Source organism: Carcharodon carcharias, chromosome 5 (assembly GCF_017639515.1).
Source record: "Carcharodon carcharias isolate sCarCar2 chromosome 5, sCarCar2.pri, whole genome shotgun sequence".
Lineage (NCBI taxonomy): Eukaryota > Metazoa > Chordata > Chondrichthyes > Lamniformes > Lamnidae > Carcharodon > Carcharodon carcharias.
Window position 1 is genome coordinate 36,500,971 of NC_054471.1, and position 143,398 is coordinate 36,644,368.

The following is a 143,398-nucleotide window of genomic DNA, read 5'->3' on the forward strand; positions in this document are numbered from 1 at the left end:
GTCATCGGAGGTGGTTTCGAGTCAAGTGTTTTATATTCCAGTACTGGCATAGGGGGCTGTGTGTGACAGGTGGCTGTGTCTCAGTCTGTAGCACCTCTTGCCTGTGTGCTGTGGGTTTGAGTTCCAACCTGAATACTTGAGTACAGGATCTCTGCTGAAGCTTGGCTGGCAGTACTGAGGGAGAGCTGGACTGTCAGCGGTACTGTCTTTTGGATGAGATGTCAAACTGAGGCCCGGTCTGCCTTCTCTGGTGGATGTAAAGGGTCCGACTGTTTCAGAGAAGAGCAAGGGAGTTCTGTCTGGTGTCCAGTATGGTGCACTCCTGGTCAGAAGTTTGGCGAGACAGAGTGCCTGTTAGATGGGGAGAGGTTCATTCTGTGACAGAACTTGGGCTATTACAGCAGGAGTTAAATATGGGGAGCAAATCAACTGACTGGAACAGGTGGAAAAAAATAAATATAATGGGGAAGTTTTGAGGATCCTACACTAGATCCTGAGACTCATGACAGGTTTGGATAAGGGTAGACAGAGCTGTTCCAAATAGCTGATGGTACAATTGGACCAGGGGACACAGATTTAAGGTTTTGGGCTAGAGATGCAGGGGGAGTGTGAGGAAGAACTTTTTTTACGCAGTGAGTGGTCATGACTTGGATCTCATTGCCTACGAGGCTGGAGGAAGCAGGTACAATCAATCGTTTGGAAAAGGAAGTAAGATGGGCACTTGAGAGAAATGGGGATAGAGGGGGTGGCGGGGGTGGGGGTAGGGGAATAGGACTGTCTGGATTGCACCATGGAAAGCCTGCATGGATTTGATAGGCTGAATGGCCTCATTCTGTGCCGTGATGACTCGGTGACTCTCAGTATCACCATGGTACGTTATGAAGATTGGCGTTCAATAAATATGGTTATTTGGGGGTCAGAGCCAGAACAGAAAAACCCATAAAAGTGGCTAGGTGATTGTTCAATCCCAACTGGTTTATTAATGTCCCTCATGGGACTGGACCTATTCACTAAATGCCTTCTGACCATGCATAGTTCACATTAACTAACTGCCTCAATGCCATGTGAATGGAGCTAACAAGCCGCTGAGGTGGATATATACAGTGAAAAGATCCAATCTCACCTTCTCAGGGGAGTCAGGAATGGGCAGAGTAAATGTGACTCTGCCAGTGTTGCTCACATCTTTATAGTCCTACTGTGCAGAAAGAGGCCATTCAGCCCACTGTGCCTGTGCTGGTTCCCTGAAGGAGCTGTCCAACTCGTCCCACTTCGCTGCTCTTTCTCCATTATAGTTTCTGTACCTTTTCAAAATATAAACTGGCAAAAGAACTAGAGGGGAGGTGAGGATTTTTTTTATTGATGTGAGTTTTTGAAATCTGGCATGCACTGCTTGAAAGGGGCGGTGAAAGCAGATTCAGTAATAACTTGCAGCAGTGAATGGGATATATACTTGAAAAGGAAGAACTTGTAGAATTTGAAGAACTTGTAGAATTTGAAGAATTTGTAGGGCTATATGGAAAGACCAGACTCAGGAGGTTTGCAACATGCACTGTATCGCTTAATCAACAACAGCAGATTACGTTTACGTAGCGCCTATATCGAAGTAACATATCCCAAGGGACTTCACAGGAGAGTTATCAAACAAAATTTGATTTTCAGCCACATAAGAAGACATTAGGGCAGATGACCAAAAGCTTGGTCAACGAGGGAGGTTTTAAGGAGAAAGGAGAGATAGAGAAGTGGGGAGGTTAAGGGAGGGAATTCCAGAGCTTATGACCTTGGGCAGCTAAAGGCCTGGCCATCGGTGGTGGAGCTGTTAAAATTGGGGATGCTCAAGAGGCCAGAATTAGATGAGTGCAGATATCACGGAAACTTGGGAGACCAGAGGAGATTACAGAGGTAGGGAGGCATGAGACCATGGAGGAATTTGAAAACAAGGATGAGAACTTTAAAATAAAAGCATTGGGTCACCGGAACCACTGTAGTCCCCTAAACTTGCAGGTCTACTTTTCATATTAATAATGTTGTGCAACATTAAGAGGCCATTATTTTTCCAGCATGTTTTGGCCCATTGAAAATCTTAATAGTTAATGGCTTCACCTTAGAAGATACAGACGTGTGCGGAAAAGAAAGTCAGATTTTAAAATTAGAATTCTTTTAATCTCGTTCACGTTAGAAATTTCCGGGATAGTCCACAATTGTACAGGCGGGAACCCTGCAACCTCTCCCATTGGAAGCTGCTAACTAACATAATTTAGAATGACCAGCCTTGACATGTGATTCTCTCTGTCAGGTCCGTTTGAGGCAGTACTTCCCCTGAAGCCTCCTCTCTCTCGATCTGCCTCGCAGCGACTCCTGAAAGCCATGAGGCCCATCCCACCCATCCAGAGGAAGGCCAACTCGCAAACCAGCAGTGCCCATGCTAAGGACCTGCCCTCGAATGACAAGAACGAAGAGGCTTCTGTTGGCGAGTCGTCAGGCTGTCCACGTACGAAAGCTGGAGAGGGACATGCCGAACCTATCACAGTTCCTGAGGAGGTAATTGACATTAAACCAGTTTTGTACCAGAACCACAGAGGGGCAATTGTTTAGTTAATGAGCTTTAGGAAAATTTTCTGGGTGAAGTCGTTAGGATGAAGTGGAGACTTTTTGTCGGTGCACACATTCTGAGCGCATTGGGCTGGATTTTCCCTCTAGGGACAGGAAACAGGAGTTGGAACTGTTTCTGGGAGAGATTCCCTATTGAATTGGGAGCAGCAGGCAGGCTCTGAAAGCTGAAGGGCAAATCAGAGGCTTTTCAGTTTGAGAGGAGCAGCAGCAGGCTGCAGTAAAGGGTAAGTAACTGAGAGGGCACTTCAACATGAAGGCACCCTCTCATCATTGGTGCATTCCTGCAGTGTATTGTGCAGATGGTACACACTGCTGACACTGTTCGTTGGTGCTGGAGGGAGTGAATGTTTCTGGATGTGGTGCCAATCAAACTGGCTTTGTCCTGGATGGTGTCAAGCTTCTTGAGTGTTGTTGGAGCTGCGCTCATCCAAGTAAGTGGAGAGTATTTAAGCACATTCCTGACTTGTGCATTGTAGATGATGGACAGGCTTTGGAGAGTCAAGAGGTGAATTACTCATTGCAGGATTCCTAGCCTCTGACCTACTGGTAATGCCCAGGATGTTGATAGTGGGGGATTCAGTGATAATAATGTCATTGACTGTCAAGAGGTGATGGTTAAATTCTCTCTTGTTGGAGATGGCCATTGCCCAACACTTGTGTGACACAAATGTTACTTGCCACTTGTCAGCCCAAGCCTGGATATTGTCCAGGCCTTGATGCATTTGGACATGGACTGCTTCAGTATCTGCGGAGTGCTGAATACTGTGTAATCATCAGCGGATTTTCTGTATACAATAACACCCAGGTTTTCATTATTATACATACAAATCACCTGAACCCCTCAATTAGATTCCAGTCTCTAATCACCCCCAGAAATCCATTATTCTATACATAAACCATCTAACCCTTCAATTAGATGCCAGTCTGTAACCACTCCCAGATATCCTTTATGCTATCTATAAACCATCTGAACCCCTTGATTAGATTCCAGTCTATAACCACTCCCATGTATCTATTTTTCTATATATAAACCATCTGAACCCCTCAATTAGGTTCCAGTCTATAACCACTCCCATGTATCTATTTGTTCTATATATAAATCAGCTGAATCTCTCGATTAGATTCCAATTTGTAATCATTCCCAGATATCCATTATTCTAAAAAAAAACTATCTGAACCTCTCGATTAGATTCCAGTCTGTAATCACTCCCAAGTATCTATTATTCTATATATAAACCATCTGAACCTCTCAATTAGATTCCAATCTGTAATCACTCCCAGGTATCCATTATTCAATATATAAACCATCTGAACCCCTCGATTAGATTCTGGTCTGTAATCACTCTCAGGTATCCATTATTCTATATATAAACCATCTGAACCCCTCGATTAGATTCTGGTCTGTAATCACTCTCAGGTATCCATTATTCTATATATAAACCATCTGAACCCCTCGATTAGATTCTGGTCTGTAATCACTCTCAGGTATCCACTATTCAATATATTAACCATCTGAACCCCTCGATTAGATTCTGGTCTGTAATCAGTCTCAGGTATCCATTATTCTATATATAAATCATCTGGACCCTCAATTTGATTCGGGTTTGTAATCACTCCCAGGTATCCATTATTCAATATATAAACCATCTGATGTCCTTTGTTTAGATTTCAATCCTATGGTCTGCAGATCCATTATTCTTTCTTCGTCTTCTAGGTTAAGATCTCCCTTCAGCAACTGCGGAGCAGCGCTGAGAAGAAACGGAAATTACTGGGCGCCAGTTTATCTCAGGCATCTTTTAAGTTGTCAAGTTCAGATGGGAGCAGCTTCCATCCATGGTCTTCCAATCCTACACAGCCAGAAGTCCAGAAGCATATGCCTCACATCACAATGTAAGACTATATTCATTTAATTCAGGGTTTCCTGTTACTCCATCTATTGTGTGAGGTAATCTTGCCCCCGACCGCCATGCTCAGCCACCTTCCCAGTGTGGTGACTCGCAAACATACCACAATCATTTATTACATTTCCCCTCTACCAATCCATACCTTCATTGGGAAACGGACCACTGCCACGATTTGCACCCAACCAGACTCCTGGGACCAGGCAGGGCAGTACCAGATACAGTGCACAGCACCCACTCCTCCGCCTTAATGCCAACCTCAGAGGGACATTGCCCCTGCGCTGACACAATTCAAACATTCCTTCTGTGCATGCCAGGGTGTGCCATGGCCTCTCTGAGTCACAGTTGATGCTGCTTCATTATTCCTGTACTTTTACAGCTATCAGACAATAGAGACTTGATGGCATTCGGACCCGGGTGGTATGTTAGTTGACACATGGTTGCAGCTGCTCAATTGAAGCTGCCAGGGTGGGAGCGGCCAGAGTGAGTATTGATTTAAAACTCAAATGAGGTGGGTTAAAATCGCCCAACTCCCCCTGGACTGCAGGAAGAGAAACTTAGGTAGTCCCAATCACGCTGCACCCACCCCCCCACCCAACCCTTTCCTCCACCCCTTTCCGCCGTAGCCCTGCAATTTATTTTCAGATAGTTATCCAACTCCCTTTTCGAAGCCACAGTTGAATCTGCCTCCACCATCCACACTCACAGGCAGACTATTCCCGATCCGAACAGCACACTGTGTAAAAAATGTTACTCCTCATGTTGGCTATGATTCTGCTGCCAACTACTTAAATCAGTGTCCTCAGGTTCTTGGCCCTTTCCAATGGGAATGGTTTCTCTCCCAGGTGAAAATAACCCAGGGCTCAAATTGAATGGGAGGGGGACTGCCATTGACACCCTGCTCTCCCCATCCACCCACCTGAAACCTGCTTCAGGTTAGAGCTACCACCAGCCCCTTCCCCAGTGTCAGTATGAATCATTCCCAGGCCAGCAATGTTTTTTTCACACAAACTCTCTCTCCTTCTTCTGTTTTATTTGCTAAATATCTCTTGTCCATTTGCATAAATTTATGTATTATTCATATCGAGGGTGGGACCACTTGCGTCACTTCTGCATATTTACAGTTCCTCACACGCACATTCGAGTAAAGATCTTATGTTCTTGTTAGGCCCACTTCGGAGAGAGATCCAGTCACCTCGGAAGGGCAGAGCTCAGGTTCTGAAGAGCAGCAGCCACGGCCTCCAGGTAGGATTTCCTTTCTTCATTACACTTCTACAGAATAACATAAGAACAGGAGGATGTCAAACGCCCCCCCCCACCTTGAGCCTCCACTGCCATCTAATAAATTCATGATTGATCTTTTACTTCGGGATCACTTTCCCACCCTTTTCCCATATTGTTTAATTCTAAAAGTTTCCAAAAATTTATCAGGCTCAGCCTTGAATATACTCACTGACTGAGCCCTCTGGTGAGAGACTTCCAAAGGTGTATTTTCTCCTGTTTCTCTCACTGAGTGCTGCCCTTCACTCTGAGGAGGTAAGTAAGCGAGCACACATAGTGGGCTCCTCTACTATGGGACAGAATATTGATTTGCTGCCAGGGTGTAAAGCTGGCTTTGTGGTTTGGCTGCTCTTTATGGGCACATTGTATCATTGGGAATGAAAAAGGGGGATTGCTCCGCTGCGACATAACCAATCAAAGGAGCGCTGTCTGAGCCTCCGGTATAAACAATCAATCTATCTATATCTCAAAGACCTGTGGCTGGTGCGAACACACAATTTGTTAAATATAAAATGAAAGAAAGACCAAATTTCCAGCTCGAAGATCTTGACAACCTCTAGAGGGCAGCAGCCAGAGATTTACGACTAACACCCTAACTGGCAACAGGATTGGTCTATTTAGACCATTCCCTGCCAATGGCTTTCAAAGGACAAGCCAACTTAAACACTATGTCGCCTAAACATCTAAACATCCGAACCAGGCCTCAACCACCATGAGCAATGACAAAAATGATCAGCTAGTCTCTAGGAAGTTCTGATGACATGGCTGAGGCAGAAAACTGGTCACATGAAGGGGTTCTGTGTACAATGGCTCCATGCCATTGTACACTGCTGCTGGGATATCAATTTACCCACGACTGCCCCATCCTATCGTTACGATGTATGATTCACAACTTAATAAACCTGCCAGAACTGGCCCCTTTAAGATAATGGTTCAGGAGAAGCTTTTTTTAAATTACAGTTGCCATTAAAGATGACTGCGGCACAGAACTGAAAGAGACTAAGCAGAGCAGGAACCGAGTGAAATCTGCCCCTATGACTGCAGGAGAGACATCGCGGGATGGCACAGGCGCTCATCGAATTAAAACCCGTCCAACCACTGGTGAGCTCTACATCTATGGACAACCAGACAGTGGGGAAAGCTGATCAGGGTTTTTTTGTTCTTTATTGCCTTTCACAGAAAGGAACGTGAGACGGGAAGTTTGGAAAGCTGGGAATAGATCCAGCAGATGGTCCTTCTGTTGAAAGACGGGGTGGATTTCCCTACCAGACTTTCCTTCCTGAGCTGTGCCAGGACGATGCTTAAAGTCCACTTGAAAATCAGACCAAACCAGGCGAAATATTTTCTTCTTCACCCAATTTTTTCCACACTTTAATGGCCGCCAATCAAAATGGCAGTCTTGATACTTCTATGGGAACAAATATTGAAACATTTAAGATCCTGAGGGGTCTTGACAGGGTGGATGTGGAGAAGATGTTCCCTCTTGTGGAAACTAGGGGTCAGCATTCAAAAGTAAGGGGTCGCGCATTTAAAACAGAGATAAGGCGAAATTTTTTCACTCGGAGGGTCGTGAGTCTTTGGAATTCTCCACCTGAAAAGGTAGTGGAAGCAGAATCTTTGACTATTTTTAAGGCAGAGTTGGATAGATTCTTGGTAAGCAAGGGGGTGATAGGGTATCGGGGGTGGGTGGGTGGGATGCAGATTTCAGGTTACTGTCAGATGAGCCATGATCTTATTAAATGGCGGAGCAGGCTCGGGGGGCTGAATGGCCTACTCCTGCTCCTTGTTCATATGGGAAAAATGGGAGTGGCAATGGCAGCAGACTAGCCAATCACATCAGAAGAATGCCTGTTAGAATGCTTATAAAGCCTTTTGAGGTGGCATTTTTTTCCAGTACGAGGTTTTATAACTCAAGGCTTGTGATGGTTCCTTGAAAATTCTTGGGAAATCCCAAGTCGCCCAGAAGACAGTTTTGAGAAACCACTGAAAAGATTGGCCTGGGGCTTGTGGTCAACAGTCAAGCAATGGCACTCACTGCTGACCATGAAATAAGTCTTACTGAGAGTTCTCATGATCTCTGTACTAAGAATTTACCTCTTTCGCCCAGCAATGGCACTGCAATTGATTGCAGAGTTCTTTATTGGGCATTCCCAGCCTGGGGCAGCAGTGATGTCATCAAGCTGTCCAAGCAGCCAATCACATTACAGGATTTGCACAGACAGACAAACAGAAAACAAAAAAGCACTAAATCTAAAATCTCTTAAAAAAAAGTATTTACCTGGGGAAAATTAAATATCAGAGCATACACATGGGGTGAAGTTCGAAGGTAAAATGTTATGAAAATCTTTTTAATAAAAAAATTATTTTTAAAAAATCTACTAGTTAGTAATTTATCATCACTCCATGATTGCAGGGTCTGTTCTGTCATCCATCAAATTTTAAAAACCACGTCACTGTTAAAAACACAGCTACACCTGATTGAACATGGTGTTACTTTCTAATGGTGATGTGGAATTGGCAAAGTTGATGATCTCACTGATTTAAGTGATTGCTGGCTCCAGAGATGTGTCCACACCACAGTCTATGATAGAGCCCTGATAGTGACATTCCTCAGCTTCATGATTTCCATGCTAACCCGGGCTTGCCTAACTTCCTGAAGTTACAGTTAGTTTCAGAGCGGTAATGACAGTGAAGGCTGACAGCTTGCCATCAACGACACCCAGGCCTGTTGTGCATGAGCACAGAATACTCAATCCTTGGTGAGACCGCACCTTGAGTACTGTGTACAGTTTTGGTCTCCTTATTTAAAAGAGGGTATAATTGCATTAGAAGCAGTTCAGAGAAGGTTCACTCGACTCATTCTTTGCATGAGGGGCTTATCTTATGAAGAAAGATTGAACAAGTTAGGCCTATACACATTGGAGTTTAGAAGAATGAGAAGTGATTTTATTGAAACGTATAAGATCTTGAGGGAATTTGATAGGGTGGTTATTGGGAGGATGTTTCATCTAGGGGGGGAGACTAGAACTAAGGGACATAGTTTAAGGTTAAAAGATCGCCCTTTTAGGACAGAGATTAGGAGATTTTTTTCTCTGAACGTCATCAGTATGTGGAATTCTCTTCCCCAGAGAGCAGTGGGGACTGGGTCATTGAATTTAGAGTTAGACCGATTTTTGATAGACAAGGGAGTCAAGAGTTATGGGGGGCAGGCAGGAAAGTGGAGTTGAGATCATAACCGGGTCAGCCATTATCTTATTGAATGGCAGAGCAGGCTCGCAGAGCAGTGGGTTACAGTATGAGGCAGTGGGTTCAAAGCTGCTACCACACACTCCATGATCTCATGATTTGGGCATTTGTAGATGCTCCTTTGTAAATGCTGGTGATTCATATCAATTTGAGATGAGATGTTCTCTTAACAATCAGTATCTAACAATATTTCAAGAGCTCAGCTGGTTTAAGGCAGACTGCTCCAGTCAGGAGGCTGAAGGTGAAGGGTTGTTAGCAGAGTGTTGCTGTGATAATGAATGTATGTTTTAAAAAAAACTAATGAAAATAATTCCTCTTCATTTAACAAGCTTCAAACAGGAACTTTACTTGTAGTGTTGAACAAATTGTTTATTTGAGACCATTCTAGAATTGAAAGGGTTAAAGAGTGCTCCTCGCCTTAGCAGAATTTTGTCTTTGTTTAGTCCTAAGGTACAGTAGTAGATGTAGGGCCTTTTTTTGCTAATGTTGATAACAGGCCTTTAAGGGATTGATCCAGATTGTTTAAGATGTTGGTTGCTAGGACCCCACTACCCCCTGTGGCCCTAGTTAATGTCAAACTCGTAGAATGTTTACAATGCAGAAGGACGCCATTCAGCCCATTGTGTCCCTGCAGTTAGTCCCACTCTCCTCCCCTTTCCCCATATCCCTGCAATGTTTGTCTCTTCAGGTGCTTATCCAATTCCATTTTGAAAGCCACGACTGGACTAGCCTCCAATATACTCTCAGGCAGTGTATTCCAGATCCTAACCACTCACTGAGTAAAAAGGTTTTTCCTCATGTCGTCGTTGGTTCTTTTGCCAATCACCTTAAACCAGTCACATGGTCGTAGAATAGACTCATCAGGTGGGACTGGAAAATCCCTCCCACAGAGTCATTTACAGCAGAGAAGGAGGCCATTTGGCCCATCATGTCTGTTATGTCTTCTGGTTCCCATAAGTTAAAAACTAATCACACTCCAGACGCAAAATGTTGGAGTTTCACTGAGAGTATTTCTTGCTGCTGCCAATGTGGCTGGTGAGCTAATACATTGTTACTTGACATGTGGCATGCCAGGAAAAATATTCACATAACAATTAGTTTCTAGCTCTTTGCAAATAATATAACAATTATAACATCCCTCTTTCTTTAAAATATATATAATGCCTCTACAGCAATGCAACTGCTCCAATCATTAACCCTTTTGTTCTAAACTGAAGAAGATTAACAATCAACTTTTATAAATAAACTGACGCATTTAAGAGTCTTTTATAGCTTGTTTTCTTTTCCCAGAAAATAATTATTTGTAGTGTCACTTAGGTGGTAGGATGTTGTGCCTTTATCTGATAGGTTTGGCATTGATCACTCTCAGTGGTGAGTTGGCACACTGCACAGGCGATGTTGTGCATGTTGCAGCTGCTGTTGTAGGAATCGTACTTGATATTGTTAATTTGTGTCACTTGCTGGTGATGTTGTTCTGTTTCTTGCTGATGCTGCTGATGATGTCTCTTTGGATAGTGATGTTGCTGGTGTTGTTCATGATCTTTTCTGTTTTTTCTAGCAAAAGGCGTAGGTCGAATATGGTCTCTGTTCTTCCTCATTTGCCTACCAGTTTTGGTCTCAATGATGTGTGATCTTTGAGTCTTAGCTTCACCAACAACTTTTGCAGGGCTCCAGGTTTTCATTATTATTCACACCAATCAAGAATGGCATCTCACACTTGCAAACTACTTCTCAAAGTTCCCTTTTATCCTTTTCCCTTTTACTGCACATGTACAGTTTGTCCTTTCAACAACTCAGGCTGGAATTTAGCATGGTTGTTGAAGTATTGATCTCCTGCTACCTGTGCATCAGTGAGTTGTTGCCTGTGGAAGAATCTTGCTTGGCAGAGTTGTCTTATACTTTCTTCCATTCAACAGCTCCTCAGGCAATTTCATGTCAGCCTTGAGATATATAGATCGGAATGGCAATAAGGCAAGGTTTGGGCCTTCCTGCCTCTCGACCATCTGGGCGTGGCTTTCTATAAACCTGTGTCCCCTTGGATAATGTGGTGCTGAGGTGATGATGTTGAACACACACTGTTCAGCAAATGTCTTCAATTCTCTAAAGGTGAGTTGAATTTCATTGTTACATATTACTTTTTCAGGAATACCTTGCTCAGCAAACAGAACGCTTCCTGCTGAGATTGATTGTTGCCACTCTCAAACCTTTCACATTTCAGATAAAAGGGAACTTTAATTAGTAATGTGCAACTTTGAGATACCATTCTTGATTGTGTGTGAATAAATCAGCTTCCAAAGAATGCCACGATCTGGGTGATACTTCAGTAGCTACCATCGCCTCTTTTTGCTGAGTGTTTTTGTACTTTAGGCATACATTGCATGTGGACACCATTCTTTTGATGTCTTTGTTGATGCCTATGCAGTACACAGCTGATCAGGCTCTAAAAGGCGGAGGATGCCTGTGTGTTTAAAAAAAAAAAATCACGCATCGGCATCTTCCACTCGTCAAAATGAAACCTGGGACCTGGAAAGTCAGGACTTACATGGGCAACACCAACAGTGACAGACTTGAGTGCCGCATGGCCATCATAGCTCGGCAACTTAGGTGCCTCGTCATTGACATTGCCACACTAAGTGAGACATGGTGTGCAGGAGAAGGCCAATTGAAGAAACAAAGTGGCAGCTACACCTTTTCCAGAAGAGAAGCAACACCTGCATGGGATGGGCTTCACCGTCAAAAATGAGCTGATCTGGTGCCCCAGTGACTCGCCCTGTGGGATATGTGAGTGCATCATGACTGCCTGGCTCACCCCAATGAGGAATCAGCATGCCGCTCTCATCAGTCAGTGCACTCCTACACTTGAGGCAACAGAGGAGACCAAGGAGGGATTCTTTGCCAGCCTTGAGCAATCCTGAGCCCCAGTCCCAGTGAGCAACAAGCTGATTCTCTTTGGAGTTTTCAACGCCAGAGTCGGGAAGGATGTGAATCTCTGGAAGGGTATGATAGGCAAGGAAGGAACAGGGAAAGCAAACTGCAACAGAGTCCTCCTCCTGAAGAGATGTCTAGAACATGACCTTGTCATAACCAATACCCTATTCCGCCAGCAAGGCAAGCACAAGACCTCATGACAATGCTCACTGTCCAAACACTGCCATCTGCTCAACAACATCAACTTTTGAACAGGGAATCACAGCAATTTCCATATCACCCATTCCACGACAGGTACTGACAACTGCTGGACCGATCACTGCCTTATCCACCATCTCCATCAGCCTGGCCCCCAAACAAGCAGCGATGCTGCAAAAAAATTAACATCGAAGGCCTCAAGCATCCCATCAAGGTGGCCCTTCTCAGTCAGCCTCTAAACTTCCAGCCACCAGGATTGCCTGTAGTGCCTGGTTGACCCTAAAGTTCACCATTACAAGTACTTGTGAAGAGGCCCTTGGTCTCTCTACCAGGAAACATGGTGGCTGGTTCGATGGAAATGACCAAGAGATACAGGATCTAATCGAAAGTAAGTGCAAAGCTTTCATTGACTGGAAACTTCATCAAGGCCCCAGAGAAAAGCAGCAGCCCTACTGATGGCTGAAAGCAGGATTACAGCATAAAACTCATGGCACAAAGAACAAATGGTGGGTAGAAAGAGCACAGGACACCAGGGACATGTATGGTTTCTTCAGCACTGTCAACTCGATCTATGGCCCAAGCACTCTAGGTGCACACTGTTGAGAGCTAAGCATGGAGGGGAGCTCATTAAGGTCAGGGGGGGCAGGAGTGCTCTCTGGAGGGAACATTTTGAAGAACTCCTCAACTGAGACTCTGTCTTTAACCCAAACACCCCCAACTTCATTTCTCAATATCCCATCCGGCTCGGCGTTACCTTGGTTCGGGGTGCGGTTGAAAGAGCCATTTGACAATTGAAAACCTCCAAGGCTTCTGGAGCAGATGGAGTCCCTCCTGAAATTCTGAAACACGGCAGAGTTACACTCCTGGTCCAGCTGTGCAACCACATTTTTCTCACCTAGGAAGAAGAGTGCATGCTGAGAGATCTCGGGGACGCTGAGATCATGACTGTATTCATGTAGGGAGATAAGTCAAATTCCGATAACTAGAGAGGAGTCTCCCTGAAGTCTGCCACAGGGAACATCATTGCAAAGATCTTTCTCAAATTTGTGTGGTAAATTCAAGAAAAGTGCAAGGCAACAGCATCAAATGGTCTATAGGGCTTTTTTTGACATCATAAAAGCCTTTGCTCTGTTAACCATGAAGGCTTATGGTGTATCCTCCTCCAAATTTGGCTTGCCTCAAAAAAATTGTCACCAGCTTCCGCCTACCCCACAATGATGCGCAAGCTGTGATCCTCGCTATGGGAACCACCACAGAGCCTATCTCCGTGAAGACTGGGGTCAAACAAAGATGTGTTGATGCTTCAATTCCCTTCTTCATTTTCCTCGCTGCAGTACTGCATCTCACCTCCAGCAAATTACCCACAGGCTTGGAGATAACCTACAGAACAGACTGGAAATTGTTCAACTTATACTGTCTTCAGCCCAAAACCAAAACCACACCCCCCCAACCTCAGTCATTGTGCTCTACTATGCGGATGACGCTTTTGTGTGTGTTCACCCAGAAACTGAGTTTGTTCCAGGTCATCGTCGACTCCTTCTCCAAAACACATGGAAAATGGGCCTTGCGCCAAACATTTGGAAAACCAAGGTCCCCCTCCAACCAGCTCCCACAGCAAAACACCTCCCTCACCCACATCGATTAAGATCAAAAGTGAGATCCTGGAAAATGTGGACCATTTTCTGTATCTTGGGAGCCTCCTCTCAATGAAGGCAGACAAAGACGATGAATTTCATCATTGACTCCAACGTGCCTGCTCAGCCTTCAAATCTAAATAGGCTAAGGTCATGACTTACCGGGCAGCAGTGGTCCCCGTGATCCTATTTGCTTTGGAGACTTGGACAACCTACAGTAGGCACCTCAAAGCACTAGGGAAGTATCACCAGCAATGCTTTCGCAAAATCCTCCAAATCTGGTGGCAAGTAGAGTGGACCAAGAGCAGCATCCTATCTCAACCCAACTTGCCAGCATTGAGGCAGGATCTAGCTATCAGAACACCATCTCCTAGTGAGATGTCATCACCATGATAGACCAGCATTGCCATGTTGCTGGCTGTGTTTGCTCTATGTTATCAGGCCATCCCTGGATCACTTGCTGAGACAGCATCTATGACTCTTCATTTTTGCTGGTCTCACTTCCAACTGGACTCAGTTTTGGTGGTGTTACATTCACTAGGTAAAGAATCTTTATACCTAGATCTTGTATCTCACGTTTCTCCTGTGGTGACAACCTAGAGAGGGTATCTTACAGCACCATGTCTTTTCCTGGCTTGCATTTCAGTGTGAATTCATAACTCTGAAGCCTCAAGAGTAAGCTCTGTAGTCTTGGTGCTTTACATAGATCCCTCTTGTAGACCTGCTCCAGTGGACAATGATGATTCTCCACTATGGACTTTCACCCATGGAGATATGTCTAGAATTTCTCATATTCATGCATGACTGCCAAAAGCTCTCTTTCTATGTTGGCATATCTGATCTCAGTTGATGTTAGAGCTTTGGCTTTGAATGCTATTGGTTTCCCTCTTGTACCAAGGCTGCTCACAGTCCTCTTGTATAAGCATCTACTTGCAGAATGAGGTTTCTTTCTGTTAGGAGACTTGTCTCCTTGCACTTTAAGATTGTTGAAAGTCCTCAGGTGTGACTTGGACCACTGGTACTCAAGATCTTTTGTAGGTTTGCTGTATGTTCTGACATAGGAGGTATGAAATAGCTCATGTACTGGATCAAGTGAAAGAAACTCCTCAGCTCTTTCTTGTCTCTTGGAGCTTCTGTCTCAGAGATGGCTGTGACTTTTTCAGAATTCAGTTTGACTCTGTCAGGTGTGCAAACCATTCTGAAGAACTGGCATTCTGCCACCATCACAATTTATCTGTGTTTAGCTTGAACCCAGTTTTCCTGGTTCTCTCCTTCATGTAGATGGTGGACCTGATCTTTATCATTTGCACCATCAATCTGGATATCAGAGATCAGCTAGGCCAACTGCTGCTTTACATCCTCAGTGTGTCTCGGCTACTTTCTACTGGAACACATCTGGGCTTATTTTAGAGCCACAAGGTTCCAACAGGAATTTGTACCAACCTTTGATGCTTCAACAGTGAAGATTCCTCTTCCTGTCGAGCTTCATGTTCCAGTCCCATTTCTGGCATCGGGTCTGCTGAAAAGTTTTGCCCCTGTAAATGCTGGTGTGATCTCTTCCAGTGTTGGGATGGGGTAGTGATCCTTCTTAATGGCTTAAGATCTTTGGGATCCTGGCACACTCTTAGTCATGCATTTGGCTTCTCTCTCACCACAATGAAAATTACCCAATCTGCAGGTCCTATGGTTCCAGCCATCAATTTCTTTTCTTCCATCTTGTGGGGGGTCTCTTTCAAGCTTTCTTTTAGTTATGTTGGTACTTTGTGTGGGGATGACTCATTGGTATCATTGTGGACCAATAGTGATGTAATTACTGAAAATCTTCAAAGCATCCAACCATCTCATCAAAACACTCTGGGTATAATTGTACCAGATCTTCCCTGCTTGTGATTGGAGGGCACTTTTCAATGCATGTACTACCTTCAACCATCAGTGTCACCTCCTTCATCTCATGGTTTACTGAGGTAAGCTGCAACTCCTGAACCCAAGAATAGCAGGATCATCTGTTTCAGTAATGTAGAACATACAGTTAACACCTTTTCCTTTGTGTGTCCCTCTGATTTGGGTTGTTCCAACTGGTGAAGCTCAGTTCCTCCCTAGTCGTTAGCATTATGTTGCTGAGTTTCAGAGGACCTTTCTTTGGGTAACCATTTTCTTTCAAATTTTCAGGGAAGATCTTATAGTCTGAGTGGGATGATGTTACCTGCTGCCTCCGGTATCAAGCTCCAGCTTCACATTTATGGTTGTGGGCTTGTTTCTCACCCTCTTCAATGACCTGAAAGGTTGTATGAATTTCTTTTCTCTGGGAACTATCACATCCAGCCACTTCATGCAGTTGTATGTCTCCTATGCCTATTGTGTCCTCAAACTCATTGTCATCTTCCAAGATATGGATATTTTCACTCTTTTTACTTCTCATTCACCCCGTGCTTTGTCTCTGATGACTTGTTTACCATCCTCTTTCTTTGTTCTGTGCATCTTTCCCCAGCGATAGGGCTTTCTGCAAGCTCTGCAGCTTCATCCAAATGTGGGACATTTTCTTCTGCTATGAACTCAAGTGGTCATCTGCAGCTCTTGCACATATTTCTCCCTGTATAGACAGCATTTTTTTAATGCTGTTTCATTGCTTCAGCTCTCCTGGTTCTCTCCTTCATGCAGATGCCTGCCTATCTCTTGCCTTAACTGAAAGCTAGCCATTTGGGCCATCAGCATCTTCATCTGCCTACTAGTGGTTTCATGTGCTCTGGCAGTGTCAAAAGCTTGTGATATTGGGGGCTTGTCCTTTCCAAATAAACCTTTTTGTACTTCAGTGTGTGCAGACCCCCAAATGAGTTGATCTGGCAGCATTTCATCTATGTCCTTAAATTTACATTTTCTGGTTGCAATTTTCAATCTTGTTATGAAATTGTCGACAGGTTCACCAGATTCCTGCCCCAGGCTTTGACATTCATATCAGTAGACCTGACGATTTGACTTTGGCTGGAGATATGTGCTGAGTTTTTCAAAAGTTTTGCCTGTGTTTCTACTATTGTCTTCCCTCAGCTCCCAGCCACTAAACAAATTTAACCCTTTACTTCCTGCCTGCAAAAGGATGTAGTTGACTCTTTTCTCTTCACCAGTGCTTTTTAGAAAGCTATCAAATGTCAGTCTGCACTTTCACTTAAATGTTCCAAATGCCTTTACAATATCATCAGTCTCCCGTTTGATCATGGGCTGGAGCTGTGTGTTTATTGCTGCAGCAGCGGCTATTTCATTTTCGCAGGATTCACTTAGTTTCTCTCTCTCTCTATCTCTCTCTCTGGCACGAATTTGGGTTACTTTTTCAACATAATTCAGCATTAAATTAATTTAAAATGTTTGGAGTTTTACTCACAGACACCCCGCTGCCACCATGTTATTTCTTCTGGCCCCCATAAGTTAAAAATAATCGCACTTTAGACTCAAAATGCAGGAGCTTCATCGAGTGTATTTCTTGCTGCTCTCCATGTGGCTGATGGACTGATATGTTATTGCTTGGCAAATGACTGCACTGTGACAGTGGATTTGGCACTCCAGGATATTTATTCACATAACAATTAGTTTCTAACTCTTCATGAATAATATAGTGATATGACAGAGTCCATGCTAACTCCCTGCAGCGCAATCCAATCAGTCCCACTCCCTGAATTGATCCACAAGTTTATTTCCTTCAAGTGCCCTTTCAATTTCCTTTTGAAATCGTTGATTATTTTCAATTCCACCTCCTTCCGGGCCAGCAAGTTCCAGGTCATTACCACTCACTGCATAGTAAAAGCTTTTCATCAGCATGAGGTCTTGCCCAAAATCTTAATTCTGTGTCCTTTACACCTTCCACTATCAGCTAATGGGAACAATTTTCTCCTGTCTACCTTATCTAATCCTGTCATCATCTCTATCACCTCCATCAAATCTCCCCTCAATCTTCTTTGCTCCAAGGAGAACAACCTCAGCCTTTCCAACCTAACCTTGTAATTAAAAACCCCCATTCCTGGAACTATTATCTTATTGAAACAAATAAGATTTTGAGGGTGCTTGACAGGGCAGATGCTGAGAGGATGTTTCCTTGTGTGGGGAATATAGAACTAGGGGACATGGTTTAAAAATCTGGGATCTCCTATTTAAGATGGAGATGTGGAGCAATTTCTTCTCTGAGGTTCATTCGTCTTTGGAACTCTCTTCCCCTGAGAGCAATGGAGGCTGGGTCATTGAATACAATGAAGGTGGAGTTGAATAGATTTTTGACTGACAAGGGAGTCAAGGGTTATGAGGGGGCAGGCACGAAAGTGGAGTTAAGGCCACAAGCCATGAACTTATTGAATGGTGGAGCAGGCTTGATGGCCCTGCTCATATTTCTAATGATCTTGTTATGTAATTCATTCTGATAAATATCCTCTATGCCGCTCAAGGGCCTTCACATCTTTCCAAAAATGACACGAGCTGTATGCAAAACTCTACTTGGGGCCTAACGAGAGCTTTACAAAGGTTCAGCTTAACTCCCCTGCTTTTGTTCTCAGTGTCTCTATTTATGAAGTCCAGGTTCCCATGTGCTTTTCTAACCATTCCTTCTATATGCCCTGCCATAAAAGATTGATGCACATGCTTCCCCAGGTCCCTCTGTCCTTGCACACTCCTTAGAATTGTACCATTAAGTTATATTGCCTCTTCCCATCCCTTCTGTCAAAATACATCACCTCACACTTCTCTGTCATTCAATCTGCCATCACTCCAGCAGAGCTCTGTGCAGTCCAGAAGACACCATCTGAGAAGGTCAAAGCTGAAGAGTCACCGCTGAGTCAAACCATGATTATCTCATTCAGACTGAGTACAGACATGGTTCCAGATGTGAGCAAACAGGAGCCAGAGGAGGATGAGGAAACAGAGAATGAAGAGAGGGTGAGTATTGCTGGTGGCATTGTTACTTCAAACTAGACTGTTATAGGACGGGAGGAGACCATTCAACGCATCGTGCCTATGTCAAGTCTTTGAAAGACAAGATCCAATTAGTTCCACTCCTCCGCTCTTTCTCAATTGCCCTGCCAACTTGTCCTTTTCAAGTATTTATCCAATTCGCTTTTGAAAGTTACAATTAATGTGCTTACTCCACCCTTTCAGGCAGTGCATTCCAGATCAGATAAGCAGGAACATTAGCCATTCCTTTGGAAAATAAGAAACTGAAAGGGGCAGGAGAGGAAGGGGATCTTGGGATACAGGTGAACAAATCATTAAAAGCAGCATCGCAGGTCAGCAAAGTTATTAAAAATGGTAATTAAACACTGGAATTTATTTTTAGGGGTATAGAACTCAAAAGCAGTGATCCAGCGCTAGCACAGTGGGTGTACCTACAGCACATGGGCTGCAGCAGTTCAAGAAGGCAGCTCATCACCACCTTCTCAAGGGCAACGAGGGATGGGCAATAAATGCCGGCCCAGCCAGCGAAGCCCACGTCCCATGGATGAATAAATAAAAATCCAGCTTCAATGAAAGATCAGCAGAAGGGTTAGGTTGGTTATGGAAATGGATAAGGAGTAGTCCAGAGTCAAAGATCTTAATTGCGGGAGGGTGAGAATGGATCTGCCTCAAGTAAATTGGAATCAAAGATTGGCAGGCAGAACTGTAATGGGACAATAGGCTGCCTTTAACTCGGAGATGGTTCAGGTACAGTAGACGTACTGACCTACAAGGGGGAAAAGTAGAGCAAAGTGAAAACAGAGCTCCTTGGATGATGAAGAAGATAGGAGATAGGATGAAGCAGAAAAAGAGGGTGTATGACAGATGTCAGGTTGTTAATATAGGCTGTAAGTTCTGAGCAGAAGTGAAAAAAAGTAAGCGAACCAAAGAGAGAATATGAGAAGGACCTGGCAGCTAACAAAAGGGAATCCAAAAGTCTTCTATGGGCATATAAATAGTAAAAAGTATGTTAAATTGCATAGTACCCTAGTCAGACTGCAATCGAGAACTAGCACAGTTCTTGTCTCCATACTATAAAAAGAACATAGAAAGTATAAAAAAAATTTACAAGGACAATATCAGAACTGAGAGATTGCAGCTATTGGGAAAGATTGAGTATGCTGGAGCATTTTACTTTAGAAAAGAGACTTAGAGAAAGTCTGGTAGAGTTCTTGAAAATTATGAATGGACAGGACAGGGTAAATGTGGAGTGAATGCTTCCACTTACGGGAGATTCCAAAACCAGGGACCAAGAATACAAAGTAGTTACTAATAAATCCAATAGGAAGCCAAGGAGAATGGTCTTTACTCAGCGAGGCGTTAGAATGTAGAACTCACTACCACAGGAAGGCAAACAGCTAGGAAATTTTCATAGGTAAAATAGACAAGTACGTGAGAAAGAAGGGAATAGAAAGACATGCTGGGGGCCTGAGATGAGTTAGTTGGGATGAGAAATGACTCATGTGGAGCATAAGCCTCAGCACAGGCTAGTTAGACCAAATTAACAGTTATGTCTATGCCATATACTCAGTGTAATTTTATGCAGTAACTGATAGCAGACACGTAGGAACACCACCACCTAGAAGTTCCCTTCCAAGCCACACACCCTCCTGACTCAAAATATTTCGCCATTCCATCACTGTTGCTGGGTCAAAATCCAGAACTCCCTTCCTACACCACATGGACTGCAACAGTTTAAGAAGGCAGCTCACCACCACCACCTCAAGGGCAATGAGGGATGGGCAATAAATGCTGGCCCAGGCAGTGAAGCCCAGATCCCATGAAAGAATGAAACAAATGGAATTAAATCAAAAATCCACTTAGCACATGGAGACTGATGTCCCCAGTATTCTAAGGCAAATTGGATTTTGAATGTCTTTAATGGTTTTTATCTTTGCTGTCAGATTATTCCATAACAGTTTCACTCTGAATGAAACATTCTTCCTGAGACCTGTTCTAAATGTGCTGCATTTTCCCTGGATATTAAGGTGCACTTGAATAAGTAATTAAACTGTCAGTGCAAGTCACTCCATTGATCATTCTATCTATGGCGCTGATATAAAGAGCTCTGATTTCCTAACTTTGCCTGAGGTGCATTGAGACCCCTGCTTATATGCAGGAATTGAAATTCCAGGTCCAAATCATTCAGAGCTAAATCTTTTATTCTCCCTCACTAATTTTCCACAGTTATGTCACATGACAATCTCAAAGTCAGCGCAGGAGAAGATGCGTCAGAAACAGAGAGAAGAGATGGAACAACGACAGCAACAAAAAGAAAAAGAGCTGGCACAGCAGCTGAAGGACCGACTGCAGGAGGTCGAGCCTCGCAGTGCCTCTCTCTCTGGTAACCGGGCAGAAGGCATTGGGGAGATTGAGTGTGGTGGGGGCGAGGAGGTTCAAAGGGAGTGGGGGGGGTGGGGAACATTCTGAGATGGCTTGGAGGAGGGAGAGATTGTGGGTTGGGAATTTGAACTGTGTCGTAAATCTAAACTGAAATCTAAGCTCAGTTCATCTGCTGCTGCACAAGGTTCTCTCTCATAATTTCCACCCATGTGTGGATTGAATTTTGTTATGTGCACTGATATCAAGGTAATGTGCAGATGTGCACCACCAGTAGAAACAAAACCAATATATAATATATTTTTTTAAAAAGTTACTATAGGTATGGAAAGAGAAGAAAGAATACCACCCCCAGCTATTGAAGCGGTAATATGCTAGTCTGCAAATTACCAGGTTTACTGAATTCAATTTTAAATTTACCATAATAGCCTTTGAACTCATGACCTCTAGGTTTTAAGCTCAGCACCATAACCACTACACTATCACACCTGAGAGAGGAACGTGTCAGTTTTTATATTGCAGCTTGTATTTTAACCATTTGACAGAAGAAAATTGGTAGCGATGGCTCAAGGCGAGAATCTTTTGTTACAAATTGGCAAGCCCAAAATAGAAAGAGCTAAGGAGACTTGCCTTTTGAATTGATAGAAAATATGGAAAAAGGGCAGCTTTTGTCTTTTCCAGCTTATTGAATGTTTTCTTTAGATAAAGCTGCCATGAAGAGTGACAAAAATAGCTCAGTAATTTCTTCACATCAACAAACATAATCAGGCTGAGGTAAAGTGTCTTGTTAATTTGGAGAGAAGTTGTCTCTTGTGAACTGGAGGGTGTTGGTCAGAGAGACACAGTGTCCCTGTAACTTAAGTGAGCATTGTTGCAGCTCTTGCCTCTTGTGCATTCCCCACTTCTTTCACTCCACCAATGGTGGCCGTGCCTTTAGCAAGCCCTGAGCTCTGGAATTCTCTCCCTAAATCTCTCCACCACTCTCATCTCCTTAGAGATGACCCTTAGAACAAACTTCTGGTAACCTGTCCTAAAATCACTTTATGTGGCTTGGTGTCAATTTTGTCTGATTCATATCCCTGTGAAGCACCTTTTATTTTGGGTTATATTGTGTTAAAGCTGTTACATAAATACAAGTTGTTGTTGTTGGGGTTAATATAACAAAGCATTGCAATTGCTTGAACGTTCCACCCTCCTGTGTCTTTCTGCACAGTTCCAGAGTTGATGAACAGCAAGGAATTCAGCAAGGTCAGCCTCAGCTCTGGCCTCAATAATGGCAACTCACTGCGCAAACGAATCAATCGTCCCTCACTGCCAAATATCCCAAGTATTACTCAGACCTACATGTCTCGACATTTCTCAGGTAAGAAAATGGCCTAATATGACCAGCAGTGTCTGACCACAGCTGGATTTGTTTACAGTGCATCTATGGATGAGGGTTGCGGGGAGGTGTAAGGGACCTGAGTGAGATGGTGGTTAAACGTGAGGAAGTGATAAATTAGGCTACATGCTGCTCAACTATTTCTTTTTTGATGTGAGCAATTATTTCTGTCATTTGATGCGAGCATCACTGACAAGGCCAACATTTGTTTGCCCATCCTTAATTGCCCTCGAGATGGTGGTGATGAGCTGCCTTCTTGAACCGCTGCAGTCCATGTGGTGTAGGTACACCCAGAGTGCTGTTAGGGAGGGAGCTCCAGGATTTTGACCCAGCAACAGTGAAGGAACAGAGATACATTCCAAGCTGAGATAATGTGTGACTTGGACAAGAACGTGTCCGTGATGGTGTTTCCAATGTGCCGACTGTCCTTGCTCTTCTTGGAGAGTGGGAAGATCACTGATGCATTGTAGGACCCATACAGAATGGAAAATATCCCCTTCCTGCAAACTAATGTCCCTCACCTTGGTGTTTATACTCACATTCATCACAGGGCACAGATTGGTCATGCTCTCACTGGAAAAGAGAAGGTTCATGGTTGAAATGCAGTTAGTTCTGAGAATTTAGATAATATGAACCATGACAAGATGCCTCACTTAATCCTGAACAGTAGAACCAGAAGATAGAACCTGCATTTGAAGGGATGCAAGTTCAAAACCAATTGGTGGAAAACATTTCAGTGAGTGAATGGTCAATTTGTGGAACAGACTCTCCAGAGAGATGGCAAACACAGTTAATATTAATTCATTCAAATTGGAAATATTTATTTCAGAAAATAATAATTTTGGATGGAGTGCATTTGTTATTTGAGACAGCAAACCGGAAAGTAGTGGTAAATGATTGTTTTTCAACCTGGAGGAGGTACTCTGCTTCCCATGGGTCTGTACTGGAACAACTGCTTTTCTTGATAATATACTAATGACCTAGACTTTGGTGCACGGCCATGATTTCAACATTTGCAGATGACACAAAACTTGGGAGTATTGTGAAGTGGGGATGACAGTGATAAACTTCAAGAGGACATAGACAGGTTGGTGAAATGGGCGGACATGTGGCAGATAGAAGTAAATGCAGAGAAGTGGGTGAGACATTTTGGTTGGATGATTGAGGAGAGGTAACATAAAGTAAAAGGTACAATCATTAAGTGTAGAATGAGTTCAGGAAGAACTCATACCTGGGGGTATATGTGCACAAATTGTTGAAGGTGGCAGGGCAGACTGACAAAGCCATTAAAAAGGCCTAAAGGATCCTGGACTTTATAAATGGAGGCACAAGGAAGTTATAATGAACCCTTAAAAAACGCTTGTTCGGCCTCAGCTGGAGTATTGTGTCCAGTTCTGGGCCTACACTTTAGAAACTATGTAAAGGTGTTAGAGAGGGTGCAGAAAAATTTCATGAGAATGTTTCTGCGAATGAGAGATTTCAGTTATGTGAATATTTTGGAGAAGCTGGTTTTGTTCCCCTTGGAGAAGAGAAGGTGGAGCGGAGATTTGATAGAGGCATTCAAAACCACGGGGGTTTAGAATAGAGTTAGATAGAGAGAAACTGTTCACATTAGCAGAAGGAGCAAGAACCAGAGGACATCAATTTAAGATGATTGGCAAAAGAACTATAGACAATATGACAACATCTTTTTATGTAGTGAGTGGTTAGGATCTGGAATGTGCAGCCTGAGAATGTGGTGTAGGAAAGAAATATGCATCTGAAGATAAGATTCGCAGAGGGAAAGGGCGGCGAATGGGACTAGCTAAGTTGCTCTTGCAGAGAGCCAGTACTGACACAATGGGCAAATGGTAGCCTCCATGCTGAATCCATTCTATGATTCTATGTGGTAGGTTTGGTGTGCTTGAGAAGAGTAGCTGACTTTGGACCTATGCTTTCCAAAATTCTCCACCATTGAACTTTTCCTGATGTCATGTCTCGGTCTGTTGTGGGCTAACTGATAGAGATTGATTCAGCAACCCATGTATCATGTGACTACCAGGACTGTAGACAGTGTAGAAGGCCAATTAGATTGATCTTAGTCAGTTTAGTTATCCTATCTACCTATGTATAGGGTTATATTTCTTTTGAGGCTGGCTGGTGTGACTCTAACATGCCTGTTTGTTCCTCAGCCCACTCGCTACCTGGCTTGCCCCTGGATTCCCTGGAAGGAGATGAGGAAATGGATGAGGAGGAATTCATGGAGATGAAGTCATTTTCCCGTCAGGAGCAAGGATTGACTGAGGCACTGAAACTCCTGGCTAACAACGACTGGTCAGAAGCACTCCTGGATTTTAAAAGTATTCTTTATTTCATGGCAGGCGAAAAAAAAATTAATTCAAGAGCCTAGGCAGAATTTTCCCCTCACTATACCCAGAGTGAACGGGGAAGAATGTGGGTTAGGGAGCCAGTCTGCCAGCTCCCTGGCATTTACAGAGCTTTCAACTGGAAGTGAAGGAGGATGTCGATAATATATCCACCCTAATATGGGCAGGTACATTTGCATAAAATGCAAATGAAGGAGATACATCACAAGGTCTATTCCCCATCATTTGTTTTCTGTTGCAGTGTTGAGCACAGGTTTGCTATGGCAGCATGGGTTACCATTTAAAATCACAGGCCTGCCTTAGCCTGTGGATCGATCACAGGGCGATCATTAGCCGGAGGGTGGGGTGGGGTTTGTCGCCATTTTGAACAAGTTAGAGGAAAGAATCTTGGGGATAGTGACAGCCTTACGGTGTTTCGGAAGGCCTCTAAGGCCTGGTGCAACCATTGATTCGCTTTCTGTCTAGATGGGGTCTGCCCACTGGAGGCTTAAATCCAACAGGAGCCCCCCAACCCCGATAATCTTATCCATTATCCTGATCCTGGAAAATTGTTTAGGCTGCTGAGGCACATAGCTCCACCAAAACTGTGGAGAAATTCTGCCAGTAGAAGAAATCATGATTCCACAAAGCCGACAGCACAGAAACAGGACAGTCAGCCAGCTGATCTAAGCTAATGTTTATGCTCCACATCAGCCTGGCTGAGGTGTATAGAGGTGGAAAGAAGAAAGAGAGCAAAACCACGTGTAGCTCTTCTGTAACTCTGATTGTATAGCCATGCAGTCAGTGTTTTATATTTCATTCACTTAATTCTAGCAGTAGAGCTCAGTATCCTTGTCTGCAATCTCTTTGGATCATTTACGGATTTGCACCCCTGTCTTAAGCTCTGAGCAATTGCATTTTACCATATGAAGGCAACAAGTGCGGATAGAACAATAACGGGCCTTATTTCTGATGCCAGTTTTGGCCATGGTGGTGTCCCATTTTCAAGTAGTTGGCCACTACCTCTATACACGTGGTGGATGAGACCAAGAGTAGATCCTACGAACTTGAAATTAAACTGTGCGATTGTAGAAACTGAAGGTATAGTGCCTCCTACTGCCTATCGGGGTCATGTGATTGTTCTTGGTAGCTGTGACCAATGAGCCCTAAGCACGAGTCATCTGGGTGTTGGGGGGTGGGGGGAGGGGGTGGGCGCAGAGCTTCTTATTGAGGTCCTGGTTCAAGCATGTAGCATCTGAAAAACTTTCTATAATGAAGTTATCTGCCCCTGGTTGAAACCTGTCCAGTCCGTCAAGTCATTACATTTGGCGACGAGGGTAAAATATCTCCGACCTTGCAAATGTGAGTACCTTAAATCTAAACAAAAAAGAAAAGACTCTTCACCAGTGATGCCTCTCTTCACCAGAATCGATCTTTACTATGCGCCTATGGTATACGGGAGCCAGTATATAGAGCCCCTTGGTTTTTATTTCGTAGCGAACAAATTTACCACAGGGGAAGAGCAGAAAGCAATCCTTTTGAGTGTATGTGGTAGTAAGACGTACAATCTTATCAGCAGCCTGATGGCCCCAAACGCACCCAATTCTAACTCCTTTAATGAATTAGTGGACCTTGTGAAAACGCATTACCAGTCAAAGCCGTCTATAATAGTGTAGAGGTTTATGTTTAATTCCAGAGTGAGGCCCCTGGGAGAGTTGTGTAGTTGACTGAACACTGTGACTTCGGAGACACACTCAACTATATGCTGCAGGACCGATTAGTTTGAGGAGTTCACGCCGACACTATTCAGTGCTGTTTACTTGCAGAAGTCAACATCGATTTGAAGCGCGCCATGAAAATAGCCCTCATCATGGAAAGTGCTGTGAGAGACTCACAGGCTTTACAACATGTACAACATGGCGCTGTTCTTCATGTGGATGGGAACCTAACGCTGGGGTGGTGTGAAAACCAGAAACACAGCATCGAAGCAAAAGGCAATGTACACTGTTACAAAAATGAAAAGACCTAGCAGAAACATTTCAGCAGCGACTCTGAGGTTAATCTGTTATAAATGTGGGGGTGACCACGTACCGGACACCTGCAGATTCAAGGAGGCAGAATGCCATTACTGCCATAAGAAAGATCAAGTAATAAAGCAATACAGGGTGAAATCGAAACAGCCTATTAAGCAGCAAGCCAACATGACTGAAATGAATAATATAACAGAACCTGAAGCTACCAGTACTGACATCTATTCTCTGTACAACATCACAGCGGTAAAAACCGAATCTATTACTGTCACAATTCAAGTTATTGGGAAGCCACTAATAATGGAGGTAGATATCGGAGCTACAACCACAGTGCTGGGAGAGCACACATTTAAATACATAAATGAAGGTACTCAGCCACTGGATCTGGAGCTAACAACGGCACAATTGAAGGCATACACTGGAGAATCCATACAGGTAAAGGACAACAGACAGCCCAGCTTCCAATGATCATAGTGACAAGTGAAGGACCTAGTCTTCCGGGCCGAGACTGGTTACAAAAAAATCAAGCTCAACTGGTCTGAAATATTTCACTTAAGAACAGGAGTCCCTGAGCTGTTAAGGAAATACAACAGTGTATTTCTTGATGAATTAGGGAAGTTAAAAGGATTGCAAATAAAAATATATGTGGGTTCTCAGGCAATACCCCATTTCTTTAAGACCAGACCTAAGCCTTATGCCTTAAAGGAGATGGGAATGCAGAACTGTGTTAGTGTTATGACACAGCCAATGGTAAAGGCTGAATTGTTCAAGTCCCAGAGGGAAACTTGAAATAACTGTCATAACCCATTTTTGCAATTTGTATTTTTCGAGATGCAGGCTTTGAGTTCAGTAGTAATAAGACCACTGAGTCTTGAGAGGTTTTTTATAAAACTAAATTAAACATTTATTAATACAAGAAAGATTATAAACACATACATATGTCCAGAAAATTACTACTATAATAACTGCAAAATTCCCCTAATTAACCTGACTCTCAGTTACACTCCTGTTAAGGCAACAGTAAATCTCATAGATTTAAACAGACACCTGGCAAAGCACAACTTGGATAGTCACATTCAAATGAGTTTCTTTCAGCTCTGGGTCCATGCAGACAGCAGCTTGAGGCTTACAGGCTGGAGACTTCTCACACATGTTGGATCTTAAGATGCCTCTAACTGACACATAATCTCCTTTCTCCTTTATACATATCTTTCTCTTTGAATGTAAATTTTCTATTGTATCACTAGGCTTTCAACTTTAACTCTTCTAACAATAATATCCTTTCATCCTACTAATTTTATTAGTAAGCTGAAAAAGAAATAAACACAATACTTGGTGTCTTCTAGCTAGGTGTAAGATTTCACCCGCAGTCTTGAATGCTTTCTTTTAACAAATGCAAATTTGCACTTCACCTTTTACCCTCCTTACATTTACCTAATTAACATCTCAAAACTACTATATATCAAAGCACCCAGACTAGCTGTCTTTAATCCAATTAAAACACACACACAGACCCCACTAGAGCTCTATTTTAAAAAAAAATAATTCCCAATAACATTATAGACATTAACACCTCTTCATGACAGCCAGTTAGAAAAGCTAGACATTATCCAACCAGTCCAGTTCTCAGAATGGGCAGCACCCATGTTCCCAGTGGTAAAACCTGGCCAAACTATATGCATTTGTGGGGCTATAAACTGACAGTAAACAAGGCAGCCAGACGAGATAAATATCCTATCCCGAGGATAGATGACTTATATGCAAAGCTAGCTGGAGGCAAATCTTATACTAAACTGGACATGAGCCATGCTACCAATAGTTAGAGCTGGATAGCATGTCTAGCGGGTATGTGAAAAATAACACATACAAGTGCCTATATCAATACACATTCCTACCCTTTGAAGTGTCGTTTGCATGTGCAATCTTCCAAAGGACAATGGAAAGTCTTTTGCAAGGATCTCCCCAAATGGTAGTTTACCTAGATGACGTTCTGATCACAGGTCAACTGAAACTGAACGCTTGGCCAACCTGAAAGAGGTGCTAAGAAGATTCTTGGAAGCTAGTATATGATTAAAGAAAGAGAAGCGTACATTGCAAGCACCAAAAGTTACTTACCTGGGTCATAGGGTGGATTGCATGCGTATACACCAGGTGGAAGAGAAAGTTAGGGCAATCAAAGATGTGACCTCCCCATCCAGTGTAACCGAATTCAAGTCTTTTCTGGCCATGATCAACTACTATAGCCACTTCTTGCCAAACTTGTCAACAGTGTTGGCACCATTACACTTGTTATTAAAAAAGAATCACCGTTGGCCGTGGAATTCACAACAGGAAGAAGCCTTGTGAAAGTTAAGAAGCTAACACATTCATCATGTTTATTGGTATGCCACGACCCATCGAAAGAATTGGTATTAACTTGTGATGCTTCTCCTTATGGTGTGGGAGCTGTGTTATCACATAGAATGGAAGATGGATCAGAGAAGCCAATTGGCTATGTCTCGAGAATCCTCTCTGCAGCCGAGAAGGGTTACTCCCAATTAGAAAAGGAAGGTTCATCGGTGATATTCAGGGTGAAGAAATTCCACCAGTACCTGTATGGACGACATTTCACCATTGTGTCGGACCTTAAGCCATTAATGGGTTTATTCAGTGAGGATAAAGCCATTCCGCCAGTAGCATCAGCAAGAATATAATGATGGGCTTCAATGTTATCTGCGTATGAGTATACCTTAATGTACTAATCTGGCTTGCACATTGCAAATGCAGGCGCACTCAGTCGTCTCCCATTACCAGATAGCATTATACATGCTCCAGTGCCACAAGAAGTTGTGCTTGTACTGAATTCCTTGGATTCTTTGCCTGTGTGTGCGAAGCAAATTAAGAATTGGATGAACAGAGATCCAATTTTGTTGGAAGTCAGAGACATTGTTTTGCAAGAATAGTCAAATTCAGCGTGTCTGAAGATTTGAGACCATGCCCTGCCTAAAAAACAGAGAGTTAAGTTGTCAAGATGGAATTTTGTTGTGGGGATCAAGAGTTGTCATCCCTTCCCAAGGAAGAGAACCACTCTTGACAGAGCTTCACAGAGTGCATCCAGGCATATTGAAGATGAAAATATTTATGTGAAGCTATGTCTGATGGCCAGGCATTGACAGTGACATTGAAAGCAGGGTCAAGCACTGTCTACAGTGTCAGTGACCAATAGAAGTTGCCTGTTTCAAATCCACTGCATCTGTGCTAGTGACCTGGTTGACCCTAGGTTAGACTACATATTGTTCATGTAGGACCATTCTTAGGTATCCTTTTTTTTGATCATCGATGCACTTTCTAAGTGGATGGATATGTATGAAGTCAGATCACCAACATAGTGCGCAACTATCAAAAAGCTGTGCCAATGTTTTGGTATACATGGCCTACTGGAAGTCATTGTTTCTGATAATGGTGCAGTGTTTACCAGTACAGTATTTCAGAGATTCATGAATTTAAATGGAATCAGACATATTAAAACAGTACCAAATGGTTTAGCTGAGAGAGCTGTGCAAACTTTCAAATCTGGAATGAAGAGATTATCAGGAGGTACTCTAGAAACTCGACTTTCCCGCTTTCTTCCTAGTACGGGTTCAATGCCATCTGAGTTATTGATGAAACACCGTGTACACACAAGGTTAAGTCTGGTGTTTCCAAACTTAGAAGGAAGGTAGAGAAGAATCAGGATAATCAAAAATTGAATCATGATATTCATAGCAAAGCTTGAAGATTTACTGTGGGAGACACAATTTTCATGCGGAATTTTGGAAGTGAACCTTGTTGGGTTCCTGATACAATTGTCTCAGAAACTGGCCCCTTGTCCTTCTAGGTGGAAGTAGAAGACCAAATTTTCAAAAACAAGTGGACCACCTTAGGAATAGAGAGACATTCTAACAACCAGCTATTCCGTCTGTGATTAATGTCGAACCATTAATCCCTGGGGTGACAGATCAACCTAGAACAGACATGACTGATGTCTCTGTAGAGTTGCCACACCCTGAAACTGCCACTTTCTAATGGTGTATCTGGTGCTGCAGTTCCTGATCATGTCGATCCAGTGGTAGAACCTCAAGTTGTAGAACTGCGCCACTCTAACCGAATAGGGAAACCACCTCAGAGACTTAATCTTTAATCACCTGAGTAGGTCAAGTCATTGCAGATAATATCATCAAACACATGATGCCTTCATATAAGGTGGCTCTGCTCATTATTTTAGCAGATGTGTTAACCTGTTTTCATCAGAAGGTTCAATAAAGCTAAAGTGTTATTGTCAATCTGGTTACCGAAACTTGAGATTAGTTGTGAAAACTGGCCAGCCTGATCAGAATCTAAATATCGATATAAATACTCTCCCAAATGCCTTTTTTAAAAACCCACCCACAGTAGAAGACTGCACAAGACCAATAGGAGAAGATTGTTTCTAGAAATTAGCTGACTGCTCTATCTTGATCCCAGCATTTCTGCAATGGCCACCAGACACTGACTGTAGATGTCTCCAGCCCATTGAGCTTTCGTATTTTCACTTAACCTGCCCCTCCAGAATCTAGCAAACAATTGTTTTAAATGGAAAGCATGGACTTTTGAGAGATTGTAATACACTTTACTCCTGATGAGGAGAGAGTTTCAATGATTTGAATTAAGCAGCATAGATAACCCAGCAGGGTGGGAATTTAAAAAAGATATGCACTGTCAGATAAATTGAATTGTGTGACTTTGTTAAGAGGGATAGACTATGGTTTGTAAAATGTGGAGTTGTATTGGACGGATGTTAGGTGTGTTTCTGTGATTTGACTCTGTGGAAATTGCAGCTCCTGAATTTGCAAGCACATTGCCTGCGTTTCCACAGCGATTAAAATTTAAGCACTAAAAAGTCCTGGGCAGCACATTTGCAAGTTGGGAGACTGCACGTATTTGTCGCCACAAGGTTTTGCATCCAGGGAGCAACAAGTTATCTGAGGTTAAAAGGAATGAATGGAAAATCCTTGGGATCCTAGAGACGCATGTAATAAAGGAACATCTGTAATTATGGGTGACTTTAATATGCATATAGATTGAGCAAATCAAATTAGTAACAATACCGTAGAGGAGGAATTCCTGGAGTGTATACGGGATGTTTTTCTGGACCAATACATTGAGGAACCAACGAGAGAACAGGCCATCCTAGACTGGGTATTGTATAATGAGAAAGGAATTATCGGCAATTTAGTTGTGCGAGATCCGTTGGGGTCCATTATAAAAGCGACATAATATGATAGAATTCTTCACCAAGATGGAGAGTGATGTAAAAACAAAAAAACTGCGGATGCTGGAAATCCAAAACAAAAACAGAATTACCTGGAAAAACTCAGCAGTTCTGGCAGCATCGGCGGAGAAGAAAAGAGTTGACGTTTCGAGTCCTCATGACCCTTCGACAGAACTTGAGTTCGAGTCCAAGAAAGAGTTGAAATATAAGCTGGTTTAAGGTGTGTGTGTGGGGGGCGGAGAGATAGAGAGAGAGAGAGAGGTGGAGGGGGGGGTGTGGTTGTAGGGACAAACAAGCAGTGATAGAAGCAGATCATCAAAAGATGTCAACGACAATAGTACAATAGAACACATAGGTGTTAAAGTTAAAGTTGGTGATATTATCTAAACGAATGTGCTAATTAAGAATGGATGGTAGGGCACTCAAGGTATAGCTCTAGTGAGGTTTTTTTTATCATGGAAATAGGTGGGAAAAGGAAAATCTTTATAATTTATTGGAAAAAAAAGGAAGGGGGAAACAGAAAGGGGGTGGGGATGGGGGAGGGAGCTCACGACCTAAAGTTGTTGAATTCAATATTCAGTCCGGAAGGCTGTAAAGTGCCTAGTCGGAAGATGAGGTGTTGTTCCTCCAGTTTGCGTTGGGCTTCACTGGAACAATGCAGCAAGCCAAGGACAGACATGTGGCCAAGAGAGCAGGGTGGAGTGTTAAAATGGCAAGCGACAGGGAGGTTTGGGTCATTCTTGCGGACAGACTGCAGGTGTTCTGCAAAGCGGTCGCCCAGTTTACGTTTGGTCTCTCCAATGTAGAGGAGACCACATTGGGAGCAACGAATGCAGTAGACTAAGTTGGGGGAAATGCAAGTGAAATGCTGCTTCACTTGAAAGGAGTGTTTGGGTCCTTGGACGGTGAGGAGAGAGGAAGTGAAGGGGCAGGTGTTGCATCTTTTGCGTGGGCATGGGGTGGTGCCATAGGAGGGGGTTGAGGAGTAGGGGGTGATGGAGGAGTGGACCAGGGTGTCCTGGAGGGAGCGATCCCTACGGAATGCCGATAAGGGGGGTGAAGGGAAGATGTGTTTGGTGGTGGCATCATGCTGGAGTTGGCGGAAATGGCGGAGGATGATCCTTTGAATGCGGAGGCTGGTGGGGTGATAAGTGAGGACAAGGGGGACCCTATCATGTTTCTGGGAGGGAGGAGAAGGCGTGAGGGCGGATGCGCGGGAGATGGGCCGGACACGGTTGAGGGCCCTGTCAACGACCGTGGGTGGAAAACCTCGGTTAAGGAAGAAGGAGGACATGTCAGAGGAACTGTTTTTGAATGTAGCATCATTGGAACAGATGCAACGGAGGTGAAGGAACTGAGAGAATGGGATGGAGTCCTTACAGGAAGCGGGATGTGAGGAGCTGTAGTCGAGATAGCTGTGGGAGTCGGTGGGTTTGTAATGGATATTGGTGGACAGTCTATCACCAGAGATTGAGACAGAGAGGTCAAGGAAGGGAAGGGAAGTGTCAGAGATGGACCACGTGAAAATGATGGAGGGGTGGAGATTGGAAGCAAAATTAATAAATTTTTCCAAGTCCCGACGAGAGCATGAAGCGGCACCGAAGTAATCATCGATGTACCGGAGAAAGAGTTGTGGAAGGGGGCCGGAGTAGGACTGCAACAAGGAATGTTCCACATACCCCATAAAGAGACAGGCATAGCTGGGGCCCATGTGGGTACCCATAGCCACACCTTTTATTTGGAGGAAGTGAGAGGAGTTGAAGGAGAAATTGTTCAGCGTGAGAACAAGTTCAGCCAGACGGAGGAGAGTAGTGGTGGATGGGAATTGTTCGGGCCTCTGTTCGAGGAAGAAGCTAAGGGCCCTCAGACCATCCTGGTGGGGGATGGAGGTGTAGAGGGATTGGACGTCCATGGTGAAGAGTAAGCGGTTGGGGCCAGGGAACTGGAAATTGTTGACGTGACGTAAGGTGTCAGAGGAATCACGGATGTAGGTGGGAAGGGACTGGACAAGGGGAGAGAGAAGGGAGTCAAGATAACGAGAAATGAGTTCTGTGGGGCAGGAGCAAGCTGAGACGATCGGTCTACCGGGGCAGTTCTGTTTGTGGATTTTGGGTAGGAGATAGAAGCGGGCCGTCCGAGGTTGGGCGACTATCAGGTTGGAAGCTGTGGGAGGGAGATCCCCAGAGGAGATGAGGTCAGTGACAGTCCTGGAAACAATGGCTTGATGTTCAGTGGTGGGGTCATGGTCCAGGGAGAGGTAGGAGGAAGGGTCTGCGAGTTGACGCTCAGCCTCCGCGAGGTAGAGGTCAGTGCGCCAGACAACAACAGCACCACCCTTGTCAGCGGGTTTGATGACAATGTCAGGGTTGGACCTGAGAGAATGGAGTGCAGTAAGTTCAGAGAGAGACAGGTTAGAATGGGTGAGAGGAGCAGAGAAATTGAGACGACTAATGTCACGCCGACAGTTCTCAATGAAAAGATCGAGAGAAGGTAAGAATCCAGAGGGAGGGGTCCAGGTGGAGGGAGAATATTGGAGATGGGTAAAAGGATCCGTTGAACTGGGAGAGGACTCCTGCCCAAAGAAGTGAGCCCGGAGACGAAGACGGCGGAAGAAGAGTTCAGTATCATGCCGAGCCCGAAATTCATTGAGGTGAGTTTGTAAGGGTATGAAACTAAGTCCTTTGCTGAGCACTAAATGTTCAGCATCGGAGAGGGGAAGGTCAGGGGGTATAGTGAATACACGGCTGGGGTTGGGATTGGAAGAAAGGGTGGGGACGGAGGGACAAGCAGGGGTGGAGGGTCCTAGATGGGTGTTGGTGTCGATGAGTTGTTGGAGCTTGCGTTCCTTAGCACTTGAGAGAAAGAGAAAAAGTTTCTTGTTGAGGCGTCGGATGAGCCGAAGGATAAAATGAAACTGGGGGCATGCGCAGCTTTGAAAAAGGGTACGGTGGTGCTGCTGGAGGGAGAGGTCGAGTGTGTTCATATGGCGGCGCATGGCACTGAGTGTGGATTTCAGAATGTGACGGGAACAGCAGTCCGAGAAACGTTTTATGTCCCGGAGATACCTGTAATCCTGGGTGGGTTCAAAACATGAGGGGTGGAATTTCTGTTGAAATCCAAGTGGGGTAAGTCGGAGACAGAGACAGTCACTGAGAAAGGAGATATGGCTGTGAAAGCGGGTTTTAGTAAACACCTTGTAAAACGCTAGGAGGGAAATGGAAAGCAAGGAAGGTGAGCAAGACAACAGAGAGATACGGAAATCTTGTCGCAGAGAGGAACAGAACTTCTTCAAGCAGGTAGGCATTTCTTGAAGAGCAGTGGCAGTCAATTAAACACAGAGATAAAAACAAAAAAACTGCGGATGCTGGAAATCCAAAACAAAAACAGAATTACCTGGAAAAACTCACTCACCTCAATGAATTTCGGGCTCGGCATGATACTGAACTCTTCTTCCACCGTCTTCGTCTCCGGGCTCACTTCTTTGGGCAGGAGTCCTCTCCCAGTTCAACGGATCCTTTTACCCATCTCTAATATTTTCCCTCCACCTGGACCCCTCCCTCTGGATTCTTACCTTCTCTCGATCTTTTCATTGAGAACTGTCGGCGTGACATTAGTCGTCTCAATTTCTCTGCTCCTCTCACCCATTCTAACCTGTCTCTCTCTGAACTTACTGCACTCCATTCTCTCAGGTCCAACCCTGACATTGTCATCAAACCCGCTGACAAGGGTGGTGCTGTTGTTGTCTGGCGCACTGACCTCTACCTCGCGGAGGCTGAGCGTCAACTCGCAGACCCTTCCTCCTACCTCTCCCTGGACCATGACCCCACCACTGAACATCAAGCCATTGTTTCCAGGACTGTCACTGACCTCATCTCCTCTGGGGATCTCCCTCCCACAGCTTCCAACCTGATAGTCGCCCAACCTCGGACGGCCCGCTTCTATCTCCTACCCAAAATCCACAAACAGAACTGCCCCGGTAGACCGATCGTCTCAGCTTGCTCCTGCCCCACAGAACTCATTTCTCGTTATCTTGACTCCCTTCTCTCTCCCCTTGTTCAGTCCCTTCCCACCTACATCCGTGATTCCTCTGACACCTTACGTCACATCAACAATTTCCAGTTCCCTGGCCCCAACCGCTTCCTCTTCACCATGGACGTCCAATCCCTCTACACCTCCATCCCCCACCAGGATGGTCTGAGGGCCCTTAGCTTCTTCCTCGAACAGAGGCCCGAACAATCCCCATCCACCACTACTCTCCACCGTCTGGCTGAACTTGTTCTCACGCTGAACAATTTCTCCTTCAACTCCTCTCACTTCCTCCAAATAAAAGGTGTGGCTATGGGTACCCACATGGGCCCCAGCTATGCCTGTCTCTTTCTGGGGTATGTGGAACATTCCTTGTTGCAGTCCTACTCCGGCCCCCTTCCACAACTCTTTCTCCGGTACATCGATGATTACTTCGGTGCCGCTTCATGCTCTCGTCGGGACTTGGAAAAATTTATTAATTTTGCTTCCAATCTCCACCCCTCCATCATTTTCACGTGGTCCATCTCTGACACTTCCCTTCCCTTCCTTGACCTCTCTGTCTCAATCTCTGGTGATAGACTGTCCACCAATATCCATTACAAACCCACCGACTCCCACAGCTATCTCGACTACAGCTCCTCACATCCCGCTTCCTGTAAGGACTCCATCCCATTCTCTCAGTTCCTTCACCTCCGTTGCATCTGTTCCGATGATGCTACATTCAAAAACAGTTCCTCTGACATGTCCTCCTTCTTCCTTAACCGAGGTTTTCCACCCACGGTCGTTGACAGGGCCCTCAACCGTGTCCGGCCCATCTCCCGCGCATCCGCCCTCACGCCTTCTCCTCCATCCCAGAAACATGATAGGGTCCCCCTTGTCCTCACTTATCACCCCACCAGCCTCCGCATTCAAAGGATCATCCTCCGCCATTTCCGCCAACTCCAGCATGATGCCACCACCAAACACATCTTCCCTTTACCCCCCTTATCGGCATTCCGTAGGGATCGCTCCCTCCGGGACACCCTGGTCCACTCCTCCATCACCCCCTACTCCTCAACCCCCTCCTATGGCACCACCCCATGCCCACGCAAAAGATGCAACACCTGCCCCTTCACTTCCTTTCTCCTCACCGTCCAAGGACCCAAACACTCCTTTCAAGTGAAGCAGCATTTCACTTGCATTTCCCCCAACTTAGTCTACTGCATTCGTTGCTCCCAATGTGGTCTCCTCTACATTGGAGAGACCAAACGTAAACTGGGCGACCGCTTTGCAGAACACCTGCAGTCTGTCCGCAAGAATGACCCAAACCTCCCTGTCGCTTGCCATTTTAACACTCCACCCTGCTCTCTTGGCCACATGTCTGTCCTTGGCTTGCTGCATTGTTCCAGTGAAGCCCAACGCAAACTGGAGGAACAACACCTCATCTTCCGACTAGGCACTTTACAGCCTTCCGGACTGAATATTGAATTCAACAACTTTAGGTCGTGAGCTCCCTCCCCCATCCCCACCCCCTTTCTGTTTCCCCCTTCCTTTTTTTTCCAATAAATTATATAGATTTTCATTTTCCCACCTATTTCCATTATAAAAAAAAAACCCCACTAGAGCTATACCTTGAGTGCCCTGCCATCCATTCTTAATTAGCACATTCGTTTAGATAATATCACCAACTTTAACTTTAACACCTATGTGTTCTATTGTACTATTGTCATTGACATCTTTTGATGATCTGCTTCTATCACTGCTTGTTTGTCCCTACAACCACACCACCCCCGCACCTCTCTCTCTCTCTATCTCTCCGCCCCCCACACACACACACCTTAAACCAGCTTATATTTCAACTCTTTCTTGGACTCGAACTCAAGTTCTGTCGAAGGGTCATGAGGACTCGAAACGTCAACTCTTTTCTTCTCCGCCGATGCTGCCAGAACTGCTGAGTTTTTCCAGGTAATTCTGTTTTTGTTTTGGAGAGTGATGTAGTTGATTCTGAGACTTGGGTCTTGAATCTTAATAAAGGAAACTACAATGGTATGAGGTGTGAGTTGGCCAAGATGGTTTGGGAAATATTACTTAAAGAGATGACAGTGGATAGGCAATGGCAAACATTCAAAGAGCACATGGGTGAACTGCAACAATTGTTTATTCCTGCCTGTCACAAAACAGGAAAGGTGGGCAAACCATGACTTACAAGGGAAATTAGAGATAGTGTTAGATGCAAGGAAGAGGCGTACAAATTGGCCAGAAAAAACAGCAAACCTGAGGATTGGGAGCAGTTTAGTATTCAGCAAAGGATGACCAAGGAATTGATTAAGAAGGGGAAAATAGAGTACGAGAGTAAGCTTGCAGGGAACATAAAAAATGACTGTAAAAATTTCTATAAGTATGTGAAGAGAAAAAGATTGGTGAAGACAAATGTAGGTCCCTTACAGTCAGAAGCAGGGAAATTTATAACGGGGAACAAAGAAATGGCTGACCAACTAAATAAATACTTTGGTTCTGTCTTCACAAAGGAGGACACAAATAACATACCAGAAATGTTGGGGAACACAGGGTTTAGTGAGAGGGAGGAACTGAAAGCAATCAGTATTAGTAGGGAAATGGTGTTGGGGAAATTGATGGGATTGAAGGCCGATAATTCCCTGGGGCCTGATAATCTACATCCCAGAGTACTTAAGGAAGTGGCTCTAGAAATAGTGGATGCATTGGTGGTCATCTTCCAAGATTCTATAGACTCTGGAACAGTTCCTACAGATTGTACGGTAGCTAATGTGACCCCACTATTTAAAAAGGAAGGCAGAGAGAAAACAGGGAATTATAGATCAGTCAGCCTGACATTGGTAGTGGGGAAAATTCTAGAGTCCATTATAAAAGATTTAATAGCTGAGCATGTGGAAAACAGTGGCAGAATTGGACAGAGTCAGCATGGATTTATGAATGGGAAATCATGCTTGACAAATCTACTGGAATTTTTCGAGGATGTAACTTGTAGAGTTGATGAGGGGGAGCCACTGGATGTGGTTTATTTGGACTTTCAGAAGACTTTCGACAAAGTCCCACATAAGAGATTGGATTGTAAAATTAAAGCGCATGGAATTGGGGGTAGTGTACTGAGATGGATAGAAAACTGGTTGGCAGACAGGAAACAAAGAGTAGGAATAAACAGGTCTTTTTCTGAATGGTAGGCGGTGACTAGTGGGATATTGCAGGGATCTGTGCTGGGGCCCCAGTTATTCACAATACATATTAATGATTTAGATGAGGGAATTAAATGTAACATCTCCACATTTGCAGATGACACAAAGCTGGGTGGGAGGGTGAGCTGTGAGGAGGATGCAGAGATGCTTCAGTGTGATTTGGACAAGCTGAGTGAGTGGGCAAATGCATGGCAGATGCAGTTTCATGTGGATAAATGTGAGGTTATCCATTTTGGTAGCAAAAACAGGAAGGCAGATTATTATCTGAATGGCTATAAATTGAGAGAGGGGAATGTGCAACGAGACCTGGATGTCTTCGTATACCAGTCGCTGAAGGTAAGCATGCAGGTGCAGCAGGCGGTAAAGAAGGCAAATGGTATGTTGGCCTTCATAGCCAGAGGATTCGAGTATAGGAACAGGGATGTCTTGCTGCAATTGTACAGGGCCTTGGTGAGACCATACCTGGAATAGTGTGTGCAGTTTTGATCTCCGTATCTGAGGAAGGATGTATTTGCTATAGAGGGAGTGTAGTGAAGGTTTACCTGACTGATTCCTGGGATGGTGGGACTGACATATGAGGAGAGATTGAGTCAATTAGGATTATATTCGCTGGAGTTCAGAAGAATGAGGGGGGACCTCATAGAAACCTATAAAATTCTAACAGGACTAGACAGGGTAGATGCAGGAAAGATGTTCCCGATGGTGGGGGAGTCCAGAACCAGGGGCCACAGTTGGAGGATAAGGGGTAGACCATTTAGGACTGAAACGAGGAGAAATTTCTTCACCCAGTGAGTGGTGAATTCGTTACCACAGAAAGTAGTTGAGACCAAAACATTGTATGCTTTCAAGAAGGAGTTAGATATATCTCTTGGGGCAAAAGGGGTCAAAGGGTATGGGGAGAAAGTGGGAGCAGGCTATTTAGTTGGGTGATCAGCCATGATCATAATGAATGGTGGAGCAGGCTCGAAGGGCCGAATGGCCTACTCCTGCTCTTGGTCTCTATGTTTCTATGTATTAAACTCCATCCCAGAATCTCTGCTACAGGCACTTGGCTTGTGAAGCTCTCTTACCATGTTGAGATCAATACTGTTACCTCAGCCAACTCAATCCTTCCCAGCACCTTAAGGCTAATGAACTTCCCCATTCCCCCCAAAATGTACAAACTTTTAAACATAAACTTGCCATTATCTAACATAACTATTTGATTTAGCTCCCCTTCTACCCCTGCTCTATGGACTTTAGCTTTCACCGAGGATTGTCAATGACAACATGATACAGGCTAAATGTAGCAAGGCCCCATGTGCCGATTGGAAAATTCTGGTTATGGTGCCCCTGATTTTCCGTCCACAAAAATCAATGGAGAGAAAGTATCCCACAAGCCACTGGCTACGTGCAAGGCCAGGCTTTGCAAAACTTATCCTTATACATTGGGTCCACATCTTTAGTGTGATGAAAGGTTTAACTTAATGGACTGTGTGAGATTTGAAAGATTGCCTTTGGTCTGATACAAGGCAAACTCCATGGTTTTTATTTTTGGTTTCTCCCTACCAGGGAGATGAAGAGGAAAGGGTTGTCTGGTGTCCGACGCTTGGCTCGATTCCACCAGGAACTTCTCCTAACGAGGCTTCACGCTGTCTGCTTGGCAGTGACGAAGGAGGTGAGTGATGTGTCCAGAAACTAGCTCCACTCCCACAACCGGGTCCCTACTCTCCAAGACCCAGTCAAACAAGGTCTTTTTTCTAAATTTAAAAATGTAAGAATGTAAACACCTGAGAAAGTGAAAAAAAAAACAGATTAACTTTTGGATCTGTCCTTTCCTTACTGCTGGTATGGACAGGTAAGAGAGCTCCTTTCCACAAAAGGACAAGTGATTTACAGGATTATGAAGAAAGAGGTGGGGAGTGGCTCTCATTGGCTAGTCCTGTGACCTGGAATGCACTGTCTGAAAGGGTAGTGGCAGCACATTCTGTGGTAACTTTCAAAAGGGAAGTAGCTATTTACTGGAAAGGAGCAAAGTTTCAGGACTTGGGGAAAAGGCAAAGGGATTAAATAGGTTCATTCTTTCAAAGGGTTGGCAAAGGTACGATCGGCTGACTGTCCTCCTTCTGTGCTATATAGAAAGGCCATTTCTGACAGGCTGTGAAAAAACATTAGACAGATGGCAGGAATGAAGTGGAACGTGAAGGAGAGAATCTGCCAGACTTATGACTTATTGAATTCTTGAAGCTAGGGGTCGGGTCTCAGCATAGAGTGATAAAGGGTGACCTAGCTGTGAAGCACCTTTGGATGTTCCTCACATTATAAAGACACTATATAAATGAATGTTGTTAATGTTGTAGAGAAAGGCAAATCTGGAACATTACTTCAAACAAAACCATAACAATGGGACAACAACATGCAAATTTCCAACTAGGGAAAAGCAGCAAGTTCCTCCTAGAAAAAGAGATCAACACATGGAATATGGATTTCTGGATGGGCAAGTGAGCTGAAAGCCGGAATAATTTAATAATACAAAGTTGTATATAGGCTGTGGGGCATGAGGGGTAGGTGGAGGATTGGTGGTTGTTGCCTGTAAGCTTTCTTTAGATGTATGAGCAGGGCCATGTCTCAAAATCTTCCTCATCTATCTATCTTGCAATTGATGAAATCAATAGTCAGCAGGGAACTGGATTGCATGAAGAAGAGGGGACAATTGCTCCTGAAATTTGCATTAGCCTGAGGAGCAAGGCCAACATTTATTGCCAATCTCTAAAAGTGGCGGTGAGCCTTTCCCTTGAATCTCTTCAGCCCATCTGGTGAAGAAGCCACCATAATATTGTTCATTAGGGAATTCCAAAATTTTGTCCCAGTGATGATGAAGGAATGCCGAGTTTTGTCTCAGTTGGGATGGTGTGTGACTCGGGGAAACTTGGAGGCGCTGGCGTTCCATTGTACCTGCTGCCTTTGGTGGTGGAGATGGCAGGTTTGGGGAAGTGCAGTTGAAGCAGCCTTGAAAAGATGTTGGAGGCCACCCTGTAAATAGTACACAGTATAGCCACTGTGTTCCGGCAATGAAGGGAGTGGATGTTTAAGGTGGTGGATGGGCTGTGAAATATACAGTGTAGAAGATCAATGATGGGAATGCTAGTTTGACTCCAGTAGCTATGATTCAGGATCAAGGCACATTTTTCTATTCTAGGCTCACACCTATTGAGTATGATGGGTGGGGAAGAAATTGCTACCCATTTCATCAGTTTTCCTTAAGTAAAACAGTACGGGGGAGCTACTTCTGGTCATGATTTGTCAAGCCGGATTCCCCCTGGAGTTATACCAATGATTTTCAACCATTCAGTCCACCACTTGAGCCATGCGACTATGCTGATCGGGATCCAAATACATGTTTTTGGACCCTGCTTCTAATTTTGGCATAATGTTGCCTTGTGGTACGATATGGTAAGATGAACTTCACCGATGTGCAAATTCTCTGTTATTTTAATTGCAGTAGCTCTAAAGAACTCTACGAGAAGCACGGTCTTGGCAAACTGATGAACGAGTTAGGCCAAACTTTGTCGAATGCTGATAAAAGGTTTCGGTTTCCCCAGGTTAATAACCTACGTTCCAAGGTTGCCCGCTCTGCAATGTTGTCTCTCAGTGAACTGTTCTCTCAGCTGAAGAGGAACATGGACCAGGAAGTGGACGAGGTGACTAGAATCCTGCTTCACAAGACGGGCGATTCCAACGAGTTCATCCGAGAGGAGGCAGTCAAGGCGCTGGCCGTTATGGCGGAGAATGTGAGCCCATCGCGGGCGCTGACTGCCCTCATCGCAGGCGGTTTAAAGTAAGCAAATATGTAAGCGGCACTTTGAAACGCGCTAACATAGGGGGTTTCGGGAGTGTCTCAGATGCTCACATCAATAAGTGATTCTTTGTGCTAATTTCATTGTGATTTTGTGAAAGGAATTCCCCCCTTCCTGCGGGCCTCACTATCATTCTGCTTCGCCCAACAAGAATGGAAATGAAGAGTCATATGGACTCGAAACGTTAACTCTGTTTCTCTCTCCACAGATGTTGCCAGACCTGCTGAGTTTTTCCAGCATTTTCTGTTTTTAATTTCAGATTTCTAGCATCTGCAGTATTTTGCTTGCATCAGGAATAGAAATAGGTCTTCCTTGTGGACTCTCCTCTGCCCCATCTAAGCTGACCAGACCAGAGATGACCCTCTAAGGCAATGCATCTCAGAGATCACCCTTCCAGAGATAACTTAGCTATTGCATGCTCTTAGAACCACAGAACCATGGAAAAATTACAGCACATAAGGAGGCCATTCGGTCCATCTTCTCCATGTCAGCCCGAGGACTCTCAGGTGCCCTTTCTAATCCCACCTTCCTGCATCCAGCCCATAGCCCTGCAGCTTACAGCACTTTAGGTACAGACCCAGGTACTTTTTAAAAGAGTTTAAAGTTTCTACCTCTACCACCAACTTGGGCAGCAAATTCCAGACACCCACTACCCTCTGCGTAAAAAAGTTCTTCCTCATGTACCCCTTACACCTTCTGCCACTTATCTTGAATCTATGTCCCCTCGTTCTAGAATTCTCCGCCAAAGGAAACAATTTTATCCTGTCCACTCTATCTATTCCCCTCATAATTTTGTACACCTCAATCAAGTCACCTCTCAGCCTTCTTTGTTCTAAGGAAAATAACCCCAACCTATCCAATCTCTCCTCGTAACTACACTTTTCTAGTTCCCGGCAACATTCTTGTAAACCTCCTCTGCACTCTATCCAGAGCTATTATGTCCTTCCTGTAATGTGGTGACCAGAACTGCGCACAATACTCCAGTTGTTGCCTCACCAGTGTTTTATACAATTCCAACATTATATCCTTACTTTTCTATTCCATACCTCTGCCAATGAAGGAGAGCATTCCATATGCCTTCTTTACAGCCTTGTCTACTTGAACTGCTGCCTTCAGGGACCTGTGTACTTGTACGCCAAGATCTCTCACTTCATCTACCCCTCTTAGTATATTCCCATTTATTTTGTAATCCCTGTAACTGTTTGACCTCCATAAATGTATGACCTCACACTTCTCTATGTTAAAATCCATCTGCCACTTTACCGCCCACTCCACCAACCCATCTACATTGTTTTGGAGATAATCGCTATCCTCTACACTATCCATTACTCGGCCAATATTTGTGTCATCTGCAAATTTCCCAATCATGCCCCCCACATTCATGTCCAAGTCGTTAATATATAACACAAACAGCAAGGGTCCCAACACCGAGCCCTGTGGAACACCACTTGAGCCAACTTTCCATTCGCAACGGCATCCATCGACCATTATCCTTTGTTTCCAGTTACAAAGCCAACCTTTAATCCAGTTTGCCACATTACCCTGAATCCCATGGGCTTTTACTTTCCTGACCAATCTGCCATGTGGGGCCTTGTCAAATGCCTTGCTAAAATCCATGTACACAACATCCACTGCACTACCTTCATCAACCCTTCCTGTCACTTCCTCAAAGAATTCAATCAAATTTGTGAGACAAGACCTTCCTTTAACACAACCATGCTGACCATCCCTGAATAGTCCATGCCTTTCCACATGACAGTTAATCCTATCTCTCAGGATTGATTCTACTAATTTGCTCATCATTGATGTAAGACTAACTGGCCTATAATTGTTTGGCATTTCCTTTGATCCTTTTTTAAACAATGGAACTACATTTGCATTCCTCCAGTACCTCCCCTGTATCTAGTGAATATTGGAAAATCATCCTCAGCATCTGCCATCTCCTCCCTGACTTCCTTCAACAGCCTCGGAAACAATCCATCTGGCCCTGGTGACTTATCAACTTTCAAGGATTTCAACCCTTCGAGTGCTTCCTCTCTCTTTATGACTATCCCATCCAATATCTCTCAGTGTTTCTCCCAGACTACTATATCTACATCCTCCCTTTCATTTGTCAACACAGAGACAAAATATTCATTCAAAGCCCTTCCCACAGCCTTTGCATCTACACACAAGTTTGCATCTTCATCTCTGATAGGTCCCACTTTTTCCTTAACTAACCTTTTAACATTAATGTATTGGTAAAACATATTTGGGTTATCTTTAACTTTACTTGCTAATCTTTTATCATGCCCTCTCTTTGATTTCCTTATTTCCTTTTTTACTTTGTCCCTGCACTTCCTATATTTGTCTAGGCTATCTGCAGCGCTTAGTTCTTTGTGTCTATTGTACGCTTTCTTTTTCTGTTTAATCTTCCCCTGTATTCCTCTAGACAACCGGGAAGGTCTAGATTTGGCAGTACCACTCTTATTTTTGTAGGGGACATGTCTACTTTGTCCAATTAGAATCTCGCTTTTTAGTGCTTCCCACTGTGTTTCCACTGTTTTATCCTCCAGCAGTGCTGTCCAGTCCACCTCAGCCAAGTCCCTTCTCGTTACTGCAAAATTTGCCTTCCCCCAGTTCAAGACTTTTACTCCTGCCTAATCTCTGTCCTTTTCCATGGTAATGCTAAATCTAACTGAATTGTGATCACTGTCCCTGATATGGTCGCCAATTGTCACTTAACCCACTTGCCCTTCTTTGTTCCCCAAGACTAGGTCTAGAATTGCATCTCCTCTTGTTGGGTTTGTCATTAATTGGTTGAAAAAATGCTCCTGGACACAATGCATAAATTTTTCTCTCTCAGTGCCCCTTATAGTGTTTGAATCACAGTTGATATTAGGATAGTTGAAGTCTCCTACTATTATTGCCCTCTTGTTCTGACAAGCAGAAATTTGCCTACATATTTGTTCTTCTATCTCACTTTCACTATCTGAGGGTCTGTAGTATACACTCAGCAGTGTGACTGCCCCTTTTTTTATTTCTAAGCTCAATCCATAAAGCCTCATTTGTTGACCCATTTAGTATATCATCCCTTCTCACAACTGGAATTGATTCTTTAACCATTAGTGCTACCCACCCCTCCTTTTTTTATCTCCTACTCTATCATGTCTGAAGACAGGGATATTTAGCTGCCAGTTTTGTCCCTCCTTTAGCCACATCTCCATTATAGCAATGACATCCTGCTACCATGTGTCTACCTGTGCCCTTAAATCATCTACCTTGTTTGTAATGCTCCTTGCATTGAAGTATAAACAATTTAACCCCATCAATTTCCGTTGCTAGACACTTTTTAAACTTTGCTTCTTCTGTAACTCCATGTCTATCACAATGTCCCTAGCTAAAGTTCTACCTCCGTTTTTCTGATCTGATTCTGACCTATCTGATCCTACTCCTGGGATCCCATCTCCCTGCCACACGAGTTTAAATATTCCCCAACAGAACTAGCAAAAGCTTCCGCAAGGACAGTGGCCCCAGCTCTGCCTGGGTGGAGCCCATCCGGTTTGTACAGGTCCCACCTTCCCCAGAACTGGTCCCAGTGCCTCAAGAATCTGAATCCCTCCCGGCTACACCATCTCTCCAGCCATGTGTTCATTTGGTCTATCCTCTTATTCCTGCATTCGCTAGTACTCTGCCAAGTAACCCTATTTATAATAGAGGTCTGGGGTTGGGGATCCTGCTAATTGTTAAGGACCTTTGTCTGCCTCATAGAACATACAAACATTTAGGAACAGGCCAGAATGTTTAAAAAACCTATCTCTCTTTGATGTATTAAGTGTATTTCAATCTCTTCACTCCAGAAATCCAACGAATTGACTTTTTTCATAATCCTAACTTTTATATTTAAGTTTCTGTTTAAACCCTTCCATAGTTTTCTCTTTACCCTCCCTTTGTAACCCCCTCCAATGCTACATACAAAATGTTACAGTGTGTCAGCCATGGTCAGAGTGACCAACTCGAATGGTAAAAATGAAGGAATTAAGGAACAGCCTGCCATGGGTGTCCATACGCGTGGGAAGGGGGCATTGGGAGCTGCTGTCAGAGTGGGTGGGGTGGGGGGGAGGGGCTGTTGGAGCACTCAGACATGAAGGGAGGAGGTACTGCACATGAGTGAAATTTGAAAGTCCGAATTAGATGATAAACAGCATCCTGGCATCATGTAGCCTAGGAAATGGGACTCAAATAAGAGCTGGTTGGTCACCCTGGCTGTGGTGCAGTTGATAGTGCTTTCGCCTCCGAATCACAAGGTTCTAGGTTCAAGTCCCACTCCAGGGCTTGAGCACACAAAGTTAAAACTGAAAGTCCATTGCAGCAGTACTGAGAGAGCACTGCACTGGTGGAGGTGCTGTCCTTTGGGTGAGGCGTTTAATCTGCCTGCTTGGGTGGGTGTTAAAGGTCCCATTGTATTCTTTTGAAGAAGAGCAGGGGAGATGTTCCCAGTCATAGCTAATATTTATCCCTCAATCAACATCACCAAAAACCGGATTATCTGGTCATTATTACCTCGCTGTTTGTGGGAGCTTGCTGCCGCATTTCCAGCATCACAACAGTGACTATACTTCAAAAGTGCTTCCTTGGCTGTAAATTGCTTTGAGACAAGTGAAAAGTGCTACATAAATGCAAGTTGTTTTTATTAAACTCATCCCCACCCCAAAATCTGTTTCTTCAGCAGCTTTTCCCTTTCTGCACCTCCACTGGCAGCCAGACGTTCAGCTGTGTAAGGCCCATTCTTTGTAATTCTCTCCGAAATCCCTTCAATCTTGTAGCATAAACAGATGGGATATGCTAATGTGTGATGTAGATGATGATGTACTACTGACACCAGTCAGTCATGTCTGTCTCTCTCTTCAGAGAAGTCAGAATCATACCTAGGAGCTACGTGCTGTTCTGTAGCCTGTTTTGATGTATTACTAATAACCAAGTGTTAAGCAGATATCAGAGTATGTCTACAGTCTGCCTAAGAACCAAGTCCCACACCCAGAGTCCAAGGTGGAAGAGCACGTCTCACAACATGGCGGCAACCATGGAGACATTGATGTAAAAAAAGACATCGGTATTGAAGGAAACTCAGAGTGAAGATAACTTTGGAAGTAGCTGAAGAAATTTCTGCGAACGAAGGAGGCTTACTGGAGAGAGGTAATGATGACTGTACCTATTGAGCAGTCCCTGCCCTTGCCCTGTCAGTTTAACTGCCTCGAGGGCCCAGAGAGACCAGAAGTGGGAGTTATGCAAACCCCAACTTCTCCAGTACCAAGCAGCATCATGTCTTCATAAAAAAAAGCCAAGATTTTTAGTTCCTTTCTTTATGCAATAGGTCCAGTAGCAGATGATGTATGACTGTGGCCCAGACACCACCTTCCCCATTCCTGGGCATGTCCTGTCCCACCAGCAGGACAGACCCACCAGAAGTGGAGGCACAGTGATTTACAGTTGGGAGGGAGTTGCTTTGGGAGTCCTCAACATTGACTCCAACCCCAAGAAATCTCATGGAATCAAGTTAGACATGGGCAAGGAAACCTCCTGCTGATTACCACCTACAGCCCTTCATGTGCTGGTGAATCAGTACTCCTTCATATTGAACACCATTTGGAAGAAGCACTGAGGCAGCAAGGGTACAGAATGTACTCTGGGTGGGGTACTTCAATGTCTTTTACCAAGAGTGACTTGGGAGCACCACTATTGACCGAACTGGCCAAGCTCTATCTGCCAGACTGGGCCTGTGGCAGGTAGTGAGAGAATCAGCAAGGGAAGAAAAACCTACTTCACCTTGTTCTCAACAATCTACCTGTTGCAGATGCATCTGTCCATGACAGTATTGGTAGGAGTGGCCACTGCACAGTGTTTGTTGAGATAAAATCCCATCTTCACACTGCAGAGGGTGCCCTCCATTGTGTTGTATACGATTACTGTGCTAAATGAAAAAGACTCAGAACAGATCTAGCAATTCAAATCTGGGCAATGATGAGGTGCTGTGGACCATCACCAGCTGCAGGACTGTATTCAACCCCAATCTGTAACCTCATGGCCTGGCATATCCCTCCCTCTATCATTATCATCAAGCCAGAGAATCAAACCTGGAGTGCAGGAGACCATGCTAGGAGCAGCACCAGGCACACCAAAGAATGAGAGCCCGCCCTGGTGAAGTTATAACACAGGACCACCTGCTGGATTAACAGCGGAAGCAGCATATAGACACATCTAAGCGATCTCATGACAAATAAATCAGATCTAAGTTTTGCAGTCCTGCCACATCAAGTCATGAAAGGTGGTGGACAATTAAACAAGGAACTGGAGGAGGAGGATCCACAAACATCTGCATCTTCAATTGCTTGGACCAACATTTCTCAATAATCAAAAGTACTTATTTTAAGTCAGCTCAAAGTCCACCATTAACCACATCGTGTCCGACTTCAATATTATTCTTTCTTAATTTAAATTCCTAATACCTTCATATCACGCTGCCTCAGTGTCTATATTCAGGAAGCTTGTGGGCTTTCCACTTTCAGTCGAAATACCCCTTCAATTCTCAGGATTAAAGAGGAGGTTGCCAAATACATTGATTATTTTGTTTGTCTCTTGTTATCCAGCCACCGTAACACCACTGTTCGGAAATGCACCGCTGAGAACCTGCTGTGTGTTGTCGAACACCTTGGAGCTGAGAGATTGCTGTCCGGGACCAAGGACAATACAGACCAGATTGTGCAAACAATGGTGAAATTTTCACAGGATGGGAATCAGGAAACAAGGTGCGAGCAGATGTTGGAACAACTGGGATAGTAGATGAGATTGTAGTATGTGTGGGAAGTGTTTGGGGTGGCTGTGGGGTAGAAGAAGGATTCAAGATTCAAATAATTGCTCCAAATGACTTTGAGGATCAGTCTTGGTAGAATCCGTCTTCATAAAATCCTGGTTGTTTGGCTTGGAACAAGGTATTGCAGCCACACAGATGCTAAAAGAGACTACACTACATGGGCTGATTTCTCTCTTTGCTTCACAGATTTCCATAAGGTTTCTACAAAACTAATACATCTCAATATTGATAGAAACAGCCAGGTCACTATGGTTACATTTCCAGTTCTTTTATAAGAGTCCACTTTGAGGGTGAATGTGGGCAATTTCAGGAGGGGTCTATGCAAAGCAGTAAAACACAATCCTAGAAATTAATGTTGGTGATACGAATGAACAAATGCTTAACACATGCACCTCATCCTTCTCCATCTGCTATTTAAACAAGATCATGAGTCATTTACAGTATGTGCTCTGTTACTTTGAATTGAGTGCACAAGAATGTCACAATGCATTTGTCTACAAATATTGCCAAAAGTAATTTCTAGGTTATAGTGTTGTAGGGCATACACCATCGGTATAAGTGACAGTAATGGGTTAGATAGTACAGTTAGTGTTACTGGGAGTGTGTCTGATCTGCCTCAGTGGTAGCAACGGATGTAAGTATCTAAACCTCAGAACTCCAGCAGCAACAAAAGTGGGAAGTCCAGTCGGATTGTGGGATGATAGACTTTCCAAAACCTCCACTGATCTAAATAATCAATTCCACCCTGTGAATTTTATTAGCTTTGTAGAAGCGCCACACAATGTACACTTTGATAGTACAGAACTTGAATGTTGCTGAAAAAAGAGATTTTTCTGTTGAAGCTTTTCATCTTCCACTCATCAGGACAATTCACAAGAAAATACCAATATCAGGGGAAACAACATCTTTATACTGTATGAGAAGAGAGTACTGATTTGGTCAAGTCAAAAAGACGTTCTACCAATCACACAAACGAGTAATGCAGTGTATAAATTTCAGTGCCAGTCTGATGCCAAGTACGTAGGTTGTAAGTCCCAAAGACTGGTGGATAATATCAAGCAGCATGCCCCTTTCCTCTGTTCACAACAGGCAAGGTACACAACGTACCCAACCAGCCCGTGCTTGCAAAACTCAAAACACAATGTCTAACATTAGGTGTGAATCCGTGATTGGACAACATTTGCTCAATAACCCTCAATGTGCAAAGAATTACACAGGCAACCAAACTAAAATTGTCAGTCAGGTTCGCAGTCTGGTGCATCTGCATGTACTGGAAGCTTCACATATTAATACACAGGGCCCTGTTCCTTGCTGACAGAAGGAACATGTACACACATTGCGCCTGTTTCAGCTAAACACAATAAGAGATTGCCATTTTCTGGTTCATTCCCCAGAACATTGTCTTGACCAATCAGAGTCAAGCTGCTTGGTTAAATTTTAAACAATACTTAGCAGTTAACTGTCAGTCACCATCTACTGGTGTATTCTCCATGGCAATGCCTCTTACCAATCAGAGTCCACTTGCCAACCAATCAGCACTCTCTTCTCATACAGTATAAAGATGTTGTTTCCCCTGACATTGCTATTTTCTTCCTCCTGATGAGTACAAGATGAAAAGCTTTGACAAAAAAAACCTCTTTTTACAGCAATATTCAATGTGTACACTGTTTTTCTTTTGCAGTGCAGGGGTGATTTGTTTAAGTGCACAGGACCTTTAAGCTGTTTTACGGGGCCATGCAGGCATGGTAACTTGAAGAGGTTGCCTTGTGTGTGGCCTCCATGGGATCCTTCAATTTGGTGTGTGGTCATGCGGCCTAGAGGGAACATATGTGAAAGCCAATGGGTGCAAAAGTCAAGTCCATTTTCCATTGTCTGATAGATTTTATGGTCGGAAGGCGCTGAACATTTTGGTATCCCACCCGGAGTTTGAGAGATACATGGAACGCTCACTTCTGTCTCAGGATCTGCACCATGTCATCACAGCCATTAAAAAGAGGGTGAGTCTCCTCCTGTTGGATTTGATCCAGTAACTCTGAGCTTCACTTTCACTGTGGTATTTGCTATCAGGATTAAAGTTCGGTAACATGAAATATGCCCATCGTCTGAGGTGACACCTTAAGATCTCCTTAAAATGGTATCTCAGGAAATAGCAGATTAGGATAAAAAGGATATGACATTGAAGCTTATGATCCCATTAACAATATGTCACACTCATAAATAACTCTTAGGGTAGAATTTTACGGCCCCTCCTGCTGGTGGGATTTTCCAGCCCTGCCGAGGTCAATGAACATTTCGCTGCATTTTACTCTCCACGTCCCCCCCTCCCCGCCCCACAACAGGGCCATAAAATTCCGCCACTAGTTTTTTGAGGTTAACATAAGCTTTAACATCAGCTTCTTATTGACCGTCCTTGTGCAGGTCACTGCCTTAATAAACGGCCCCTGGGATGGTCAATGCCTTAAACAGTGAAGATATGGGAGTGCAGTGCTAATATTTCAGATCAGTAATTTAGAGGCCTGGACTTAATGGTTTTTAAAATGTTTCTTAATGCATTCACTGGACATGGGCATCACTCACAAGGCCGGCATTTATTGCCCATTCCTAACTGCCCTTGAGAAGGTGGTGGTGAGCCTCCTTCTTGAACCGCTGCAGTTCTTCTGACGTAGGTACTCCCACAGTGCTGTTAAGAAAGGATTTCCAAAATTTTGACCCAGCGACAGTGAAGGAATGGCGATATGTTTCCAAGTCAGGATGGTGAGTGAAACTTGCAGATTGTGGTGTTCCCATTGCATCTGCTGCCATTGTTCTTCTAGGTGGGAGAGGTTTAGAAGGTGCTGTCAAAGGAGATTTGGTGAATTCCTGCAATGCATCTTGTAGATGTACACACTGCTGCTACTGTGTGTCGATGGTGGAGGGAGTGAATGTTTAAGATGCTGAATGGGGTGCCAATCAAGTGGGCTACTTTGTCCTGGAAAGTGTTCAGCTTCTTGAGCTTCATTGGAGCTGCACTCATCCAGGCAAGTGGGAAGTATTCCATCACACTCTTGACTTGTGCCTTGAGGATAGTAGACAGGCCTTCAGGAGTCAGGAGGTGCATCACTTGCTGCAGAATTCCTGGCCTCTGACCTACTCCTGTAGCCACAGTATTTATGTGACTGGTCCAGTTCAGTTTCTGGTTAATGGTAACTCCCAGGGTCTAGATAGTTGTGGACTCAGTGATGGTAATGCCATTGAAGTCAAGGGGTGATGGTTGGATTCTTTCTTTCCGGAGGTGGCCATTGCCTGGCACTTGTGTGGCGTGCATGTTACTTGTCCCTTATCAGCCCAAGTCTGAATATTATCCATATCTTGCTGCATTTGGACATGGACTAATTCAGTCTCTGAGGAATGGGTGCTGAACATTGTGCAATCATCAGTGAACATCCCCACTTCTGACCTTATGATGGAAGGAAGGTCATTGATGAAACAGCTGAAGATGGTTGGGCCGAGGACACTACCCTGAGGAACTCCTGCAGTGATGTACTGGAGCTGAGATGATTGACCTCCAGCAACCACAACCATCTTCCTTTGTGCTAGGTATGTTTCCAACATGTGGAGAGTTTTCGGTCCCGATTCCCATTGACTCCTCTTGATGTCACACTCAGTCAAATGCTGCCCTGATACTTCCCCTCTGAAAATAAAAGATCTGCTGTCAGTAAAAGTGGCCATGAAGGTGCCTGATTGTTGTTACAAGCCTAGCTGGTTCACTCATGTTCTTTGAAGGAAGCAAGTCTGTTGTGCTTAGCGAGTCTGTCCTGTGGGTTAGTCCAGTACCACATCAACATGGTTAAGTTATAACTTCCCTCATGAGTGGCCTAGTAAACTGCCATCACCATTTAGAATAGCCAAGGATGGTCAATAACCACAGGTCTTACCCCACATCTTGAGAATTAGTTAAATACCAGACAGCGTCCAGACAAATGGTCAGTTTACAATCAGAATAAATAATTGACGTTTCGAGTCCTCTTGACCCTTCGACAGAACTTGAGTTCGAGTCCAAGAAAGAGTTGAAATATAAGCTGGTTTAAGGTGTGTGTGTGGGGGGCGGAGAGAGAGAGAGAGAGGTGGAGTGGGGGTGTGGTTGTAGGGACAAACAAGCAGTGATAGAAGCAGATCATCAAAAGATGTCAACAACAATAGTACAAAAGAACACATAGGTGTTAAAGTTAAAGTTGGTGATATTATCTAAACGAATGTGCTAATTAAGAATGGATGGTAGGGCACTCAAGGTATAGCTCTAGTGGGGGTGGGGAGAGCATAAAAGATGTAAAAAAATAAATAAATAAATATATATTTTTTTTCTTTTTCTCTTTTTATAATGGAAATAGGTGGGAAAAGGAAATTCTATATAATTTATTGAAAAAAAAAGGAAGGGGTAACAGAAAGGGGGTGGGGATGGGGGAGGGAGCTCACGACCTAAAGTTGTTGAATTCAATATTCAGTCCGGATGGCTGTAAAGTGCCTAGTCGGAAGATGAGGTGTTGTTCCTCCAGTTTGCGTTGGGCTTCACGTTGGCCCAACGCAAACTGGAGGAGCAACACCTCATCTTCCGACTAGGCACTTTACAGCCATCCGGACTGAATATTGAATTCGACAACTTTAGATAGTGAGCTCCCTCCCCCATCCCCACCCCCTTTCTGTTTCCCCCTTCCTTTTCTTTTTTTTCCAATAAATTATATAGATTTTCCTTTTCCCACCTATTTCCATTATAAAAAGAGAAAAAGAAAAAAAAAAATTTTATTTATTTATTTATTACATCTTTTATGCTCTCCCCACCCCCACTAGAGCTATACCTTGAGTGCCCTACCATCCATTCTTAATTAGCACATTCGTTTAGATAACATCACCAACTTTACCTTTAACACCTATGTGTTCTTTTGTACTATTGTTGTTGACATCTTTTGATGATCTGCCTCTATCACTGCTTGTTTGTCCCTACAACCACACCCCCACTCCACCTCTCTCTCTCTCTCTCTCTCTCTCTCCGCCCCCCACACACACACCTTAAACCAGCTTATATTTCAACTCTTTCTTGGACTCGAACTCAAGTTCTGTCGAAGGGTCATGAGGACTCGAAACGTCAACTCTTTTCTTCTCCGCCGATGCTGCCAGACCTGCTGAGTTTTTCCAGGTAATTCTGTTTTTGTTTTTGTTTTGGATTTCCAGCATCCGCAGTTTTTCTGTTTTTATCAGAATAAATAATTGTTCGTTGTTTTACAGCAATGAAAATATCATCCACAGCGAGAGGCCAGGCATATGGCTTACTCCCTTGTCCCCTTCAATGCTATTCTAGATGAGACTTTTTTAGGAGCCTGACAGAAGCCTGGGTGATGGAACCTCTGATTGTTCGCTTTCTAATTGATACATGCATATGAACAAGAAGCAGGAGTAAGTCATTTGGCCCCTTGAGCCTGCTCCACCAATTAATATTGATAGAAATCTCAAATATGCACCCCATCTACCCCTGATAACCTCTCACCCCTTTGCTTACCTAGAATCTATCCACCTCCTCCTCAAAAATATTCAAAGGCTCTGCTTCCACTGCCTTTTCATGAAGAGAGTTCCAAATACTCATGACCCTCTGAGAGAAAAAAATTTCACCTCATCTCCATTTTAAATGGGCGACCCGGTAATCTTAAACAGTGACCCCCTAGTTCTAGATTCTTCCACAAGAGGAAACATTCTTTCCACATCCACCCTGCCAAGATCTCTCAGAATATATGTTTCAATCAAAACATCTCTTACTCTTCTAAACTCTAGCGGATACGAGCCTAGCCTGTCCAATCTTCCCTCATAAGACTATCTGCTATCTGATCTGTGCATTCCCATTATTGATGAGATTGCCAACTTGCTGCGTGGAATTAGTGAACAAGGTATTTCCTCATTAGGTCTCTCCCTGACATGTAGCAATCTATGATAGAAAGAGGAGTGGGGATCTGCTCCTAGGATCTACTATCCTTGTCTTGAGCTATCAGGATGAGCAGTCGGCTTAATTTTCTCTCTTGAATTTTTCCTCCTCCTGCAGAAATTTTCTTGCTGCCCACAGAGAAATCCCGACGCCAAATTTCCTGCGATAGTAACCCAAGATGGTTGGGCTGAGGACACTACACTGCAGGAGTTCCTCAGGGTAGTGTCCTCAGCCCAGCCATCTTCAGCTGCTTCATCACTGACCTTCCTTCCATCATAAGGTCAGAAATGGGGATGTTCGCTGATTATTGCACCATGTTCACCATTCGTGACTCCTCAGATACTAGTCTATGTCCAAATGCAGCAAGACCTGGACAATATTCAGGCTTGGGCTAACAAGTGGCAAGTAACATTCGCACCACACAAGCGTCAGACAATGACCGTCTCCAACAACAGAGAATCCAACCATCACCTCTTGATGTTCAATGGCATTACCATCACTGAATCCCCCACTATCAACATCCTGGGGGGTTACCGTTGATCAGAAACTGAACTGGACTAGCCATATAAATACTGTGGCTACAAGAGCAGGCCAGAGATTAGGAATTTGCGACAAGTAACTCACCTCCTGACTCCCCAAAGCCTGTCCACCATCTACAAGGCGCAAGTCAGGAGTTTGATGGAATACTCTCCACTTGCCTGGATGAGTGCAGCTCCCACAACACTCAAGAAGCTTGACACTGTCCAGGACAAATCAGCCACTTGATTGGCACCACATCCACAAACATTCGCTCCCTCCATCACCGACGCACAGTAGCAGCAGAGAATACCATCTACAGGATGCACTGCAGGAATTCACCATGGCTCCTTTAACAGCACCTTCCAAACCCATGACACTACCATCTAGAAAGACAAGGACAGCAGATATATGGGGACAGCAGATATATGGGGACACCACCACCTGGAAGTTCCCCTCCAAGTCACTCACCTCCCTGACTTGGAAATATATCACCGTTCCTTCATTGTCGCTGGGTCAAAATCCTGGAACTCCCTTCCTAACAGCACCGTGGGTGTGCCTACACCATATGGACTGCAATGGTTCAAGAAGGCAGCTCACCACCACCCTCTCAAGGACAACTAGGGATGGGCAATAAATGCTGGCCCAATGATTAACCAAAAAGATTATCCAGCGACCCAGGGAAAATTGGCAATAGGGAAAACTTAAAGGCTTTGTATCTGAATGTGCGTAGCATTTGGAATGAAACTAATGAGTTAACAGCACAAATAGAGATAAATAGGTATGATTTGGTGGCGATTACTGAGGCCTGGTTACAGGGAGAACAGGTTTGGGAGTTGAATATCCAAGGGTACTCAGTGTTTTGGAAGGATAGGCAGAAAGGAAAAGGGGGTGGTGTAGCTTTGTTATACAATCTGGGATTAGTGTTCAGTCAAATCATACAAAACAATTCTATTTGATCCTATGATTCTTTATTATTGAATTCACAATTCATTGTAAGCTTCACCATTACAGCCTGACTGCAGCAACAACTGTTGGTAGATTTAAATCAGAGATGAGGAGGAATTACTTTTCTCAAAAGGTCGTGAATCTGTGGAATTCACTACCTCAGAGTGCAGTGGATGTTGGGACGCTGAATAAATTTAAGGAGGAGATAGGCAGATTTTTAATTAGGAACGGGTTGAAAGGTTATGGGGAGAGGGCGGGAAATTGGAGTTGAGGCCGAAATGAGATCAGCCATGATCGTATTGAATGACGGGGCAGGCTCGAGGGTCTGAATTGCCTACTGCTGCTCCTGCTCCTGGTTCTTATCTTGTGACCCAGCAAAGGAATGGCAACAAAACCTTCGTGATGGTCAAGATTGCCTTGGACCACCCGTACACCTCAATGTGAAGTGGATGCCAATCCTGCTAAACTCCGAGGATAATTCTGAACATGCTTCTATGATTTTTTTTTCCCTTGAATCAGCAGCATTAGGTATGAATGTTAAGCCAATTTGAAAGCCAGCAATAGTCCAAGTTTGGTCAGCTATATAATCAGTAAGGGCCAGCTTTCAAACTTGGGCAGACAGGTTTTAAATTGGTAAATGAAAAGTGGTGAAGTGTTGAATATTTAATGAACGTATTTTTTCCCCCTGTTATCCAGGGGCTTGGAGATGCTTCTTCAGATCCTTACTTGCTGAAGGTTAGAAGCTCAAGGGTCAACAGCTCCTCAAACTGTCAGGAAAATAAATCCAACACTGGAAGGTGAATTAAAATTTCAGTTTGACCAAATATCTTGCTGTATTAAAATGATATTTACTATCTTTACATTCCTGTTGTTCTAAATATGGCTTTGTTACTCCAAACCCCAATTGTGGCATTGTTGGACTGCTTTCCTGCTCTCTTCTCTTACTGTAATCACAGAGACCAGTTGTAACAACTGCAGATTCAGATCTTTGTTTTTAATAAACTCATGTTATACAGCAGACAAGGCTCCAGTTTAATATCTCTTCAAAAAGAATAGCACTTCTAGTCATGCAGCAACCTCTAATGACTGAACTAGAGTCGCAGCCTAGATAATGTGCACAAGTTCAGGATTGGGGCCTGAAATTACAATCTTCTGAAGCATAGATAAGAGTGTAACAATGTGACCCAACTGACAGAGGACAAGGTCTTTAACTTGCCATGTGGGTGTAAAATTGACCTTGTGGATTGTCTGCCTGCCATAGAAATTGTCCACTTTCCATTTCCAATGGAGCTAATTTTGACTTTGTGCGATAGTTTAAAACAGGCAATAGTGAATCAGCAGCCTGTTTTACAGCTCTCCAAATTCGTATTTATATTGAAGTCAACGGAAATAAAATTTGGGAGTGTTGTAATTGGCTGACACAGTCATAGTTATCCCCATTGGATTGAAAGATCAGAGTGGTCCGGGTTTGGTCCCTCCATAAAGAAAGAATAAATGACAGCTTGCCCTTTGAGGGAAATGAGAATAGGGCAGTTCCGTTAATGGGTGAGCAATTCGTAATGCCTATTGGACTAAGTTGAAAATCAGCACCATATGTATCCCACCCCTTCCCCATGCCATGAATTGCCAGGAATCCAGACATGCACTCCCGTCCCATCCTAAATTATATCAACAATTACAGAAGCACATTTCCCCCTTACACCTCAATACATGCACATATACTGTGCTTGCTAGTCCAAATTTCCATTACTTCTCTCGCCACTTTAATGGCAGGAAAGTCAGCCCCATGTTATTCACTGAATAATAACGGACTGCTGTGGGTACGTTCGAACGGGGTGCAGTTACAAAGAATATAGTATGACTTAATGATTCAAGCATGGAGCTTTAACCAATGAATGCAGTGATCGTTGAGTTCCACAGCATATCCTATTTATAACCCATGAGAATACCCTGTGCGACTGGCCAACCTCTGGGCCTGAATTCCCAAAAATGTGTTCTTTGGCTGTCCTATCCTAATGCACACCAAATTCTCTTCATGTTCTCCATGATTCATGTTGGCTTTCAGTCTATTAAATTTATAATTGTGATGCTTGTGTTCAAATCCCTCCTCTCCCCTACCCTCAGCCCACAACCTCCTCTAGGAACTCTGCATTCTTTCAATTCTGGCCTCTTGCTCACCCCCAACTTGCTTTCGTTCCACCATTGGCAGCTGTGCCTTCAACTGCCTTGGCCCCAAGTTCCAGGATTCCCTCCCCGGCCCTAAACCTCTCTGCCTTTTCTCTCGTCCTTTAAGATGCTCTTTAAAAACCTGTCTCTTTGATTAAGCTTTTGGTCAACTGCCTTAATATCTCTTCATGTGGCTTGTTATCAATGTTTGTCTTATGGTGCTCTTTGAAAAGCCTTGGAACGTTTTACCAAATTAAAGGCGCTATCTAAATGCACGTTATTATTCAGGGTGGCTGAAGAACAGGGTTGGAGAACTTGCCTTAATTTGTAGCATCGTGTGAAACATGTAGTAGTATATTGTACTTTCTCTTTGTTAGGGGGGAATTGGACACACCCCGAGAGCAGAGGCTGATGACCCACCGACCGATCATACGCAGCATGGAAGCAGCGGAGCAGGTGAAGCAGCTGAACAAGTTGTTGTCTGCTAAAGAGTTCCAGGAGAGGATGCAGGGCATTTCACTGCTGCTGCAGCATTGTGAGACCAATCCAGGATTCGTCACCTCCAACGTTGTAAATGTAAGGTCTAAGCGTAAGGACATGAGAAAGCATAAAACAAGGAGAAAGCTTTTTTGGGGGGTAGAAATTTGGATTCAGTCATCTTTCTGCCCAATTGCTTCGCCCAAATGGAACCCTGAGGTCTGATTAAGCATAGAATCTCAGGGCTCGATTTTAACTTCCGGCCAGTAACACCGGTGGCTGTGTCCCTCCCGGCTCTGAAAGCAGGAAAGGCCTGACGCGTCTTTGATGGCTGCGGCTCATTAACATGCCGTCTGCCGACTTAAACAACCCGAATGCCGATGGGAAATTGCTGCCGACTGTTTAAGGTCAGGCAGCAGGAAACCACTGGCACTTGGGGGGGACAGTCTCTGGTACATGGTGGGGAAGACAGTGAAGAGGAATCGCCTCCCCCCCAACCCCACTTTAACCCCCCAACCCTGGGACAGGTCAGGCCCAAGGTTTCATTGTGGGGCCTGGAGGAGCCCTTCTACTCCCCCTCCTCCTGCAAAGCAAAAAGGCCGATGTTTTAAATGACCTTGGCTGGCCAGGCCTCTCCCTGGGGCCCAGGCTGCTGTCCCCAGCAGCTTTGGAGTTGCAGATCATGTGGGAAAGACATTGGTTACGTCTCTTGCTCCACTTTAACTGTCCCCCATTCCCACACGGTTCCTGCCAGGTGGGGCAGAGACATATTAAAAATCTATCTCATTCAGCTGATCCAGTCCATCCTCCAACCCCCCCCCCCCCCCCCCCCCCCCCCCCCCCCCCCCCCCCCCCCCCCCCCGGCAGAGAGTGCGCAATATAAATTAGCCTGAGGCATGGTCGTGTCGTGGTTAGGATACTGGCCTAGTCAACAAAAGGCAACTTCCACCCTGGGAAGTTGAAGAGGTGCCAATAACCATCAAAGCACACGACCAGCTCACTGATGTGCTTCAGAGAAAATAAGAATAAAAGAGCATAAGGGGAATAAGAACATGAGAGATAGGAGCAGAGGTAGGCCATACAGCCCCTTGAGTCTGCTCTGCTGTTCAATAAGGTCAGGACTACCTTTACCCCAATTTCTCACCCTATACCCATGTGACTTCATTCCCTTAGCACCCAGCAATCTGTGGATCTCAGCCTTGAATATACTGATTGACTGATTGTCCACAACCCTCAAGGCTAGAGAATTCCAAAGATTCACAACCCTCTGAGTGAAGAACCTTCCTCCTCATCTCTGACCCTCGACCGACCCTTTGCCCTGTGACTATGATTCCTTGTCCTAGCTTCGCTGGCCAGGGAAACAGCTTCTACCCTGTCAAGCCCTCTAAGGGTTTTGGCAGCATTGGCGGAGAAGAAAAGACTTGACGTTTCGAGTCCTCATGACCCATGCTGCCAGACCTGCTGAGTTTTTCCAGGTAATTCTGTTTTTGTTTTGGATTTCCAGCATCCGCAGTTTTTTGTTTGTACCTCTAAGAGTTTTATTCATTTCAATGGGATCAGCTCTCATTCTTTGAGACTCCAAGCCTATCCTATTTAATCTCTCCTATAAGGATAACCTCCTCATCCCAGGATTCAATCTAATGAGCCTTCATTTCATCCCCTTTAAGACAAGTATATCCTTCTTCAGGTAAGGACATTGAAACTGTATGTAGTACTCCAGGTGCAGTCTCACCAAAGCTCTGTACAATTGCAGCAAGACTTCCTTACTCTTAAACTGCAAATCCCTTGCAATAAAGGCTAATGATTCATTTGCTTTCCTAATTGCTTTCTGTACCTGCATGTTAACTTACTGTGATTCATGGACAAGGACACGCAGATCCCTTCAAGTACCTACATTTTCCAGTCTCTCACCATTTAAAAAATTATTCTGCTTTTCAATTCATCCTAACAAAATGGATAATTTCACACTTCCCCACATTATACTTCATCTGCCACTTTCTCAACCAATTGCTTAACTTGTCTCTATTTCTTTGCAAAATCATTGCATCTCCTTCATAGCTTATCTTTCCGCCTAGCTCTGTAACATCAGCAAACTTGGATATATTACACTCAGTCCCATTATCTAAGCCGTTGATTTAGGCTGTTAGCAGCTGAGGCCAAAACACTGAACCTTGTGACACTCCATTAATTTAACCATTTGACACTGAAAATTATTTATTACTATCTATTCCCATTCTCTGTTTTCTGTGCATTAACCAAATTTCAATCCATTTTCATATGCTGCCCCTGCCTCATGAGGCATAATCTTGTGTAATGATCTCAGGCATGGCACCTTATTGAATATAATAAGGTACCACATAGGACATTGTTCAGGATAAAGGTGGCACTACCATTTAATATAATAATTGTTACTTGGAATATATTACTCTATAATGTATGGCCATGGGGAAAGTGTCCTGTGTTCTCTGATTCCCAGCCTTTTGCTGTCTTAATATTTCAGATATTTGATGCCTTCAGCCCAAGGCTCCAAGACTCCAATAAAAAGGTGAACCAGTTTGCACTGCAGTCAATGGCAACCATGATCCCAGTGCTGAAGGATGACTTGCACCGGGTCCTATACTCGACAGTCACTTTTGTTACCGACAACTTGAATTCAAAGAACACGGGCATTTACAATGCAGCTGTGCATGTCCTCGATACGCTGATTGATCATATAGGTAGGCCTCAGGCTGCCGTTAACATATGTACCATTAGTTTATGTCATCGTAGTGTGGAAACTCATGAATCCACCTGAAAAGACGTGTGCAATTCCAAAACAAAATTAAGAGGACCATTATGATTCGACTACAAAGCTGCTGCTCCAAGTGTAAACTATCATCAGATCAGTTTATGCATCTAGCAGGTCCTCCATACATTATGTAAAATGCTTAATATTTTAGACCCATGGTACAGACACATGGGTTCTCATTGAACATTTATTGCAAAATGTAAGTGTGTGTGTATTTGTGTGTGTGGGTGCGTGTGTGTGTGTGTGTGTATTTGGGCAGGTGGGTTTGTGTGTGTGTAAATTAAGCTGAAAACCGAGGCTGGAAGTTGTGTAGTTTGGATCCTTTACTCATCGTATGACTGACTTGTGTCTGTCCTGTCTGGTTACATTTTTCAACAAAGATTGTAGATTACTGCTCTTACAGAGGCCAGGAATTTCCAGTCCTGCCCACACTGGGGATTGTCGTAGGTGGGGCAGAAAATCTGACGGACCAGCCAAAGGCCCATTGACTTCGGGCAGGAACTTTTGACCCCGTGACCGGTGGGACCGGAAAATCCCAGCCAGGGTCTCAGGATAAGGGGGCAGGCCAGTTAAGACTGAGATGAGGAGGAATTTCTTCGCTCAGAGAGTGAAATTCTCTACCCTAGAGGGCCGTGGAATCTCAATCACTGAGCATGTTCAAGACACAGATCAGTAGATTTCTGGCCGCTAATGACATCAAGAGATATGGGGATAGTAGAGAAAAATGGCTTGGAGTTGATGACCAGCTATTTGAACCTCCATTCGGTTTGAATGTTGAAGCAGTCTCAATAGGCTGAATGGCCCGCTCCTGCTCCTACATTCCTAACGTGAGCCAGGATGCAACAATCCCAAAACACCTTTAAGGCAACATTAACAATACAAGTCCTAGGACCGATTGGATTAACATTCTCTCCAACAAATGAAATCCATTCAATCTGCATTACTGTTAGGTCAGCTCTGAACCTCGATGGGACAAGAACGGCAGGAGGTGAGCCCATAAGACTTTAAAATAAAAGTGAAGCAGGCAAAATATCAGTGAGGGATCGAGCCTCAGGTTTTCCACCTGTTCTTGACAAATGTAGGCGTAAAGGGTAAATAGCTGAGCAGGGAGTCCGATCAAAGAGTATTTTATGGTCAGGATTTTATGGCCCTGCCACGGTGTGTCTCCCCCACCCCGCAGCAGATGGGGCGAGCCACTTAAATCTCCAATCAGTTCAGCGGGACCGGAATATCCCACTGGGCGGGAGGGGCAGTAAAGTCCTGGACTATATATTTAACTGATGCCGTACAAAGATGCAGTGTTAAGAGATTTCAACCTGCTGTGACCATGATAATACTGCGGTATATGATATCTTACTAGTGGGGTGGGGCGATCCGATTGAGTTTGCTAATTTTCCTGTATTGATCAGTAATCTCATACATGTTTCCTGCCTCACTGATTGATATCGATTTGCTGTCCCTGTAAAGACAACTTGCTGCTGCTTCAACCTTTCGCCAGCAGAGTGCAGTTCGCCAGCGGCCGGGCAATGCAAGACATCACGGAGCGACTGGCAGGTGAGATTGTGGGTAAGGAGGTGATTGCAACACATCGTACAGGGATGTAGAATCAGGGGTGCGACTTATTGAAGCGTGACAGTTAATTCTTTAGACCTGGCCTCAGTGAGTCTATATCTGAAGTACCACATTTTAAAAAAGGAATTTTAGTTATTGGATGGCATGTTAACTAGAATCATAGAATCATGCCATGGGTACGCTCCAGAAGGAGGCCATTCGGCCTGTCATGTCTGTGCCAGCCCTCTCCAACAGCAATTCATCCAGCCCCATTCCCCCTTGCCTTTTCCATGTAGCCCTACAAATTCTTTCTCTACCGATTTAAGGAGCCTAACGGAGAAGTGGGGAGATTTGGCTACAGATTTGCAGAGCTCAGGGTCCTGGCTGTTCCTCCAGGGGCCAAGAGCCGGCTGAGGTTACAGCAAGAGATTGGGAGTGGAATCCTGTTGAGGTGTTGGGGCAGTCTCGCTTGCTGGCTGGAGAGCCGGCGAGAGACCCATGCTGCCTCTTCTCGGGAAGGCCCGTTGAACCGCAATCCGATCAGGCAGTGGCGAGGCCGCCTGCAGGCCTTCCCTTGGAATCAGGACCCCGGGTGGGCTGGGGTAAGTCCCGCTGGTGAGAGCCGCCTGCCAGTCAGAGGCCAGGAGCGCTTGTGCTCAGCAGCGCCACTGGGGAGGGCAGTGGCTGCTGCCAGAAAGACAAGCCCCTGGAATCCCGGGAAGCCAGAGCGACCCAGGACACAGGATAGTGGTGTGGGGGGAGGGCGGTGGTTTCGCGGGGTAGGGGGTAACGGGGAGAGGGGTGCAGGGGGTTCAGCAGCACGGGCAGCTGGGTGACTCTCAGAGGGCCAGGCCCTTCCCGATGTTCAGCCCCTCGATCAGGCACTGAGCGCAAGTGTCCTCCCCGCCGCCCCCCCCCCCCCCCACCCCCCACACTCCACCAGGCTGGCCACACAGTTTTAGCCACCATGCACGCCACATGGTGACAGGCCCGCCGGCAGCTGGGTTAACAGCAGCAAGTCAAGGTGAGGCCCTTAAGTTCAGCCATGGGCCTTCCTGTCCAGAAACTAATTCAGGTGGAGGCAGGGAGACAGCGGGGTTTTCAGTATGTCACCATCCTGCCTAGTTACATGCCCCTCCCACAACCCCACCCCCCCCAAGCTCGCCACCAGCGAGGGTACAAGATTCCACCCGAGGATACGATGCCCTCGCCTCCACTGAGGTTCAAGGCCAAAATGACCAATGGCGATTTTGCCTTGGGGTGGCGGACATTCAAAGCGGGGCTGTTCGCTCTGCTGGACGGTCGAGTTGACTTAGGCCTGTTGGCAGCTTTACCTGTTGCGGGCTGTGGTGCAGTCAAGGCCCTCACCGATGACCCCCTGGTTTCCTTTCTCGACTGCAGTCCTCGTGCTGTCGGTGTATCGTCGGAGGCCTCAAGCTGTGGAACGGTACGTTTTGCCCGTGCTCTGGTACCTGCTCGGCAACATGACTGGGAGCGGCGTGATCAAGGGTGGAAGCGGGAACGTGCGGGCTGTGACCACCAAGCTGGCTGCCAGCCTGCACCAGCAGATGGGAGCTGGCCTGCAGGAGTATGCAGCGAGTCAGCCTGCTCACGTTATCAAGATGCTCTGGGAGCTGATAGAGAAGGAGCTTTAATCACACGGCCCATCGCATCAGGACCATCTCCAATCTAGGGTCGCCAACCCTCCAGGTTTGTCCTGATGTCTCCAGGAATTAACTATTAATCTCCTGGGCACTCCCTGGGAGAAATTGGAGAAAAATCACTGGGACTTTTTAAAAAAAAACACAATTTAAAAAAAAACTTTGAAGACTTTTGTTTATTAATTAGAGAAGGGGTGGAATTGTGGGGGGGAGGGGGGCCAGGGAAATGCTGTTTGACTAACAGTCAAGAATCATCCAAATGAAACGTCAATTCACTTTCTAATTGGTGTGCGGAGGGAGAGATCCATCAAGAGGATGTGGGGCAACCGATGGCAGGAGTGTGTGGGTGCGGAGTTTGGAAATGGACAATTCATGTGATGTAGGCAATATATCTAACCAGAGTTGCAACCCTATTGAACCACTGGGGAAATCAATAACACACTTAGACATAGACACACATGCAGACACAGACATACACACACAGACACACACACACACACACACACACAGACACAGACACACATGCAGACACAAACATACACACACACACATGCAGACACAAGTAGACACAGACAGACACGCACACACATATACAGATACACGCAGACACATACACACACACACATACACACACATGCAAACACACACGCATAAAGACACAGACGCACACACGCATATGCATTCGAGCACACAGACTCACGCACACGCAGACACACACACACACACATACAGACAGAGACACACAGACACATACAGACAGATGCACACAGTTATGCACAAGACACACACGCATACATATATAGATGGACAGGCACATACACACATATATACATAGACACACACACAAACTCTCACACACAGACACACATGCACATATACAGATAGGTGCACACAGACAGACACGCACACGCACACGTGCATGCAAACACAGACACACGTACAGACACATGCAGACATACAGACACACACACGTATACATACATACACATGCACACAGACTACACATACACAGACTCTCTCTCAAACGCACACGCACACAAACACACACACACACACACACACACACGGACTCACACACACCCACATACAGACAGGCACATACAAAGACATACACACACACACGCACACATATATACATGGACATACACACAAACACACACGAAAACACACATACAGACGGACCCACACAGACAGACAAACACTCTTACACACACACATATTTATATACACACACACTCAAACACACACACATACACGCACTCACACACAGACACACACACGTATACAGACAGACACACACATACATTCAGACACACACACACACACACACACACACACACAGACAAATGTAGCAAGACCTGGGCAATATCCAGGCTTGGGCTGACAAGTGGCAAGTAACATTCGTGCCACACAGGTGCCAGGCAATTACCATCTCCAACAAGAGAGAATTTAACCATTGCCCCTTGATGTTCAATGGCATTACCATCACTAAATCCCCCACTATCAACATTCTGGGGGTCACCAGTGACCAGAAACTGAACTGGACTAGCCATATAAATGCTCTGGCTACAAGGGCAGGTCAGAAGCTAGGAATCCTATGGCGAGCAGCTCACTTCCTGACTCCCCAAAGCCTGTCCACCATCTACAAGGCATAAGTCAGGAGTGTGATGGAATACTCTCCACTTGCCTGGATGAGTGCAGCTCCAACAGCACTCAAGAAGCTTCAGACTATCCAGGACAAAGCAGCCCACTTGATTGACACCACATCCACAAACATTCACTCCCTCCACCACCCACACACAGTGACAGCAGTGTGTACCATCTACGAGATGCACTGCAGAAATTCGCCAAAGCTCCTTTAACAGCACCTTCCAAACCCGTGACCACTACTACCTAGAAGGACAAGGGCAGCAGATAGATGGGAGCACCACCGCCTGGAAGTTTCCCTCCAAGTCACTCCCCATTCTGACTTGGAAATATATCGCCATTCCTTCCCTGTCGCTGGGTTAAAATCCTGGAATTCCCTCCATAACGTAACTGTGAGTGTACCTACACTACATGGACTGCAGTGGTTCAAGAAGGCAGCTCACCACCACCTTCTCAAGGGCAACTTGGCAATAAATACTGGCCCAGCCAGTGAATCCCACATCCTGTGAATGAATTAAAAAAAAATACACACACACAGACACAAACATACATAGACACGTACAGACATACATGCACACACAAACTCTCACACACACGCACACACTCTCTCACACACACACAGGCATAGACTCACACAGACAGACACACGCATACTCTCTCACACACAGGCATAGACACACACACATGCGCACACGTACACATGTGCACACCCTCCACTCTCCATTTGGCACAGGGAAGAAATACCCACAACTGCTGAAAATCGGAAATGAGAAAAGGAAAGGAATTGCAGGATAGTCTGAAAGGGGAAAACAGGTTCATGTTTTGTGTGAAGTGGGTTTTGGTTACCCCAATTTTTCACTTTCTGGCACTGACTGACTTGTGAATCTCTGTCAATGTTTACGAAGATTTCTTACATAAAAACGTTGTCGTTAGTCCCTCAAAACGAGGGCAGTTTCATGATTTGTGTGTCCTCTGGCGGCTCAGCAGACCAATCCTGGAACCACAGGCCTTTGGGTAGAGAGGACAAGTGTTGCCTGTGGTTTATAAATATATAAACTGGAGGAAAAATATCACTCCCAGTCTCCTAGAATGTTGATGTGATTAGTATTTAGTATATCCTTTTTTTCCAACACTTCTTCATCAATGCACTTTATTAATGCAATTTCCTTAGCCAAGAGGAGCTTGCACTTTATATTGTACCTACATTTGGACAGAGCGTTTGTCATAAACACAATAAAATGGACATGATCATCAGTGACTTTGCCAGTTTGCCAAAACTCGAGTTACAACCTGTGGGTCTTGTTCTCAGTGCTGAGTTGGCAGAATTATAATGGAAGAATGGTAGAATCTCTATGGAATTTCAGGGCTGACACATATACAAAGTATGAATTATCTGGTGTAGTTGCTACCACCTTACCAGCAGAGCAGTCAAAGGGCCAGGAATAAGCAAAAATTAAAAGTGAGGAGACGATTCAAACCATAATTCTGTGTCTTTTCATCATGTGGTTGTTAAAGATAATGAGGCAGATACCCCATCCCCCATGGTGCAAGAGAAGTCTTCCAGGCAGATAACATGGATTAGCTGCACCAACACTGCAAGCCTGCTCCCAGCAGGACTGTAAGGGAGCTGAATGGTGTGGGAAACATTTGGACTATAAGGGAGCTGAGTGGTGCAGGAAACATTTGGACTATAGGGGAGCTGAGTGGTGCAGGAAACATTTGGACTATCAGGGAGCTGAATGGTGCAGGAAACATTTGGACTATCAGGGAGCTGAATGGTGTGGGAAACATTTCCAGAACTCACAGGGCTGGATTCCACAGCAAAATTGGCATCATGAACACCATTTGTTAAAAATAAGATTAATGGTCAATCGAGCTTGTTAACATGGGCAGCCGGGTGAGAGTTAGATTTCCGCTTTTTCAACACAACTGGTTAAAAGGTGAGAAGCAATTCGAATGGGTCCTTGAAGGGTGCTCTGTGTGCATGGGAGGGGCACCCCCACTCCCCTAAGATGATACCTCCCCCCTCACTTTGTGCCTCCCTGTCAGGCCTCGAAAACCTGTCCCCTGCACTCCTCTCACTCACCACACCCCCACCTCTGTCCACTAGGGCACCCAATCCCTTCCCGCCCTAAAAGCCGGGACTTAGCCTGGGATCCATTGCTCCCTTTTTCCTTCACCCTGGGACCAGCCTGCAATCCCAGCGGTGCCCACTACTGAACTCTGGCGCTGCTGGAGCTGCCAGATTGGCTGGCGACTCTCGAGGGCCCTGAGGGGAGGAAATCCCACCCCCCCCTGCTGGCTTAGGCTGCCCCCTGCATGTTTTTGTTTTAAGCCTTTTTTAAGTTGGTCGGTTTGAAACCAACTTTTGTAACAGAGTGGAGGTTTGATTTGGGGAAGGCGATAAACAGTTAAAAGAACACATGTCTCCTGTCTCTGGCCTTGCCTAAGAATAGGGTTGCCAACCCTCCAGGATTGGCCTGGAGCATCCAGGGACTGAAAATCAATCTCCAGGACACTGATATGTATACTCCAGGAGAAAATTTACAGGGACATGAAACTTTAAGGGACATTTCTCTTTACCCAGATAAAAAGATACTGAAAATGGGAAATAAAGGCTGTTTGGCTGACAGTCAAGTATCATCCAATTGGGTAATGAGTCTTTTTGCTTTCCAATTGGCTTAGGAAGGCAGTACGTTACACAGATGGATATGTTGTCCGACTAGTGGCTAGAGCGTGGGGGCAAGTCATGTGATGAAAGCTCCAGAAGTGCGTTTAGTCACAGTTGGCAACTAGATCCTTCTGCAGAGCCTAGGTGGCCAGGGAGAGCAGTGGTGGTGGGGTGTTGGCAGGGGGGGTAGGAGGTGGGGCTGGTTGGGAAGGTGTTGCAGGTTAGTAAACTCTGTTTCATGATCCTGCAAAGAGCAATGCAATAAATGACCAGATAATCTTTAGCTGTTGGTGTCGTTTCAGGGTTAATTTTTTTTCTACACTAGAACCCCCTGCACCCCCTGTACCCCCGCCAACCCCAAATGCTCTACATCACGAGGCACCATAGGATTTTCTATTTCTGCCAGGGAGTGTGGGCAGGGCCTTGGCTTAATGCCTCCCTTGAAAGATGTGATACCTTCATCTGTGCAGTGCCCATCAGTACAAGTGTCTCTAGAGTGATGATTTGATCCACAACCTTCTGTCCCAAAGACGAGAGTGTAACCATAATGGCCGACAGCAGGCTGAACCTATCTTAGGACTGATAATTAATCGTTGGCAGTAATCAAACAGCACTTTCTCAGAAATAGCCTGCTCACCGAAGCTCAGTTTTGGTTCCACAAGTGCCACCCTTATTACAGCCTTGGCCCAAACATAGACAATAGAGCTGAATTCCAGACATGATGAGAGTGACCAATTTGACCGAATGTGGCATCAAAGGTACCCTAGCAAAATTGAAGTGAATGGGAATCAGGGGGAAAACTCTTTGCTGGTTGCAGTCATACCTATCACAAAGGAAGATGGCTGTAGTTGTTGGAGGCCAAATATCTCAGCCCTGGGACATCACTGCAGTAGTTCTTCATGGTAGTGAGCTAAGCTCAACCATCTTCAGCTGCTTCATCAGTGACCTTCCTTCCATCATAAGGTCAGAAGTGGGGATGTACATTGACAATTGGTCAATGGTCAATACCATTTTTGACACCTCAAATACCTCAGTGGTCCGTGATTGCATGCAGCAAGACCTGGACAACATTCAGGTTTGGGCTGATAAGTGGCAAGTAGCATTCGTACCACACAAGTGTCAAGCAGTGGACCCTTCTAACAAGTGAGAATCTATAACCATCTCCCCTTGACATTCAATAGCATTACCATCACTGAATCCCCCACTATCAATATCCTGTGGGTTACCATTGACCAGAAACTGAACTGGGCCAGCCATTTAAATACTGTGGCTACAAGAGCAAATTAGCGGCTGGGAATACTGCGGAGAGTAACCCACCAAAGCCTGCCCATCATCTACAAGGCACAAGTCAGGAGTGTGATGGGATACTCTCCACTTATCTGGATGAGTGCAACTCCCACATCACTCAAGAAATTTGTCACCATCCAGGACAAAAGATCCAGCTTGGGCCCCCCATCCACCACCTTACACATTCATTCACTCTCTCCACCATCGAGGCACAGTAGCAGCAGTGTGTACCAGCTACAGGTTGCACTGTAGCAACCTGTCAAGCCTCCTTCGACAGCACCTTCCAGACCAGCGACTTCACCATGTAGAAGGACAAGGGCAGCAGATAGATGGGAACACCACCACTTGAAAGTTCCTCTCCAAGTCACTCACCATCCTGACTTGGAGATATATCGCCGTTCCTTCACTATCGCAGAGTCAAAATCCTGGAACTCCCTCCCTTATAGCACTGTGGAAGTAACCGCACCACATGGACTGTAGCAGTTCAAGAAGGTGGCTCACCACCACCTCCTCAAGGGCAATTAGGGATGGGCAATAAACGCTGGCCTAGCCAGCAATGCCCACATCTGATGAAAGGATAATAAAAAGAGCGGGAACTTTAGCCCATTTTCTGCAGCCTAACACAAAGAGGAAAACTTTCTCTGTTAAATTGTGTACGTAACAAAATCATGTATCCCCTGCTAAAAAGATATCACTACTGTAACTTAGCAGAATTAAAATTTCCCTTCATTGTTGATTCCATTTAGGATGTTTCATCTGCACTGCAGGACTTCTGGTTAATGATAAAGAAATGTGTATAATGTAAGTACTATCTGTCTTCTTTATTAGACGGTTTTTATGGAATAAATTGTAATTTATTGAGACTTTCTGGACTAAAATCATGTGTTGTTTGTGCACTTATTGTAAATAAACAATTACATTTGAGGTGTAATCTTTTAAAAATTATTTGGACTTTTTTTGTCATAAAGATTAAGATTCATGAGTGTTTAAAATGGTGAAATTAGGGACAGGGACCTGTTTCCAGTAGTTGAGGGGTTTAGAACGAGGAACTACAGGACTGAGGAAGTTGCAAAGCTTTGGAGTTTACTTCCAGGTTAGGGTTGACTCAGAACCTATTCCTGCATCAGATAGGAGATTGTGAAGCTGGATGAAAGTATAGGGGATGAAGGTGTTTTAAATGGAACAGGAACTATTTCCCAGGTAGGGCTAAATGGCTTGCTTTCTTGTAACTTTTATGCATTTCTGTGTATCTCAAACTCAGTTCTATCTTATCCTCACAAATGGGTTGGGTGGGCGTAATTTGAAAGGCTTGCCTTTATATAGCTCCATTCACAACCTTGTGATGTCACAAAACTCTTTACAACCAGTCCTTCTGGAGTCTCGTCACTGTTGTGATGTAAGAAACATGACAGCCAATTTGTGCACAACTGTCTCCCACAACCAGCAATGAGATGATCAGATAATGTTTATTCCCTACATGTGTTCCTATAATCTGATCATCATATTCATCCCACTATGGGCCCTTGATTAGCAAATGGACAGGGGCGTAACCACATGATCAGAACTCAGGACGAGTTACTGACAATGCTCAGTGTCAAGACAATGCTATTCCGCTGCTCCATCTGTTGACACTAAATTTAGCTCAGGGGGCCCTGTGTAAACTGGAAGAGAGTTTACAAATGACACAGTGGGTGAGATTCTTCTGTGTGAATATTGGTTAAAAAGTTCTGGCTGATTTGAATGACTTGGTCAGCCCATTTAATGGATTAAAATAGTACAAAGAGAACCTCAGCTGGGCTGAGTGGAAATAAAAAATTGTAAAGCTGGCTGCCGATTCAGTGTCATCTGTTTTATACGATTGCACCTAGTCACAATTACCCACAAATTCGTCGCATTTAGCATTATAGGAAGCGAACAAAAAACTGCAAATGGGAATTTATTTTGTAAGTCTATATTTTTCATTTCAAATGATTGTTGCACAGTACAGCACTTAATCTGTTGGTATCAAATAATATATTTGTTTTAAAAAATCCTAAATTTAAATGCTAAAAGATATTTTTACATTCCATCTGAGTACTCACCGCTAACAATATCTGAATGCTTAGTTTGCAGTTAAGGGCCATTTCAGTAGAGTTTGTGATACTTTAGCACCTTAAAATTTGTACCCATTATTTCTTGGTTGGCTTTGAAATGTTACATATTACAGGCAGCTCATGAAAGTCAAGCAAAGCCAGTCCACTTTACTTAAAACAGGGTATTTGATGAAGAGAAATGACCTGAAATACTTATTCTTTGTATAAAATACATCTGTGAATGGTTTCCAAATAGGTAGGAGGAATAAAAGGCTTTATTTCCTTTGAACATCCCACACTTGTGTTTCTAATCATATCAGGCAGTCTTTAATGCAACTTAAAGACTAATCATTATTTGGACATGTTGCTGATTTTTCCAATATTCCCACCCAGTTACGCAGCTCCTTATATTGTGGTGGGCCAACAGGATCATGGCTGAAGCGAATCAGCCTTCAATCCAGAGATAACTGCCTAGCCTCTTTTGGAGCCAATCGGATTGAGGTACTGTCCAATGGGCAGTCATTATTTCCCTGCAGGCATTTACTGGACTGAGGCATTTAGGAACCACTTCTGATTCGACCAATTGCAAAATTCCTGATCTATTTTGACTATTATGAAAAAGGAGCAATCATAGAATTATACGGCACAGGAGGCTGTTTTGCCCATTGTACCTGTGCCAGCTCTTTGAAGGAGCTCTCCAATTAGTCCCATTCCCTGCTCTTTCCTGACAGACCTATAAATTCTTCCTTTCCAAGTATATATCTAACACCAGGGAGATCACTGACAGTCATTTTCTAACCTTTAGTCTTTACACCTTTGGTGGTATCCTGTATGATGGCCATTGGCCTTCACTTATGCTGACTCTGAGTTGTGGGTTAGAGGTGATATTCGACCATTTGTTCCAGTTCTCCCTTTTTTGCAGACTCCTTTCTAAGGTGATTTTTGATAAAGAGACCCTCCTTTAAATGTGTGCTGCCAATTTAGATGTCTTAAGCTAACTAAAACAATACTTTTAAACTTGGGGTGGGGGGGGGCGGGGTAGGGTTGGGGGCATGCTTGAATTTACCCTCGTAAGATGTTGCAGGGCATGCAACATGATTTTTCTATTCCCATCAATGTTTCATCACCTTCAACGGAACAGTTCAAAATGAAGACCTGGTAACCATGTGAACAGCAAGGAAGTACACCACAGAGAATTCCCCAACATTAAGAAAAGTCCTGTGATCCTTCAAATAAAATTTGCCAGTAATGAGATATCTTTGCATGTTCTACACCAGAGAGACCAGAAGACGTAACCTGTCATCCCAGTTCTCCAACTGAACTAGCTATTCTCCTTCATTGTTTAATTAATAACAATATAACAGACTGATGAGAAAGCCATTTGATCTATTGGAAAGAGATTGGATTGTGAACCTTGTCACCAACTTGTGTCTCCAGGACTTTTCTTTCAGCCTTTGCAAGAAGCAGTCAATGGAAGATTCACTCTTACTGGTAAGTTTTCGCGTTTTGGTTAATCCTTCCATTAACTAAAGTCTCGCAATTTGTTCAACAGTCAGGAAAATCCCACGACAAACATCTTTCAATTATTACCCGTGCTTATTTATCTATTAGTAACACTGCTGAGGTTGGTTTGAATGCACATGATCATTCTGAGCTGGACTGAGGTTAATGAAAGTCACTTCAATCTTCAACAGGAGATTTTAATTCCATGTGTTCAAGCTCGATTCTATTCCAATGCAGTTCCCCTAGAGGTGAAAGGACAATCTCTCAAAATCACACAGTCACCCAGAAACTGTTTAAAAAAACAAATCATATACACATTTTTCCAATGTGTCATGCATATCATTTTAAATAGGTCAACCTCATTAAATACAGACCAGATAGGATTATTTAGTCACTCCATTGTAAAACCAGATAATCTGAGCTCATCCTGGACAGGCAGTATTGGAAATCCCACACAATGTCATGAACAGGGTCTGTAAGGCTCATTGAAGCCCCTGACCAATGATACACAGTTCTGGGTGGGAGACAGATCGATTTGACCCTCTCACCTCAGACACGAAGTGCCTCATCCATGAGTCGTCTTCACTCTCAAAACTCCCATTTAATCTGTTGAGAGAAGAAAAATTGTTCACTGGGATTAGTATAAGAAGCTAATGATAATACAAACCTCACAAGATTGAATTTAACCAGTTCACCACTGAATGACACGCTTCTGGGCGTTATGCAACTGTGCAATGTGATATGTTTCACAACATTTCACCTACATAACAGTGGTCAGCATGTTTCAAAAGGAGTTCATTATATAATGACGTCAGAAAGGCAAATATTTCAAGCTTAGAGTTGAGGTCATTAAGCAACCAAGAATCAGACTTCCTCCCACCCCCAACCTGCCCTTACCCCTCCCACCTCAGCCCTGCCCTCATGCCTCCCTGCCCCCAACCCTGACCTCGCCCCTCTCTCCCACACCAACCCTGCCCCCATCCCTCATTACCCCCAACCCTGCCCTCACTCCTTCCTGCCTGCAACCGTACCCTCACCCTTCCTGCCTCACCCCTTTTGACCCCTATTCTGCCCTCAATCCTCACTCCCTCCAGCCCTGTTCTCACCCCTCCCCCTTCCAACTCTGCTCTCACCCCTTCCTCTAAAGAGGTTGAATAGTTAGAAATATGAAATCAAGCTCAGTACAAGTGATCAAACTGTAGCAGATTGATCCTCTGATCAGACCTCATTTGAAGTATTAATTCCTGAAGTATTGTTGCTCTTGGGAGAGTGAAAAGGAAAGCAATTGAGAAGATCAGGAATTTGACTTATGGGGAAAGGAAAAGAAAGTTTTGTTTGGGAAAGAGACGTGAAGGTGATCTGAATGTAGCTTTTGAGATTGTCAAGGGATGGTTCCTGCAAAAGGTTGACTAAGATGAAGAATTACATAGAATATGCAGCACAGAAACAGGCCATTTGGCCCAACCAGTCCAAGCTGGTGTTTATGCTGCACTCATGTCTCCTCCCACTCTCCCTCAATTAACTATCATTACTCCCTATTCTCCTTTTATTTAATTCATTCATGGGATGTCAGTGTTGCTGGCCAGACCAGTATTTATTGCCCATCCTTAATTGCCCTTGAAAAGCTGGTGGTGTGCTGCCTTCTTGAACCATTGCAGTCCATGTGATGCCACAGAGTTACCACAGACACTTAAAAAGCTTCCCCTTAAATACATCTATTCACCTCAACCGCTCCCTGTATTAGCGAATTCCTTATTCTCACTATTCTCTGGGGAAAGAATTCCCTATTTGGTGTCTTGATGACTATCTTACATTGATAGCTCAACGCCAGGGTCAAATGTAAATCAGAGGGCTAGGTATAAGAAGCCTGTTAGGCACAACTTGTTTATGCAAAACAAGCCTTATATTAAAGTAAGTAGAAAACTAGATTTACCTCCTCGAAGATAAGGTAAGATAAATAGATGGGGCTGGGCCTGCAGGTATAGACTGCGCCTGGAATTAGGAAGAGCCAAGTTCACCTCCAGCCATCCACATGGCTTACTGCTGAGGGGATGTCTGAATGGATGGACCATCCAAAAACCAGTCAACACTTTCAAGCATGAATTCATTCCAATGGGAATTTTTCCTTCCCTCTCCACCATTAAGAGGAAGCTAGATATAAGTGCAGGAAGGGGAAAGGAGGAGAAAGATCTCGGGAAGATTGAGATGAAGCAGAGTGGGAGCAAGCTTGTGTGGAGCATAAACACCGGCATAGACTTTTGGGCTGAATATCCTGTTTCTTTGCTGGATTTTCAATATACAACTCGAGTATCCCGACAAGGAAAAGACCCTGATTCTGCTGAAGAATAGCTATACTCCATTGAAAAGTGTCAATAGTTGTACACCTTTTGTTACTTGGCATCCGGCAAAGTGTTGTGAAGACATAGTCATATCAAATATTGATTTTTAATTCATCAGTTGGAAACAGGAATTAGACTTTAAAAATAGAGAAAGAAATAAAGATTTTTTGTGAAATGGTCTAAAGTGATTCCAGCCTACATCAAGATGGCCGACACTAATTTACACTACTCTATATTTCACATATCAATCCTATGGAGAGGAGCCAGCAAGTCAGTAAAACTCAGCAAGGATAATAACTACCAACCCTCCTCCCCACCAGGGATTGTGAAAGACCTTCTCACCTGCCCTATTGATCAGATATTTATGGAATTCAATTAATTAATTCAATTCGATTAACCTAGTTAATACTTAGCAAGCCAGAACTGGTATGAAGAAAGTTTCCTATAACCTGTTCAGGATATCCAGGCATTGGAGCAGTGCTGAGCAATTCAATTATTTCCTAATTCAATCCATCTAAGCTACAAGGGGAGGTTGGACCACCTGGGACTGTTCACTCTGGGAAACAGAAGACTAACAGAAGACAGTATTTGGGCCAAAATCCTGGAACTCCCTCCCTAACAGCATTGTGGATGTACCTACACCACAGGGATTGCTGCAGTTCAAGAAGGCAGCTCACCACCACCTTCTCAAGGGCAATTAGGGATGGGTAATAAATTCTGGCCTAGCCAGCAATGTTCACATCTCATGAATAAAAAAAATTCAAATATTTGTGATTCTTAAGGGAACAATAATACCCTGATAATATGTGTTTAGATTGCCATAAACTTTAGAACATTGGAAGTACAAAGAAGGTTAGAAGAGGGAAGACATATAAGGAAAACAGGGAGGCGATTGGTGGGTATCACTTCCGTGTCTCTTTTGAAAGGCCAAGTGGTTTAAATCTGGATACGTTATTACAGCTGAAGAGTACAGATAAGAAAGTCACTTGTAAAATATTTGACATCCAAATTAATTAATTAAATAGAATAGAGATGGCTGGACAGGCAATGCGTTGCAGCTGTAGCATGTGCAATCTGGTGGATGCCAGTGCAATCCACGGTGACCACATTTGCAGCAAGTGTTGACTGCTCGAGGAACTTCAGCTCAGAGTTGATGAGCAGGTGTACGAGCTGTGGACACTGCGACACATCAGGGAGGGGGAGAGTTACCTGGGCACTGTGTTTCAGGAGACAGTCACACCCCTTAGATTAATTACATCAAATTTGGACCATGGTCATGGACAGGAGGATGTGACTGCAAGAGAGGCAGGTATGGGGAACCAGGATTTAGCTTTGGAGAAAACTGAGCCAGTGCCCCTGTCCAACAAGCATGAGGCTCTTGCTCCCAGTGTGGACGAGGGCACAGACTGCAAGGAGGTACAGAGCACATTTCAAATGGGAGGAGAAAAGAGAAATGTTGAAGTAATAGGGGATAGCATGATTAGGTGAATAGATACTGTTCTCTGCAGCAATGACAGAGAATCCCAAAGGCTGTGTTGCCTACCTGGTGCCAAAGTTAAGGACATCTTGTCTGGGCTGGGGAGAAACTTGGAGTGGGAGGGGAAGGATCCAGTTGTCATGGTCCATGTAGGTACCAACAACATAGGTAGGACTAGGAAAGAGATTCTGCTGAGGTTCTATGAGCAGCTCGGAGCTGAATTAAAAAGAACGACAAAGGTAATAATCTCTGGATCACTGCCTGAGCCACGTGCAAATTGGCGTAGGGTAAATAAGATTGGAGAGGTAAATGCATGGCTCAAAGATTGGTGTGGGAGAAATGGGTTCCGATTCATGGGGCACTGGCACCAGTACTGGGGAAGGAAAGAGCTGTCCCATTGGGATGGGCTTCCTTTGAACCATAGATAAAAACAAAAAAACTGCGGACGCTGGAAATCCAAAACAAAAACAGAATTACCTGGAAAAACTCAGCAGGTCTGGCAGCATTGGCGGAGAAGAAAAGAGTTGATGTTTCGAGTCCTCATGACCCTTCGACAGAACTTGAGTTCGAGTCCAAGAAAGAGTTGAAATATAAGCTGGTTTAAGGTGTGTGTGGGGGGGGGAGGGAGAGAGACAGAGAGAGAGAGAAGTGGAGGGGGTTGGTGTGGTTGTAGGGACAAACAAGCAGTGATAGAAGCAGATCATCAAAAGATGTAAATGGAAAGCAATGAAGGTGAGCAAGGCAAAAGAGAGGTATGGATAACTTGTCGCAGAGAAGGACAGAACTTCTTCAAGGAGGTAGGCATTTCTTGAAGAGCAGTGGCAGTCAATTAAACACAGAGATAAAAACAAAAAAACTGTGGATGCTGGAAATCCAAAACAAAAACAGAATTACCTGGAAAAACTCAGCAGGTCTGGCAGCATCGGCGGAGTAGAAAAGAGTTGACGTTTTGAGTCCTCATGACCCTTCGACAGAACTTGAGTTCGAGTCCAAGAAAGAGTTGAAATATAAGCTGTCAAAGGGTCATGAGGACTCGAAACGTCAACTCTTTTCTTCTCCGCCGATGCTGCCAGACCTGCTGAGTTTTTCCAGGTAATTCTGTTTTTGTTTTGGATTTCCAGCATCCACACTTTTTTTGTTTTTATCTCTGTGTTTAATTGACTGCCACTGCTCTTCAAGAAATGCCTACCTCCTTGAAGAAGTTCTGTCCTTCTCTGCGACAAGATTTCCGTACCTCTCTTTTGCCTTGCTCACCTTCATTGCTTTCCATTTACATCTTTTGATGATCTGCTTCTTTCACTGCTTGTTTGTCCCTACAACCACACCAACCCCCTCCACTTCTCTCTCTCTCTGTCTCTCTCCCTCCCCGCCACACATACCTTAAACCAGCTTATATTTCAACTCTTTCTTGGACTCGAACTCAAGTTCTGTCGAAGGGTCATGAGGACTCGTAACGTCAACTCTTTTCTTCTCCGCCGATGCTGCCAGACCTGCTGAGTTTTTCCAGGTAATCCTGTTTTTGTTTTGGATTTCCAGCATCCGCAGTTTTTTTGTTTTTATCTCTGTGTTTAATTGACTGCCACTGCTCTTCAAGAAATGCCTACCTCCTTGAAAAAGTTCTGTTCTTCTCTGCGACAAGATTTCTGTACCTCTCTTTTGCCTTGCTTACCTTCATTGCTTTCCATTTACATCTTTTGATGATCTGCTTCTATCACTGCTGTTTGTCCCTACAACCACACCAACCCCCTCCACTTCTCTCTCTCTCTCTCTCTCTCCCCACCCCCACCCCCCCTCCCCCCCAACACACCTTAAACCAGCTTATATTTCAACTCTTTCTTGGACTCGAACTCAAGTTCTGTCGAAGGGTCATGAGGACTCGAAACGTCAACTCTTTTCTTCTCCGCCGATGCTGCCAGACCTGCTGAGTTTTTCCAGGTAATTCTGTTTTTGTTCCTTTGAACCATGCTGGGACCAGTGTCCTGTTGAATCATATAACTAGGGTTGTAGATAGGACTTTAAACTAATCAGTGGGGGGGAGGGTTCAAATGAAGGGAAGTTTAAAAAATCAAAACAAAATGGGAGAGCAGAGGTGCAGGGTAATGAAGAGGCGAACGATAATCAAAGTGTGACAGAAAATATAAGCAGAAGAGGGCAGCAGAAATTAAAACCAGAATGAGTAATAATTGTAAAAAGGTTCTTTATCTGAACGCACACTGCATTTGTAACAAGATAGATGAGTTGACGGCACAAATATCAATAAATGAATTTGACTTGTTAGTTATTACGGAGTTGTGGTTGCAGGGTGACCAAGACTGGGAACTCAATACTCAAGGATATTCAACGTTCCAGAAAAATAGGCAAAAAGGAAAAGGAGGTGGGGTAGCTTTGTTAATAAAGGAAGCTATCACTGCAGTGGTGAGTAGTGCTATAGGTGAAATAGATCATGATGTGGAACAATTTTGGGTGGAAATAAGGATTAGCAAGGGGAAGAAGTCACGGGTGGGAGTTGTCTATAGGTCCCCGGCGAGTTGTCTCACTGTAGGACAAAGTATAAATCGGGGAATAATGGAGGCTTGTAAAAAGGGTACTACAATTGTCATGGGTTATTATAGCCTGCATATTTACTGGACAAATCAGAATGGCAGGGGTAACATGTAAGACAAATTTGTAGAGTGCATCAGGGATTATTTCTTAGAGCAATACATTGTAGAACCTACCAGGGAACAGTAATGTATAATGAGATAAGATTAATAAGAGATATTGTATTTAAGGATCCTCTAGGGGTTAGCGATAACAACATAGTAGAACTTCAAATTCAGTTTGAGGGCGAGCAACTTGAGTCTCAAACCAATGTCCTCAACTTAAAAAAGGGCAAGTACAGAGGTGTGAAGAAAGAGTTGTCTAAAGTGAGCAGTGGCAGACAATACATTTAAGCAGATATTTCATAATGTTCAGCAAAAATTTATCCCGGTCAAAAAGAAGGACTTGATGAGAAGGGTGAACCACTTGTATTTAACAAATGTGGTCGAGGAGAGTGTCCAATAAAAAACTAAGGCATACAAAGTGGCAAAAACTAGTGGTAGGCCAGAGGATTGGGAATTTTTAGGAACTAGCAGCAGATGACTAAAAAGCAAATAAAGAGGGAGAAAATTGATTATGAAAGTAAATTGGCAAGAAACATAAAAACAAACAGCAAGAGCTTCTATGGGTATATAAAAAGGTGGCTAAAGTGGAGGATGTGACTGGAGAATTGATAACGGGGAACAGGGAAATGGTAGATAACTTAAACCAATGTTTTGCATCGGTCTTCATGGTGGAGGACACTATAAACATCTCAAAGATATCAGATAAGCAAGGAGCTAATGGGAGGAAAAATCTTGTAACAGTCTCTATCACGAGGGGCAAAGTATTTGACAAACTAATGGGGCTAAAGGTAGGAAAGTCACCAGGACCTGATGGCCTGCATCCAAGGGTTTCAAAGGAAGTGGCTGCAGAGATAATGGAGACATTGGTCGAAATATTCCAGAACTCACTGGATTCCAGGAGGGTCCCAGCGGATTGGAAAACTGCTAATGTGACGCCTCTGTTCAAGAAGGGAGGGAGACAAAAAGCAGGAAACTATAGGCCAGTCAGTCTAACATCTATCGCCGGGAAAATGCTAAAGTTGATTATTAAGGAAGAAATAGCAGGACATTTAGAAAAGCTTAACACAATCAAACAGAGTCAACATGGTTTTGTGAAAGGAAAATCATGTTTGACAAATTTGCTAGAGTTCTTTGAGGATAAAACAAGCAGAATTGATAAAGGGGAACTGGTAGATATAGTGTATTTGGATTTCCAGAAGGCATTCAATAAGGTGCCACATAAAAGACTATTGCACAAGATAGGAGCTCACGGTATTGGGGGTAATGTACTAGCATGGATTGAGGATTGGTTAACACACAGGAGACTGAGAGAGGGGATTACTGGGTCTTTTTCAAGTTGGAAAGAGGTAACTATTGGAGTGTCACAAGGATCAGTCCTAGGGCCTCAATTATTTACTATATATGTTAATGACTTGGAGGAGGGGGCAGAGTGTAATGTATCCAAATTTGCTGATGATACAAAAATAGGTGGGAGGGCATATTGTAATGAGGAATCTGCAAGGGGATATAGACAGGTTGACACAAAATCTTGGAAGATGGAGTTTAATATAGGAAAGTGTGAGGCCATACACTTTGGTAGGAAGAATCAAAAGGCAGACAATTATTTGAATGGTGAGAGACTCCAAAAAAGTGCAGCACAGAGGAATCTGGGAGTTCTTGAGCATGAAACACAGAAGGTTAACATGCAGGTGCAGCAAGTGATTAAGAAGGCAAATGGAATTTTGGCTTGTATTGCTAGGTGGTTGGAGTTTAAAAATAGGGAAGTCTTGTTACAACTGTACAGGGTGTTGGTGAGGACACACCTGGACTACTGTGTACAGTTTTGGTCCATGTATTTAAGAAAAGATATACTGGTATTGGAGACAGCTTAAAAGAGATTCACTAGGCTGATTCCTGGGATGAAGGGGTTGACTTATCAAGAACAGCTAAACAGGTCAGGTCTTTATTCATTAGAGTTTAGAAGAATGAGGGTGATCTTATTGAAACATAAAAGATTCTGAGGGGAGCTTGACAGGGTAGATGTTGAGACGATGTTTCCACTAGTGGGGGAATCTCAAACTAGGGGACATAGTTACAGAACAAGGGGACACTCATTTAAAACTGAGATGCAAAGGAATTTCTTCTCCCAGAGGGTAGTGAATGCCTGGAATTCTCTACCCCAGAGAGTTGTGGAGGCTGGATCACTGAAAGTATTTAAAGAGGAGGTAGATAGATTTTTGAAATATCAAGGAGTTGAGGGCTATGAGGAGCTGGCACGAAAGAGGAGTTGAGGCCTGGGGCAGATCAGCCGTGATCTTTTTGAATGGTGGGGCAGGCTTGAGGGGCCGAATGGCCTATTCCAGCTCCAATTTCTTATGTTCTTATGGTTAAAATTTAATTACCTTACACAGAGGGTGTAGAACGGATATCAAGGGAGAGACAGTGGAGGCAGATGGTATGGAAAAATAATGGGCTGGGGGAGTAGTTTGGGGAGATATTTGAAGAATAATTTTTGGGACTGTTCATATGGAAATTTTTCCTTTGTTGTTCCATGCAGAATTTGAAGGCTTTTCCATAGAAGATAGCAGATGTTACAGTAACAGAAATTGGAAAGTGTTATCAGAGGGACTTACTGCAAAGAAAGGAGTTACATTTGTATAGCACCCATTTACAAACCTCAAGATACCCCAAAGAACTTTACAGTCAATGAAATGGTTTGAAGTATACTCACTCTTGGAATGATGTATGTTATTGATCAATCTAATCTGAACGTAATAGGGCTTATTTAACAGCACAAAACCATAGCAGTTAGCACCTCCTGATTTGTAACAAACTTTCATGAATTTGACTGAATACCCATGTCTATTGTTTAATGAGGCCTTTTAAACATATATTTTAAATGCAATTTTGTCTCTGTCTTTATTTCACGTTCTCTATCTTCTTCTGTGCAGCCAGTGGGACTAACTCTCCAGAACCATTGCTCCTTGTTGCAGTTGTCTGCAGCTGTTTTGTCACTATCCAAAGGTAAACTGCCTGTAGTCAGTGACAGTTCCATTAAAGGGATGAATATATTGCTGTCTCCATTTCAGCGGCACAGTTGCTTTAATGATGGACCCTAACTGCGGCAATTAATGACTTTGACTGGATAATAAGGAGATAACTAATTAATTGTTTTAACTTGAATTAGCTTAAGGGAATATAAGTCAAGTTTATGTAAAACTGAGCTCATGGTTTAACCTTTAAAGCCCGGTAGCATTCTAGTGAACCTGAGGTGAGGTGCCCAAAATTAAACATCTAGTTAGGCCTGACCAGGGTTTACTTTTGTGTTGGTTATGGGGGTGAGTGGGAATGTGGAGTTCAGGTTACATTCAGATCAGCCATGATCTTATCGAATGGTGGAGCAGGCTCGAGGGGCTGACTGGCCTACTCCTGCTCCTAATTTGTATGTCCTGTTCCTATAAAAGGTAAGTTGAGGACTGTTGTCAGGGAGCCCTTCTTCGCATAATGAATGATCGATACCTGGAAAATGCTTTCTGAATAGGGTAAGGGTAATAGAAATAAAAACTCTGGAGTCATTCAAAAATCTCTGATCATCATTTTCCAATCCTCTCTGGCTACATGCTAGACAATGACTAATGTGCTTTTAAAAGGAAGGAAGTAATTACAGTCAGTCTAACATTAGTAATGAGGCAAATTATTGGAAAAGAGCTCTGTGACACTGTATCAATCATCATTTAGAGGTGCACATATTAATCAAAAACCGTCAACATTGATTTGTTAAAGGAAGGTGATGTCTGACTAATTTGATTGAATTTTGCAAGGAGCTATCTAGAAGAATGAATGATTGTAGCATGTTTGACATAGTCTACATGAATTTTTTCTCAGTCTATTCTGACTCTTTCCCATTTAACAGATGGTGCTGCCACACAACACAATGGAGGGCATCCTTAGTGTGGAGACTGGACTTTGGTGGGGTTGGTGCTGGGTAGTAAATGGTAAATCAGAAGAAGGTTTCCTTGCCGATGTTTGACCTGATGCCATGAGGCTTCATGGGGTCTGGAGCTAACGTTGAGGACTCCCAGGGCAACTCCCTCCCCACTGTATATCACTGTGCCACCACCACTGGTGGGTCTGCCATGCTGGTGGGACAGGACATACCTAGGGACAGTGCTGGTGATGTTCTGGGACATTGTAATGTACGATTCACTGAGTATGACTATGTCAGGCTGTTGCTTGATTAGCCTGTGGGGCAGCTCTCCTAATTTAGGTACATGTCTCCAGACGTTAGTGTGGAGGGTCCCAAACTGGAGGTGAAGTAAACTGGCAGCATCTGAAATGAGAGATGGAGATGTAGTGGACTAAGGATTCCAGCGGTGGCTGGGCTTAGAGTTTCCTAAAAAAAACTTAAGTGGAAACAACTGTGGAAGTATGGTGTAATGCCAATTTTCAGTGCAAAGGATTGAGGAAATCTCTGTGCAGTCTTGAGTTTCATCAATGTTTTGCACCACATCAGTGGAACCTGCACCATAACCCTGCTGCTCACTAACATAACCCCGTACCCATTAAACGGTACCAGAGAAAGTGCGTTTCTTGCACTCAAGCTGGCTCTAAACAGGTTGTGAATTTACTCCCAAATTTTAGACACAGCAGGACCCAAAGTAGCATTTCTGATGTATTATGGAAATTTTATATACTTTTTTGATAATCCTTCTCAATGGGCCTTATGATGTACTTTCTGGTGCCAACTGTGGCTCAGCAATTGCACCCCCACCTCGGTGTACAAAGATTGAGGGTTCAAGTCCCGCACCAAAGCACGTAATCTCGACTGACACCTGGGTGCCGTACTGAGGGAGTGCTGTAGCGTGGGGGGCGTTATCTTTCAGGATAGACGCAAGCCCCACCCACACTCTCAAGACAGATGTAATAGATCCCATGGCACCATTGAGCCGGAGTTATCCCGTTATCCCGGCTGAAATTTATCACCAACAACAGGTTATCTGGCTATTATCACGTTGCTGTTTGTGGGAGCTTGCTGTGTGCAAATCGGTTCCCCCCGTTTCCTACATCACAATAGTGGCTACGCTTCAATAGTACTTCACTGGCTGTAAATAAAATTTGGACACTAAAGGAATCGAGGGATTTAGTGATTGACCTGGAAATGTTGAGTTGAGGTAGAATATTAGCCATGATCTGGCTGAATGGTGAAGCAAGCTCAAGTGGCCATATGGTCCTATTTCTTGTCTTCTTATGCATTTTGGAATGCCTTGAAGTCATGATAGGTGCTATTTAAATGCAATACCTTTCTTTCCCAGCTGCTCCCCGATTGTACAGCCTGCAAACAGTCACTGCTTAAATTCACCCATGAAGAATGGCCATTGCGACACAGATTGAAGCCGTTGCAATGCTTACCCAATGCTGTACAGTGTGGGTTCACTTCCAGCTGAACTGGATGCCAGGAATCTATTCTGAGCCCCAGTTTTAAAGTCCGGATGGTGATTCTTCTTAACAAAAGGCTGTGCGTGGACCCCACTCAAGGTCAACCTCCTCTGCCTGTCGCCCGGCTGCCTGAGCATAAAGTTGTTCCTCCACGCTGCCCTAGATGTCATCGGGCTCCCGTCCCCCAGGATGATGTTTTGAAGCTGAGCTGCGGCGTTCACTGCACCCACTGGCGGAGAAGACGGCTGGGACTCAAATATGGAGTGGGAGAGTGGGCAGAAGATGGATGAAGCATTGGATCCAGGTTTTCCCGGGCAGTGAGACTGGCGGGCAGCCTCGGGGTGGTCGGGAGGTCTTTTCCGCACGGAGACCACTGGAGGAGTGACGTTAATGGTTGTTGGGGGGCTGGGCAGTTGGCGGTGAGTTGGGGGGCTGGGCAGTTGGCGGTGGGTCGGAGAGCTGGGCAGTTGGCGGTGAGTCGGGGGGCTGGGCAGTTGGCGGTGGGTCGGGGGGCTGGGCAGTTGGCGGTGAGTCTGGGGGCTGGGCAGTTGGCGGTGAGTTGGGGGGCTGGGCAGCTGATGTTGGGTTGGGGGGCTGGGCGGTTGGCGGTGGGTCGGAGAACTGGGCAGTTGGCGGTGAGTTGGGGGGCTGGGCAGTTGGCGGTGGGTCGGAGAACTGGGCAGTTGGCGGTGAGTTGGGGGGCTGGGCAGCTGATGTTGGGTTGGGGGGCTGGGCGGTTGGCAGTTGACTGTAGGATGGGGCAGCTGGCAGAGGGACAGGGGGCTGCGCAGCTTCCTGGGCACAGGAGGGGGGCTGGACCTCTTGGAGCTGGCCAGGGGGTTCAGTTCCTCCTGGGCGGCGGGCGGGTTTGGCTGCTTGGAGCCCCACGCCCGGTTGGGGCAATTCCTCCTGGCCGGAGAGGGTGAGGGGGCGGTGTAGCCAGCCGGTTGGCAGAGGTTTCTTTGTGGCAGGGGCGGGCTGGGGAAGCTCTTCCTCAGGGCGGGGGGTGGGGAAGTGGGAGCGGGAGGAGCCGGGCCTCCCGTGGCCTGGTGGGATGGGCAGGGGGAAGCGGCGGAAGCAGCAAGTTTCCTCCCCCTAGGCGGAGTTGTCAGCTTGCCTGGAGCCTCTTTGCTGAGGGCAGAGTTGCTGCCGAGCAACTCTGAAGTGCCCTCGGCCTCAGCTCCTCTGCCAGCCACGGGCCCTGGGCTGCTGTGCTCGGGCAGCCGGTCCGTTGACCCATTTTCTGGGGAGCTACAGCACCCGCCAGAGTAGCGGAGGTTGATGATTTTGTACGGCGGCCAGGGCTGTTCTCCAGCAGTCGCGGCCCCTGCTTGGGGTCTCCAGGGGCTCCTGGCACTGTGGCCACCCCTGGCCCTGCCCCCTGGCTGTTTACTTGGCAGCAGCGGGACCGAGTCGAGCGAGGCCAGGAGCCGTTGTGTCACCGTCACCCTGGAAAGGGCAGCCCCTCTCGCCGCACTGGCGCCGTCCGTCGCACCGGCTACCGAGCACGCATCTCTGGGCGCCAGCCCGGCTGTTAAAGCGTCTGTCGCAAGCTCGAGCTCCGCCGGAGGTGGCGGAAAGTCTCCCGGGTCCATCTCGCTCTCCGGTTGGGGGAGAGGGGCCAGGGGAGGAGAGCCCAGCCGCCCAGCCCCTCCCGACTCCCCGGCTGTCGGGACCCCATGCGCCCCGCTGAAGCTGTTGATCAGACCCCGCACACCGTTTCGCTTCAGTCGAGCGGCACCACGCTTGGGCGATGCCTGGTTTTCCTTGGCCTTGGCCGGGTCATGTTTGTTCGAAGAAGGCGTGGTCCGGGCCTGGTCCTGGGTCTTGGCCTGGGCCTGGGTCTCGGCCTGGGTTTTGGCCTTGGCATGGGCCTTGGCCTGGGCTTGGCCCTGGGCCTGGCCCTGGTTGCTCAGCCTGGCAGGGCTCCTCCTCAGCAGCACTTTCTCCTGACTGGGTAGGATGCTGAAGTTGTTGTGGAGGGAGGCTTTCAACTTGTTGCTGGGCACTGCCTGGTCTGCATTAGGCAGGGTGACTGGCAGCTTTGGCATCGCCGCCACCTTCTGCTGCCCCATGCCGCCCTCGTCCTCCCCTTTGGGCTGGAGCATCCTCTGCAGCCGCCTGTTCAGATCCTTCTGCGTCCTCTGAAGTTCCAGCAGAGTCGGGTCTTCGGCCTTGCCCTTCAGCGACCCGGCGGACTCCGATCGCCGTTTTTTAGCCACTCGGGTTCTGCAGCCCTTGGCAGTACTGGGCCTGGCAGGGCGCGGTTTGCCCTCTTCGTCTGACCAAATGTTCGACCCCGGGGCGATCGGGACGAACTGGATTTTGTCGCTGATGGCATCTTTTATTTTGATGGACATTTCTTCATTCTCGGGGACGTCGATCCTTTTCGGGACAGGCCGTGCGGCTTTGGACCCTGGAGGGGGCGACCTCGGTGCCTGAGGCGATCCGTCGACGGCCATTTCCGATTCGCTTTCCTCGTCGTCCTCTTCACCCAGTGAGCAAAAGTCCATTGACTCCGTCCGAATCAGGGCCTCGCAGTCGGTGCTTGTAGCCGACCCATAGGAGTCGAACGACCTGTTGTGCGTTAGTGAAGACCGAGATGTGTTTACTGGTGCGGAGGGCTGGGAGGACGATGCCTTCTCCTCATGAGACGAGTAAAACACACCTTTGCACTGATGATCAAGACCACGGGCTTGAGGCTTTGAAGGACTAATTACCACGTGCGAAAGGCTTGCTTTTCTCGGTGGTAGAGAATCTCGGCACAAAAGGTGCGCGTTGGAATCTGAACTTACACGCCTTCCGCATTTACCAGGCTGGCAGTCGCCCTTCATGGAATCGGTATCTGCTCCGATGCCACTGTCCTCTGAATGGAGGGCCATGTCCCCGGGCTTGGTGCGAGATTGCTGCAGCGCGCAGGCCTCCAACTGAGCAATCATTCTCCGCAGCCGCTCGTCCGTTTCTTGCTTCACGGCCAACCTCTTTCCTAAAGCGTCCGTCGCCGACTGTAGGTAGCAGCAGGCCTCCTGCAGGGCCGTGGCCGTAAGGCCGGTCACCGCCCCGTTGGTGGCCTGCAGCTTGTTCACCGTGTACTGCAGCAGCTGTTGCAGGAGGTCTGGCCGCTCTTTTGGGGCCCCTTTCTCGGGGGGCCACGCAAGGTGAGGCCCGACCTCCTTCACCAGCCTCTCGCCCTCGCTGGCTATCTCCCCCAGGGCCTGGTTGGCCTCGTCGAAGCGAAGGGTCAGGAAGCTGACCATCTGCTGGAGGGTTAGCTGAGTTTGCGCGGCCTGGTCAATTAGGCACAAAACCGCGTCGTACTTGGAAAGGCTGGGGGTGAGGTAGGCGTACGCTGCCTGGTGGGCATCAACCAGCGACGCCGGAAAATCCACTTTCTCCTCGTCCTCAGCTGTGTTTTCCCTCAGCTTAGAGCCCTTTGCCTGCTGGGTGACGTGGTGCCCCTTTTGTTTCCTGCCCCTCTTGGATGGCTGGGCCACGCCGCCCTCACTGGACGTGTGCCGATCGGGCAGCTCCCGAGACACGTACTTCCGCGAAACTATGACCTCAGACACTGCCACCTGGGCACCGGCCGCCAGCTTTTCTCTCTTCCTCTCTTCGTTGTAAAGCTGGGGCGTGTGGGCGGGCACCGCAGGCGGAGCCAGATTCCGGCCGCGGCCCGCATCCACGCCACGCCGCTCCCCTTTACCCCCCGGCGGGCTGGCACCCTCCCGGCCATCCTCGGAGGAGTTAGCTTCGCTGTCGGAGCTGCCCGAGCCTCCGCTGGTGGAGCAGGTTCGGCTGTCGGCGTGTGCCTTGTCTGCAGGTGCCTGGGCCGCGGCTTTCTTCAGAGGCCTCAAGGTATTTTTTGCCAGGTGCTGGATTATTTCGCTTTGAGACGGCGCGCACCCCATTGCTGCTCTAACCTTTCGGAGCGAAAGCTACAAAGTTATCGGCACAAAGGCAGGTCACCGCTACCCGGCGGCTCCCCTGTCATTCCCAGATGCTCTTGTTCAACGTGACTTCAATTGTCCTCCTCGCTCTCCAAAACCTAACAGCTTGACAGATCTGACCCTCGAGACTGTGAAGGCCGCTCTTCATAACATAATAAAAACATTTCAGTCACCCGGCAGATCCTTGAGTGTTTTTTCTTTCGAAGTGCTGCACTGTTCCCTGGTCCCTTACTCACCACCTCCACGATTCAGAAGCTGTGGATTAAAGGCATTACCTGCCTCACTGCTAAGAATAAGATTTTAAGCTTATCAGGTTAATCAGGCTCGGCTAGTCAGTTCACTTTTGTATCCCGTGGAACATTAACGAAAAGTGTTAATTAAAGAATAATTGGTTATTTTAATAAATAGATATGAGAATCAGTTTGTAAAACCCATAGAGTTAGTAGAAGATTAATATTCACAGGGGTCTTGATTTGACAGTATTTAACAGTAATGCCTCCCTTAACACCAATATATCTTCCCTCAACAACTCTGACCTTGAAACTTTGAATTGCCAGGGCAAAGCCAACAGATGCTGCCTCAGTCTGCACTCTGGTGTTGGATGAGTTTGTTAACCCTATGATTACACTCGGCATCTAACTTGCAACCTCACTCAGCAGGGATCAGAAGGAAGGAACTTGCATTTATTTATCACCTTGCAGGTCCTCAGGACATCATTTAGTCGATGAGCTTTTGAACCATAGTCACTGTTGTTATGCAAGTCATTATAGCACAAAATTTATACACAGCAAGCTCCTACGAGTAACAGTCAAAGGTTTTTTCATAGTGTTGGTTGAGGGATCGATGTCAGCCACTATAGGGAGAGATCTCCCCTGGTTTCCTTTGAAAGGCATTGCAGAACCTTTCTCATCCCCATGAACAGGCAGACAGTGCCTCAGTTTAACATAGTGTTTGAAGTAATGGTATTTCTGACAATAAAGCTGCACTCCATCAGCATTCCACTGACGTGTTAGCCGAAGGTTATATGCTCAACTCCCGTAGAGGGCGTGGGGCATGGAAAATTGCATTGTACATTTTGTCCACTTGAGGCTACCGTACACACATGTACCAGCAGAGGGAGTCTGCTAGGAAGTCAATAACAAATAAAACAAGGGCCCCTGTTTAACAGGTCATACAGTTCTAATTCTAAATGTTTCTGGCTTAATATATAACTGTTTCTGTCCCAGGAACTTCACAGTTGGGCTTGGATGACTTTGATGAGAGTGCTGCTGGTTAAGTGAAGCTGACAGCTACTTGAATATATGAGTAGATGCAGCATGGAACCAGGCCAGAAAAATCAGGAAAGAGCCTGGTTCAATCCACTGACCAGATTGAGCTGTCTGATCTCAGTTAACATGGTTATGAACGGCCTTAAAAAGACTGAGCTAGGGAGCAGGGGAGCAAGCTCAGCCCACTCCAGTTAATTTTTAAATAACCTGGGCTAGAAAGTGCAGTGCTGATATGGGCAGACAAGAAGATTGAACTCAATTGTGATGTCCTCAGTGGATGAATAGCTGACTCAAGCACATTTCTTTGGCTCAGTTGTGAAAATTGGCTCCTCAGGCAAAGTAGTAGTGGGAAGTAGCACCTGTGTTATCAAAATGAGCCAGTCCCTTTGGAAGAAGAGGGGGAGCAAAATGGAGGGGAATAAGAGAAACAGATGATGGAGCCACCTAGACAACAGAGGAGAATGATAGAATCTTCCAGAACAAAAGCAGGCCTTCAGCCCATTGTGTCTCTGCTGATTCTGTGAAAGACCTATCCAATTAATCCTATTTATCTAACGCTTCCTCAGAGTGTAAACTTTTGCAGCCCAGAAAGCTCTGAAAGAGTTGAAGGAGGACAATGTGGCTCATCGCATCAAAGCCTCCAGAAGAAGATTCCGAAGGTATAATGTTCCAGTCACAGAGAATGCCATTCATGGCTTCAGTTCAGGTGCCTCCAGTACTCTGGTAGGAATGGAAACCTGACTGGAATTTTGGGGAAAATGGACTGCATCCTGGAGGCACAACATGTACAAGAAGAGGAAAAGGGGGTTGGAGATGGGGCATGAGTTTGCAAGGACAAAGGATCGATAGTGGGTTTTTTGAGGAGCAGAGTTTGAAAGGGACATGGAAAACGTTGGAGAAGAGGCGCCTCTTTACAATCTCAGCAAGCATGGGTGCCAGGGAGGGAAGTTGGGCAGGGGCGGTTCTGTGGAAGTGGGGGTCGAGGGAGAAGGATTGGGCCTCATTCTCTAGATGAATGTGGACAGGACGTCAGGGAAGATGGAAGGATCTTGGGAGCTGCTCACATTTGCCGCTGGAGGTGAAGTGGGAAGGGAGAGGGCTGAAGCGACAGTTGATAATGGAGAAAAGAAACCTGGGGCAGAATTTTATCATCCCCCCCACCCCCCCCCCACCCCCTCCGGTGGGTTTGCAGGCATGGGGGCCTGTAAAATTCCCCAGGTGGCCCTCTGCGTGCCCCGGCCTGTCTGAAATTTTATGTTGGGTGGGGTGGCTTGTCCACTCTCGCCCGACCTGAGGCCTTTAAGTGGCCAATTGTTGGCCACATAAAGGCCGCTTCCCATCCACCGTCAATTATGAAGCTGGTGGGAGGATTTTCGGAGAGGAGCAGTGTAGCCCGGCAAGTCACCCTGTGGGCCGGGGGGAAGGGGGAGGGGGTCGCCTCCGTCAAGGGCCCCCTTTCCACATCAGGAACCACAGCCCCACACCCCCCCCCCAACCCAAGGTCTTGCCCTCCCATAGGAGTTCACTCCTTTTTGACCTTAATCAAGAACCCCACCCACCCCTCCCTAATGCCACCCCCCAGCCCCCCCCAACCCAGGCCTAACCTCTTGCCTCCACCATGAAACCCCCTGCACTTAACTGGTCCTGGACTGCTTAGAATCGGGGGACTGCTTGTAGTCCCAGCCCTGGCCACTGCTGCCATTGGCGCTGCTGGGACTACAGACCTACTGACCAATCAGATTGGTGAGCAGCTCCCTGAGGTGGAACGTCTTGCCTAAGTGAGGGGCAGAAGCCCTGTCTCCAGCCTATTAATGCTCCTCACACCCTTAAATGGCTGCGGGGCTGGCGTGGTCAGCGGGATCAACTCCTCAGGTGGAGGGGCAGGAAATCCCGCCTTCCGGAATGTTCTGCCGCAGGTTTCTCTTTCCTCTCCAGGATGATTCTAGATCCAAGGTTGATTTTGGCAGAAGAGAGTGAGGTCTGGTACAGCTTGGGCCAGACCTGGCATCGAATAGTTGAGCCAGGTATGACCCAAATAAGCTCAAATCTGCACCCCTTGAAGTTGAGGAAATGAAGATAGAAGCTGCACCAAGTAGACGGGCTGGGATGATGGAGGTTTTACTGGTTGGAGTGGAAGGAGAGAGAAAGGGTGCAAAGGAAAATAACAAAATAGCAAGGCAAGGACTGGGGATGACTTGGTGATGATGGGGACCATGTGAGTGGAGTGACCAGGGGAAAAGGCGGGACGAGGAGGTGAGTGGACGGGGAGATCTAGAGAGACAGGAGGGCAGTGGAGAGGAGCTAAGATGGAGATTAAAATCAGCTAAGTTGAAAAGTCACTGAATGCAAAGGCAGAGAAGAGAAACCAACTGTGGGTTTTGGGACGGGGGTGGGTGTGTGCAGACAATGAGAATTTTAAAGGAGGGGTGAGAAGGTGAAATTAATTGAGATGTTTAAAGAAGGCAAAGGTTTTAGAGGAACAGTGAGAATGGCTAAGGTCTGATGTTGATAAAGTCTATGCCTGTACTGTGGTGTTTTGGGCAAGTCTGTTCCTGTGGACGTTACATCTTCTCCTTTTCATGTCCAGCCTGATATGGACTACACTGTGGAGGAGAGGCAGGCGGCTGGAGTGAACCTCCCCATGTGCTGTGCTCACCCTGGACCTGTGAATGGCCACCTTAGCCAGACCTGGGAGAAGGTCCTATGACTTGCACACGCCCACATCCGCACTAGCAGGTCGAAGTTCAGAAGTGTTCAGCTAAGATGTAGCCAGAAATTGAGAAGCAGCCTCCTTAAGTGATGGAATAGGGGCTGAAACTTCTCACTGGCACCAAATAAACATGGAGTATGTTTTCATCTAGGCCACAGCATTGTTCTGAAAACCCAATGAGCTCACTAATGAATGTGGCTCCCCTACGTGGGAATCCAATCCAGACTGCACAGAAAGCCACTGTTGTTAAAATGAAACCCTAAAGGAAACAGGAGAACTGCAAAAATTTGATCTTTAAGCCTTATCTGAAAACAGGTCTAAATAACTGTATTTCTCCAGTTCTTTGAAGGGGATTGATATTTGTTTAGCTAGTAAACAAAAACCCTAGAGGAGGGTTAAAGGAGACCTCCACCAGAACCATAGACTTGTTACTTATGAAGGAGGCTCTGATTTCCGTATGCATTGTTAATCTGCTATCATAATTGTGGGTCTTAGATGAGCTTGTCCTTGGTCGGGATTGATAGGGGCTTCTGCTGATAAACTTTACCTTTTATTGAACATTCCACTATGTACAGTACAGGGCTTAGCACAAAGCTCTACATGGAACTATCTCTCAGCATACTCTGTTGTCATGTGATCTTACATCACTGATGACGTAGTCTGTCTATTTGCATATTTAATATGAATCCTTTACACTATAGTTAATAGTGGAAACTTTCCCTGCGTTGCTCTGTGACATGAGTAACAAACGCATGTTTATGAGCTTCCTCATACTTCTGGTTTGAAGAAGGCCGGTTAAAATAAATGGGCCAGTGCCTTTATTACAACAGGACCAGAATCAATTCTGTGCAAAATTTATACCATGTTTGTTATGACTGTCACATGTGCGATTCGGATTTACACGTCACTCTCATTTTAGCTAAGGCGTTAGTTATTTTCGTTGCTTTCTACAGGAATCCCACTCAGAGGTAGCACAGCAACCTTATCTTCCAGAATGCACAGCATAAGAAAGAAACACAAATATCCACCTGTTTTTCTGAAGCATGTGGTAATCCTTGTATGTCTCCCAGTTGTTCAGTTTGCGATTAACTAGAGAGGAAATAACTTTTTTGTGCAAGATTTGCCTAGAATGTAGGGGGAAATGAAACCATTTTCCTTCCATTAGAGCTGTGCTCCGAGTGCGACATTGACAATAGCAAAGCAAGGGAAACATAGTTCGCTACCTTTCCGTGACAAATGAGCTAATTGGTGAGATAGTATGTAGTGGCAGCGCTGGACACCTGTGGAGAAAGCTCATAAGCTACTTACTGCAGGATTTGTCTGACCTCAAATGTGAAATTGTTAGAGAATAGATGTTTTTGAGGAAGTTACTCCTCAAAATAATAGGATTCACAGGTTTGCAGATAGTTGTTCAAAATGTATTAAGCATTTGATGATTATTATTGACAATATGAAACTTACACTTAACAGCAGTCAAACTCCAGCTCCTGGAGAATTCAGAGATGGGAACGGAGAAGTTGCCAGCTGATCGGGCCTCACTGAATTCTGTGCGCGCTCTCTCTCTCTCCCAGCAACTGCTCTCTTATAACTCTTTTTTCCAATTCTGTTATGTCTTACGTTCCATCCAATGTTCCCGTTACACATCTGATTTATCTGTCAATCAAATCCTTAAAGTGATTATGCCGTCTTATTTCTCCATCAACCTAGGCCGATTTTCTTTTGGTGAACGTTGCCTTCCAGAGTGGAATTTGCCTACAATAGTTAATGTATTAATACAGCCAGCTTTAACTTGACAGAGACCTAACCATCACACAAATATTAGGTCTCTCCTGTGTCCCTGTGAAGTTTAAACCCAAATAAGTTACAAGATGCTGTTGTGTCTACATACACAATTGCACCTACAGGCCTCTCAAAGTCTTGTTACTGGATCTGTCCATATCTGCTAGTGAAATCTGTTTCAATTGAAATGGTACTTGGTACATTTAGATTAATTTTTTTTATTCATTCATGGGATGTGGGCATTGCTGGCTAGGCCAGTATTTATTGCCCATCCATAATTGCCCTTGAGAAGGTGGTGGGGAGCTGCCTCCTTGAGCTGCTGTAATCCATTTGGTGGAGGTACATCCACGGTGCTGTTAGGGAGGAAGTTCCAGGATCTTGACCCAGCAACAGTGAAGGAACAGAGATATATTTCCAAGTCAGGATGGTGAGTGACTTGAAGGGGAACTTCCAGGTGGTGGTGTTCCCGTGTGTCTGCTGCACTTGTCCTTCTAGATGGTAGTGGTCTTGGGTTTCAAGGTGCTGTCTAAGGAGTCTTGGTGAGTTCTTCATTAAGTTCTATGCACTATTTCTCTCTGCAACTACTCTCATATGTTGATGGTACACACTGCTGCCACTGTGCATCATGATGGAGGGAGTGAATATTTGTGGATGTGGTGCCAATCAAGTGGGCTGCTTTGTTCTGGACGGTGTCAAGCTTCCTGAGTATTATGGGAGCTGCACTCATCCAGGCAAGTGGAGAGTATTCCATCACACTCCTGACCTGTGCCTTGTAGATGATGGATACGCTTTGGGGAGTCAGGAGATGAGTTACTTGTTGCAGCAATCCTAGTCTCTGACCCGCTCTTGTAGCCACAGTATTTATATGGCTAGTCCAGTTCAGTTTCTGGTCAATGGTAAATGCCAGGATGTTGATATAAGGAGAAATCAATATCTGCCTATTTTGAGAAACACTTTGCCAACAGCGATAATTACACAGTGTGTGCCCATTTCACTTCCAAATTACTGGAATTAACCTTCCAGGAACCCAAGTTCAATTCTGACCTTGGGTGTCTGTCTGTGTGGAGTTCTCCCTGTGTCCATGTGGGTTTCTGCCCGGTACTCCGGTTTCCCTCCACCTTCCAAAGATGTGCTGGTTAGGTGAATTGGCTATGGTTACATTACCCCTAAGTATGTGTGAGCAGTATGTGTGGGTGTGAGCAGTATGTGTGCGTGTGAGCAGTATGTGTGGGTGTGAGCAGTATATGTGCGTGTGAGCAGTATGTGTGGGTGTGAGCAGTATGTGTGCGTGTGAGCAGTATGTGTGGGAGTGAGCAATATGTGTACGTGTGAGCAGTATGTGTACGTGTGAGCAGTATGTGTGGGTGTGAGCAATATGTGTACGTGTGAGCAGTATGTGTGTGTGTGTGAGCAGTATGTGTGGGTGTGAGCAGTATGTGTGGGTATGAGCAGTATATGTGCGTGTGAGCAGTATGTGTGGGTGTGAGCAGTATGTGTGGGTGTGAGCAGTATGTGTGGGTGTGAGCAATATGTGTGCGTGTGAGCAGTATGTGCGGGTGTGAGCAGTAAGTGTGGGCGTGAGCAGTATGTGTGGGTGTGAGCAGTATGTGTACGTGTGAGCAGTATGTGTGGGTGCGAGCAGTATGTGTGGGTGTGAGCAGTATGTGTACGTGTGAGCAGTATGTGTGGGCGCGAGAATATGTGTACGTGTGAGCAGTATGTGTGGGTGTGAGCAGTATGAGTGCCTGTGAGCAGTATGTGCTTGTGAGCAGTATGTGTGGGTGTGAGCAGTTTGTGTGCGTGTGAGCAGTATGTGTGGGCATGAGCAGTATGTGTACGTGTGAGCAGTATGTGTGGGTGTGAGCAGTATGTGTGGGTGTGAGCAGTATGTGTGGGTGTGAGCAGTATGTGTATGTGTGAGCAGTATGTGTGGGCGTGAGCAGTATGTGTACATGTGAGCAGTATGGGTGGGTGTGAGCAGTATGAGTGCCTGTGAGCAGTATGTGTGCTTGTGAGAAGTATGTGTGGGTGTGAGCAGTATGTGTGTGTGTGAGCAGAATGTGTGGGTGTAAGCAGTATGTGTGTGCGTGAGCAGTATGTGTGGGTGTGAGCAGTATGTGTGGGTGTGAGCAGTATGTGTACGTGTGAGCAGTATGAGTGTGCGTGAGCTGTATGTGTGGGTGTGAGCAGTATGCGTGGGTGTGAGCAGTATGTGTGGGTGTGAGCAGTATGTGTGGGTGTGAGCAGTATGTGTACGTGTGAGCAGTATGTGTGGGTGTGAGCAGTATGTGTGGGTGTGAGCAGTATGTGTGGGTATGAGCAGTCTGTGTGCATGTGAGCAGTATGTGTGGGTGTGAGCAGTATGTGTGCGTGTGAGCAGTATGTGTGGATGTGAGCAGTGTGTGTGGGTGTGAACAGTATGTGTGGGTGTGAGCAGTATGTGTGGCTGTGAGCAGCATGTGTGGGTGTGAGCAGTATGTGTGGGTGTGAGTAGTATGTGTGGGTATGAGCAGTATGTGTGGGTGTGAGCAGTATGTGTGGGTGTGAGCAGTATGTGTGCGTGTGAGCAGTTTGTGTGGGTGTGAGCAGTATGTGTGTGTGTGAGCAGTATGTGTGGGTGTGAGCAGTATGTGTGCGTATGAGAAGTATGTGTGCGTATGAGCAGTATGTGTGCGTGTTTGAAGTACGTGTGCGTGTGAGCAGTATGTGTGGGTGTGAGCAGTATGTGTGGATATGAGCAGCATGTGTGGGTGTGAGCAGTATGTGTGGGTGTGAGTAGCATGTGTGGGTGTGAGCAGTATGTGTGGGTGTGAGTAGTATGTGTGGGTGTGAGCAGTATGTGTGGGTGTGAGCAGTATGTGTGCGTGTGAGCAGTTTGTGTGGGTGTGAGCAGTATGTGTGTGAGCAGTATGTGGGTGTGAGCAGTATGTGTGCGTATGAGCAGTATGTGTGCGTATGAGCAGTATGTGTGCGTGTTTGAAGTACGTGTGCGTGTGAGCAGTATGTGTGGGTGTGAGCAGTATGTGTGGATATGAGCAGCATGTGTGGGTGTGAGCAGTATGTGTGGGTGTGAGTAGTATGTGTGGGTATGAGCAGTATGTGTGTGTGTGAGCAGTATGTGTGGGTGTGAGCAGTATGTGTGCTTGTGAGTAGTATGTGTGGGTGTGAGCAGTATGTGTGGGTGTGAGCAGTATGTGTACGTGTGAGCAGTATGTGTGGGCGTGAGCAGTATGTGTACCTGTGAGCAGTATGTGTGGGTGTGAGCAGTATGAGTGCCTGTGAGCAGTATGTGTGCTTGTGAGCAGTATGTGTGGGTGTGAGCAGTTTGTGTGCGTGTGAGCAGTATGTGTGTGTGTGAGCAGTATGTGTGGGTGTGAGCAGAATGTGTGGGTGTGAGCAGTATGTGTGTGCGTGAGCAGTATGTGTGGGTGTGAGCAGTATGTGTACGTGTGAGCAGTATGAGTGTGCGTGAGCAGTATGTGTGGGTGTGAGCAGTATGTGTGGGTGTGAGCAGTATGTGTACGTGTGAGCAGTATGAGTGTGCGTGAGCTGTATGTGTGGGTGTGAGCAGTATGCGTGGGTGTGAGCAGTATGTGTGGGTGTGAGCAGTATGTGTGGGTGTGAGCAGTATGTGTGGGTGTGAGCAGTATGTGTACGTGTGAGCAGTATGTGTGCGTGTGAGCAGTATGTGTACGTGTGAGCAGTATGTGTACGTGTGAGCAGTATGTGTGGATGTGAATGGTGTGTGTGGGTGTGAACAGTATGTGTGGCTGTGAGCAGTATGTGTGGCTGTGAGCAGCATGTGTGGGTGTGAGCAGTATGTGTGGGTGTGAGTAGTATGTGTGGGTATGAGCAGTATGTGTGGGTGTGAGCAGTATGTGTGGGTGTGAGCAGTATGTGTGCGTGTGAGCAGTTTGTGTGGGTGTGAGCAGTATGTGTGTGTGTGAGAAGTATGTGTGGGTGTGAGCAGTATGTGTGCGTATGAGCAGTATGTGTGCTTATGAGCAGTATGTGTGCGTGTTTGAAGTACGTCTGCGTGTGAGCAGTATGTGTGGGTGTGAGCAGTATGTGTGGATATGAGCAGCATGTGTGGGTGTGAGCAGTATGTGTGGGTGTGAGTAGTATGTGTGGGTATGAGCAGTATGTGTGTGTGTGAGCAGTATGTGTGGGTGTGAGCAGTATGTGTGCTTGTGAGTAGTATGTGTGGGTGTGAGCAGTGTGTGTGCGTTTGAGCAGTATGTGTGTGTGTGTGAGCAGTATGTGTGGGTGTGAGCAGTATGTGTGGGTGTGAGCAGTATGTGTGCGTGTGAGCAGTATGTGTGCGTGTTTGAAGTACGTGTGCATGTGAGCAGTACGTGTGGGTGTGAGCAGTATGTGTGCGTGTGAGCAGTATGTGTGCATGTGAGCAGTATGTGTGGGTGTGAGCAGTATGTGTGGGTGTGAGCAGTATGTGTACGTGTGAGCAGTATGTGTACGTGTGAGCAGTATGTGTGGGTGTGAGTAATATGTGTGCGTGTGAGCAGTATGTGTGTGTGTGAGCAGTATGTGTGTGTGTGTAAGCAGTATGTGTGGGTGTGAGCAGCATGTGTGGGTATGAGCAGTATATGTGTGTGTGAGCAGTATGTGTGCGTGTGAGCAGTATGTGTGGGTGTGAGCAGTATGTGTGGGTGTGAGCAATATGTGTGCGTGTGAGCAGTATGTGCGGGTGTGAGCAATATGTGTGGGCGTGAGCAGTATGTGTGGGTGTGAGCAGTATGAGTGCCTGTGAGCAGTATGTGTGCTTGTGAGCAGTATGTGTGGGTGTGAGCAGTTTGTGTGCGTGTGAGCAGTATGTGTGGGTGTGAGCAGTATGTGTACGTGTGAGCAGTATGTGTGGGCGTGAGCAGTATGTGTACGTGTGAGCAGTATGTGTGGGTGTGAGCAGTATGTGTACGTGTGAGCAGTATGTGTACGTGTGAGCAGTATGTGTGGGCGTGAGCTGTATGTGTACGTATGAGCAGTATGTGTGGGTGTGAGCAGTATGAGTGCCTGTGAGCAGTATGTGTGCTTGTGAGCAGTATGTGTGGGTGTGAGCAGTTTGTGTGCGTGTGAGCAGTATGTGTGGGTGTGAGCAGTATGTGTGGGTGTGAGCAGAATGTGTGGGTGTGAGCGGTATGTGTGTGCATGAGCAGTATGTGTACGTGAGAGCAGTATGTGTGGGTGTGAGCAGTATGTGTACCTGTGAGCAGTATGTGTGCGTGTGAGCAGTATGTGTACGTTTGAGTAGTATGTGTACGTGTGAGCAGTATGTGTGGATGTGAGCAGTATGTGTGGGTGTGAGCAGTATGTGTGGGTGTGAGCAGTATGTGTGAGTATGAGCAGTCTGTGTGCGTGTGAGCAGTATGTGTGCGTGTGAGCAGTATGTGTGGGTGTGAGCAGTATGTGTGGGTGTGAGCAGTATGTGTACGTGTGAGCAGTATGTGTACGTGTGAGCAGTATGTGTGGGTGTGAGCAATATGTGTGCGTGTGAGCAGTATGTGTGTGTGTGAGCAGTATGTGTGTGTGTGTGAGCAGTATGTGTGGGTGTGAGCAGCATGTGTGGGTATGAGCAGTACATGTGCGTGTGAGCAGTATGTGTGCGTGTGAGCAGTATGTGTGGGTGTGAGCAGTATGTGTGGGTGTGAGCAATATGTGTGCGTGTGAGCAGTATGTGCGGGTGTGAGCAATATGTGTGGGCGTGAGCAGTATGTGTGGGTGTGAGTAGTATGTGTACGTGTGAGCAGTATGTGTGGGTGTGAGCAGTATGTGTGGGTGTGAGCAGTATGTGTACATGTGAGCAGTATGTGTGGGCGTGAGAATATATGTACGTGTGAGCAGTATGTGTGGGTGTGAGCAGTATGAGTGCCTGTGAGCAGTATGTGTGCTTGTGAGCAGTATGTGTGGGTGTGAGCAGTTTGTGTGCGTGTGAGCAGTATGTGTGGGTGTGAGCAGTATGTGTACGTGTGAGCAGTATGTGTGGGCGTGAGCAGTATGTGTACGTGTGAGCAGTATGTGTGGGTGTGAGCAGTATGTGTACGTGTGAGCAGTATGTGTACGTGTGAGCAGTATGTGTGGGCGTGAGCTGTATGTGTACGTATGAGCAGTTTGTGTGGGTGTGAGCAGTATGAGTGCCTGTGAGCAGTATGTGTGCTTGTGAGCAGTATGTGTGGGTGTGAGCAGTTTGTGTGCGTGTGAGCAGTATGTGTGGGTGTGAGCAGTATGTGTGGGTGTGAGCAGAATGTGTGGGTGTGAGCGGTATGTGTGTGCATGAGCAGTATGTGTACGTGTGAGCAGTATGTGTGGGTGTGAGCAGTATGTGTACGTGTGAGCAGTATGTGTGCGTGCGAGCAGTATGTGTACGTTTGAGTAGTATGTGTACGTGTGAGCGGTATGTGTGGATGTGAGCAGTATGTGTGGGTGTGAGCAGTATGTGTGAGTATGAGCAGTCTGTGTGCGTGTGAGCAGTATGTGTGGGTGTGAGCAGTATGTGTGGGTGTGAGCAGTATGTGTGGGTGTGAGCAATATGTGTGGGTGTGAGCAGCATGTGTGGGTGTGAGCAGTATGTGTGGGTGTGAGCAGTATGTGTGGGTATGAGCAGTATGTGTGTGTGTGAGCAGTATGTGTGGGTGTGAGCAATATGTGTGTGTGAGAAGTATGTGTGTGTGAGCAGTATGTGTGCTTGTGAGTAGTATGTGTGGGTGTGAGCAGTATGTGTACGTGTGAGCAATATGTGTGGGTGTGAGTAGTATGTGTGGGTGTGAGCAGTATGTGTGCGTTTGAGCAGTATGTGTGGGTGTGAGCAGTATGTGTGGGTGTAAGCAGTATGTGTGCGTGTGAGCAGTATGTGTGGGTGTGAGCAGTATGTGTACGTGTGAGCAGTATGTGTGCGTGTGAGCAGTATGTGTACGTGTGAGCAGTATGTGTACGTGTGAGCAGTATGTGTGGATGTGAGCAGTATGTGTGGGTGTGAGCAGTAAGTGTGGGTGTGAGCAGTATGTGTGGGTGTGAGCAGCATGTGTGGGTGTGAGCAGTATGTGTGGGTGTGAGCAGTATGTGTGGGTATGAGCAGTATGTGTGTGTGTGAGCAGTATGTGTGGGTGTGAGCAATATGTGTGTGTGAGCAGTATGTGTGTGTGAGCAGTATGTGTGCTTGTGAGTAGTATGTGTGGGTGTGAGCAGTATGTGTACGTGTGAGCAATATGTGTGGGTGTGAGCAGTATGTGTGCGTGTGAGCAGTATGTGTGCGTTTGAGCAGTATGTGTGGGTGTGAGCAGTATGTGTGGGTGTAACCAGTATGTGTGCGTGTGAGCAGTATGTGTGGGTGTTTGAAGTACGTGTGCGTGTGAGCAGTATGTGTGGGTGTGAGCAGTATGTGTGGGTGTGAGCAGTATGTGTGCGTGTGAGCAGTTTGTGTGGGTGTGAGCAGTATGTGTGTGAGCAGTATGTGTGGGTGTGAGCAGAATGTGTGCGTATGAGCAGTGTGTGTTCGTATGAGCAGTATGTGTGCGTGTTTGAAGTACGTGTGCGTGTGAGCAGTATGTGTGGGTGTGAGCAGTATGTGTGGATATGAGCAGCGTGTGTGGGTGTGAGCAGTATGTGTGGGTGTGAGTAGTATGTGTGGGTATGAGCAGTATGTGTGTGTGTGAGCAGTATGTGTGGGTGTGAGCAGTATGTGTGCTTGTGAGTAGTATGTGTGGGTGTGAGCAGTATGTGTGGGTGTGAGCAGTATGTGTACGTGTGAGCAGTATGTGTGGGCGTGAGCAGTATGTGTACATGTGAGCAGTATGTGTGGGTGTGAGCAGTATGAGTGCCTGTGAGCAGTATGTGTGCTTGTGAGCAGTATGTGTGGGTGTGAGCAGTTTGTGTGCGTGTGAGCAGTATGTGTGTGTGTGAGCAGTATGTGTGGGTGTGAGCAGAATGTGTGGGTGTGAGCAGTATGTGTGTGCGTGAGCAGTATGTGTGGGTGTGAGCAGTATGTGTACGTGTGAGCAGTATGAGTGTGCGTGAGCAGTATGTGTGGGTGTGAGCAGTATGTGTGGGTGTGAGCTGTATGTGTACGTGTGAGCAGTATGAGTGTGCGTGAGCTGTATGTGTGGGTGTGAGCAGTATGCGTGGGTGTGAGCAGTATGTGTGGGTGTGAGCAGTATGTGTACGTGTGAGCAGTATGTGTGGGTGTGAGCAGTATGTGTGGGTGTGAGCAGTATGTGTGGGTATGAGCAGTCTGTGTGCATGTGAGCAGTATGTGTGGGTGTGAGCAGTATGTGTACGTGTGAGCAGTATGTGTGCATGTGAGCAGTATGTGTACGTGTGAGCAGTATGTGTACGTGTGAGCAGTATGTGTGGATGTGAACGGTGTGTGTGGGTGTGAACAGTATGTGTGGGTGTGAGCAGTATGTGTGGCTGTGAGCAGCATGTGTGGGTGTGAGCAGTATGTGTGGGTGTGAGTAGTATGTGTGGGTATGAGCAGTATGTGTGGGTGTGAGCAGTATGTGTGGGTGTGAGCAGTATGTGTGCGTGTGAGCAGTTTGTGTGCGTGTGAGCAGTATGTGTGTGTGTGAGCAGTATGTGTGGGTGTGAGCAGTATGTGTGCGTATGAGCAGTATGTGTGCGTATGAGCAGTATGTGTGCGTGTTTGAAGTAAGTGTGCGTGTGAGCAGTATGTGTGGGTGTGAGCAGTATGTGTGGATATGAGCAGCATGTGTGGGTGTGAGCAGTATGTGTGGGTGTGAGTAGTATGTGTGCGTATGAGCAGTATGTGTGTGTGTGAGCAGTATGTGTGGGTGTGAGCAGTATGTGTGCTTGTGAGTAGTATGTGTGGGTGTGAGCAGTGTGTGTGCGTTTGAGCAGTATGTGTGTGTGTGTGAGCAGTATGTGTGGGTGTGAACAGTATGTGTGGGTGTGAGCAGTATGTGTGCGTGTGAGCGGTATGTGTGCGTGTTTGAAGTACGTGTGCATGTGAGCAGTACGTGTGGGTGTGAGCAGTATGTGTGCGTGTGAGCAGTATGTGTGCATGTGAGCAGTATGTGTGGGTGTGAGCAGTATGTGTGGGTGTGAGCAGTATGTGTACGTGTGAGCAGTATGTGTACGTGTGAGCAGTATGTGTGGGTGTGAGCAGCATGTGTGGTTATGAGCAGTATATGTGTGTGTGAGCAGTATGTGTGCGTGTGAGCAGTATGTGTGGGTGTGAGCAGTATGTGTGGGTGTGAGCAATATGTGTGCGTGTGAGCAGTATGTGCGGGTGTGAGCAATATGTGTGGGCGTGAGCAGTATGTGTGGGTGTGAGTAGTATGTGTACGTGTGAGCAGTATGTGTGGGTGTGAGCAGTATGTGTGGGTGTGAGCAGTATGTGTACATGTGAGCAGTATGTGTACGTGTGAGCAGTATGTGTGGGCGTGAGCAGTATGTGTACGTGTGAGCAGTATGTGTGGGTGTGAGCTGTATGTGTACGTATGAGCAGTATGTGTGGGTGTGAGCAGTATGAGTGCCTGTGAGCTGTATGTGTGCTTGTGAGCAGTATGTGTGGGTGTGAGCAGTTTGTGTGCGTGTGAGCAGTATGTGTGGGTGTGAGCAGTATGTGTGGGTGTGAGCAGAATGTGTGGGTGTGAGCGGTATGTGTGTGCATGAGCAGTATGTGTACGTGTGAGCAGTATGTGTGGGTGTGAGCAGTATGTGTACGTGTGAGCAGTATGTGTGCGTGTGAGCAGTATGTGTACGTTTGAGTAGTATGTGTACGTGTGAGCAGTATGTGTGGATGTGAGCAGTATGTGTGGGTGTGAGCAGTATGTGTGAGTATGAGCAGTCTGTGTGCGTATGAGCAGTATGTGTGGGTGTGAGCAGTATGTGTACGTGTGAGCAGTATGTGTACGTGTGAGCAGTATGTGTACGTGTGAGCAGTATGTGTGGATGTGAGCAGTATGTGTGGGTGTGAGCAGTATGTGTGAGTGTGAGCAATATGTGTGGGTGTGAGCAGCATGTGTGGGTGTGAGCAGTATGTGTGCTTGTGAGTAGTATGTGTGGGTGTGAGCAGTGTGTGTGCATTTGAGCAGTATGTGTGTGTGTGTGAGCAGTATGTGTGGGTGTGAGCAGTATGTGTGGGTGTGAGCAGTATGTGTGTGTGTGAGCAGTATGTGTGCGTGTTTGAAGTATGTGTGCATGTGAGCAGTACGTGTGGGTGTGAGCAGTATGTGTGCGTGTGAGCAGTATGTGTGCATGTGAGCAGTATGTGTGGGTGTGAGCAGTATGTGTGGGTGTGAGCAGTATGTGTACGTGTGAGCAGTATGTGTACGTGTGAGCAGTATGTGTGGGTGTGAGCAATATGTGTGCGTGTGAGCAGTATGTGTGTGTGTGAGCAGTATGTGTGTGTGTGTGAGCAGTATGTGTGGGTGTGAGCAGCATGTGTGGGTATGAGCAGTATATGTGTGTGTGAGCAGTATGTGTGCGTGTGAGCAGTATGTGTGGGTGTGAGCAGTATGTGTGGGTGTGAGCAATATGTGTGCGTGTGAGCAGTATGTGCGGGTGTGAGCAATATGTGTGGGCGTGAGCAGTATGTGTGGGTGTGAGTAGTATGTGTACGTGTGAGCAGTATGTGTGGGTGTGAGCAGTATGTGTGGGTGTGAGCAGTATGTGTACGTGTGAGCAGTATGTGTGGGCGTGAGAATATATGTACATGTGAGCAGTATGTGTGGGTGTGAGCAGTATGAGTGCCTTTGAGCAGTATGTGTGCTTGTGAGCAGTATGTGTGGGTGTGAGCAGTTTGTGTGCGTGTGAGCAGTATGTGTGGGTGTGAGCAGTATGTGTACGTGTGAGCAGTATGTGTGGGCGTGAGCAGTATGTGTACGTGTGAGCAGTATGTGTGGGTGTGAGCAGTATGTGTACGTGTGAGCAGTATGTGTACGTGTGAGCATTTTGTGTGGGTGTGAGCAGTATGTGTACGTGTGAGCAGTATGTGTGCGTGCGAGCAGTATGTGTACGTTTGAGTAGTATGTGTACGTGTGAGCGGTATGTGTGGATGTGAGCAGAATGTGTGGGTGTGAGCAGTATGTGTGAGTATGAGCAGTCTGTGTGCGTGTGAGCAGTATGTGTGGGTGTGAGCAGTATGTGTGGGTGTGAGCAGTATGTGTGGGTGTGAGCAATATGTGTGGGTGTGAGCAGCATGTGTGGGTGTGAGCAGTATGTGTGGGTGTGAGCAGTATGTGTGGGTATTAGCAGTATGTGTGTGTGTGAGCAGTATGTGTGGGTGTGAGCAATATGTGTGTGTGAGAAGTATGTGTGTGTGAGCAGTATGTGTGCTTGTGAGTAGTATGTGTGGGTGTGAGCAGTATGTGTACGTGTGAGCAATATGTGTGGGTGTGAGTAGTATGTGTGGGTGTGAGCAGTATGTGTGCGTTTGAGCAGTATGTGTGGGTGTGAGCAGTATGTGTGGGTGTAAGCAGTATGGGTGCGTGTGAGCAGTATGTGTGGGTGTGAGCAGTATGTGTACGTGTGAGCAGTATGTGTGCGTGTGAGCAGTATGTGTACGTGTGAGGAGTATGTGTACGTGTGAGCAGTATGTGTGGATGTGAGCAGTATGTGTGGGTGTGAGCAGTAAGTGTGGGTGTGAGCAGTATGTGTGGGTGTGAGCAGCATGTGTGGGTGTGAGCAGTATGTGTGGGTGTGAGCAGTATGTGTGGGTATGAGCAGTATGTGTGTGTGTGAGCAGTATGTGTGGGTGTGAGCAATATGTGTGTGTGAGCAGTATGTGTGTGTGAGCAGTATGTGTGCTTGTGAGTAGTATGTGTGGGTGTGAGCAGTATGTGTACGTGTGAGCAATATGTGTGGGTGTGAGCAGTATGTGTGGGTGTGAGCAGTATGTGTGCGTTTGAGCAGTATGTGTGGGTGTGAGCAGTATGTGTGGGTGTAACCAGTATGTGTGCGTGTGAGCAGTATGTGTGGGTGTTTGAAGTACGTGTGCGTGTGAGCAGTATGTGTGGGTGTGAGCAGTATGTGTGGGTGTGAGCAGTATGTGTGCGTGTGAGCAGTTTGTGTGGGTGTGAGCAGTATGTGTGTGAGCAGTATGTGTGGGTGTGAGCAGTATGTGTGCGTATGAGCAGTATGTGTTCGTATGAGCAGTATGTGTGCGTGTTTGAAGTACGTGTGCGTGTGAGCAGTATGTGTGGGTGTGAGCAGTATGTGTGGATATGAGCAGCATGTGTGGGTGTGAGCAGTATGTGTGGGTGTGAGTAGTATGTGTGGGTATGAGCAGTATGTGTGTGTGTGAGCAGTATGTGTGGGTGTGAGCAGTATGTGTGCTTGTGAGTAGTATGTGTGGGTGTGAGCAGTATGTGTGGGTGTGAGCAGTATGTGTACGTGTGAGCAGTATGTGTGGGCGTGAGCAGTATGTGTACATGTGAGCAGTATGTGTGGGTGTGAGCAGTATGAGTGCCTGTGAGCAGTATGTGTGCTTGTGAGCAGTATGTGTGGGTGTGAGCAGTTTGTGTGCGTGTGAGCAGTATGTGTGTGTGTGAGCAGTATGTGTGGGTGTGAGCAGAATGTGTGGGTGTGAGCAGTATGTGTGTGCGTGAGCAGTATGTGTGGGTGTGAGCAGTATGTGTACGTGTGAGCAGTATGAGTGTGCGTGAGCTGTATGTGTGGGTGTGAGCAGTATGCGTGGGTGTGAGCAGTATGTGTGGGTGTGAACAGTATGTGTACGTGTGAGCAGTATGTGTGGGTGTGAGCAGTATGTGTGGGTGTGAGCAGTATGTGTGGGTATGAGCAGTCTGTGTGCATGTGAGCAGTATGTGTTGGTGTGAGCAGTATGTGTACGTGTGAGCAGTATGTGTGCATGTGAGCAGTATGTGTACGTGTGAGCAGTATGTGTACGTATGAGCAGTGTGTGTGGATGTGAACGGTGTGTGTGGGTGTGAACAGTATGTGTGGGTGTGAGCAGTATGTGTGGCTGTGAGCAGCATGTGTGGGTGTGAGCAGTATGTGTGGGTGTGAGTAGTATGTGTGGGTATGAGCAGTATTTGTGGGTGTGAGCAGTATGTGTGGGTGTGAGCAGTATGTGTGCGTGTGAGCAGTTTGTGTGGGTGTGAGCAGTATGTGTGTGTGTGAGCAGTATGTGTGGGTGTGAGCAGTATGTGTGCGTATGAGCAGTATGTGTGCGTATGAGCAGTATGTGTGCGTGTTTGAAGTAAGTGTGCGTGTGAGCAGTATGTGTGGGTGTGAGCAGTATGTGTGGATATGAGCAGCATGTGTGGGTGTGAGCAGTATGTGTGGGTGTGAGTAGTATGTGTGGGTATGAGCAGTATGTGTGTGTGTGAGCAGTATGTGTGGGTGTGAGCAGTATGTGTGCTTGTGAGTAGTATGTGTGGGTGTGAGCAGTGTGTGTGCGTTTGAGCAGTATGTGTGTGTGTGTGAGCAGTATGTGTGGGTGTGAGCAGTATGTGTGGGTGTGAGCAGTATGTGTGCGTGTGAGCAGTATGTGTGCGTGTTTGAAGTACGTGTGCATGTGAGCAGTACGTGTGGGTGTGAGCAGTATGTGTGCGTGTGAGCAGTATGTGTGCATGTGAGCAGTATGTGTGGGTGTGAGCAGTATGTGTGGGTGTGAGCAGTATGTGTACGTGTGAGCAGTATGTGTACGTGTGAGCAGTATGTGTGGGTGTGAGCAATATGTGTGTGTGTGAGCAGTATGTGTGGGTGTGAGCAGCATGTGTGGTTATGAGCAGTATATGTGTGTGTGAGCAGTATGTGTGCGTGTGAGCAGTATGTGTGGGTGTGAGCAGTATGTGTGGGTGTGAGCAATATGTGTGCGTGTGAGCAGTATGTGCGGGTGTGAGCAATATGTGTGGGCGTGAGCAGTATGTGTGGGTGTGAGTAGTATGTGTACGTGTGAGCAGTATGTGTGGGTGTGAGCAGTATGTGTGGGTGTGAGTAGTATGTGTACGTGTGAGCAGTATGTGTACGTGTGAGCAGTATGTGTGGGCGTGAGCAGTATGTGTACGTGTGAGCAGTATGTGTGGGTGTGAGCTGTATGTGTACGTATGAGCAGTATGTGTGGGTGTGAGCAGTATGAGTGCCTGTGAGCTGTATGTGTGCTTGTGAGCAGTATGTGTGGGTGTGAGCAGTTTGTGTGCGTGTGAGCAGTATGTGTGGGTGTGAGCAGTATGTGTGGGTGTGAGCAGAGTGTGTGGGTGTGAGCGGTATGTGTGTGCATGAGCAGTATGTGTACGTGTGAGCAGTATGTGTGGGTGTGAGCAGTATGTGTACGTGTGAGCAGTATGTGTGCGTGTGAGCAGTATGTGTACGTTTGAGTAGTATGTGTACGTGTGAGCAGTATGTGTGGATGTGAGCAGTATGTGTGGGTGTGAGCAGTATGTGTGAGTATGAGCAGTCTGTGTGCGTGTGAGCAGTATGTGTGGGTGTGAGCAGTATGTGTACGTGTGAGCAGTATGTGTACGTGTGAGCAGTATGTGTACGTGTGAGCAGTATGTGTGGATGTGAGCAGTATGTGTGGGTGTGAGCAGTATGTGTGAGTGTGAGCAATATGTGTGGGTGTGAGCTGCATGTGTGGGTGTGAGCAGTATGTGTGCTTGTGAGTAGTATGTGTGGGTGTGAGCAGTGTGTGTGCATTTGAGCAGTATGTGTGTGTGTCTGAGCAGTATGTGTGGGTGTGAGCAGTATGTGTGGGTGTGAGCAGTATGTGTGTGTGTGAGCAGTATGTGTGCGTGTTTGAAGTATGTGTGCATGTGAGCAGTACGTGTGGGTGTGAGCAGTATGTGTGCGTGTGAGCAGTATGTGTGCATGTGAGAAGTATGTGTGGGTGTGAGCAGTATGTGTGGGTGTGAGCAGTATGTGTACGTGTGAGCAGTATGTGTACGTGTGAGCAGTATGTGTGGGTGTGAGCAGTATGTGTACGTGTGAGCAGTATGTGTGCGTGTGAGCAGTATGTGTACGTTTGAGTAGTATGTGTACGTGTGAGCAGTATGTGTGGATGTGAGCAGTATGTGTGGGTGTGAGCAGTATGTGTGAGTATGAGCAGTCTGTGTGCGTGTGAGCAGTATGTGTGGGTGTGAGCAGTATGTGTACGTGTGAGCAGTATGTGTACGTGTGAGCAGTATGTGTACGTGTGAGCAGTATGTGTGGATGTGAGCAGTATGTGTGGGTGTGAGCAGTATGTGTGAGTGTGAGCAATATGTGTGGGTGTGAGCTGCATGTGTGGGTGTGAGCAGTATGTGTGCTTGTGAGTAGTATGTGTGGGTGTGAGCAGTGTGTGTGCATTTGAGCAGTATGTGTGTGTGTCTGAGCAGTATGTGTGGGTGTGAGCAGTATGTGTGGGTGTGAGCAGTATGTGTGTGTGTGAGCAGTATGTGTGCGTGTTTGAAGTATGTGTGCATGTGAGCAGTACGTGTGGGTGTGAGCAGTATGTGTGCGTGTGAGCAGTATGTGTGCATGTGAGCAGTATGTGTGGGTGTGAGCAGTATGTGTGGGTGTGAGCAGTATGTGTACGTGTGAGCAGTATGTGTACGTGTGAGCAGTATGTGTGGGTGTGAGCAATATGTGTGCGTGTGAGCAGTATGTGTGTGTGTGAGCAGTATGTGTGTGTGTGTGAGCAGTATGTGTGGGTGTGAGCAGCATGTGTGGGTATGAGCAGTATATGTGTGTGTGAGCAGTATGTGTGCGTGTGAGCAGTATGTGTGGGTGTGAGCAGTATGTGTGGGTGTGAGCAGTATGTGTGGGTGTGAGCAATATGTGTGCGGGTGAGCAGTATGTGTGGGTGTGAGCAGTATGTGGTGTGAGTTGTGGGTGTGAGCAGTATGTGTGGGTGTGAGCAGTATGTGTACGTGTGAGCAGTATGTGTGGGCGTGAGAATATATGTACATGTGAGCAGTATGTGTGGGTGTGAGCAGTATGAGTGCCTGTGAGCAGTATGTGTGCTTGTGAGCAGTATGTGTGGGTGTGAGCAGTTTGTGTGCGTGTGAGCAGTATGTGTGGGTGTGAGCAGTATGTGTACGTGTGAGCAGTATGTGTGGGCGTGAGCAGTATGTGTACGTGTGAGCAGTATGTGTGGGTGTGAGCAGTATGTGTACGTGTGAGCAGTATGTGTACGTGTGAGCAGTATGTGTGGGCGTGAGCTGTATGTGTACGTATGAGCAGTTTGTGTGGGTGTGAGCAGTATGAGTGCCTGTGAGCAGTATGTGTGCTTGTGAGCAGTATGTGTGGGTGTGAGCAGTTTGTGTGCGTGTGAGCAGTATGTGTGGGTGTGAGCAGTATGTGTGGGTGTGAGCAGAATGTGTGGGTGTGAGCGGTATGTGTGTGCATGAGCAGTATGTGTACGTGTGAGCAGTATGTGTGGGTGTGAGCAGTATGTGTACGTGTGAGCAGTATGTGTGCGTGTGAGCATTATGTGTACGTTTGAGTAGTATGTGTACGTGTGAGCAGTATGTGTGGATGTGAGCAATATGTGTGGGTGTGAGCAGTATGTGTGAGTATGAGCAGTCTGTGTGCGTGTGAGCAGTATGTGTGGGTGTGAGCAGTATGTGTACGTGTGAGCAGTATGTGTACGTGTGAGCAGTATGTGTACGTGTGAGCAGTATGTGTGGATGTGAGCAGTATGTGTGGGTGTGAGCAGTATGTGTGGGTGTGAGCAATATGTGTGGGTGTGAGCAGCATGTGTGGGTGTGAGCAGTATGTGTGGGTGTGAGCAGTATGTGTGGGTATGAGCAGTATGTGTGTGTGTGAGCAGTATATGTGGGTGTGAGCAATATGTGTGTGTGAGCAGTATGTGTGTGTGAGCAGTATGTGTGCTTGTGAGTAGTATGTGTGGGTGTGAGCAGTATGTGTACGTGTGAGCAATATGTGTGGGTGTGAGTAGTATGTGTGGGTGTGAGCAGTATGTGTGCGCTTGAGCAGTATGTGTGGGTGTGAGCAGTATGTGTGGGTGTAAGCAGTATGTGTGCGTGTGAGCAGTATGTTTGGGTGTGAGCAGTATGTGCACGTGTGAGCAGTATGTGTTCGTGTGAGCAGTATGTGTGGGTGTGAGCAGTATGTGTACGTGTGAGCAGTATGTGTGGATGTGAGCAGTATGTGTGGGTGTGAGCAGTATGTGTGAGTGTGAGCAATATGTGTGGGTGTGAGCTGCATGTGTGGGTGTGAGCAGTATGTGTGCTTGTGAGTAGTATGTGTGGGTGTGAGCAGTGTGTGTGCATTTGAGCAGTATGTGTGTGTGTCTGAGCAGTATGTGTGGGTGTGAGCAGTATGTGTGGGTGTGAGCAGTATGTGTGTGTGTGAGCAGTATGTGTGCATGTTTGAAGTATGTGTGCATGTGAGCAGTACGTGTGGGTGTGAGCAGTATGTGTGCGTGTGAGCAGTATGTGTGCATGTGAGCAGTATGTGTGGGTGTGAGCAGTATGTGTGGGTGTGAGCAGTATGTGTACGTGTGAGCAGTATGTGTACGTGTGAGCAGTATGTGTGGGTGTGAGCAATATGTGTGCGTGTGAGCAGTATGTGTGTGTGTGAGCAGTATGTGTGTGTGTGTGAGCAGTATGTGTGGGTGTGAGCAGCATGTGTGGGTATGAGCAGTATATGTGTGTGTGAGCAGTATGTGTGCGTGTGAGCAGTATGTGTGGGTGTGAGCAGTATGTGTGGGTGTGAGCAATATGTGTGCGTGTGAGCAGTATGTGCGGGTGTGAGCAATATGTGTGGGCGTGAGCAGTATGTGTGGGTGTGAGTAGTATGTGTACGTGTGAGCAGTATGTGTGGGTGTGAGCAGTATGTGTGGGTGTGAGCAGTATGTGTACGTGTGAGCAGTATGTGTGGGCGTGAGAATATATGTACATGTGAGCAGTATGTGTGGGTGTGAGCAGTATGAGTGCCTGTGAGCAGTATGTGTGCTTGTGAGCAGTATGTGTGGGTGTGAGCAGTTTGTGTGCGTGTGAGCAGTATGTGTGGGTGTGAGCCGTATGTGTACGTGTGAGCAGTATGTGTGGGCGTGAGCAGTATGTGTACGTGTGAGCAGTATGTGTGCGTGTGAGCAGTATGTGTACGTGTGAGCAGTATGTGTACCTGTGAGCAGTATGTGTGGGCGTGAGCTGTATGTGTACGTATGAGCAGTTTGTGTGGGTGTGAGCAGTATGAGTGCCTGTGAGCAGTATGTGTGCTTGTGAGCAGTGTGTGTGGGTGTGAGCAGTTTGTGTGCTTGTGAGCAGTATGTGTGGGTGTGAGCAGTATGTGTGGGTGTAAACAGAATGTGTGGGTGTGAGCGGTATGTGTGTGCGTGAGCAGTATGTGTACGTGTGAGCAGTATGTGTGGGTGTGAGCAGTATGTGTACGTGTGAGCAGTATGTGTGCGTGTGAGCAGTATGTGTACGTTTGAGTAGTATGTGTACGTGTGAGCAGTATGTGTGGATGTGAGCAGTATGTGTGGGTGTGAGCAGTATGTGTAAGTATGAGCAGTCTGTGTGCGTGTGAGCAGTATGTGTGGGTGTGATCAGTATGTGTACGTGTGAGCAGTATGTGTGCGTGTCAGCAGTATGTGTACGTGTGAGCAGTATGTGTACGTGTGAGCAGTATGTGTGGCTGTGAGCAGTATGTGTGGGTGTGAGCAGTATGTGTGTGTGTGAGCAGTATGTGTGGGTATGAGCAGTATGTGTGGGTGTGAGAAATATGTGTGTGTGAGCAGTATGTGTGTGTGAGCAGTATGTGTGGGTGTGAGCAGTATGTGTACGTGTGAGCAATATGTGTGGGTGTGAGCAGTATGTGTGGGTGTGAGCAGTATGTGTGCGTTTGAGCAGTATGTGTGAGTGTGAGCAGTATGTGTGGGTGTAAGCAGTATGAGTGCGTGTGATCAGTATGTGTGGGTGTGACCAGTATGTGTACGTGTGAGCAGTATGTGTGCGTGTGAGCAGTATGTGTGCGTGTGAGCAGTATGTGTTCGTGTGAGCAGTATGTGTGGGTGTGAGCAGTATGTGTACGTGTGAGCAGTATGTGTGCGTGTGAGCAGTATGTGTGGGTGTGAGCAGCATGTGTGGGTATGAGCAGTATGTGCGGGTATGAGCAGTATGTGTGTGTGTGAGCAGTATGTGTGGGTGTGAGCAATATGTGTGTGAGCAGTATGTGTGTGTGAGCAGTATGTGTGCTTGTGAGTAGTATGTGTGGGTGTGAGCAGTATGTGTACGTGTGAGCAATATGTGTGGGTGTGAGCAGTATGTGTGGGTGTGAGCAGTATGTGTGCGTTTGAGCAGTATGTGTGGGTGTGAGCAGTATGTGTGGGTGTAACCAGTATGTGTGCGTGCGAGCAGTATGTGTGGGTGTTTGAAGTACGTGTGCGTGTGAGCAGTATGTGTGGGTGTGAGCAGTATGTGTGGGTGTGAGCAGTATGTGTGCGTGTGAACAGTATGTGTGCGTGTGAGCAGTATGTGTGCGTGTTTGAAGTACGTGTGCGTGTGAGCAGTATGTGTGGGTGTGAGCAGTATGTGTGGGTGTGAGCAGTATGTGTGCGTTTGAGCAGTATATGTGGGTGAGAGCAGTATGTATACATGTGAGCAGTATGTGTGGGTGTGAGCAGTATGTGTGGGTGTGAGGAGTATGTGTGCATGTAAGTATGTGTGGATGTGAGCAGTATGTGTGCGTGTGAGCAGTATGTGTGCGTGTGAGCAGTTTGTGTGGGTGTGAGCAGTATGTGTGTTTGAGCAGTATGTGTGGGTCTGAGCAGTATGTGTGCGTATGAGCAGTATGTGTGCGTATGAGCAGTATGTGTGCGTGTTTGAAGTACGTGTGCGTGTGAGCAGTATGTGTGGGTGTGAGCAGTATGTGTGGATATGAGCAGCATGTGTGGGTGTGAGCAGTATGTGTGGGTGTGAGTAGTATGTGTGGGTATGAGCAGTATGTGTGTGTGTGAGCAGTATGTGTGGGTGTGAGCAGTATGTGTGCTTGTGAGTAGTATGTGTGGGTGTGAGCAGTATGTGTGGGTGTGAGCAGTATGTGTACGTTTGAGCAGTATGTGTGGGTGTGAGCAGTATGTGTGCGTTTGAGCAGTATGTGTGGGTGTGAGCAGTATGTGTGGGTGTAAGCTGTATGTGTGCGTGTGAGCAGTATGTGTGGGTGTTTGAAGTACGTGTGCGTGTGAGCAGTATGTGTGGGTGTGAGCAGTATGTGTGGGTGTGAGCAGTATGTGTGCGTGTGAGCAGTATGTGTGGGTGTGAGCAGTATATGTGTGTGTGAGCAGTATGTGTGCGTGTGAGCAGTATGTGTGGGTGTGAGCAGTATGTGTGGGTGTGAGCAATATGTGTGCGTGTGAGCAGTATGTGCGCGTGTGAGCAATATGTGTGGGCGTGAGCAGTATGTGTGGGTGTGAGCAGTATGTGTGGGTGTGAGCAGTATGTGTACGTGTGAGCAGTATGTGTGGGCGCGAGAATATATGTACGTGAGCAGTATGTGTGGGTGTGAGCAGTATGAGTGCCTGTGAGCAGTATGTGTGCTTGTGAGCAGTATGTGTGGGTGTGAGCAGTTTGTGTGCGTGTGAGCAGTATTGTGGGTGTGAGCAGTATGTGTACTTGTGAGCAATATGTGTGGGCGTGAGCAGTATGTGTACGTGTGAGCAGTATGTGTGGGTGTGAGCAGTATGTGTACGTGTGAGCAGTACGTGTACCTGTGAGCAGTATGTGTGGGCGTGAGCTGTATGTGTACGTATGAGCAGTATGTGTGGGTGTGAGCAGTATGAGTGCCTGTGAGCAGTATGTGTGCTTGTGAGCAGTGTGTGTGGGTGTGAGCAGTTTGTGTGCTTGTGAGCAGTATGTGTGGGTGTGAGCAGTATGTGTGGGTGTAAGCAGAATGTGTGGGTGTGAGCGGTATGTGTGTGCGTGAGCAGTATGTGTACGTGTGAGCAGTATGTGTGGGTGTGAGCAGTATGTGTACGTGTGAGCAGTATGTGTGCGTGTGAGCAGTATGTGTACGTTTGAGTAGTATGTGTACGTGTGAGCAGTATGTGTGGATGTGAGCAGTATGTGTGGGTGTGAGCAGTATGTGTAAGTATGAGCAGTCTGTGTGCGTGTGAGCAGTATGTGTGGGTGTGATCAGTATGTGTACGTGTGAGCAGTATGTGTGCGTGTCAGCAGTATGTGTACGTGTGAGCAGTATGTGTACGTGTGAGCAGTATGTGTGGGTGTGAGCAGTATGTGTGTGTGTGAGCAGTATGTGTGTGTGTGAGCAGTATGTGTGGGTATGAGCAGTATGTGTGGGTGTGAGAAATATGTGTGTGTGAGCAGTATGTGTGTGTGAGCAGTATGTGTGGGTGTGAGCAGTATGTGTACGTGTGAGCAATATGTGTGGGTGTGAGCAGTATGTGTGGGTGTGAGCAGTATGTGTGCGTTTGAGCAGTATGTGTGAGTGTGAGCAGTATGTGTGGGTGTAAGCAGTATGAGTGCGTGTGATCAGTATGTGTGGGTGTGACCAGTATGTGTACGTGTGAGCAGTATGTGTGCGTGTGAGCAGTATGTGTGCGTGTGAGCAGTATGTGTTCGTGTGAGCAGTATGTGTGGGTGTGAGCAGTATGTGTACGTGTGAGCAGTATGTGTGCGTGTGAGCAGTATGTGTGGGTGTGAGCAGTATGTGTGCGTGTGAGCAGTATGTGTGGATGTGAGCAGTATGTGTGCGTGTGAGCAGTATGTGTGGGTGTGAGCAATATGTGTGTGTGAGCAGTATGTGTGTGTGAGCAGTATGTGTGCTTGTGAGTAGTATGTGTGGGTGTGAGCAGTATGTGTACGTGTGAGCAATATGTGTGGGTGTGAGCCGTATGTGTGGGTGTGAGCAGTATGTGTGCGTTTGAGCAGTATGTGTAGGTGTGAGCAGTATGTGTGGGTGTAAGCAGTATGTGTGCATGTGAGCAGTATGTGTGGGTGTTTGAAGTACGTGTGCGTGTGAGCAGTATGTGTGGGTGTGAGCAGTATGTGTGGGTGTGAGCAGTATGTGTGCGTGTGAGCAGTATGTGTGGGTGTGAGCAGTATGTGTGCGTGTTTGAAGTACGTGTGCGTGTGAGCAGTATGCGTGGGTGTGAGCAGTATGTGTGGGTGTGAGCAGTATGTGTGGGTGTGAGCAGTATGTGTACGTGTGAGCAGTATGTGTGGGTGAGAGCAGTATGTATACATGTGAGCAGTATGTGTGGGTGTGAGCAGTATGTGTGGGTGTGAGGAGTATGTGTGCATGTAAGTATGTGTGGGTGTGAGCAGTATGTGTGGGTGTGAGCAATATGTGTGGGTGTGAGTAGTATGTGTGGGTGTGAGCAGTATGTGTGGGTGTGAGCAATATGTGTGCATGTGAGCAGTATGTGTGGGTGTGAGCAGTCTGTGTGGGTGTGAGCAGTATGTCTGGGTGTGAGCAGTATGTGTGCGTGTGAGCAGTATGTGTGGATGTGAGCAGTATGTGTGGGTGTGAGCAGTATGTGTGGGTGTGAGCAATATGTGTGTGTGAGCAGTATGTGTGTGTGAGCAGTATGTGTGCTTGTGAGTAGTATGTGTGGGTGTGAGCAGTATGTGTACGTGTGAGCAATATGTGTGGGTGTGAGCAGTATGTGTGGGTGTGAGCAGTATGTGTGCGTTTGCGCAGTATGTGTGGGTGTGAGCAGTATGTGTGGGTGTAAGCAGTATGTGTGCGTGTGAGCAGTATGTGTGCGTTTGAGCAATATGTGTGGGTGTGAGCAGTATGTGTGGGTGTGAGCAATATGTGTGTGTGAGCAGTATGTGTGTGTGAGCAGTATGTGTGGGTGTGAGCAGTATGTGTACGTGTGAGCAATATGTGTGGGTGTGAGCAGTATGTGTGGGTGTGAGCAGTATGTGTGCGTTTGAGCAATATGTGTGGGTGTGAGCAGTATGTGTGGGTGTAAGCAGTATGTGTGCGTGTGATCAGTATGTGTAGGTGTGACCAGTATGTGTACGTGTGAGCAGTATGTGTGCGTGTGAGCAGTATGTGTGCGTGTGAGCAGTATGTGTTCGTGTGAGCAGTATGTGTGGGTGAGAGCAGTATGTGTACGTGTGAGCAGTATGTGTGCGTGTGAGCAGTATGTGTGGGTGTGAGCATTATGTGTGCGTGTGAGCAGTATGTGTGGATGTGAGCAGTATGTGTGCGTGTGAGCAGTATGTGTGGGTGTGAGCAATATGTGTGTGTGAGCAGTATGTGTGTGTGAGCAGTATGTGTGCTTGTGAGTAGTATGTGTGGGTGTGAGCAGTATGTGTACGTGTGAGCAATATGTGTGGGTGTGAGCAGTATGTGTGGGTGTGAGCAGTATGTGTGCGTTTGAGCAGTATGTGTGGGTGTGAGCAGTATGTGTGGGTGTAAGCAGTATGTGTGCGTGTGAGCAGTATGTGTGGGTGTTTGAAGTACGTGTGCGTGTGAGCAGTATGTGTGGGTGTGAGCAGTATGTGTGGGTGTGAGCAGTATGTGTGCGTGTGAGCAGTATGTGTGGGTGTGAGCAGTATATGTGTGTGTTAGCAGTATGTGTGCGTGTGAGCAGTATGTGTGGGTGTGAGCAGTATGTGTGGGTGTAAGCAGTATGTGTGCGTGTGAGCAGTATGTGTGGGTGTGAGCAGTATGTGTGCGTGTTTGAAGTACGTGTGCGTGTGAGCAGTATGCGTGGGTGTGAGCAGTATGTGTGGGTGTGAGCAGTATGTGTGGGTGTGAGCAGTATGTGTACGTGTGAGCAGTATGTGTGGGTGAGAGCAGTATGTATACATGTGAGCAGTATGTGTGGGTGTGAGCAGTATGTGTGGGTGTGAGGAGTATGTGTGCATGTAAGTATGTGTGGGTGTGAGCAGTATGTGTGCGTGTGAGCAATATGTGTGGGTGTGAGTAGTATGTGTGGGTGTGAGCAGTATGTGTGGGTGTGAGCAATATGTGTGCATGTGAGCAGTATGTGTGGGTGTGAGCATTATGTGTAGGTGTGAGCAGTATGTCTGGGTGTGAGCAGTATGTGTGGGTGTGAGCAGTATGTCTGGGTGTGAGCAGTATGTGTGGGTGTGAGCAGTATGTGTGTGTGTGAGCAGTATGTATGGGTGTGAGCAATATGTGTGTGTGAGCAGTATGTGTGGGTGTGAGCAGTATGTGTGGGTGTGAGCAGTATGTCTGAGTGTGAGCAGTATGTGTGGGTGTGAGCAGTATGTGTCCTTGTGAGCAGTATGTGTGGGTGTGAGCAGTATGTGTGGGTGTGAGCAGTATGTGTGGGTGTGAGCAGTATGTGTACGTGTGAGCAGTATGTGTGGGTGTGAGCAATATATGTGTGTGCGAGCAGTATGTGTGTGTGTGAGCAGTATGTGTGGGTGTGAGCAGTATGTGTGGGTATGAGCAGTATGTGCGCATGTGAGCAGTTTGTGTGTGCGTGAGCAGTATGTGTGTGTGCGAGCAGTATGTGTGGGTGTGAGCAGTATGTGTGTGTGTGAGCAGTATGTGTGGGTGTGAGCAGTATGCGTATGTATGAGCAGTATGTATGGGCATGAGCAGTATGTGTACGTGTGAGCAGTTTGTGTGTGTCTGCAGTATGTGTGGGAGTGAGCAGTATGTGTGGGTGTGAGCAGTATGTGTGGGTGTGAGCAGTATGTGTGGGCGTGAGCAGTATGTGTACGTTTGAGCAGTATGTGTGGGTGTGAGCAATATGAGTGCCTGTGAGCAGTATGTATGCGTGTGAGCAGTATGTGTGGGTATGAGCGGTATGTGTGTGTGTGAGCAGTATGTGTGTGTGTGATCAGTATGTGCCTGTGAGCAGTATGAGTACGTGTGAGCAGTATGTGTGGGTGTGAGCAGTATGAGTGCCTGTGAGCAGTATGTATGCGCGTGAGCAGTATGTCTGGTTGTGAGCAGCATGTATGCATGTAAGCAGTATGTGTGAGTTTGAGCAGTATGTCTGGGTGTGAGCAGTATGTGTGGGTGTGAGCAGTATGTCTGGGTGTGAGCAGTATGTGTTGGTGTAAGCAGTATGTGTGCGTGTGAGCAGTATGTGTGCGTGTGAGCTGTATGTCTGGTTGTGAGCAGCATATATGCATGTAAGCAGTATGTGTGAGTGTGAGCAGTATGTCTGGGTGTGAGCAGTATGTGTGGGTGTGAGCAGTATGTCCGGGTGTGAGCAGTGTGTGTGCGTGTGAGCAGTATGTCTGGTTGTGAGCAGCATGTATGCATGTAAGCAGTATGTGTGAGTGTGAGCAGTATGTCTGGTTGTGAGCAGCATGTATGCATGTAAGCAGTATGTGTGGGTGTGAGCAGTATGTGTGGGTGTGAGCAGTATGTGTGGGTGTGAGCAGCATGTGTGGGTATGAGCAGTATGTGCGGGTATGAGCAGTATGTGTGTGTGTGAGCAGTATGTGTGGGTGTGAGCAATATGTGTGTGAGCAGTATGTGTGTGTGAGCAGTATGTGTGCTTGTGAGTAGTATGTGTGGGTGTGAGCAGTATGTGTACGTGTGAGCAATATGTGTGGGTGTGAGCAGTATGTGTGGGTGTGAGCAGTATGTGTGCGTTTGAGCAGTATGTGTGGGTGTGAGCAGTATGTGTGGGTGTAACCAGTATGTGTGCGTGCGAGCAGTATGTGTGGGTGTTTGAAGTACGTGTGCGTGTGAGCAGTATGTGTGGGTGTGAGCAGTATGTGTGGGTGTGAGCAGTATGTGTGCGTGTGAACAGTATGTGTGCGTGTGAGCAGTATGTGTGCGTGTTTGAAGTACGTGTGCGTGTGAGCAGTATGTGTGGGTGTGAGCAGTATGTGTGGGTGTGAGCAGTTTGTGTGCGTTTGAGCAGTATGTGTGGGTGAGAGCAGTATGTATACATGTGAGCAGTATGTGTGGGTGTGAGCAGTATGTGTGGGTGTGAGGAGTATGTGTGCATGTAAGTATGTGTGGATGTGAGCAGTATGTGTGCGTGTGAGCAGTATGTGTGCGTGTGAGCAGTTTGTGTGGGTGTGAGCAGTATGTGTGTTTGAGCAGTATGTGTGGGTGTGAGCAGTATGTGTGCGTATGAGCAGTATGTGTGCGTATGAGCAGTATGTGTGCGTGTTTGAAGTACGTGTGCGTGTGAGCAGTATGTGTGGGTGTGAGCAGTATGTGTGGATATGAGCAGCATGTGTGGGTGTGAGCAGTATGTGTGGGTGTGAGTAGTATGTGTGGGTATGAGCAGTATGTGTGTGTGTGAGCAGTATGTGTGGGTGTGAGCAGTATGTGTGCTTGTGAGTAGTATGTGTGGGTGTGAGCAGTATGTGTGGGTGTGAGCAGTATGTGTACGTGTGAGCAGTATGTGTGGGCGTGAGCAGTATGTGTACATGTGAGCAGTATGTGTGGGTGTGAGCAGTATGAGTGCCTGTGAGCAGTATGTGTGCTTGTGAGCAGTATGTGTGGGTGTGAGCAGTTTGTGTGCGTGTGAGCAGTATGTGTGTGTGTGAGCAGTATGTGTGGGTGTGAGCAGAATGTGTGGGTGTGAGCAGTATGTGTGTACGTGAGCAGTATGTGTTGGTGTGAGCAGTATGTGTACGTGTGAGCAGTATGAGTGTGCGTGAGCAGTATGTGTGGGTGTGAGCAGTATGTCCGGGTGTGAGCAGTATGTGTGCGTGTGAGCAGTATGTCTGGTTGTGAGCAGCATGTATGCATGTAAGCAGTATGTGTGAGTGTGAGCAGTATGTCTGGTTGTGAGCAGCATGTATGCATGTAAGCAGTATGTGTGGGTGTGAGCAGTATGTGTGGGTGTGAGCAGTATGTGTGGGTGTGAGCAGCATGTGTGGGTGTGAGCAGTATGTGCGGGTATGAGCAGTATGTGTGTGTGTGAGCAGTATGTGTGGGTGTGAGCAATATGTGTGTGTGAGCAGTATGTGTGTGTGAGCAGTATGTGTGCTTGTGAGTAGTATGTGTGGGTGTGAGCAGTATGTGTACGTGTGAGCAATATGTGTGGGTGTGAGCAGTATGTGTGGGTGTGAGCAGTATGTGTGCGTTTGAGCAGTATGTGTGGGTGTGAGCAGTATGTGTGGGTGTAACCAGTATGTGTGCGTGCGAGCAGTATGTGTGGGTGTTTGAAGTACGTGTGCATGTGAGCAGTATGTGTGGGTGTGAGCAGTATGTGTGGGTGTGAGCAGTATGTGTGGGTGTGAGCAGTATGTGTGGGTGTGATCAGTATGTGTGGGTGTGACCAGTATGTGTACGTGTGAGCAGTATGTGTGCGTGTGAGCAGTATGTGTGCGTGTGAGCAGTATGTGTTCGTGTGAGCAGTATGTGTGGGTGTGAGCAGTATGTGTACGTGTGAGCAGTATGTGTGCGTGTGAGCAGTATGTGTGGGTGTGAGTAATATGTGTGCGTGTGAGCAGTATGTGTGGATGTGAGCAGTATGTGTGCATGTGAGCAGTATGTGTGGGTGTGAGCAATATGTGTGTGTGAGCAGTATGTGTGTGTGAGCAGTATGTGTGCTTGTGAGTAGTATGTGTGGGTGTGAGCAGTATGTGTACGTGTGAGCAATATGTGTGGGTGTGAGCAGTATGTGTGGGTGTGAGCAGTATGTGTGCGTTTGAGCAGTATGTGTGGGTGTGAGCAGTATGTGTGGGTGTGAGCAGTATGTGTACGTGTGAGCAGTATGTGTACGTGTGAGCAGTATGTGTGGATGTGAGCAGTATGTGTGGGTGTGAGCAGTATGTGTGGGTGTGAGCAGTATGTGTGGGTATGAGCAGTATGTGTGGGTGTGAGCAATATGTGTGTGTGAGCAGTATGTGTGTGTGAGCAGTATGTGTGGGTGTGAGCAGTATGTGTACGTGTGAGCAATATGTGTGGGTGTGAGCAGTATGTGTGGGTGTGAGCAGTATGTGTGCGTTTGAGCAATATGTGTGGGTGTGAGCAGTATGTGTGGGTGTAAGCAGTATGTGTGCGTGTGATCAGTATGTGTGGGTGTGACCAGTATGTGTACGTGTGAGCAGTATGTGTGCGTGTGAGCAGTATGTGTGCGTGTGAGCAGTATGTGTTCGTGTGAGCAGTATGTGTGGGTGTGAGCAGTATGTGTACGTGTGAGCAGTATGTGTGCGTGTGAGCAGTATGTGTGGGTGTGAGCATTATGTGTGCGTGTGAGCAGTATGTGTGGATGTGAGCAGTATGTGTGGGTGTGAGCAGTATGTGTGGGTGTGAGCAATATGTGTGTGTGAGCAGTATGTGTGTGTGAGCAGTATGTGTGCTTGTGAGTAGTATGTGTGGGTGTGAGCAGTATGTGTACGTGTGAGCAATATGTGTGGGTGTGAGCAGTATGTGTGGGTGTGAGCAGTATGTGTGCGTTTGAGCAGTATGTGTGGGTGTGAGCAGTATGTGTGGGTGTAAGCAGTATGTGTGCGTGTGAGCAGTATGTGTGGGTGTTTGAAGTACGTGTGCGTGTGAGCAGTATGTGTGGGTGTGAGCAGTATGTGTGGGTGTGAGCAGTATGTGTGCGTGTGAGCAGTATGTGTGGGTGTGAGCAGTATATGTGTGTGTTAGCAGTATGTGTGCGTGTGAGCAGTATGTGTGGGTGTGAGCAGTATGTGTGGGTGTGAGCAATATGTGTGCGTGTGAGCAGTATGTGCGCGTGTGAGCAATATGTGTGGGCGTGAGCAGTATGTGTGGGTGTGAGTAGTATGTGTACGTGTGAGCAGTATGTGTCGGTGTGAGCAGTGTGTGTGGGTGTGAGCAGTATGTGTACGTGTGAGCAGTATGTGTGGGCGCGAGAATATATGTACGTGAGCAGTATGTGTGGGTGTGAGCAGTATGAGTGCCTGTGAGCAGTATGTGTGCTTGTGAGCAGTATGTGTGGGTGTGAGCAGTTTGTGTGCGTGTGAGCAGTATGTGTGGGTGTGAGCAGTATGTGTACGTGTGAGCAGTATGTGTGCGTGTGAGCAGTATGTGTACGTGTGAGCAGTATGTGTGCGTGTGAGCAGTATGTGTACGTGTGAGCAGTATGTGTACCTGTGAGCAGTATGTGTGGGCATGAGCTGTATGTGTACGTATGAGCAGTATATGTGGGTGTGAGCAGTATGAGTGCCTGTGAGCAGTATGTGTGCTTGTGAGCAGTGTGTGTGGTTGTGAGCAGTTTGTGTGCTTGTGAGCAGTATGTGTGGGTATGAGCAGTATGTGTGGGTGTAAGCAGAATGTGTGGGTGTGAGCGGTATGATTGTGCGTGAGCAGTATGTGTACGTGTGAGCAGTATGTGTGGGTGTGAGCAGTATGTGTACGTGTGAGCAGTATGTGTGCGTGTGAGCAGTATGTGTACGTTTGAGTAGTATGTGTATGTGTGAGCAGTATGTGTGGATGTGAGCAGTATGTGTGGGTGTGAGCAGTATGTGTAAGTATGAGCAGTCTGTGTGCGTGTGAGCAGTATGTGTGGGTGTGATCAGTATGTGTACGTGTGAGCAGTATGTGTACGTGTGAGCAGTATGTGTACGTGTGAGCAGTATGTGTGGATGTGAGCAGTATGTGTGGGTGTGAGCAGTATGTGTGGGTGTGAGCAGTATGTGTGGGTATGAGCAGTATGTGTGGGTGTGAGCAGTATGTGTACGTGTGAGCAATATGTGTGGGTGTGAGCAGTATGTGTGGGTGTGAGCAGTATGTGTGCGTTTGAGCAGTATGTGTGGGTGTGAGCAGTATGTGTGGGTGTAAGCAGTATGTGTGCGTGTGATCAGTATGTGTGGATGTGACCAGTATGTGTACGTGTGAGTAGTATGTGTGCGTGTGAGCAGTATGTGTGCGTGTGAGCAGTATGTGTTCGTGTGAGCAGTATGTGTGGGTGTGAGCAGTATGTGTACGTGTGAGCAGTATGTGTGCGTGTGAGCAGTATGTGTGGGTGTGAGCAGTATGTGTGCGTGTGCGCAGTATGTGTGGATGTGAGCAGTATGTGTGCGTGTGAGCAGTATGTGTGGGTGTGAGCAATATGTGTGTGTGAGCAGTATGTGTGTGTGAGCAGTATGTGTGCTTGTGAGTAGTATGTGTGGGTGTGAGCAGTATGTGTACGTGTGAGCAATATGTGTGGGTGTGAGCAGTATGTGTGGGTGTGAGCAGTATGTGTGCGTTTGCGCAGTATGTGTGGGTGTGAGCAGTATGTGTGCGTGTGAGCAGTATGTGTGGGTGTTTGAAGTACGTGTGCGTGTGAGCAGTATGTGTGGGTGTGAGCAGTATGTGTGGGTGTGAGCAGTATGTGTGGGTGTGAGCAGTATGTGTACGTGTGAGCAGTATGTGTGGGTGAGAGCAGCATGTATACATGTGAGCAGTATGTGTGGGTGTGAGCAGTATGTGTGGGTGTGAGGAGTATGTGTGCATGTAAGTTTGTGTGGGTGTGAGCAGTATGTGTGCGTGTGAGCAATATGTGTGGGTGTGAGTAGTATGTGTGGGTGTGAGCAGTATGTGTGGGTGTGATCAATATGTGTGCATGTGAGCAGTATGTGTGGGTGTGAGCAGTCTGTGTGGGTGTGAGCAGTATGTCTGGGTGTGAGCAGTATGTGTGCGTGTGAGCAGTATGTGTGGATGTGAGCAGTATGTGTGGGTGTGAGCAGTATGTGTGGGTGTGAGCAATATGTGTGTGTGAGCAGTATGTGTGTGTGAGCAGTATGTGTGCTTGTGAGTAGTATGTGTGGGTGTGAGCAGTATGTGTACGTGTGAGCAATATGTGTGGGTGTGAGCAGTATGTGTGGGTGTGAGCAGTATGTGTGCGTTTGCGCAGTATGTGTGGGTGTGAGCAGTATGTGTGGGTGTAAGCAGTATGTGTGCGTGTGAGCAGTATGTGTGGGTGTGAGCAGTATGTGTGCGTGTTTGAAGTACGTGTGCGTGTGAGCAGTATGCGTGGGTGTGAGCAGTATGTGTGGGTGTGAGCAGTATGTGTGGGTGTGAGCAGTATGTGTACGTGTGAGCAGTATGTGTGGGTGAGAGCAGTATGTATACATGTGAGCAGTATGTGTGGGTGTGAGCAGTATGTGTGGGTTTGAGGAGTATGTGTGCATGTAAGTATGTGTGGGTGTGAGCAGTATGTGTGCGTGTGAGCAATATGTGTGGGTGTGAGTAGTATGTGTGGGTGTGAGCAGTATGTGTGGGTGTGAGCAATATGTGTGCATGTGAGCAGTATGTGTGGGTGTGAGCATTATGTGTAGGTGTGAGCAGTATGTCTGGGTGTGAGCAGTATGTGTGGGTGTGAGCAGTATGTCTGGGTGTGAGCAGTATGTGTGTGTGTGAGCAGTATGTGTGTGTGTGAGCAGTATGTATGGGTGTGAGCAATATGTGTGTGTGAGCAGTATGTGTGGGTGTGAGCAGTATGTGTGGGTGTGAGCAGTATGTCTGGGTGTGAGCAGTATGTGTGGGTGTGAGCAGTATGTGTACATGTGAGCAGTATGTGTGGGTGTGAGCAGTATGTGTGGGTGTGAGCAGTATGTGTACGTGTGAGCAGTATGTGTGCGTGTGAGCAGTATGTGTGGGTGTGAGCAGTATGTGTGCGTGTGCGCAGTATGTGTGGATGTGAGCAGTATGTGTGCGTGTGAGCAGTATGTGTGGGTGTGAGCAATATGTGTGTGTGAGCAGTATGTGTGTGTGAGCAGTATGTGTGCTTGTGAGTAGTATGTGTGGGTGTGAGCAGTATGTGTACGTGTGAGCAATATGTGTGGGTGTGAGCAGTATGTGTGGGTGGGAGCAGTATGTGTGCGTTTGAGCAGTATGTGTGGGTGTGAGCAGTATGTGTGCGTGTGAGCAGTATGTGTGGGTGTTTGAAGTACGTGTGCGTGTGAGCAATATGTGTGGGTGTGAGTAGTATGTGTGGGTGTGAGCAGTATGTGTGGGTGTGATCAATATGTGTGCATGTGAGCAGTATGTGTGGGTGTGAGCAGTCTGTGTGGGTGTGAGCAGTATGTCTGGGTGTGAGCAGTATGTGTGCGTGTGAGCAGTATGTGTGGATGTGAGCAGTATGTGTGGGTGTGAGCAGTATGTGTGGGTGTGAGCAATATGTGTGTGTGAGCAGTATGTGTGTGTGAGCAGTATGTGTGCTTGTGAGTAGTATGTGTGGGTGTGAGCAGTATGTGTACGTGTGAGCAATATGTGTGGGTGTGAGCAGTATGTGTGGGTGTGAGCAGTATGTGTGCGTTTGCGCAGTATGTGTGGGTGTGAGCAGTATGTGTGGGTGTAAGCAGTATGTGTGCGTGTGAGCAGTATGCGTGGGTGTGAGCAGTATGTGTGCGTGTTTGAAGTACGTGTGCGTGTGAGCAGTATGCGTGGGTGTGAGCAGTATGTGTGGGTGTGAGCAGTATGTGTGGGTGTGAGCAGTATGTGTACGTGTGAGCAGTATGTGTGGGTGAGAGCAGTATGTATACATGTGAGCAGTATGTGTGGGTGTGAGCAGTATGTGTGGGTGTGAGGAGTATGTGTGCATGTAAGTATGTGTGGGTGTGAGCAGTATGTGTGCGTGTGAGCAATATGTGTGGGTGTGAGTAGTATGTGTGGGTGTGAGCAGTATGTGTGGGTGTGAGCAATATGTGTGCATGTGAGCAGTATGTGTGGGTGTGAGCATTATGTGTAGGTGTGAGCAGTATGTCTGGGTGTGAGCAGTATGTGTGGGTGTGAGCAGTATGTCTGGGTGTGAGCAGTATGTGTTGGTGTGAGCAGTATGTGTGTGTGTGAGCAGTATGTATGGGTGTGAGCAATATGTGTGTGTGAGCAGTATGTGTGGGTGTGAGCAGTATGTGTGGGTGTGAGCAGTATGTCTGAGTGTGAGCAGTATGTGTGCGTGTGAGCAGTATGTGTACATGTGAGCAGTATGTGTGGGTGTGAGCAGTATGTGTGGGTGTGAGCAGTATGTGTGGGTGTGAGCAGTATGTGTACGTGTGAGCAGTATGTGTGGGTGTGAGCAATATATGTGTGTGTGAGCAGTATGTGTGTGTTTGAGCAGTATGTGTGGGTGTGAGCACTATGTGTGGGTATGAGCAGTATGTGCGCATGTGAGCAGTTTGTGTGTGCGTGAGCAGTATGTGTGGGTGTGAGCAGTATGTGTGGGTGTGAGCAGTATGTGTACGTGTGAGCAGTATGTGTGGGTGAGAGCAGTATGTATACATGTGAGCAGTATGTGTGGGTGTGAGCAGTATGTGTGGGTGTGAGGAGTATGTGTGCATGTAAGTATGTGTGGGTGTGAGCAGTATGTGTGCGTGTGAGCAATATGTGTGGGTGTGAGTAGTATGTGTGGGTGTGAGCAGTATGTGTGGGTGTGAGCAATATGTGTGCATGTGAGCAGTATGTGTGGGTGTGAGCATTATGTGTAGGTGTGAGCAGTATGTCTGGGTGTGAGCAGTATGTGTGGGTGTGAGCAGTATGTCTGGGTGTGAGCAGTATGTGTTGGTGTGAGCAGTATGTGTGTGTGTGAGCAGTATGTATGGGTGTGAGCAATATGTGTGTGTGAGCAGTATGTGTGGGTGTGAGCAGTATGTGTGGGTGTGAGCAGTATGTCTGAGTGTGAGCAGTATGTGTGCGTGTGAGCAGTATGTGTACATGTGAGCAGTATGTGTGGGTGTGAGCAGTATGTGTGGGTGTGAGCAGTATGTGTGGGTGTGAGCAGTATGTGTACGTGTGAGCAGTATGTGTGGGTGTGAGCAATATATGTGTGTGTGAGCAGTATGTGTGTGTTTGAGCAGTATGTGTGGGTGTGAGCACTATGTGTGGGTATGAGCAGTATGTGCGCATGTGAGCAGTTTGTGTGTGCGTGAGCAGTATGTGTGTGTGCGAGCAGTATGTGTGGGTGTGAGCAGTATGTGTGTGTGTGAGCAGTATGTGTGGGTGTGAGCAGTATGCGTATGTATGAGCAGTATGTATGGGCATGAGCAGTATGTGTACGTGTGAGCAGTTTGTGTGTGTCTGCAGTATGTGTGGGAGTGAGCAGTATGTGTGGGTGTGAGCAGTATGTGTGGGTGTGAGCAGTATGTGTGGGCGTGAGCAGTATGTGTACGTTTGAGCAGTATGTGTGGGTGTGAGCAATATGAGTGCCTGTGAGCAGTATGTATGCGTGTGAGCAGTATGTGTGGGTATGAGCGGTATGTGTGTGTGTGAGCAGTATGTGTGTGTGTGATCAGTATGTGTCTGTGAGCAGTATGAGTACGTGTGAGCAGTATGTGTGGGTGTGAGCAGTATGAGTGCCTGTGAGCAGTATGTATGCGCGTGAGCAGTATGTCTGGTTGTGAGCAGCATGTATGCATGTAAGCAGTATGTGTGAGTTTGAGCAGTATGTCTGGGTGTGAGCAGTATGTGTGGGTGTGAGCAGTATGTCTGGGTGTGAGCAGTATGTGTTGGTGTAAGCAGTATGTGTGCGTGTGAGCAGTATGTGTGCGTGTGAGCTGTATGTCTGGTTGTGAGCAGCATATATGCATGTAAGCAGTATGTGTGAGTGTGAGCAGTATGTCTGTGTGTGAGCAGTATGTGTGGGTGTGAGCAGTATGTCCGGGTGTGAGCAGTATGTGTGTGTGTGAGCAGTATGTCTGGTTGTGAGCAGCATGTATGCATGTAAGCAGTATGTGTGAGTGTGAGCAGTATGTCTGGTTGTGAGCAGCATGTATGCATGTAAGCAGTATGTGTGGGTGTGAGCAGTATGTGTGGGTGTGAGCAGTATGTGTGGGTGTGAGCAGCATGTGTGGTTATGAGCAGTATGTGCGGGTATGAGCAGTATGTGTGTGTGTGAGCAGTATGTGTGGGTGTGAGCAATATGTGTGTGAGCAGTATGTGTGTGTGAGCAGTATGTGTGCTTGTGAGTAGTATGTGTGGGTGTGAGCAGTATGTGTACGTGTGAGCAATATGTGTGGGTGTGAGCAGTATGTGTGGGCGTGAGCAGTATGTGTGCGTTTGAGCAGTATGTGTGGGTGTGAGCAGTATGTGTGGGTGTAACCAGTATGTGTGCGTGCGAGCAGTATGTGTGGGTGTTTGAAGTACGTGTGCGTGTGAGCAGTATGTGTGGGTGTGAGCAGTATGTGTGGGTGTGAGCAGTATGTGTGCGTGTGAACAGTATGTGTGCGTGTGAGCAGTATGTGTGCGTGTTTGAAGTACGTGTGCGTGTGAGCAGTATGTGTGGGTGTGAGCAGTATGTGTGGGTGTGAGCAGTATGTGTGGGTGTGAGCAGTATGTGTACGTGTGAGCAGTATGTGTGGGTGAGAGCAGTATGTATACATGTGAGCAGTATGTGTGGGTGTGAGCAGTATGTGTGGGTGTGAGGAGTATGTGTGCATGTAAGTTTGTGTGGGTGTGAGCAGTATGTGTGCGTGTGAGCAATATGTGTGGGTGTGAGTAGTATGTGTGGGTGTGAGCAGTATGTGTGGGTGTGATCAATATGTGTGCATGTGAGCAGTATGTGTGGGTGTGAGCAGTCTGTGTGGGTGTGAGCAGTATGTCTGGGTGTGAGCAGTATGTGTGCGTGTGAGCAGTATGTGTGGATGTGAGCAGTATGTGTGGGTGTGAGCAGTATGTGTGGGTGTGAGCAATATGTGTGTGTGAGCAGTATGTGTGTGTGAGCAGTATGTGTGCTTGTGAGTAGTATGTGTGGGTGTGAGCAGTATGTGTACGTGTGAGCAATATGTGTGGGTGTGAGCAGTATGTGTGGGTGTGAGCAGTATGTGTGCGTTTGCGCAGTATGTGTGGGTGTGAGCAGTATGTGTGGGTGTAAGCAGTATGTGTGCGTGTGAGCAGTATGTGTGGGTGTGAGCAGTATGTGTGCGTGTTTGAAGTACGTGTGCGTGTGAGCAGTATGCGTGGGTGTGAGCAGTATGTGTGGGTGTGAGCAGTATGTGTGGGTGTGAGCAGTATGTGTACGTGTGAGCAGTATGTGTGGGTGAGAGCAGTATGTATACATGTGAGCAGTATGTGTGGGTGTGAGCAGTATGTGTGGGTTTGAGGAGTATGTGTGCATGTAAGTATGTGAGGGTGTGAGCAGTATGTGTGCGTGTGAGCAATATGTGTGGGTGTGAGTAGTATGTGTGGGTGTGAGCAGTATGTGTGGGTGTGAGCAATATGTGTGCATGTGAGCAGTATGTGTGGGTGTGAGCATTATGTGTAGGTGTGAGCAGTATGTCTGGGTGTGAGCAGTATGTGTGGGTGTGAGCAGTATGTCTGGGTGTGAGCAGTATGTGTGGGTGTGAGCAGTATGTGTGTGTGTGAGCAGTATGTATGGGTGTGAGCAATATGTGTGTGTGAGCAGTATGTGTGGGTGTGAGCAGTATGTGTGGGTGTGAGCAGTATGTCTGGGTGTGAGCAGTATGTGTGGGTGTGAGCAGTATGTGTACATGTGAGCAGTATGTGTGGGTGTGAGCAGTATGTGTGGGTGTGAGCAGTATGTGTACGTGTGAGCAGTATGTGTGCGTGTGAGCAGTATGTGTGGGTGTGAGCAGTATGTGTGCGTGTGCGCAGTATGTGTGGATGTGAGCAGTATGTGTGCGTGTGAGCAGTATGTGTGGGTGTGAGCAATATGTGTGTGTGAGCAGTATGTGTGTGTGAGCAGTATGTGTGCTTGTGAGTAGTATGTGTGGGTGTGAGCAGTATGTGTACGTGTGAGCAATATGTGTGGGTGTGAGCAGTATGTGTGGGTGTGAGCAGTATGTGTGCGTTTGAGCAGTATGTGTGGGTGTGAGCAGTATGTGTGCGTGTGAGCAGTATGTGTGGGTGTTTGAAGTACGTGTGCGTGTGAGCAATATGTGTGGGTGTGAGTAGTATGTGTGGGTGTGAGCAGTATGTGTGGGTGTGATCAATATGTGTGCATGTGAGCAGTATGTGTGGGTGTGAGCAGTCTGTGTGGGTGTGAGCAGTATGTCTGGGTGTGAGCAGTATGTGTGCGTGTGAGCAGTATGTGTGGATGTGAGCAGTATGTGTGGGTGTGAGCAGTATGTGTGTGTGAGCAGTATGTGTGCTTGTGAGTAGTATGTGTGGGTGTGAGCAGTATGTGTACGTGTGAGCAATATGTGTGGGTGTGAGCAGTATGTGTGGGTGTGAGCAGTATGTGTGCGTTTGCGCAGTATGTGTGGGTGTGAGCAGTATGTGTGGGTGTAAGCAGTATGTGTGCGTGTGAGCAGTATGTGTGGGTGTGAGCAGTATGTGTGCGTGTTTGAAGTACGTGTGCGTGTGAGCAGTATGCGTGGGTGTGAGCAGTATGTGTGGGTGTGAGCAGTATGTGTGGGTGTGAGCAGTATGTGTACGTGTGAGCAGTATGCGTGGGTGAGAGCAGTATGTATACATGTGAGCAGTATGTGTGGGTGTGAGCAGTATGTGTGGGTGTGAGGAGTATGTGTGCATGTAAGTATGTGTGGGTGTGAGCAGTATGTGTGCGTGTGAGCAATATGTGTGGGTGTGAGTAGTATGTGTGGGTGTGAGCAGTATGTGTGGGTGTGAGCAATATGTGTGCATGTGAGCAGTATGTGTGGGTGTGAGCATTATGTGTAGGTGTGAGCAGTATGTCTGGGTGTGAGCAGTATGTGTGGGTGTGAGCAGTATGTCTGGGTGTGAGCAGTATGTGTGGGTGTGAGCAGTATGTGTGTGTGTGAGCAGTATGTATGGGTGTGAGCAATATGTGTGTGTGAGCAGTATGTGTGGGTGTGAGCAGTATGTGTGGGTGTGAGCAGTATGTCTGGGTGTGAGCAGTATGTGTGCGTGTGAGCAGTATGTGTACATGTGAGCAGTATGTGTGGGTGTGAGCAGTATGTGTGGGTGTGAGCAGTATGTGTGGGTGTGAGCAGTATGTGTACGTGTGAGCATTATGTGTGGGTGTGAGCAATATATGTGTGTGTGAGCAGTATGTGTGTGTTTGAGCAGTATGTGTGGGTGTGAGCACTATGTGTGGGTATGAGCAGTATGTGCGCATGTGAGCAGTTTGTGTGTGCGTGAGCAGTATGTGTGTGTGCGAGCAGTATGTGTGGGTGTGAGCAGTATGTGTGTGTGTGAGCAGTATGTGTGGGTGTGAGCAGTATGCGTATGTATGAGCAGTATGTATGGGCATGAGCAGTATGTGTACGTGTGAGCAGTTTGTGTGTGTCTGCAGTATGTGTGGGAGTGAGCAGTATGTGTGGGTGTGAGCAGTATGTGTGGGTGTGAGCAGTATGTGTGGGCGTGAGCAGTATGTGTACGTTTGAGCAGTATGTGTGGGTGTGAGCAATATGAGTGCCTGTGAGCAGTATGTATGCGTGTGAGCAGTATGTGTGGGTATGAGCGGTATGTGTGTGTGTGAGCAGTATGTGTGTGTGTGATCAGTATGTGTCTGTGAGCAGTATGAGTACGTGTGAGCAGTATGTGTGGGTGTGAGCAGTATGAGTGCCTGTGAGCAGTATGTATGCGCGTGAGCAGTATGTCTGGTTGTGAGCAGCATGTATGCATGTAAGCAGTATGTGTGAGTTTGAGCAGTATGTCTGGGTGTGAGCAGTATGTGTGGGTGTGAGCAGTATGTCTGGGTGTGAGCAGTATGTGTTGGTGTAAGCAGTATGTGTGCGTGTGAGCAGTATGTGTGCGTGTGAGCTGTATGTCTGGTTGTGAGCAGCATATATGCATGTAAGCAGTATGTGTGAGTGTGAGCAGTATGTCTGTGTGTGAGCAGTATGTGTGGGTGTGAGCAGTATGTCCGGGTGTGAGCAGTATGTGTGTGTGTGAGCAGTATGTCTGGTTGTGAGCAGCATGTATGCATGTAAGCAGTATGTGTGAGTGTGAGCAGTATGTCTGGTTGTGAGCAGCATGTATGCATGTAAGCAGTATGTGTGGGTGTGAGCAGTATGTGTGGGTGTGAGCAGTATGTGTGGGTGTGAGCAGCATGTGTGGTTATGAGCAGTATGTGCGGGTATGAGCAGTATGTGTGTGTGTGAGCAGTATGTGTGGGTGTGAGCAATATGTGTGTGAGCAGTATGTGTGTGTGAGCAGTATGTGTGCTTGTGAGTAGTATGTGTGGGTGTGAGCAGTATGTGTACGTGTGAGCAATATGTGTGGGTGTGAGCAGTATGTGTGGGCGTGAGCAGTATGTGTGCGTTTGAGCAGTATGTGTGGGTGTGAGCAGTATGTGTGGGTGTAACCAGTATGTGTGCGTGCGAGCAGTATGTGTGGGTGTTTGAAGTACGTGTGCGTGTGAGCAGTATGTGTGGGTGTGAGCAGTATGTGTGGGTGTGAGCAGTATGTGTGCGTGTGAACAGTATGTGTGCGTGTGAGCAGTATGTGTGCGTGTTTGAAGTACGTGTGCGTGTGAGCAGTATGCGTGGGTGTGAGCAGTATGTGTGGGTGTGAGCAGTATGTGTGCGTTTGAGCAGTATATGTGGGTGAGAGCAGTATGTATACATGTGAGCAGTATGTGTGGGTGTGAGCAGTATGTGTGGGTGTGAGGAGTATGTGTGCATGTAAGTATGTGTGGATGTGAGCAGTATGTGTGCGTGTGAGCAGTATGTGTGCGTGTGAGCAGTTTGTGTGGGTGTGAACAGTATGTGTGTTTGAGCAGTATGTGTGGGTCTGAGCAGTATGTGTGCGTATGAGCAGTATGTGTGCGTATGAGCAGTATGTGTGCGTGTTTGAAGTACGTGTGCGTGTGAGCAGTATGTGTGGGTGTGAGCAGTATGTGTGGATATGAGCAGCATGTGTGGGTGTGAGCAGTATGTGTGGGTGTGAGTAGTATGTGTGGGTATGAGCAGTATGTGTGTGTGTGAGCAGTATGTGTGGGTGTGAGCAGTATGTGTGCTTGTGAGTAGTATGTGTGGGTGTGAGCAGTATGTGTGGGTGTGAGCAGTATGTGCACGTGTGAGCAGTATGTGTGGGTGTGAGCAGTATGTGTGCGTTTGAGCAGTATGTGTGGGTGTGAGCAGTATGTGTGGGTGTAAGCTGTATGTGTGCGTGTGAGCAGTATGTGTGGGTGTTTGAAGTACGTGTGCGTGTGAGCAGTATGTGTGGGTGTGAGCAGTATGTGTGGGTGTGAGCAGTATGTGTGCGTGTGAGCAGTATGTGTGGGTGTGAGCAGTATATGTGTGTGTGAGCAGTATGTGTGCGTGTGAGCAGTATGTGTGGGTGTGAGCAGTATGTGTGGGTGTGAGCAATATGTGTGCGTGTGAGCAGTATGTGCGCGTGTGAGCAATATGTGTGGGCGTGAGCAGTATGTGTGGGTGTGAGCAGTATGTGTGGGTGTGAGCAGTATGTGTACGTGTGAGCAGTATGTGTGGGCGCGAGAATATATGTACGTGAGCAGTATGTGTGGGTGTGAGCAGTATGAGTGCCTGTGAGCAGTATGTGTGCTTGTGAGCAGTATGTGTGGGTGTGAGCAGTTTGTGTGCGTGTGAGCAGTATGTGTGGGTGTGAGCAGTATGTGTACGTGTGAGCAGTATGTGTGGGCGTGAGCAGTATGTGTACGTGTGAGCAGTATGTGTGGGTGTGAGCAGTATGTGTACGTGTGAGCAGTATGTGTACCTGTGAGCAGTATGTGTGGGCGTGAGCTGTATGTGTACGTATGAGCAGTATGTGTGGGTGTGAGCAGTATGAGTGCCTGTGAGCAGTATGTGTGCTTGTGAGCAGTGTGTGTGGGTGTGAGCAGTTTGTGTGCTTGTGAGCAGTATGTGTGGGTGTGAGCAGTATTTGTGGGTGTAAGCAGAATGTGTGGGTGTGAGCGGTATGTGTGTGCGTGAGCAGTATGTGTACGTGTGAGCAGTATGTGTGGGTGTGAGCAGTATGTGTACGTGTGAGCAGTATGTGTGCGTGTGAGCAGTATGTGTACGTTTGAGTAGTATGTGTACGTGTGAGCAGTATGTGTGGATGTGAGCAGTATGTGTGGGTGTGAGCAGTATGTGTAAGTATGAGCAGTCTGTGTGCGTGTGAGCAGTTGTGTGGGTGTGATCAGTATGTGTACGTGTGAGCAGTATGTGTGCGTGTCAGCAGTATGTGTACGTGTGAGCAGTATGTGTACGTGTGAGCAGTATGTGTGGATGTGAGCAGTATGTGTGGGTGTGAGCAGTATGTGTGTGTGTGAGCAGTATGTCTGGTTGTGAGCAGCATGTATGCATGTAAGCAGTATGTGTGGGTGTGAGCAGTATGTGTGGGTGTGAGCAGTATGTGTGGGTGTGAGCAGCATGTGTGGGTATGAGCAGTATGTGCGGGTATGAGCAGTATGTGTGTGTGTGAGCAGTATGTGTGGGTGTGAGCAATATGTGTGTGAGCAGTATGTGTGTGTGAGCAGTATGTGTGCTTGTGAGTAGTATGTGTGGGTGTGAGCAGTATGTGTACGTGTGAGCAATATGTGTGGGTGTGAGCAGTATGTGTGGGTGTGAGCAGTATGTGTGCGTTTGAGCAGTATGTGTGGGTGTGAGCAGTATGTGTGGGTGTAACCAGTATGTGTGCGTGCGAGCAGTATGTGTGGGTGTTTGAAGTACGTGTGCGTGTGAGCAGTATGTGTGGGTGTGAGCAGTATGTGTGGGTGTGAGCAGTATGTGTGCGTGTGAACAGTATGTGTGCGTGTGAGCAGTATGTGTGCGTGTTTGAAGTACGTGTGCGTGTGAGCAGTATGTGTGGGTGTGAGCAGTATGTGTGGGTGTGAGCAGTATGTGTGCGTTTGAGCAGTATATGTGGGTGAGAGCAGTATGTATACATGTGAGCAGTATGTGTGGGTGTGAGCAGTATGTGTGGGTGTGAGGAGTATGTGTGCATGTAAGTATGTGTGGATGTGAGCAGTATGTGTGCGTGTGAGCAGTATGTGTGCGTGTGAGCAGTTTGTGTGGGTGTGAGCAGTATGTGTGTTTGAGCAGTATGTGTGGGTCTGAGCAGTATGTGTGCGTATGAGCAGTATGTGTGCGTATGAGCAGTATGTGTGCGTGTTTGAAGTACGTGTGCGTGTGAGCAGTATGTGTGGGTGTGAGCAGTATGTGTGGATATGAGCAGCATGTGTGGGTGTGAGCAGTATGTGTGGGTGTGAGTAGTATGTGTGGGTATGAGCAGTATGTGTGTGTGTGAGCAGTATGTGTGGGTGTGAGCAGTATGTGTGCTTGTGAGTAGTATGTGTGGGTGTGAGCAGTATGTGTGGGTGTGAGCAGTATGTGTACGTGTGAGCAGTATGTGTGGGTGTGAGCAGTATGTGTGCGTTTGAGCAGTATGTGTGGGTGTGAGCAGTATGTGTGGGTGTAAGCTGTATGTGTGCGTGTGAGCAGTATGTGTGGGTGTTTGAAGTACGTGTGCGTGTGAGCAGTATGTGTGGGTGTGAGCAGTATGTGTGGGTGTGAGCAGTATGTGTGCGTGTGAGCAGTATGTGTGGGTGTGAGCAGTATATGTGTGTGTGAGCAGTATGTGTGCGTGTGAGCAGTATGTGTGGGTGTGAGCAGTATGTGTGGGTGTGAGCAATATGTGTGCGTGTGAGCAGTATGTGCGCGTGTGAGCAATATGTGTGGGCGTGAGCAGTATGTGTGGGTGTGAGCAGTATGTGTGGGTGTGAGCAGTATGTGTACGTGTGAGCAGTATGTGTGGGCGCGAGAATATATGTACGTGAGCAGTATGTGTGGGTGTGAGCAGTATGAGTGCCTGTGAGCAGTATGTGTGCTTGTGAGCAGTATGTGTGGGTGTGAGCAGTTTGTGTGCGTGTGAGCAGTATGTGTGGGTGTGAGCAGTATGTGTACGTGTGAGCAGTATGTGTGGGCGTGAGCAGTATGTGTACGTGTGAGCAGTATGTGTGGGTGTGAGCAGTATGTGTACGTGTGAGCAGTATGTGTACCTGTGAGCAGTATGTGTGGGCGTGAGCTGTATGTGTACGTATGAGCAGTATGTGTGGGTGTGAGCAGTATGAGTGCCTGTGAGCAGTATGTGTGCTTGTGAGCAGTGTGTGTGGGTGTGAGCAGTTTGTGTGCTTGTGAGCAGTATGTGTGGGTGTGAGCAGTATGTGTGGGTGTAAGCAGAATGTGTGGGTGTGAGCGGTATGTGTGTGCGTGAGCAGTATGTGTACGTGTGAGCAGTATGTGTGGGTGTGAGCAGTATGTGTACGTGTGAGCAGTATGTGTGCGTGTGAGCAGTATGTGTACGTTTGAGTAGTATGTGTACGTGTGAGCAGTATGTGTGGATGTGAGCAGTATGTGTGGGTGTGAGCAGTATGTGTAAGTATGAGCAGTCTGTGTGCGTGTGAGCAGTTGTGTGGGTGTGATCAGTATGTGTACGTGTGAGCAGTATGTGTGCGTGTCAGCAGTATGTGTACGTGTGAGCAGTATGTGTACGTGTGAGCAGTATGTGTGGATGTGAGCAGTATGTGTGGGTGTGAGCAGTATGTGTGTGTGTGAGCAGTATGTCTGGTTGTGAGCAGCATGTATGCATGTAAGCAGTATGTGTGGGTGTGAGCAGTATGTGTGGGTGTGAGCAGTATGTGTGGGTGTGAGCAGCATGTGTGGGTATGAGCAGTATGTGCGGGTATGAGCAGTATGTGTGTGTGTGAGCAGTATGTGTGGGTGTGAGCAATATGTGTGTGAGCAGTATGTGTGTGTGAGCAGTATGTGTGCTTGTGAGTAGTATGTGTGGGTGTGAGCAGTATGTGTACGTGTGAGCAATATGTGTGGGTGTGAGCAGTATGTGTGGGTGTGAGCAGTATGTGTGCGTTTGAGCAGTATGTGTGGGTGTGAGCAGTATGTGTGGGTGTAACCAGTATGTGTGCGTGCGAGCAGTATGTGTGGGTGTTTGAAGTACGTGTGCGTGTGAGCAGTATGTGTGGGTGTGAGCAGTATGTGTGGGTGTGAGCAGTATGTGTGCGTGTGAACAGTATGTGTGCGTGTGAGCAGTATGTGTGCGTGTTTGAAGTACGTGTGCGTGTGAGCAGTATGTGTGGGTGTGAGCAGTATGTGTGGGTGTGAGCAGTATGTGTGCGTTTGAGCAGTATATGTGGGTGAGAGCAGTATGTATACATGTGAGCAGTATGTGTGGGTGTGAGCAGTATGTGTGGGTGTGAGGAGTATGTGTGCATGTAAGTATGTGTGGATGTGAGCAGTATGTGTGCGTGTGAGCAGTATGTGTGCGTGTGAGCAGTTTGTGTGGGTGTGAGCAGTATGTGTGTTTGAGCAGTATGTGTGGGTCTGAGCAGTATGTGTGCGTATGAGCAGTATGTGTGCGTATGAGCAGTATGTGTGCGTGTTTGAAGTACGTGTGCGTGTGAGCAGTATGTGTGGGTGTGAGCAGTATGTGTGGATATGAGCAGCATGTGTGGGTGTGAGCAGTATGTGTGGGTGTGAGTAGTATGTGTGGGTATGAGCAGTATGTGTGTGTGTGAGCAGTATGTGTGGGTGTGAGCAGTATGTGTGCTTGTGAGTAGTATGTGTGGGTGTGAGCAGTATGTGTGGGTGTGAGCAGTATGTGTACGTGTGAGCAGTATGTGTGGGTGTGAGCAGTATGTGTGCGTTTGAGCAGTATGTGTGGGTGTGAGCAGTATGTGTGGGTGTAAGCTGTATGTGTGCGTGTGAGCAGTATGTGTGGGTGTTTGAAGTACGTGTGCGTGTGAGCAGTATGTGTGGGTGTGAGCAGTATGTGTGGGTGTGAGCAGTATGTGTGCGTGTGAGCAGTATGTGTGGGTGTGAGCAGTATATGTGTGTGTGAGCAGTATGTGTGCGTGTGAGCAGTATGTGTGGGTGTGAGCAGTATGTGTGGGTGTGAGCAATATGTGTGCGTGTGAGCAGTATGTGCGCGTGTGAGCAATATGTGTGGGCGTGAGCAGTATGTGTGGGTGTGAGCAGTATGTGTGGGTGTGAGCAGTATGTGTACGTGTGAGCAGTATGTGTGGGCGCGAGAATATATGTACGTGAGCAGTATGTGTGGGTGTGAGCAGTATGAGTGCCTGTGAGCAGTATGTGTGCTTGTGAGCAGTATGTGTGGGTGTGAGCAGTTTGTGTGCGTGTGAGCAGTATGTGTGGGTGTGAGCAGTATGTGTACGTGTGAGCAGTATGTGTGGGCGTGAGCAGTATGTGTACGTGTGAGCAGTATGTGTGGGTGTGAGCAGTATGTGTACGTGTGAGCAGTATGTGTACCTGTGAGCAGTATGTGTGGGCGTGAGCTGTATGTGTACGTATGAGCAGTATGTGTGGGTGTGAGCAGTATGAGTGCCTGTGAGCAGTATGTGTGCTTGTGAGCAGTGTGTGTGGGTGTGAGCAGTTTGTGTGCTTGTGAGCAGTATGTGTGGGTGTGAGCAGTATGTGTGGGTGTAAGCAGAATGTGTGGGTGTGAGCGGTATGTGTGTGCGTGAGCAGTATGTGTACGTGTGAGCAGTATGTGTGGGTGTGAGCAGTATGTGTACGTGTGAGCAGTATGTGTGCGTGTGAGCAGTATGTGTACGTTTGAGTAGTATGTGTACGTGTGAGCAGTATGTGTGGATGTGAGCAGTATGTGTGGGTGTGAGCAGTATGTGTAAGTATGAGCAGTCTGTGTGCGTGTGAGCAGTATGTGTGGGTGTGATCAGTATGTGTACGTGTGAGCAGTATGTGTGCGTGTCAGCAGTATGTGTACGTGTGAGCAGTATGTGTACGTGTGAGCAGTATGTGTGGATGTGAGCAGTATGTGTGGGTGTGAGCAGTATGTGTGTGTGTGAGCAGTATGTGTGGGTATGAGCAGTATGTGTGGGTGTGAGAAATATGTGTGTGTGAGCAGTATGTGTGTGTGAGCAGTATGTGTGGGTGTGAGCAGTATGTGTACGTGTGAGCAATATGTGTGGGTGTGAGCAGTATGTGTGGGTGTGAGCAGTATGTGTGCGTTTGAGCAGTATGTGTGAGTGTGAGCAGTATGTGTGGGTGTAAGCAGTATGTGTGCGTGTGATCAGTATGTGTGGGTGTGACCAGTATGTGTACGTGTGAGCAGTATGTGTGCGTGTGAGCAGTATGTGTGCGTGTGAGCAGTATGTGTTCGTGTGAGCAGTATGTGTGGGTGTGAGCAGTATGTGTACGTGTGAGCAGTATGTGTGCGTGTGAGCAGTATGTGTGGGTGTGAGCAGTATGTGTGCGTGTGAGCAGTATGTGTGGATGTGAGCAGTATGTGTGCGTGTGAGCAGTATGTGTGGGTGTGAGCAATATGTGTGTGTGAGCAGTATGTGTGTGTGAGCAGTATGTGTGCTTGTGAGTAGTATGTGTGGGTGTGAGCAGTATGTGTACGTGTGAGCAATATGTGTGGGTGTGAGCCGTATGTGTGGGTGTGAGCAGTATGTGTGCGTTTGAGCAGTATGTGTAGGTGTGAGCAGTATGTGTGGGTGTAAGCAGTATGTGTGCATGTGAGCAGTATGTGTGGGTGTTTGAAGTACGTGTGCGTGTGAGCAGTATGTGTGGGTGTGAGCAGTATGTGTGGGTGTGAGCAGTATGTGTGCGTGTGAGCAGTATGTGTGGGTGTGAGCAGTATGTGTGCGTGTTTGAAGTACGTGTGCGTGTGAGCAGTATGCGTGGGTGTGAGCAGTAAGTGTGGGTGTGAGCAGTATGTGTGGGTGTGAGCAGTATGTGTACGTGTGAGCAGTATGTGTGGGTGAGAGCAGTATGTATACATGTGAGCAGTATGTGTGGGTGTGAGCAGTATGTGTGGGTGTGAGGAGTATGTGTGCATGTAAGTATGTGTGGGTGTGAGCAGTATGTGTGCGTGTGAGCAATATGTGTGGGTGTGAGTAG

The 143,398-nt window shown here is 46.6% G+C and overlaps 2 protein-coding genes across 2 annotated transcripts; one reads left to right on the plus strand and one right to left on the minus strand.

Annotated features, from left to right (window-relative positions):
* The first annotated feature begins 18,646 nt into the window (after window positions 1-18,646).
* On the plus strand, window positions 18,647-66,079 carry LOC121277699 (TOG array regulator of axonemal microtubules protein 2-like). Its single transcript, XM_041187335.1, has 13 exons — window positions 18,647-18,709; window positions 20,951-21,107; window positions 22,317-22,466; window positions 24,656-24,797; window positions 40,897-41,002; window positions 42,927-43,162; window positions 49,808-49,966; window positions 51,911-52,028; window positions 58,139-58,239; window positions 59,986-60,184; window positions 62,586-62,802; window positions 64,341-64,427; window positions 65,826-66,079. Exons 1-13 carry the CDS (start codon window positions 18,647-18,649, stop codon window positions 66,077-66,079), a joined length of 1,989 nt encoding a protein of 662 aa, XP_041043269.1.
* Window positions 66,080-75,747: 9,668 nt separating this feature from the next.
* Window positions 75,748-91,049, minus strand: LOC121277700 (photoreceptor cilium actin regulator-like). Its single transcript, XM_041187336.1, has 2 exons — window positions 87,115-91,049; window positions 75,748-75,871 (listed from the first exon to the last, which is right to left on the minus strand). Exons 1-2 carry the CDS (start codon window positions 91,047-91,049, stop codon window positions 75,748-75,750), a joined length of 4,059 nt encoding a protein of 1,352 aa, XP_041043270.1.
* Between the last annotated feature and the right edge of the window lie 52,349 nt (window positions 91,050-143,398).

Bases quoted from the DNA above. Each gene is read 5' to 3' on its own strand.
- LOC121277699 (XM_041187335.1), top strand. From the start codon at position 18,647: ATGGTTCCAGATGTGAGCAAACAGGAGCCAGAGGAGGATGAGGAAACA. The intron at 22,467-24,655 runs GTAAGAAAATGG...TTTGTTCCTCAG, and splicing joins CATGTCTCGACATTTCTCAG to CCCACTCGCTACCTGGCTTG. The intron at 64,428-65,825 runs GTGAGATTGTGG...TCTCGACTGCAG, and splicing joins CATCACGGAGCGACTGGCAG to TCCTCGTGCTGTCGGTGTAT.
- LOC121277700 (XM_041187336.1), bottom strand. From the start codon at position 91,049: ATGGGGTGCGCGCCGTCTCAAAGCGAAATAATCCAGCACCTGGCAAAA. The intron at 75,872-87,114 runs GTAAGCATTGCA...TTCTCTCAACAG, and splicing joins CCCACACTGTACAGCATTGG to ATTAAATGGGAGTTTTGAGA.